The sequence below is a fragment of the Eubalaena glacialis genome, chromosome 3 (assembly GCF_028564815.1).
Source record: "Eubalaena glacialis isolate mEubGla1 chromosome 3, mEubGla1.1.hap2.+ XY, whole genome shotgun sequence".
Lineage (NCBI taxonomy): Eukaryota > Metazoa > Chordata > Mammalia > Artiodactyla > Balaenidae > Eubalaena > Eubalaena glacialis.
Genome location: NC_083718.1, coordinates 86,197,490 through 86,302,506, shown reverse-complemented (window position 1 = coordinate 86,302,506; position 105,017 = coordinate 86,197,490). Strand labels below are relative to the sequence as shown.

Below are 105,017 nucleotides of genomic sequence, written 5' to 3'. Positions count from 1 at the left end.
GTTTTGCCCCATCCGCACGGAAGAGAGAACCCAAATTGCCTGTGAATTCTGCAGAGCCTCCCCTGACCCATCCCCTTATTTCCTTAGCAATAATATGGTCGGTACCTTCCTCTCTTGGGTCACACCCCCTTCACCCACCCCCACCACCACTCTCTTACCTAGGTTCCTTTATTCAGAGACAAGAAACAGTGCCAGCAGCATGTATAAATATTGTGCTTTAATGAACTCCTTAAATAGAAATGTCACGACAAAAATATACAATTGGAAGGGACAGGGTGTCTCCCATACCCATATAAAACTGTAAAGGAAAAAGTAGAAATCGGAATTAAAGGAGCAGCAAGAGGAGGTGAGTAGGAGGTCTGTAGGCCATCTTGTTGACACTGATATATGGTATCTCTGATCTCACAGTTTACCAGCTCAGTATCCAAAATTTCCATCCAAAAGGGATGGCATTGCCCTGAAAAAAGGATGCGATCTTATTCTGGATTGTTTTTGTTTGTTTGTTTTTCTTAATTCTTCAAATCACAAGAAACTATTTAAACCAAGCAGGGCAGGGTAAGAGTTGGATAAGGTTAGCACCACCCATCTGCAATGGAAACTCAAGTCAGTGAGCTTGTTTAAGGGCTGGTGTATGCAAGCTGAGGCAGCAAGACCAGGTAAGAAAAATTGAAGGATTAGACAAAACTCTCTCTCACCCCAGACCACCCTCTGCCCTGCCCATGCGAAAGCCAGCAATTTCAACGGGACTGGGAGAGAACGGTATTTGGATTTCTTTTCTTGGAGTGATCCTCAGGAGATATTCTTGGTGTCCATTTCCTTAATAACTCCTGAAGATGGGCTAGCTCAGCCTGAAGGCCAGAGATCGTGGGAGCTGAGAGTCCCATCTGGGGAGGGGGTGAAGAGAGGCAGAGAGGAATATTATTTTAGCTGTAGCTCTCTGGTCCTGGCATCCTTAATTCTCTTTCCCCCTCCCTAGTTTCCACTTGATATTAGTCGCAAGCAGTTTCCCCACACTCTCAGACCTATCCACTTTGATACCAACGAGAATGGTACCTCACTTCCCAGACCCCCAGCCCTTTCCCCTTCCAGCTCCTGGAAACATCTGGTTTCTCCTAGAACTTCTGGTTCAGCAGTCAGGCCCCTTCTCCCACTCCCAATCCCTGTTTTTCCTTCTCACCTGGACCTCAGGCCTTCCCCTCAGGTAGCAGCGTCTCCAGAGCCTGATTTGGGGTCCCAGATATCCAGGCAGCAGCAGCCCCGGGGGTAAAGGGCAAGCTCCCCAATGTGAGGGGAGCCCCCACTCCTGATCAGCCAGGCTTTCAGAGGAGATAGCAGGTCGAGGGAGCCAACGAGAAGAGACTGCCAGCAGGGAGGGACTGTCCCGCCAAGGACAGAGCTGATTCAGGGGGGTCAGGGCCCCTCTAGAGAAGAGCCACAGAGAACTGGGGGGCCCAGGAACCATGAAGCTTGGCTAAGGAGGAAAGGGAAATCAACTGGCAACCTAGAAAACTGATGACCCCAGTTTCCCCAAACTGGGTCAGGAAGGAATGTCCAGCTGCCACCCACTCAACACTGCACGTGTGATCAAACTACAAGCCTCCCCCCGAGAACTCTTTATCTGCTCTCCTTATTAGCCTTCAGACTAGGCTTCAGGACTGATTAAAGTTGATTTTAGGGAAACAAAAATGTTTGCGTGAGACAGGAAGACTAATAAGGATGAGGAGGACAAAAAAGATGCCTTATGTTAACTGTAGGATTTCTGTCTTCCTGGGGACAGTCAGGGACTATAAATGACAGCTAACAGAAGAGGAGTGAGGAACTCAGACACTGTGTCTTTTCACTTCTCATCTAGTAGGATGAGCCTGTGAGAGAGTCAGAAGAATTTAGGAACTTTAGACACCTCACCTGCTGTCTAGGGAGCCAGGAATCTGGGCAGTGTTCTGGGTCATAGCCAAGATTATGGAATTGTAGTATCTGTTCCTTGCTGTAGCGTAAGTCCCAGTCCCAGACAGATAGCTGTGGGTTAACAGAGTTCCCAGCTGGGGTCTGGGAGTACCCCGCAGTATAGACTTGTGTATAGGTGTTGAACTGGATAGAGGAAACAAGAAAAGGATGGTTAAACAAACAAAAATATATAATCCTTCTCCCAAGTCTAGAGAGAAATCATGAAATTCTCATCTCTTAAGAATCAGATATAGGGTGAAAGTCCAGTCCTGAAAGTGAGCACCAACCTCCCCCTTTCCCATCCACAGATCTCACTTTTCATAATCAAGACTAAACTTCAGAGAGTAGTGGGTTTTTTTTTTGTTTTTTTTTTGGCCGCACTGCACAGCTTGCGGGATCTCAGTTCCCCAGCCAGGGATTGAACCTGGGCCAGAGGAGTGAAAGCCCAAAATCCTAACCAGTAGCCCACCAGGGAACTCCCAGAGAGTTCTTCTTAATGGGGGGAAAAAAAGACAAGTCAAAAATGGAAGTCCCTGACCTGTCCACTCTGCTTTCCACGCTCCCAGGGAGTGTCTCTCAAGAACGTAAGGGTGTCAGGAACCCTGACGCTGTCATGAAGAGCAAGAAGGAAGAACTCAGAGAATTCAAACTCAGCTGGAGACTGCTGGAGGAGCTGCCAGACGCAATCAAGGAAGAGGAGAAACACTGGGGCCTGAGAAGAGGGAAATTAAGAGGTTGGAAGGGGTTATGGGGACCTAAATGGGGAGGATGACAAAATAACAGGGGATGAGGGGCACAGGAACAGAGGACACTAAGGAGGTCAGGGAGTGAAAATCTCAGTTGAGGTAGGGGGTTGTGGTCCCTCACTCACCTGGGTCTCCCTTCAAGCTTAGCCCAACCTCAGAACCCTTTGGACCTAATTCACCTCTGATGGCTTTTACTATTTACTTTTCTCATCCCCGTACTTCTTAATAATACTCTCCCAGTACCCTCCCCAAACATTCTCACCTCTTCACTGGCCCCAGTTCCCCCAAGTCGGGTCAGGAAAGGATGTCCAGCTGCCACCCACTCTCGCTGCACTAGTGATTGGAAGCCAAGCAGTGTTCGGGCTTCAGGGGCTGAAAGCAGCTGGACGAGTGAAGAGAGGAGGCCATTGAAATCACGATCACCGCGCTCTGGGTGATAAAGAGGGATAAGGGACAAAGAAGGAAGGCCAAGAAACTAGGGCAGAAGAGAGTGAGAAAAAGAAACATGGCAAGAGGAAGTGAGCAGCACAGAGGGGGAAAGTTTGGGGTAGGTAGGATTGAGAGGGCACATAAAAGTGAAGAGAAAACAAAGACTTTGAGTGATTCACTTCATACACTCCACCGAGATAGAAATACCCAGCTTCACATGTAGGAAGCAGAATCATAAATGTCCAACCAGCTTCCACATTTTCCTTCCCACCCCAACCCCAATCCCCATCCACTGATGGAAGGAGAGGAACAGAGGGCTGAGAACCCCTCTGTTAGGGACCACAAGCTTAGTGGGGAGGCAGAGGTAGCACTGAAGGATGAGTTAGAGCTGATGGGTAGTTCCTAGCAAAACGAGAGGATGCTAGCACTGGGAGGGGACAAGGAAGCTTTATAGGTCTCCCTCCCTGAGCAGAATCCAGTCAGGTGAGTAAAGAAAAAAGGCGAGGAATGGAGTGGGTTGGCCCAAGAAACTCACCTTGAAGTACTACAGAGCGAACCCTGGATGTCACTAAGACTGAGATGTCACTGGCCTTTCGAAGACAAGACCTGGAGGGGTGGGTGAGGAAGAGAAGGGGAGAACAACAAGCCTGGAGGAAGGGAATGATGGGTCATGGGATACAATAGAGACAGACTCCCAATTCCTGCCCCCTCTCCTTCTAAGGAGCAACAAATAACAGTCTTCTTGGGGAACCAAGGAGAAGAGTTAATGGAAGACCATTTAGGAGTCAGAGGGAGTACCTGACGTAGTCCAACCATCGTGTTCCATCCAGAGCTGAGAGCCATTTATCCTCAGCCACAGATGAATCTGAGAGAGAGTAGAGGAGTCAGAAGGGCAAAGAGATCAGGAGAACTGGGAGTTCAGGATCCAGAATTAAGAAGGGTTAATAATAAGTTGGGTAGTGGTTGCTTAGGTCTGGGTATAGGAATGAGAAGTAACTATAAATGGCTATGAGGTTTCTACAATTAAGTTGTGGCGATGGTTGTACAACATTGTAAATACAATGAAATGCATTGAATTGTACACTTAAGATGGGTGAAGGGTGAATTTTATGATACATAAATTATATCTCAATAAAGCTGTTAAAAAAAAAGAATATCTTGGGGTCAAGAAAACAGGAAATCAGTGAGTCTGTGGGAGATGGGAGTTGAGTAGAAAACTAAGAATCATTGGGTTGAAAGGGTACTCATCCATAGCAGGCAAAAGGGTAAACCAGGTTAGGGTCAGCAGACCTAGAGGTGGGGTAAGGGGTCAAAGTTTATCTCACCAGGCAGGCAGAGGGCCCTCAGCCTCAGGTGGGCAAGTTGGACATCTGCAAGACTGGGGAGCTCATCCATAGTGTCTACCAGGACAACGTCTGAATGCCCAGCCTGGAGCATCGACTCCACTACTCTGGAGGGGAGAGAGTCAGAAAGTAAGGGAAGGTGTCTGCCCTGAATATCTAACGCTTGATTCTTCTCATCAAACCTCCCCTCACCTGATATCCTCCTTGTTGGGGTCACTGGCTGTATAGAAGCCGCCACAGCGGAGAAGATCACTACCCCCAGGGTGATGCCAGGACAGGCGCTTCACGTGGATGAGAGAAGGATCACTGAGGGAGAAACTCCTAGCCCCACCCTACCCTTGCCCCTACACTGACCTCACAGGGATCCCCTCCCTCCACAATGACCCGTAACCTCCCACGACCCTCTAATTCCCAACCGTTACCCTCACCCTCACACTGACCGGTCCACGGCCCTGATGGAAGTGGCCAAATGCTCTCCTGACCTCACTGTCCAGAGTTCGATTAGGGACCCAGAAGTAACGGGGGAGGCTGTGAAATTGAGAGTTACATCACAGCTTGGCTCAGTGACCTCATTATAACGCAAACCTGTTATTACAAGGAAGCTGCTTAGGAGGGGATCATTCCAAGGGATCTCAAGTTTAGAGATCTGGGAGTTAAAGGGGATAGCTTTGCGGATGTCCTAGGAGGCTGGAGTTTGTGGGAAGTCCTAGTTTTAGAAGATCAGAGAAGTGTGGGAAGATTGAGGGGGCAGCAGGGGTTGGGTGGACTGGGGGATCACCTGGTGGCTACGTCGAACCTCTCGTTGACAGTGCTGACCCTCCAGCCCCTGGCCCCCTGCTTTTTCCGCTCAATCTCCCAGTCTTCTGATGTCTCCAAGAGGGGAATAGGTGGTTTTCTGGAAACAGAACTCTGGCCTAGGGCAGGAGGGAGGCACAGAGGAGGAGGAAGAGGAACCAGAGCCAGCTCAGCTCTTTTATCTTCAGCCAGCTTCTGCTTTTTCAGACTCTTTACCCTTTCCTTATCCTAAAGCCCCCACACTCACCAGCCTTGCTCAGGGTTATCCCTGCATACTGTTGGGCTTGACTGTTCTGAGCTCTGGCTTGGACAATGGCCATGGTCACCTGTAGAAGAAAGGACATCCCATCCTTTGTCTCAGACTGAAGTGAAAAGAAGGAAATAGGGCTCATGTGTTGCTCCACTGTCTTTGCCGCCAATAGAGAAGAAAAGTGAAGGCAATCCCCAACGAAGGGAGCTTCCACAGGTCATGGGGACTGGAGTCAGGGGAACACATTTAGGCCCACAGAATGACAGAATGGTAATTCTGGGAGGAATCTTGGGGGTAATCTTATGCAGCCCTCCCTGTTTTTCAAAGGAAGAAACTTGGCCGCAGTTCCACTCCTGATAATTGGCAGAGCTGGGCTAGAATTCAGGCCTTTACTCTCACTATACTATCATTTTAGTCACTCCTTGAGGAGAGAAGCAGAGAGAATGATGAGAGGGATCTTGGGAGACAGGGGACTATTGGGAATTTCCAGGGAAAGGATGCCAAGGTTCTAAGGGGAAGAGGGGTCCTTGGGCTGGAGGCCTCTTACCTGAAAGGCCTGCGGCTCTAGTCCTCCAGCCTCGAAACCAACTCTGAGTAGCCGGAAGTCTTGGCCATGAATCAGAATCTCCTCAGGGATAAATTTAAGCAGGAACCCGGGACGGAGGAGCTGGACTCGGGACAGGCCATTCACTGAAGTCAAGAGTTAGAGAGCGGTATAGCCATGGATCAGGGTCCCTCTAGGAGGAACTCTTCCAGCCCATCCCACTCCATCCACTCAGGCTGTCGTCTGAAAATAAAGGAAGGATGAGGAGGGGTTCCGACACCGCCAGTGAGCCCCTTCACCGAACTCCCACACTTACCAGCCTCTAATCGCCCAATGTTGGCCAGGGAAAAATCATACTCACTGCTCAGGGGAGTCTCCTAGAGGAAGCACATGAACTGATGCTAAAGACATCTGAAGTCTCATTCTTTGTCCTACCTTGGCAGCCCTAACCTCCCTAGAGATGGTCCCCATGGACAATCCCTGATACTCTCAGAAGACAGCCCTTAAGCATAACTCTCACTTTCTCACTTCCTGTAATGTTTGTCTACATCTTCTAGACTCCCCTACCCACTTCCCACTAGTTGTCCTTTGCACTGCCCTAACCTTCTCACCTCACTCCGCTGCCATCCACAGGGCTGGAAGGTGACCCTCAGGTTGCTGCAGATCAGGGTTCCAGGCAGTTCAGGTTCCAGCCCTTTCCTCACCCCTGGGGCCCATGCTAGGATCTGCTCCCCTGCAGGGCAAGAAGGGAAGCCAGGTTATGACTGTTCCCAGTGTTGCACACACTCGTATACACCCATTCCTCTCAGGCAGGAGGATCTAAAGAGGGAAGATTAAGATCCTCCCCTAACCCCACTAGAATGAAAGCTTAGGAGGAGAGAATTTATATTCTTTTACTCTAGAGCCTAGAAAGTGCCTGGGACATAGTAGGCACTCAAATATTTATTGAATAAGTAAATGAGAAGAGGAGTAACAGGGTCAAGAAAACAGAGGGACCATCAAGGTCCAAGCTCCCAGCCAGCCCTGGACAGAGAAGAGAGCAAACCTCAGGCAGAAGCACTTTGAGCCAGGAGAGGAGTACAGAGGTACCTTTGGTGAGGTTTGAAACAAGGTCTGAGGAGCATGAAATTTGGGGGAGTCTTTGGAGATCAGAAGTATTGGAAGGGCATTATTACCTGGGAGGCATCCAGAGGCCAGGCAGCTGCCAAGCTGATGACTCCTGGGCTCTGGCATCCCACTCCCCAGGACAGACTTTGGTCCAGAGAGCTGCGAAGGGTGTAGGGTTAATCCCTAGGCCTCTCCAATCCTGGGGTCTGGGGTTACTTCAGCAACCACCTCTGGAGGCCTACACTCAGACACTCAGGAGAAACTGAGATCAGTGGCTGTGGGGAGCTCAGCACCGGGGGTTGGCAGATAGTTAAGGGAGGGGCTGGTTAATGGATAATGAGACAATGAACTTGAGACTGCAAAAAAGACCAAGCTCCATCAACTGAGGTTGATATGAGACACACCCTCCTCCTCCTCTAGATCCTTTTCTTCCCTCTTTCTCCACACCATTCCCATTCACACCCTCTTGCCAACGCTCCCCCCTCGCGCGCAAGCCCGTTTCCTCTCCTTACCCCCATCTCTGGCTCCTCCTTCTGGGGGGCGACGTTGAAACTCTGGCCCCGGCCCCCCCACCACATTTCTCTGGCTCCATCCGGGGATGGAGCGGTCAAGGGTGGGAAACCTCGAGGATGCTCAAGCCCCTTGGGGAGAGGCTGAATCTTGTATATGGGAGGAGGGAAGTCAGGGAGAGGGGCAGGAGGAAGATTCAAGGGAAAGGAGCATTTGAGGTGCAAGGAGCACGCTTTGGGGTCTTTTGAAAGGTGTGTCCAGCCCAGCTAGAGAAGGCTCCTCGGAAACTTCAGTCGACTCTGGAGAGGGCGGGAGAGATGCCCAGCCCCTTAAAGGAGAATACACACAATTTTGGAAAAGTGGAGAGGAAGTGGAGGAGCCTAAGAAAGGTGAGGAAAAAATGGGGAAGTGAGAAAATACCCAGATTCCCTGCTTTACCCCAAACCCAGATCCTATTGTCTTCCTGTTCATGAGCATTGGAGACTGTTTGAGGGGAGCAGTAATGCCAAGTATTAAACTGGAATCATTGGGCCACTTCCCTAGACTCTCACTGATGGCTTCCCTGGGAAGCTGTTTTTGTTTGTCTTCCTAAAGGGGGTGGGGGTGGGGGGAATGTTAAAGTAGTGCAGACTTCCTTGCTGCCTCCCCTTACAGACCTAACAGAAGCGGTTGAGAAGAAATTTATTAATGGAAATTGGCCCTCAGGGGATTTTTGCCTGGGGAGGGAATTAGGGAGGGAGGTGAGTTAAAGTGTTTTTGTGTATCCTTCTCCAGAGAGCATGAAACATATCTCATGTGAAGGGTCCAGTGGAAAAGTAGGGAGAGAAATTGAAACATCTGCAGGATACAGACACAGGTACAGGTATGTTTACATGCAAGTTCTGGTGGTGGGGGTGGGAGGCCCAAGGAAAAGATCTTACCACTTAATCCAACACACACACACACACACCCCCCCAACCAACCAGCTGGAAACTAGAGCCCATTCCAGGTACAGGAGCCCTCCCTCCAGCCCAGACATCAGATCTCCAAGTTAATGATTCATGTTAAGGACTTTGAAGGCTAAGGGTTGGAAACCTCTGTTAAGTGCAACAGTCCCATCCCCCCACCCTCCCCCTTGCAACCCAAGAAGCAAAGATGGGTGGGGAGGGCACTAGGAGGGAAGTAAAGGAACTGTAGGCGATGGTGACTGGGGGTAGGAATGCAAAAATCTACCTTTAGGTATGAAAAAGACAGAAAATAAAATACAAAGTAATGAATTCATGAGCTGCTGTTTTATTGATTTTGAGTTTGTACAGAGGCAGCAATTCTTAGGTGGGGGCCCCAGTTTTCCAGTGACAACTCTCTCTTCCCCCCACAGCACACACACCCTTCCGGCCTCAGCTTTAAAAGTTCCCTGTCTTGGCTGCAACTGTGGAAATAGTGAAGATATTCCGAGGCAGGGAGTCAGTCTGGAACAGAGAGGCATACACCTGCTAGGAAGGTAGCCCAGAAGCCTGATTCTAGAAGTCTTAAAAGCTACCAAGCCCCGCCACCCCCACCTGCATTCCATCAGCCTCAATCTCTTGGGGGGAAGAAAATATTTCCCAAGGTCTGTGGCAATAGGAGGAGCTGTGTACCACAGTTTTAAAATCCATTAACCACTTTCCTTCTCCCCACCACCCTTCATTCAAGAGCCTCATTCTATTCTTTAATACTTGAGGTGTAGGAGCAGCAGAGGAATACAGAGAAAAAACATCAGGGGAATGGTGGAAGGTCAGAGGCAGAAAAAAGATGGGTGACTTGGATCAGCACCTAACCAGGAATGCAAAGGGGGCAGCAGCTGAGGGTTAAGTAACAGGAGGACCCCCTTTGTCCATTCTACACACACCCAGTAGAGGTTTAGTGGATGAAAGGAAGGGTGAAGAGGCAAGGGGCTGTATCAGATTTTTCCGTTTTCAGAATCCTGGTCTGGTTGCAGGTTTGTGCCAGGAGTGAAGGCTGCTGGGAGGGGCAGCTAGAGGAAGGAGGTGGAGCTGAGTGACTCACAAGATGAGTCACAGATCCAGTTATAAGCACAGAAAAGAGGCCAAGGTCCTCCCCACCCCCCCGCTCCTCTCTGCGCCACTGTCAGCCAGCTTCCCTTTCTCTTTTCTACTGCCCCTTACCCAAGTGGCCAGTGAAGGGAGGTGGCATGGAGAAAGTCTCCATGAGGGATGTCATGATATTTTGCTAGTCAACTTAAGTTCAGGGGGCAAAACAGCCTGTAATTTGCAGACCAGGTATCTACAAAGTGAAAGAGACAGACTGCCTACATGAGTCACTGAATCTGTTGTTGAAGGGCCTGGAGGGAAGAGGAAATTAGAAAAATCTGGGGTGCAGGTGATTCCAGGCCGAGAAGGGGCTTCTGATTCTGTCTTCTCACCTGTGGTTGTGTGTCTGGGGCACTGACTCCTTAGAGAAAGAAGAGGACACAGAGTCCAGAGGTGTCCGAGTAACTGGGGACAATTATCTTTGAACCTCCTTTATTGGGAAAGATAAAACGTGACTGGAACCTTGGACATGTGGCTGTTTAGAAAGTAGTAAGAATAGCAAAAGCTAGGTTCTCAGAAGTCATTCAGAACCAGCTCCATTCTTTCCAGCTCAGTATCATTCCCAAATATACAACAAAAAGTCATTGCTAATTTCTGTTGTGTTGGTCTGTGAGCTTTAGTTTCACTTGAGAAGAAACAGCCAACAGGAGAGGGAAGGAACTTCCCTCCAGGCCCTGTACAGCACTGAGTTAAACACCATCCGCACTCCATAAAGAGACTGAATCTTTAAAAAAAAAAACAAAAAACTTTTAATATAATCTTTTACTTTTGTTGTAGAATCCAGTGTGAGGGAAAAACGTTTGGTTAAATCTTGTAACTCTCAATAAAACCAGCATAGATTAAGGGAGGAATTTGGAGGCCTCTCCTATAGTATACTTGCTCCATCAGGGCTGAGATGGAGAACGTAGGGTGGAGGGGTAGCACTGTCTCAAATCAAAAGGGGAAAAATAAGAGCCCTGAAAAATCTTCCCTCTCCAATAAAAACCTCAGTAGGTTCCCCAGTGCCTGGATTAAAGGAACTAGGTGCACTTATTTAAGCCTGAGAGATGATATCATCCCTCAACTAGGGTTGAGGGGTCTGCCTCCCCACTTCACCCACACCCTCCTTAACCAAGAAATTTGGCTCATTTTGAGCGCACATCATGTACCCTTCTCCTCCCTTTTCCCCAACACAGTAATTGCATGAGCTTGCCTCTTCCACCCCCTCATCCTCTCCAAATACCATAAACCAACCAGAGTCTGTCTTCATTTTGCAGGCATTATTTTTTCACCACCCTCCCATTCCACAGGATGAAGCAAAACAAACTTTACTCATCCCTATGGGAAAACATCCATTGACTCAGGGTCCCTCATCTTTAGAATAGAGAGGGTGTTGTTTTTTTTTTAATGTGTCAATAAATAGTTACCTTCCCAAATTAAAAAAAAAATTTATTTCTTAATGAAAAAGCTAGAGGGCCTAAATAAAGCCCTATTTTACCATATTCACCCCTAGGCCACCCACCAGAATTTCCACCTTTTTTATTTGAAAAGAAGTCAAAAGCAATTGGGATTGGTTCATTTATAAATCAGAACAAAAGCAAACATGACACAAGGTTTCCATTTTTGTTCATTTGTCCTCAGTTTTTAAAAACAAAAGTATTAACTAGAATCTAATAAGAGATCAAATCCAAACACAGCAGTCCAGTGGAGAATCAACTTTCCTGGTTTTATTCTCTGGGAAAGTCCCTGGTCTGTTTCCATTTCTATTGGTCCAGGCCAAAATCCTATGATATAGATGGATGCCTATGGGAAAGCTAGGTGAGCTATGCAAAGTCTTGGTGTGAGTTTGAGCCACCTGTTGTTTGGGTGCATGTTAGGGGACGAAGTTCATAAGGTGGTGGTCTCACCAGTGTTGTTCTAACCCCGGAAACAGGGTAAGGTGAGCAAGGCACTCACTTTGGGCACAAAATTTAAGGGGTGCCCCAAAACCCAGTAACCAAGATACTATTTTAACACAGTATATTTTGAAAATCAAAACTAATGTAAAAAAATCCACAATGAATAAAGTATCAAAATTTTAAATAAAGACAGGATTCAACCCGTACTTGCTCAGTTCAGCGTTCCTTCCCTCACTCTAACCCCAGTCCTGTTGGATTCTGTCTTTTTTAAGATTCTGATATTTTGCTCATCATGGATTTTTTGCATTAATTTTTAAAAATACTGCATTAAAACAGTATTTATCTTGATTACTAAGTTTCTGGTATCTCCTTAAGTTTTGAACCTGAGGGGCGTGCTTGTCTCACACTAGTCCCAGTCCTGCCCAGAAATATATACATACCCTCCTTTGGAACCTATCTCCTTCGACCTCATTGCTTCCTTAACACCAGGTTTGTTTTCAAATAAAAGCCTAAGAATTAACAGCCATGGAAATTATTAAATCAACAATCAGATTTAGAAAATAGGTGACTTTTCAAGTTTGTTGAGGAGAAAGGAAACTTTCTAAATTGTGAGCAGTTCCAATGCATAGGACAGTCTTGGCTGGCTTTGTTACCAAAGGGGAGATGGGATGACAACTTTCCTGACTGGGCAGAAGCAACACAGGCCAAACACGAGTTCCCCTAACACACACACCCAGCCCATGTCTGCCTTGGATCAAATGTGGGGATTACATTCCACAGGATGGTTTATGAGTACATACCTCAAAAGAGAAATCCAAATACAGAAAAATAGCCCCAATTAACACTCTGGACACTTAAGTACACTTATTCCCCTTCCTCATATGCACCCAGGAGTGTATACAATTGCATAGTTGAGTTTTTTTTTTCCCCCAGAAAAAAAAAATTTAAAGAAAAGGGAAAATTGGCCCAGGATAGGTCCTCCAGTTTAAAGCTCTTAGAAATGGTGCTGGCCAGAGCATAGGCTGTCCAGACTTGTGCTTTGTGCAAAATGCAAAGGAGCTCCCCCCTACTGTGTCCACAGACCCACTCCCACCCTCTGGGGAAAAGGATGGGTTGGGGGGCGGGGGAAGGGGAAGGGGGAAATCCAAAGACAGATCAGCTCATTGGGAGTAATCTGTGATCTGTGGTTACAGTTCACTAAAATATATTTCTCTACCTTTTTATAAATTGCCCCTAACCCCTACCCCAAGTTTCAACATCAGTCCTATTATCAAAAATATCTCTTCTTACAAAGTATTTTTATTATTTTAATAAACTAACCACAGATTAAGGTCAGCTATGGCTTAACAAAAGAAGCCGGGATGTTAAGTTCATTCTCCAAAAGTAGAGAGGAAGGAGAAAGAATCACTTAAATAGGAGGAAAAAAAAATATTTTTTATAATGTTTTTGCTTGCTGGGGTCTTTTTGTTTCTTTTCTTTAAAAAAAAAAAAATTCCAAAAAATAAGTTGCTTTCTACAGAAACACAGCAGCAGAGGATGGTAGTGCTCTATTTAGGTTTTTGGTTTTGTTTGAAACAGTCTGGCCAAAAGTCTGTCCTCCTCCCACCACCCTCCCAAGGCGCACTCAAACCCCAATATGTGGTTATTGCTAGTAGTTAAAAAAAGATCACCTCTGCACCAATTCACCTGGAGAAAATTCAACACACACAGCTGCTCTTCGCATCATTCTCTTGCCTTCCCCAGAGAGAACTTTTTTTGTTGTTGTTGTTTTTTAATAAAATTAAAGTCTTAAAAAAAAAATCACAACCTTCTTAGCTCAGCCCTCAAAAAGGATGAGAAAAAGACAGGGGGCAATTGGCAATCTCTCGAACTAGAAGGGATGACAGATGGCTGTTTAGAAGGAAATCAAACTCAAGAGGAAGAAGATTCCCCTTTTAAGTTCCACCCTTTCCCATCTCACTAAACTGATTTAAGCCAGCCCCCTCCTAATAAGCATCCATAAGCACACATTACTGCCTTGTCTTTCCAGATCCTTCAGGAGGAAAAATTTATCCAACACTAAATTTCTACCTTAATTCAACTCAATAGCAAATTTGACTAATTTCCCAGTTTCCCTCCGCACTCCCAACTCCACCACCATGTGCTTTTTTCCAACCTAAAAGAACTTTGGTCTGTTTTCTCTTTTATTGACTGAGAACCTCCTTTGCCAGTTCCTCCCCCAGACTTCTGCCCACCTCCCCACCCCCTCACATCAAATCTTCCCTTACACTTTCCCTTAGGTCCTGGGATGGACCCAAGGGGTTATGACACAGAATTACCATCTTTCCCCCCTTGTACCTCCTCAGTACCATTAAGTCAAGATGGGCAAAGGACCAGTACAGCCCTTGAGGCACCATCCAGCCCTGACCTGCTCTTGCCAGCCTGGCAGCTCTCCAGAGCATACACACTTAAAAGTTTCTGGCCAGGCTCACACAAACATTACTGCATTTGCCCCATCAACATGGGGGCTGGGTCTTATGAGCCAATTAATTAAGCTTAACTTTCTTTGTTTAGCCCCCTTGCCCTCCAAGGTTTCCCCATTCAGAACCTGTGCACCAGCAGCTCCCCACCCGGTTCACGTTCCCTTCTCCTCAGTTCTTCCCTGTAACAGCAGGAGCAGAAGTTGTTTGTCTCAGGGTGTCCATAGAAGCTGCAGTTCGGTTGTTTGCATTTGGTCTGGGTTGGGGGAAGCCCCCGGGGACCTCCAGCCCATCCATCTGGCTCAGGGGGCTCTCTGTAGCCGTTGCTATAGGAATCAGCCACGCGGAAGTGGGGTGGTAACAATGCACCCCTGTGAACTCCATCCTTGGAGTGACTGCCTGGCTCCAGAGAAGGGATGCTGTCCTGATGGGGGTAGGGTCGCCCAGGAGGGCACTGTCTGGGGAAGGTGGCATATGGTGGCAGGCCCCCCCCACATGGCCCCCCTGCCATCTGCCTCCGGGGCTCCTGGCAGTGGACTCCACCCCCAGAAGGCCGAGGGATAGTAAAGCCACCAGGGTAGCCAGTAGACAATGCCACCGCCTTGGACTCTGCTGGAGGGGCAGTCAGCAGCTCCTCCCCGCCATCTGGCTCTGGCTTTTTGGCTGGAGGAGGCCCACTCCCTACCCCTCCATTCATGATCTTCCTCTCTGCCTCCTTCTGCTTCTGCTCTGCCAGGAATCTCTCCTCAGCATCAGAAAGGTAGCGTTGGATCATCTCCTCCTGATATTGGTGACGGTGACCCATCTTCAGGGTTCCAACAAAAATAAACTTCCCCTCCCCTTGCATTGCAATCCTCAAAATGCTCAGGCTTTGCATCACCTCCTGGCTATACTTGCTCCCTCCATTACCAACAGACTCAGATGTGGGCTTCTCAGTTACAGGCCCATCCCCAGCTGCCTCCTCCTTGCCACCCTTCCAACTCTTCAGTGAGTTTTTCTTCTTCTTCTCCAGTGTCTCAGTGCCACTGCTTACCCCCGACCCTGTTCCCATCCCTCCAGGCTTAGAACCCTTGCTGTGCATCAGGCCTCCCATGTTCTTCTTGAGCTTGCTGCCCAAGGTTTTGCCAAAGCTGCCCAGTTTGTTAGCCACAGAATCTGCTCTTTTCTTGTCCTTTTCCCGATCTCGTTTTGACTTCTCTTTCCGCTTGCTGCCCTCATTGCTGGCAGAACTGCTGCCAACTGACTCCTTGTCTGATTCCCCAGACTCAGGAGTGGACCGGGGCTCATCTCCAGCTGAGGCTGTCGGGGACTCAGGCTGGGCCAGGGGAGCCTGGAAGAGACAAGAACGTGGCTGAAGATACAGGATGGATAAACAACAAGGTCCTATTGTATAGCACAGGGAACTATATTCAGTATCCCGTGATAAACCATAATGGAAAAGAATATTAAAAAAGAATGTCTATATGTGGATAACTGAGTCACTCTGCTATAGAGCAGAGATTGGCACCACATTGTAAATCAACTATACTTCAATAAAAAAGAATTTTTTTTAATTAAAAAAAAAAAGAATGTGACTGACAGTTATCCCATTGGTCTGGGTTGAGGGAAGCCCCCAGGAACCTCCAGCCCATCCATCTGGCTCACGGGGCTCCCTGCAGCTGCTGCTATAGGAATTAGCCATGTGGAAGAGGGGTGGTAACACCCCTATGAACTCCTTCCTTGGAGTGACTGCCTAGTTCCAGAGAAGGGTTGCTGTCATGACAGGGGAAGGGTCACCCAGGAGGGCACTGTCCTTCCCCAGCTCATCAGCTCTCCCATGAACCAGGGAAAGAGGTATCTAATATCTAACTTTTATCTCACCCCCTGCAATTTGATGCCCTTCTGTAATAAGGAGATACCAAAATGAAGCCTGGATTTTGCTCTTCTAGAACAATGAACAACTATACAAATACATGGCCTCTGGGTGAGGAGGGAGAATATTCTATAGACACTAGAATGGCCTTTATTATAAATTTCTCTATGCCAAATTCTGCTCAAAATTAATCTCAAGGAAGTCTTGAATAACCACCCCAAGTCTTAACCATTCTGCATCCCCTCAAGTTCTAGACATTCAGCACTGGAGTCCATCAGTTGGCCCTTGCTCCTGTGTTCCTGTTCTATGGATAATAATGACATCCTCAGAACCTACTGTATCAGGAGCTCTTTAAGCTATTCTGTCTCCTCTGGTGCCCAAAACAGAGGTCTATGTACAGAGGGCTTGGAACAAAGTAATAACAATCTCAAGTTCACCAAAAAGTTCAGAAAACTTTTCTTGAAGAATGTGTTTTAGTATCAGAAAGAAGAGCCTGGCTGGTGAGAAGATATAGAAAACAAAGGGCACTAACAGGTAGAAAGGCAGGAAAAAGTGTCGTTTGGAATTTATCTGATATTTTCTAGTTATTCCTAACCTTGAATCATAAGCCACTACTCAGAAGAGACTCAGAAGGAACCACCACCAGATTTCCTTGTTCTCCCTGACATGAAAATGAGGACATGCAAGGGTGGGGTGGGAGAAGTCCTCACCTGTGCATCCGAGGACACTGGGATCCACTTCACATTCATGTAGCCATGCAGCAGATGCAATTTGACCTCCAGGGACAGGATTACACTGTGAAAAGGAGAAAAAAAGAATTTCAAAATACTGTGACCTTTAAAAAGCAGAGCAGTGTAATCCATTTGGGAGGTAGGGTAGGAGAGGGCTACATGGCTGGGAACTCAGACAGGGTTGAGTTTGAATTAGGGCTCCACCAATTACTAAGTTTTATGACCTTAAGCAAGTCACTTCAACCTCCCTGAAACCCAGGGAGGGGTTGATAATGGGTATAGATAATAATATCTATCCTGCAAGGTTGCTGTGAAGATTAAAACAGTATTTGAAAAGGGCCCAGCACAGTGTCTGGAAACCAGGAAATACTTCCTAAACAGCAGCCACTATTATTGTTGTTGCTGTAAGTATTACTCATAAGGAGCTTTTCAAAATTAGGTGAGAACTTATTTAAAAAGCCATAAACGCTGGGTTTTTAAATCAAACCGTCTCAGTTGGGTTCAGTTTTAGGAGCCCAAAGAAGGCGGCACTGGCTAAGAGGTAAGGGAGGAGCTTTTACATTCATAAGCTCTTATGGGAAGTTTGGAGGCAGGAGGAAGCCAACTTCTGGGAGGTGGCAGGGGGGCGGAGAACATATTTTTCTTGCTGTTTAAGTTCCAGAAAGGCAAAAGCCCAGAGCAAACTGTTTTGGTCAGCTATTTGGGCTGGGAGAAGTGTGATTTGATCATCTTGATTTTCTGATCACTGTTTTGGGGATTCTGCATGAACACTCCTCATACTGTAAGGAGATCCCAGGATTCCCTTGTCTTTCACAGGGAGAAAAGGCAGCTGCAAGAGTCCTGGTGCCCAATCTGTCTCCCTCCTCTCCATCTTCCCAAAGACGCTGGAACTAGGATGCGACTGTCTTTGCCTCTGAGCTGAGGAAAAGTCCCCGGGAGACGGATATCGTATGTGGAAGAGATCGCAGCTACAAAGCAGATAGAAAGGCTAGGCTTGCCTCACCTGGCCAATCGGACATTGTCATTGTCATCTTTGCCCCACTCCCAGCCCTTTCCAGGGTCCACAGCAAAGTGCAAGGGCAGCAGCTTATGCTCTGAATCTGTAAGTGGGATCACAGCTGGGAAGGAAAGAAACATGATTAAGGAGTCTCTGAGGAGAGAGGAAGGCAACCGAACACAGACTGACTTCAGTGAAAAGGAGGCTGAACCATACCAAAGGTCTCTAACTGCAGTCACTTCTCAGTTCATAACATGTGAATTACCTTAGCATTTAAAAACTTAACAGGCAGGTTTTCCCTTGTAACCCAGCACACAATTTAGGCCACTAATCTCCATGACTTCCCACCAGTCAGCTAGCACCCATGATGTTCTTGCCAGTTAACGGAGATTCAGGGAATTCAAAGTCATTATCAAGACAAATATCGCAAAGCATCATTTGGAAAGTACTATGAGCTTACTGTATAAGCTCTTTACTCCAGAGCAGGGAATACAGGCTGTGTTTTTCTCCAAACCTTTTTTTTTTTTTAATTTTAAAACCTCTGTATATCTTATAGCTTAGTAAAACAGTATCAACATGCACTGTCTGAGCTTGCATGTCACTTAATTCTTTCCTCCTACATTCTCTCTCATTTCAGTTTTTCGAAGTGAAAATAAAGCAGACCAAAAGACACCAGAGACACACACACTGCATTCCGCACCTTGTTCCTTGGCATTCTCCTTCTGTTCCATGGACACAAGTGCAGAAAAGTGGGCCTGATCGTAGGCGAGCACCAGAGGGGAGCGGTGACACTGGCTGGCTGGAACCTCCAAGGGCAGATAGATTCCCCCAAAGGGAATAGGGGCGAATGCTGCAGGAAACCACGGAGATTATTATTAAGGCTATATTCTTGCCTAGTGGGAAATCCCTCCACCCTACTCTGCCAATTGAGCCCCCCTCTCATTCCAACCCATGTTTAATAATTTTTTCCTAAGAAGCCACATCAATTAACCTCAGCTGCTTTACTCTGAATCTCATGAGAATTTTGCCTTGCTCTAATTTATACCTTGTTTTTTCCCCAAGGGTCTATATAACCCCTTTCCTGCCCTCCTTCCAGTGCTTAGCCCAAGGCTCTGCAAATAGGGCTGCTCAGGGTAGAGTGAGGACTGACTGACTCACCTTCCCCGCCAGAGTCCCTCAGCATGGTGTCTGCCACAACTACTATGGGCCTCCTAAGCACGTGGGCAAGGACGAAAACATGGAATTCTTCTAGGCTCTCATACACAGGCTCTTCTGAACTCTCCACCCTAGAGTTGCAGGAGACGAGAGAGTGGAAGGGGTGCAGTGGAAGGGAGAGGGAAGAAAACAAAACAAGAGACCCATGAAGACCAGCTCTGCAAAGAGGAAAAAACAATGTCCCTTCCTTGTTTTCCAGTCTTAAGGCTGCCACACACACAGCTGATTATTTTATGCTACCATGGCTGTTTCTACTTCCGTTTCACAGATGGGGAAATACAAGAAAAGAAATATGAAGGTTCAAGGGTTAAAGTAGTTTAGGAATTGGCCCGTAATCCCTCTCTTAATACCCATCTTGTTCAACAACCTTCCCCAATTCTTTGTCCAGTAGCTCAGTGTACAGCTGTGTAGCTTCACCCTGCTTATCACTTCACACACCACAACCACCCACACATCACACTCACCATGTCCTATCAAAAAAGGACAAAACAAAATACAACAGGAAAGAAACAAAAATCCCTCCTTCTATGTTCACTTACTTGAAGAACAGCCTCACCCATCTGCTTAGTAGCCTAATCAGAAATCTGTGAAATATTTACTGTTCTTTATATTTCATCTTCAATTAATCACCTGGCTTGACCAATTCCATCTTTTAAGTGTCTCTTGTAACTGTCTCCTCTGGCCTATCTGCAACCCACCACTCTTGCTCACACCCATTACTACTACTCCCCTCCGCTTCATCATCCACTCTGCTGTCAGTGTGTTCAAATACATGAATTTGCTCCCGTCACTCAAAAACTCACAATTTAGTGGCTTCCTGCCCCCTAAAGCAATGTTATTCAACATTGGGTGCTTGCTACAAATGCAGATTTCTGGGCCTCACCTCAGTCCCACTCAACTGGACTTCCTTAGGGTGGAAGTCCAAAAATCTGCATTTTAAACAATCCTCCCAGATCATTCTTATGCCCAATAAAGTTTGGATAGGTTATAGTTTTTTAACTTTTTAACTATAGAAAAATTTTAAATTTTAAACATATTCAAAACTAGAAAGAATATTATACTAAACTCTCATGTATCCATCACCCAGCCTCTACAATTATGAACACATGGTCAATCTTGTTTCACCTAGACCTTGATATATTTTCCTAGGGATGGCCCCCACACCCACGCCACCCCACCAGATTATTCTGGAGCAAATCCTAGACATCATATAATTTCATCCATGAATACTTCAGTTTCAGTCTCTAAAAAATAAAGGACTCCTTTTAAAAATGACCACAATACCATCAATACCACACTTTAAAAACTTAACAATAATGTAGATATTATTCACATTTCCCCAACTGTCTTATAAATGTCCATACATTCCAGCTGGTTGATGTGTCTCTAAAGTGTCTTTAAACTTAGGTTCTTTCTCCCTTTTTGTTTTATTTATTGAGGAAACCAGGTCATTTGTCCTGCAGTTTCCCAAAGTCTGGATAGAATACAATTTTAATTCCTTAGCATGGCACACAAAAATCTGGACTGCCTAGCCTCATCTATCATTCTGCGCCACATACTCTATATTCTGGCAATACTGAACTACCTGTATTTCCTAGAACGTACCATGCTGTTACACCCTTCTGTGCCCTTGCCATGGCTTCTCTCCTCTCCTTCTAACATCCTCTTAGCACAGAGCTCTTTGGACACTGAGGACTCAGCAAAGATTATTTCCTGCTCCTCCAGTTAGACATACTTACCCACCACAGTTGGCTCCATTGGTACCTAGATGCATGCGGGGTTCACTTGAGGCAAGCTTGATCAGCTCGTTCCATTCCTTCTGCCACTCATCCTCTGTGTATACCAGCCCCGACTGTGTGAAAGACAGGCAAGGAATATCAAGCAATTAGAGGCTAGGTTCAAGAGGCAATAGCCATTCCAACTCACTCGTGTTACTCCGCTCCCTATTCTCTTACCACTTGGCTAACAATTTGCACTACAAAGTCCAATCTCTTCTCCCTTTTATAGTCAGGATCCATGAAAGAATGTCTATGATCACTCACGCTTCTTCCATTCTTTTCTGACCCATTGCAGTCTAGCTTCTGTATCTGCCCTCCAGCCTATGCCCCCTCCCTCACCCCCACAAACTACTTCACCTAACTGACTCTAGCAAAGACAATGACCTTCTAATTGCCAAATTCAGTTCTCATCTTTCTTAGCCTTCATGTGGCATTTGATCTCCTCAAACTTTCTTTTTGTTTAGCTCACACAACACTACTTTCTCTTACCTCTCTGAACTCTGTCTACCTCAAAAATATTGATGTGTCAATGATTTTAGCCTTGGTTCTTTCTAGGTTATCTTTTCTACTACTATAATCTCCTCTACTGCTATCTACATGCTCAGAATTCAAAAATCTTCTTCTCCAGCCCAGATTTCCTCTTAATTTCTATGTTCACATCCAGCTGCCTACTGAAGACTGCCACCTGCCCATGACTACCTCAAACTCTGTGCAGTCAAAACTGAACTTCTACCTCTTCAAAAACCCTCTCTTCCTGTTTTCCTACCTTTGTAAACAACACTATCACCCAAACACCCAACTAGAAACCAGGGGGTTATCTACGACTCCTCTCCTTTCACCCATCCCATACCTGGATCCTTTAGTCAACAATTACTAAGCATGAACTACTGCAATGGACCCTTAATTGGTTTTACTACTTCCAGTCATACATTCTTATGATCCATTTTCTACAATGCTACCAGAAAGATTTTTCTAAATTTAAAATCTGATGATGTTTGCTTCCTGCTACAAATTCTTTTAAGACCTGTCATTACCTATTAGATACAGTTCAAACTCCTTAAGCATAGCATACACACTCCGCTTCCTGGCTCCCAACCCACTTCTCTAGTACCATTTAATTAGTCATAGTTCCTTGAATGCACCGTGTTGTTTTATACTTCTGAGCTTTTGTCTAGGTTGTTCCTTCTTCCTGGAGCAGCCCACTCCATATCCACCTCGTGAATAATTTCTCAACCGTCAGGAAAGAACTCAAGTATCACTCCTCTATGAAGCCCTTCCTAAATCTCCCTGGTACATCAACCACTCACTCCTTCCTTTGTGCCCTCCCTCCTCAACTGCTATGTAGACTTCTATCTTAGAAGTCATAACCTGTTACTTTGTTGCAATTATGTATTTACATGTCCATCTCCTACTACTACTCCTAAGAGGCAGGACCATGTTTTATGCAATATGCCTAGTACCTACTATGTGATCAGTAATCAGTAAATACATGCTCAGTAAAACTATTAATTTTTATTAAAGGAGCGGAAGGAGTAGTACAAACAATCTTAAAATACCATATTGGCTTTAGGATGTATATGATGATTTGGAAGAAAGTCTGTATTATTAATTATATTTGGCCTATATAAGTGTTAAAATGAGTTTATACTTTAAACACACATTGACATAGTAGAAAGGATCACACTGGAAACATGAGAGGTATCAGAACAAATATAACAGGAATTAAAGAGCTATTGTGACCACATTTTACTTTAACAATAAAAAAAAAAAGACAAAGCTGTTTTCAATGTGTAAAGTTCTATCACAGATTTTTTCAACTAAAAATACAAAAGAACAATGCACAGGTTATATACGGGGTGCTCTGGTCACTCTGATAAATGGTCCCTGATACACATTCATGAGGATCTGCCTCCCTCTTGCTCTCACCTATTTTTGTTTGCTGTTTTCATACACACAGCCACTAGGTGGTGTGCCCTCCTAGGCTGAAAATGTTCTTACTGTGTTTTACCACCATTTTCAACAACAAAACAAGGAGGCCTGGGAAATCAAAACCAATTTAGTTTGTTTGGTGTTTGGTACTGGCTAAAAGTAGCTCCCCAGTCCGTCACCCCCTTCCCCACCCCACTATAATGCTATGAATGGTCTGAGTTAAAACAATTATCTCGTTTCCATATGGAACTTTCAATGTGCTGAGAAAAGGAGTAAAAAGACCGCTCCTTCAATATCTACTATCCTCCAGGCATGTATTTCCATTTGAGGACTTTGAGAGGGAATAGATGGCTGACCAAGAATAGAACTTGTGTATTTCTGGGTCTCCTGGCTAAATACCATCATAATCTAACCCCACCTTTAAAATAGTAACTATAACAGCTTAATATAGCTGGAATTGGGCCTACCTATCCTCTGACTGTGGCTATCATGTCTACTTTACTAGCTGGCATGATCTGGTTTGGTCTCTTCCTGTCTCTGAAGTGGTCAAATCTAAGGTTCAGATATAGCCTTAATTCAACAATGAGGAAGGCAAACTCTAGGCTGGCTCTAGCTCAGGCAAAAAAAGCTCTCCACATAGTCCAGCTCAGCTCACCAGACTGCCAGGGGGTTTGGTGGCAATAAAGAATGCTGTTTACTTGGTCTTGCCCCTGTGCATTTCTTTCCCTCAGGAATCTTCTGGGGCAGACTGGCTGATCAAAGACCGGATTCTGATCTTAATATCATCCTAATTTTAAGGTTGAGTTCTTTATTTTTGAGAAGGAAACATAACACATTCTACTTCCATATTTTAAATCTTGAGAACATAAAATTCTAATAACTGAAACAAACAAAAATCTGTTAGTTCTATATTATGGCCAGTTATGATAGAGCAATAAAAAGAGAGGGAAAAGAAGCTGGAAATTAAGTTTCTGAAGAGATATTCCCATATCAATGCCAGAAACACCCAGCTTTATATACATGGCAAAAATAAAAAAGATATACACGAAGAGCAGGAGATAAACATAGAAGACAGAGAACCAGGGCAAAAGGAAATAGGAAGACTCATTATCTTTATGTAACTGTATAACGTCATTATTAAAGGGAAGGGAATCAGCAAACTTTTTTCTGTAAAGGGCCAGACAGGAAATATTTTAGGCTTTGCGGTGGGGCAATGTGCAGCTTCTATATTCTGCTGCTGTAGCACAAACACATGTAAATGAATTGAGTTGGGGAGGCTGTGTTCCAATAAAAATTTTTTTTTAACAAAAACAGTTGGTGGGATTTGACCCACAGGCCATATTTTGCCCAGCCCGTAATAGGGATGGAAAGTACAAACAGTCCAGTGTTGCTTTTTTTCTTTTTTTCTTTTTTTTTGGCTGCGTCGTGGTGGTGGGGATTGAACCTGGGCCATGGCAGTGAAACCGCCAGAGTCCTAACCACTGGACCACCAGGGAACTTCCCAGTGTTGCTTTCTTATACGAAAGCAGCCTCAACATTTACTAAACCCCTGAGAAGTACCAATTAAACTCAACTCAACGTCTGCTGAACTTCTAAGAAGTACCATTCAAACTCATGCTTTTACAATTTTTTAACAAATAAACTGAACATATGAAAAACAAACGGTATATATGGCCAAAACTATCTTTATGCATTGACATTTCTATAATGGTTGAAAACATACATCCTTAAAAATTGGTCTAGCCTTATTATAAGCAAAAAAAACAAAACAACACAAAAATCCTATGAGCTTGTCGTATTTCATTTTGCAAAAGACTGCCACTAAAGGCTTATTGAGTGCCTAGGATAGAAAAGCACAACGTTAGGTACCTCCTCTACAAATCTCCACTTCCCCACACCAGTTCTCATAACTCTATCAGAAGGCATGTACCCTATGGTGGTATCTGAATTTTCAACCATTTCCAGGATTACAAGAGGAGTAACACTGACCTAAGCACCTAAGTAGGAGACATTTCCTACTGGTAGGCACTGAGCGTTTCCACTAGGTAACTCTGGGAAACAAGGTGCTCCTGCCCAAGCTCCCTCACCTCTTTATTCTGCTGAGTTTGCTGCCACCTCCAGCGCCGTTTTAATGCTTCCTTCTCCGCTCCCTTCTCCATTAGTGCATACAAAGCTTTCCGTAGCATCAAGTCCCGATCATGGAAACCCCACATCCCTATGGCAAAAAAATATGATGGTTAAGACACCCTACCTTGACTCAACTCCACTTATTAATTATGATACACAGACCCTGGCATGAAGGAAATCAGGCTGAAGCCCAGGTTCAAAGAAACCCCTGCTGTGACTTGGGGGAAAGGTAATCAAGAAAGAAAAGATGTTCCTATTCTGGAGGTTCAGAAACTTTGAGAACCTGAAAGTGGGGGATATACCACATCCTACAAACTCCTGACAAGAAGCCTTTACTCGTGATACCAAGTCTAACAAATTAAAATACAGAGTGGGAATTCCCTGGCCATCTAGTGGTTAGGACTCCTCGCTCTCACTGCCAAGGGCCTGGGTTCGATCCCTGGTCGGGGAACTAAAATCCCATAAGCCTCGTGGTGCGGCCAATTAAAAACAAATTTTTTTTTAATAAATAAAGTAAAATACAGAGTAGCAGCAGATAAGATGGGTCTGGCACATGGCAATCAGCATCAAAGCTTGAGGGGTGGTTGGAAAATGGGGACTTTTTTTAAAAGCTAAGGCAAATAATATATTGAATTATAAATAGGCATAACAATTTAAAGAAAACAAGTCAATAATTATGTAATATTTTTGTATGGTGACAGATGGTAACTACACTTAACATGGTGATCATTTTGAAATGTATAGAAATATTGAATCGCCATGTTGTGTGCCAGGGTATAACAGTGTTGTAGGTCAATTATACTTCAAAAACAAACAAACTCATAGAAAAAGAGATCAGATTTGTGGTTACCAAAGGCAGGGGGAATTGGATGAAGGTAGTTAAAAGGTACAAAGTTCCATTTACAAGACTATTGAGTACTAGGGGTGCAATGTACAACATGATAAATATAATTACACTGCTGTACGTTATATATGAAAGATGTTAAGAGAGTAAATCCTAAAAGTTCTCATCACAAGGAAAAAAGAATTTTTTCTATCTCTTTAATTTTGTATCCATGAGATGATGAATGTCCACTAAACTTATTGTAGTCATCTCATAATGCATGTAAGTCAAATCACTATGCTGTATAAAACTTATACAGTGCCGTATGTCAATTATATCAATAAAACTGGAAGAAAAAAAAGAAAGAAAAAGAAAAATACATTATTCTAGATTAGACATACATTAAAAAATAATAATAAACAAGTTTCACAGGGGACTGATGAAAACGTATCTTTTTTATATACCAAAAGAATAAATACTTAGCGGAATTATATGCATACACATACAGTATACTGCTTGCTTACTGCTGCGCATTACTTCCGGGGGCCAGTTCTCAGAGTGGGACTTGTGCTAAATCCTATGTACTCCATACGATTTCTCAACAAGACTGAAAAACCGGGGCAGGGCTCTCTTCCATCTCCTCCTGCGCCAGTGAGCGCGCACGCACACGCACACACACAGCCTTGCTCTGAGCCATCACTTCTGTCTGAGATCAAGAATGGTTGGATCAAGTCCTTCACATGAGATTTAACTACTGCTTCCTTTCTATGAGGGAATGAAGGACCATTTTCTAGACTCACCAAGAGAGGCTGCGTGCAGGAGGCAGTTTCCATCTCCAGTAGTTGCCAAAGGAAGGAGCCTCTGACAGGTGGGGTCCACACTCACCCACCAGTTCAAACGCCCTACAGAAACAGGAGGAAAAGGAGAGGAGCAGATGATGCATAAAGTTCTCCCTACTTCCCTATTTCTAAAACAGACTCCAAATGTGCCTCCTCTAGGAAGCCTATCCAAAATCAGACCATCACTCTATTACTCTGTGTATCTTCTTCACTTATATCTGGTTCATCAGAATCTGGTGAGCACAATTGGTTAGATCAGTGGTTCTTAAGTAGGGACAATTTCGTCCCCAAAGGGACATTTGGCAACGTCTGGAAATATGTTTGGTTGTCACAGGTGGTGGGGGGATGCTACTGTCATCTAGCGGGTAGAGGCCAGGAAGGCTGCTAAACACAATATAATGCACAAGGCAGCTCACATAACAAAGAATCATCTGGTCTCAGGTGTCAGTAGTGCTAAGATTGAACAACCCTGGGTTGGATGATGAGGCCTAGGTCATAGGTCGAAATCTGTGTTGGCTACTTGGTCTGGCTCTGATTTCTTCACTCTGGTCAGGAGACCAGCAGACACTGTAGCAATAAAGGTCAGCACAAATCCATCATCAGTAAAAGAAAAACAACCCAACACGTATATTCAAAGTGTCATGCAAGTATCATCTGCATATATGACAGTAAGCATGTCACCATGTATGTGGTATGACTTTAAAGACATGAGCAATAAGACAAAGTACTTAAAATACCCAAGAAAATGAGTCTCAATTCTGTAGTCATCCTACAATTGCTGATCCATTACTTATATAAGGAAAATATTTTATGAATGATGCTTAAAAGTTTTCTTGAATTACTGGACAGTCTACTGAAAGAAAAACTGGCCTATAATCACAGCAGTCAGATAAACTGCTTACTACTTAAAAAATTGTAAATAGATGCACACAATTAGTATAGAAGGGCACAAAATGAAAAACAAGACCTTCCTTTCTGTGCCCCCACCTCCCACCCCCCGTCCTTCTTCCATGGGAGGTTTTTAATAACTGACTAGCTTTCCCAGAAATCCCAGCTGCCTCACCCCATCATACCAACAAATTTTAAATACAATTTAAGACAAACATAATTGTAAAGGTAAATAAATCTTTTGGGAAAGGTTCGTATAAATAAATGTGACTTAGTTTAATCATCACTGTGCATCATCTACAGCATTGGTTCTTTCTGTCCACAAGGTGTTCCAGAGCCAATTATAATTCATTTGTATTTTTTTCATGTACTGATTTTTAGGTATTGATTTGTAGGCCTTTCACATGTGTATCTGGTTTCCCTTCAATCAAACAGGAAATTTCCAGAGGAAAGTGTCTTATTTGTGTCCTTTCTTTAACTTGAAGAAGCACCTAGCTCAGTACATGTCTCTCTGACTGACTGCCGAGTTTGACTGCAATCAATCAGATCGCAGGCTTAGACTAGAAGCTGCTTGTCAAGCCCAGCCCCTCCGCGTGGCTGCCTAGAGGTGGAGAGCAGAGGGAAGAGCATGGGAAAGGAAGTGCTCACTGACCTGCCTGCTCCAAGGCAACCAGCATGGACTGCTCAATGAGGTCTCTCTCTATGAAGCTGCGAAAGTCTTCATTGTACACAGTGAGATCTGGAAGCTGGAAGGCACAGATGGGCATTTCCAGGGGGTGCTCACTGCTCCCCCCACCCCCACCATTGGAGGAGACATGGGACCGGGCCAGGGAAACAATGCTGGAGCTGGCGTGGGAGATGCCCCTAGACAGGCGTTTTTCTGCAATGAGAAATGGAGTCACCTTAGAACAAACACAACCCACTCAGAGAACTTTCCACTCATGAGGTGACGGTTACCTCTTGACAAGGTTTCCAGTCAGGGAAAAACTGTAAGTCTAACTGGCTACCAAATTTCATGACCCTCTTTCTCATGCCAAATACAGTTGGAGAAACATAGAAAGTGGCATTTTCACAGGCACTCACATTAGCACCAAATATACGTTCCTCTTTCTACCCTTTTGCCTGAACTTCTCTCCACGACACTGTCTTGTTCCACTTCCATTTCCCAACATAATAGGGACCCTTCATTTGGCAACTTAGTCATTGTTTGGTGGGAGGAAGAGGGAATAAGGGAAATGGAGTTTCATTTGGCTAGACTGAGTGAAATAATCTCTCTGATAATTTTCAGGGCCTTGGAGAATGTAGAAAAGGATTTCCGTTATAGAAAATTAATGACAAATCTTACACATTCAGGAAGTTTCTTATCTACCATCAATAACATTTATTTACATTATTTACTATAACTTTTCTTGATACTCATATTTATCAGAAATTTATAGGTACAGTCAATTCTTACTTAACATACTACAGAGGAAGGCGGTAATGTAGATAGTGCCCCAAATTATTTCATTTGTTTTGAATACATGGCACTTATAATTCTCTAGCAGATATTCCATTGTGATCATAATTTGCTCAGTATAGTATTAAAATTCATTTGCATGGCTTGAGTTATATATAATGACTATCAGAAAGAGCTAAAAATTATATTGGGTATCAGGTCTTAACCCAATATTTGCCAGGGATGATGCACAAAGTAAGTAGTTAGTCTAAAGTTATTTTATAGTGTTATTTTTTAAACTCTTTTTAAAGGTATTTTAAAAGTACCACATGCCCATGGTAAAAAATCAAACTACTACCAAAAGGTTTGAAGTGTTACAAAGAAATGTCCCTCTCATTCAAAATTCCTGATCCCTTCCCCAGAGGCGACGTTTTGTATCCTTCTAGAATTTTTTTGCCGTGCCATGTGGCATGGTATGAGGGATCTTAATTCCCCCACCAGCGATTGAACCCATGCCTCCCTGCAGTGGAAGCACGCAGTCCTAACCACTGGACCACCAGGGAATTCCTAGAATTTTTTATGCACATAGAAGCACAAATAACTTTTATAATAATTTTTAAAAACATAAACAGGAACATGCTATATATACTGTTCTGCATCTTACCTTTCTCAATAGATTTTAGAGATTTTTCCAAAATAGCACATCAAGTTCTACTTAATTCTTTCTAATGGCTGCCAAGTATTCCATAATATGGATGATTATAATTTATTTAACCACTCCTCTACTAATGGATAATTAAAAGTTGTTTTCAAGCTTTAACTTTCAAGCTTTACACTACATGTCTTTGTGTCTATTTATGAATTAGGTATGTATGTATTTATTTAAAAGTATACACACCATACACAGACACACACACACACAACACATATATGATAAATTCCTAGAAACAAAATTGCTGAGATAGAGTATACATGCATTTAAAAATTTTGACAGATACTAATAAATATGAACAAAATGTCCTCCAAAGGGGTAGATGATAGTGATCCTTTGAATTCTATCTTTATGTGTACCTTATCTCAACAATTAGATCGTTATTCTTCTTCCTCTGTCTCCTTGAAGAAGGCATTTATACAGGATGGCACTCAAGATGCAGAAAGTGAGGGGTTCCAGCATCTGGACAGACTGAGGTCACCTCTGAACATTTGGCTGGGGAGGTGGGGGAGGAATGGAATCATCTCCAAAGCATCACTAAATTCTCTGACTGGTCAGCAGCTGCCTCCCTTTCTTTCTACTCCGCATACAGAAACAGCCCTCAGCACCCCAATACCTTGAACGATGTCATCCTGCCGCTGTAGGGTGGGTCGGGGAGGGCGAGTAGACTCTCTATCAGAAAACCCTTTCTCAGGAGTCCTGGAGCCACCACTCCCCTCACTAAACGGTGGGGGCAGGTTCCCAGCATGGACCTGACGTAGCTGTTCAAAATCACTGAGGGCGGCGCTCACATCCCAATTCTTTCCTGTCAGGACACAAAGCAAAAAGTGAATTGGGCGCTGAGAGTATAGAAAAATTGAGGAAAGATACAGAACCATCATTCTAAGCATCTTATCAAAACCAGCAAGCATATACTCATGCGCACTTCAGTCATTCTCCTTTTCCTTCCCCTACTTTAATTTCCTTCATAACAAACACTTCAATCTGGAATACCACAACTTCTTTATTTACTTATTGTCTATTTCCTAAGAAAGCCCCGTGTGCATACAGAATTTGTCTCTCTGAACTGAAAGGGCCCTTGGAGACCTAGTAACCTCATTTTACAGATAAAGGAAATGAAGCCTAAAGAAGTAGAGTTACTTGCCCAAAGTCACGGCTAGTTCACACCAGGACCTCAGCTGGACTCAAGCCCAGGTCTCCTAATTCTGAGATCCAGAGAGTTCTGAGCCTAGATGTGCTCTGGGGTGTCCTAAACCACCTGAAACTGTGTACAAAGTTATAGGTATGTGCATTTTTCTAAAGAAAGAGCTTATAGCTGCCATCAGGTTATCAAAGGGAATTGTTAATTCCCCTCAAATTTAAGAATCACTACTCTGCTGAAGAAAAAACCTGAAGGATAGATTTGTCACAGCAGATTTTTCAGTTGCTTTCTCCAGTTAAATTAGTCAATAAATAACATATTGCATAATTGTTCACACTTCTTTTTGTTCTATTCCATTTGTCACCACCTTAATTCAATTCCTACATCACCTAGTGTCCCACCTCCAATCTACTCTAAAGGATCCCATGAGATTAATATTTCTACAGCACAATTCTGATCATTTCAGTTCCATAATCAAATTTTTAGTGGCTTACCACTGCCTACAGAATAAAGTTTAGGCTCCTTTGTCTGACGTTCAAGGCTTTCTATGACCTAGCCTACTTTTCTAACCTTTCCTCTGTGCTTCAACTTCCCTGGCTATGAAAGTGGAGGTGATACCACATAGGACTGTTAAGAAGATTAAATTAACTGAAAGCACTTAAAACAGTGCTTGGCACACAGAAAGCATTATATATGTATTTACTGCCATTGCTGTTATGCTTCTTGTTATAATTCTCCAGTTAAGCTGTATTAATCATCCATGCCAGATGAACTGACTTCTGAGCCGTTAGATTCACCACTTGCTCCAACTCCCTTTGCTCACTCTGCACTCTGCATCAGTCATACTGGCCTCTTTGCTGTTCCCAGAAACGTGCTAAGACTGCTCCCACCTACAGCCTTTCCACCAACTATTCCCACTGCCTAGAAGGCTCTTTCTCCAATATACCTACACAGACAATTCCTCATCTCCTTCAGATATTTGCTCAAATGTCACACTCTTAATAAGGCCTACCCTGATTACCCAACTAAAAATCACAACCTACCTCATCATTCCCCTTACCATTTTCCACAGCACCTAACACCTTATACTATGTACTTTACAATTTACTTGGTTATCATGTTTATTGTTTATTGAGTATCTCTCAGGCTAGAATGTAAGGGCAGAGATTTTTGTTTGTTTTGTTTCGTTCAAGCATCTAGAACCTAGTACATAATAGGTACTCAATAAATATTTGTTAAAGAATGGAGGACTTTTGTTCTGAACCAATGAATGAATAAATGATTTGTCTTGAGCACTGGATAGTTATCTCCAACTGTCTGCTAAAGTCCTTAAAATCAGGTCCTCCTAACAGTCAACAGTCTAAAACTGAATGTCCATCAACTTCCCTCCTAAAGCTTGCTTCTTCTCCTTCTTCTATATTCCCTAAATCAGTAAAGGCATCACAACCCCTCCAGGCCAGAAACTACAGTCATTTCAGCTCTTCACCATTCCTCAGACCCCACTCCTTCTCTTCCCTCACTATCTACTCAATTCTCAAGGTTGTTTGTACCCTTGAAACATTTCTCAAATCTATTCTTTCTTGTCCATTTTTATTGTCACTACCCCAATTCAGGTCCTCATATTTTCACCTGGTATTTTGGGAGGGGGCTCCCTAGTCTCTCTGCTCTTAGTCCCTCCACTCTATAATTTGTTCTTTACACTACAACCAGAGTTAACTTTCAAAGGAAAAAGCAAGAGACAGAAAGATAGAGACAGAAAATGAGGATCAGGTCCTTTGGTTCCTTTTCTAAATTATACCTTAAATCTACCCACTTCTGTTACCACTGTAGTCCAAGTCACTATCACCTCTCACCTGAACTATGGCAACATTCTTAACTGATTTTACCACTTCATCTCTGGCCACCTTCCAATCGGTTCCATATCTTTTATCAGTACACTGTTCAGAAACTCAAACCCAATCATTCCACTCCCCTGATTAAAATCCTTCACCAGCTTCCCACCGAACATACACTGAAACGCACAACCCTTACCATGGCCTACAAAGGCCCCCCATATTCTGCTTCCTGCTTATCTAACCAGCTTCCTACCACTCTTTCTTGTACTACTCTTCCTACCTCGCTCACTGTCAGTGCCAAACTCTCTCCCACCTCAGGGTCCTTGTATAAGCTACTTTTTTTTACATAAACACTCTGTGCTACATCCCTTTGTCTTGCTACTCCTGTGCATCCTTCTGTGTTCAGTTCACATGTCACCTCTTCAGAAAAAGCCTTTCTGCACTCTATATCCAAATTAGGTTTCTCTCTTAAACTTCCACAGCACCCTCAACTTTTCTTTCATAGTATGAGGGTGTGTGCACATGGGTGTGTGTGAGAGAAAGAGAGATGACATGCAAGCATTAACTAGTAACACACTTGTTAAAAGCCAGACTCTGAAACCAGATTGCCTAGGTTCAAATCCTACTTAACTTCTTGGACCTCAGTTTTTAAGCTGTAATACTGGCATAATAAAACCTATTTTGCAGAATGGTTGTGAGAATAAAGTAATATATTTCAAGTGCCTCACACATATTGAACACATAGAAGTGTTCAACACATGTTACAAGAGGAAGAGAAGGCATTTGAGCTGAATCCGGAAGGAGGAGGAGAATTTCAAGAGAATAATGGAGGAAAGGACACTGCAGACTTAGGAGACAACTTAATATGATCAGGGAAAGGAAATAGGTCAGGCCTGGCTGGAGCACAGGAACTGTGGGAGAAGGTAGTAGGAGATGAAACTGAAAATACAAGTTAAGGGCAAAGCCATACTGAATTAGCAAACTAGAATTTAAACCCTGATCTTCCATTTCCAAACCAACACTATTCTCACAGGTGGCTAAGTAAATGTCATATTGCCACACCTTACTAAGGGCTGACAACCTAGAAAATTACCTATGTGTGCTAAGAACTTGCTCCTTTCCCCACAGGCTCACCTATTTGCGTCATTATATATTTTCACCAAAAAGCATCTGTTAACTATGACTCCAAACAAAGAATCCTACTGACATGATGCCAAGCCTAAAGGACCTTAAAATCTAGAACATTCACACTTACGTATACATACAGATATAAGTAAACAAAAGCAGCTAAATGAAAACATTAAATTAATCCACTCTATATAGAATGACCCATACAAGTTAGGGAAGGAAAGACAAAAAACATGAATGATCCCAAATATGAAAATCTAATCATTTATACATAAAAAGGAAGTCTTACAGATGTAAAATTATGGTTTTAGTGGACTAACATCAAATTTCACTTGCATTACCTGAGCTTAAATTGACAGTGGAGAAAGCTACCCAAAAATTCAAGGTGAAAAGGGAATTTTGCATTTTAAAATTATGGTGGGTCATATACAAAGTAGATTATTAGAAGTAACTTAAATGTAAGGCCTACCATACACAAAGTGTCCTTCTGATCACCTTAAATGTTCCAAATCATTCTAACAATAAATATCACATCTTATTTTCTCTCTTCTCATTCTCCCCCAAAGACTCCTTACCTTCCAGGAGATCTCGGGCCAACCCTGGCTCTGCTCCTGTGGAACGGACAAAATCTGACAGGACAGCATCCATGTCCAGGGTCATGTGATCATTAAGTACTTTCAGGCAGCTGATGTAGGGAGGACATAGATCAAAATTCAGGCCTCCACCTGAGGAGGAAATAAACACATAAGGCCCAAATTACACTGGAACGGGATGATCATAGCCCAATTTCAGCAGCTTCCTAACCAAATGGGGAAACTAACTATCCTAGCTCATTCATTTCAGTAGAATTTATTATGACGAGTTACATTTAGTTTCCTAATTTCTCATTAACATTAGTTTTTTTTCCTTTTATTATATAAGTTTCAGGTGTCTAGCATTACAGTTCAACATCTATAAACACTACAGTGATCACCATCACAAGTCTAGTTACCATCCATTACATACAGTTCACCCATTTCACCTATATTAATTTCTTAACTACTACATTAACCACAAAACCATAATACCACTCCAAATAATGCTCTTCCTTACCTTTCTAGAGTATTACACTTCTACCCATCAGTTTGCTTATCCAAACTAATGGAAGGAAGCAGCAGACTACCACCCTGAAGAATTCCCCACCTGCATTATTCTCTTACACAGTGCCTGTTTATTTCCTTCTTGGCACTTGATATACCCTGAAATTATTTTAGTTGGTTGCTGTCTAGCCTCCTCCTCCAACATAAAAGTTTCTTTAAAGTACAGAGCTTGTGTGTTTTGTCCACTAATGTATCCCCAGCATGTATCCCTTGGCACAGTGCTTGGCACACGGCTCTCAGCAAACATTTTACTGAATGAATGAATACTATACACTGAATAACTTTAGAGTTGACTAGTATTCTGATGCTAGCCGAGGAAATGGGAGGAGCAAACTGATATCTAAACTTACTCAAAATAGGGACTTCCCTGGCGGTCCAATGGTTAGGACGCTGCGCTTCCACTGCAGGGGGTATGGGTTCGATGCCTGGTCGGAGAACTAAGATCCCACAAGCCAAGCAGTGCAGCCAAAAAAATTTTTTAAAATAAGACTACTCAAAATAAAACAATCTGCGATTATGCAAAGCAGAGTGGAGATCCCAAAGATTCATAACAAAGGTCAATCTTTGTCCACTAACTTCATGAACCCAAGAAACATGCCTTTCTCCACTCAGGACAAATGACCACCAAGTAAGTTCACCTGAAAAAGATTGCTTCTTTCAGACTTGACTTTGGCAGAAACTATGTCCCTGACCTGTCGGCCTGGCACCAATCCACATTCCTCTGAAGTTAGCAGTCCCAGCGGAAGGAGCAATAACCGAGTGAAGAACAATTTCTCACCAAAATCTGCCATTTCAGACAGGTTTACAGTTCTCTGTAAAAGAGGACTTGCTGGTACAGTCACCAGGCACATACCTGCCCCACCACACCCACCAGTCCCCTGCTTTGGCGGAATGCCAGAAGTAGAGTTCTCAAAGGCAACAGGGTGGCTCGGGTGACTGTCTCTTCAGAAGCATCTCCTTCTAAACAACCTAAACTCTAAGGATGATTCTCAGGTACTTTTTCATCACACCTCCCCTGACCCCAAGACACAGCTTCTTTAGTGGTGTGATCAGATCCTAATTGTCTAAATTCCTTAGAAATAGTAAGGCAAATAAACAGCAGTGATTTGTGGGTTATAAAACCAGTAGGCCACTAACTTAGTAACTTCATGTAGAATTTTTTTTTTTGGAGAGAGATGGCAAAATAGAAAGTATTCCTTCTTGTACTGTTCCATGAGTACAAGAGGTCCAGGAGCAGAGGGACATGTTTAATTCCTATTTGTAGCCGCAACACCTAGCACAGCATCTACATTACTGTCAACAGTCAAGAAATGCCTGATGAATAAATGATTAAATGACTAACTGAACCTCCACATCAGCCACCACCAAACCAATCAATTTGACGCTTAACTCAGAAGATCAGAAATGTGAGGGTGGGACTTCCCTGGTGGCCCTGTGGTTAAGAATCCGCCTGCCAATGCAGGGAACACGGGTTCGATCCCTGGTCCGGGAAGATCCCACATGCCGCAGAGCAACTAAGCCTGTGTGCCACAACTAGTGAGCCTGCACTCTAGAGCCCGCGAGCCACAACTACTGAGCCTGCAAGCTGCAACTACTGAGGCATGCGTGCCTAAAGCCCATGCTCCACAACAAGAGAAGCCACCACCGTGAGAAGCCCGCGCACCACAACGAGGAGTAGCCCCCGCTCACCACAACTAGACAGAGCCCACACCCAGCAATGAAGACCCAACGCAGCCAAAAATAAATAAGTAAATAAATAAAAACAAAAATAAATTTAAAAAAAACATAAAAAGAAGAGAAATTCAAGGGTACTTCATCTTTCACATCACCCCACTATTTCTAATGGTCTGTCCCAGTCCCAATCCATCTCTCAAAGTTTTACAAACTCTCCTTTCTAGAGACATCAACATACTGTCACTTCCACCACCCTCATATCAGAAGAGTTCTACCTACACTTATATATATTAGCTGGGTGACTTTCGTCAAATTACTTACAGGGTGTCAGTTGCTTCTTGTATAACCTAGACTTGGATTTGATGACTTCTAAGATCCTTCCCAGGTTTAAAAAATGAACTTCTTTAGTTCACTACAGCCTCAGAAACTACGATCCTTACATTCTCTTTTGGTCTGCATATTATCAATGTCTAATTTACTTCCATTTTAATATCACAACTGTCAGAAAAGACTACCATTACATAAAGAACTTTTGGCCTAAGATACCTCAAATTCAAAATGTTGTTATTAAACAACTTAGTTCCTCAGATAAAATACTTAAGAATTAAATTCCTTCAAAATTCACAGATGAATGAGTGGTTTCCCTTTCCTCTAATACAGACAAGAATTCCTTCTTCAAGCCCATTTTAGTCACTGTCTTAGGTCACAGGGCATGGTAGCAGCCCAAATAACTTAAACACATGAATAATCCAAAACGAAGAGCACAGCTACAAAATGAATTTCAACCTTCTCTCTTAAAAAAACATGCAAAGGAACTTGGTAAAGCCACTCTAATAACTTACTGAAAGGATGTGGGAAATATACAGTAAGTACACAAATAACAATCAACAAAAAGGTACTCAGCAGAAGAGAGGAGTTGATTAAGCCACAGGCTTATAGGCAATTTCCCAGCCAGCCAGAGGCTTCTGAGTGAGAGAAGCCAATGAAAACCATCAATGTCATGGCATCGTAGACCTCATATGCCAACATACTAGGATATTCTTTTTAAAAAATATTTTAAAAAAATAATTTCCAAAAAAAAAAAAAGAATTAATTCTGAGTAAGTCATCTGAAAAATAAATAAATAATTTCAAGGTCCAACATTATCTAGAATAACTTGCTCAAAAATTCGAAGCACTAAACCAAACTTCTGGGCAGCCCATTCTTATATTTGATGTCTCCAGGTGCATGCCATGGACTCCACCCTAACCCCACGCAACAGGTGAAGACTGCAGCTTTTGTTACATCACTACCAACACCTGGCTTGAGCTTCTTAAATTCCAAATGGGAATATCCAAGGCAATGACTAAGACTCACAGTCCTTGACTCTCAGCACACAGGAAGGAAAAAAAAGAAAACAAAACACTGGCTTTCAAACTTTCAAATGAAACAGAAGAGGTACTCAAATATTTTTTGATTGAATGGTGTTTAGACAAATCTAAATTGGAGTCAAAATCCTCCAACCTTCCAATTGGTGGGACTTTAGCGATTATTTAAACCAATGTCCGCCCCAATGCAAGAATCCTTCTATTACATCTCTGACAGATAAATCATCCAGTCTCCACATGAATACAAGCTCTGATGGAGACTCATTTCTTTGCCACAATGTCCATTTTATTGTTGGACAGCTCTAATTGTTAGAAAATGCTTTTTTAAACTAAATCACCAGCCCCCCTCTCTCTAACTCTCACATAATGGTCCTTGATCTCTTCTCTAGAACAATAAAATCTACTCTCAGGAATGATGGAATTTTCATGGAAAAGGAATAGATAAACCATTTCTTTCCATAAAAATTTGTTGTAGGTCAACACTGCAATGTTATCATAAGCCAGCCAGTGCCTTTTTTTTTCTTTTACAAAACTCTTCCTTATATCAATACTTGCTTTTACCTGTATTCATTCATAAATGTTTATGCTGACCCTACAGTACAAACTCAACAAGTAGAATAAATGAAGTCATGTACCTTGTTCAAAATTCACTTCTGCTGCTATCTTTGCCTCTCATCCCTACTTCCACACTTCCATGCCCTCTTGAAGTGATGACAGCAATTAAGAATAAAAACTAACAAGTTAATATTAAGTAAGCACTTTCAAAAACACTATCTTACTCATTAACAACAAAACCCCTAGAGCAGGCTTATTATTCCCAATTTACAAGTAGAGAAAGGTATAAGGTTTGAAAAGTCAGGTGGGTTACCCAAAGTCTGAACCCAGATATTTTGAACACATGCTCTCTCTATTGTACCATGCTGCTTCCCTAGGGACTAAGTCGTTACTGATTCCCAGAACTGCACTGATTCTTATCCATTCAATTCTTTCACCATAGGAAAGGGCTGTGCCTATCTCTCTGTTTATTAATGACTTAGACACCTACCTTATATTTTCCTCAGTTCAAATCCTACCACCTTCCTGAGCAATTTCAACACCCACCTGCATAATCCATCCAACATTTCTGCCTTAGAGTTTCATAATCTCATCAAATGCAAAGACCTCCATCTCCACTTCAACAACTCAGTCCTGGACCCTGCCATGCCCTGAAACCATTCCACCTCTAAATCTTCAACTCTCAACATCTTACTCTGGCTACAACCTCATCTCCCTCCAGCTTTTCCTTACTACTAAACCTGCTATCTCACCTCAAGACATCCTCACCTCAGACTAAGACATCCAATTCCTTAACCACCTTATTCACTGATTCAACAAAAATTCATGGAGTGCCTACTCTGTGTCAGGCACTACGGTCAGGACTAGGAACACAACCATGAACTAGACATAATCTCTATCCTCACAAAGCTTCCAGTATGGAGGAAAAAAACCCACAAAATTTCACAATTATAATCATAATAGGGAAAAATATTGGGGGGAGGGGTGTTATAGCCTATAGGGAGTCAGGAAAAGCTTTCCCAAGAAAGTGACATTACACCTAAGAACTGACGAACGAGTAGGCATTGGAGACAAACGGAGAAAGAAAGAATGCTCTTAGCAAAGAAAACACATATCAATGTTCTGTGGCAAGGAGGAACACAGAAGTGAAAATGGTGCAAAATGAGGATGAAGAAAGGGCCTAGTGGACCCTAGTGAAGATTGAGATTTTATCCTAAAAGTAATGAGAAGGCTTTGAAGGGTTGTAGGCAGGGATAGGACATGATCAGATTTAAATCATTAAAAGATCACCCTGGTTGCAGTGGGAAGAATAGTTTGTAGGGAACACAAGTGGATTTAGGGAGACTTGTTTAGAAAACTACTGGAAAAGAGATGATGGTGAGCTAGACTAGGATGAGAGCGGAGAAGACTGAGAAAAACAGACAGATTCCACTTTGTTCCTTCTTACCCACCTGAACATAAACACAATGAGTGATGACTTTATTTTCCTGTAAAAACCTATCCTTATCCTTCCATTTCATTTGCCCAACCTGGATGGACCCCACATTCAACTTCTCTGCTACTAAATAGGGCTACTGCACAAGACAAGATCACATAATACTACAGAGCAACGTGACTACAGATATATTATGGTGTTCCATCTCATTCCTTTCAATGAAACACTGCAGTCTTTTGCTTGACTTCGGTACCTAACCAGTCTTCTCAGCTACTACCCCACACCTTTGCCATTCTCCCTGAGCCTCCCCCCAAAACCTTATTACCTCCCTTACTCCTGGTAGATGACCTTCCCTCTGACTTCACAGAAAAAACAATGAAACGAAGCAAGAGGAGTTCCTTCAGGTTTCCTCCTCTGCCCTACCTGCTGGCTGCTATTCTCTTCTTCCCTGCAAAACTCCTTAAATTAGACTACAGTCACTGATGCTACTTTCTCACCTTATGGTCAGTCCTCGACCTACTAAAATGGGCTTCTATAGAAAGACAATGGCACCACTGTCTTATAGATAAGATCATCACCATCCTCCTTACTGCTTATCTAAAGTATCTCTTTGTAGGGACTTCCCTGGTGGTGCAGTGGTGCTCAAGCCCTGGTCCAGGAAGTTCCCACATGCCGTGGAGCACCTAAGCCCATGTGCCACAACTACTGAGCCCGCGCTCTAGAGCCCGCAAGCCACAACTACTGAGCCCGCGTGCTGCAACTACTGAAGCCCGTGCACCTAGAGCCCATGCTCCACAACAAGAGAAGCCCACACACCGCAACGAAGAGTAGCCCCCGCTCAACGCAACTAGAGAAAGGCCGTGCGCAGCAACGAAGACCCAACGCAGCCAAAATTAATTAATTAATTAATTAATTAATTAATTAATTTTTAAAAATGCATTCGCAGTCCCCAACTCTTTCCAACTCACCCAGGAATCCCACAGGCACTTCAAGCTCAGCACATAAAACCATGAGCCCATTCTCTATCTCTATCCCCCACCCTTTCAAGCTATTCTTCTTCTGGTATTGCCTATTCTAGCAAGTGGTACCACCATCCCTCCTATCACTCAAGTCACAAGCCTGGGAACCACCCTGGATTTCTCTTGTGCCTTATCCTCGTTCACAAATAGTCCTTTACTAAGGTTTACTAATTTTAACCTTAAAAAATTTTCAAATCCATCCAACACCTTCAGACGTTCATAACCTGGACCCCAGTAAGTAGCTTCCTAATTTCTCCCTCTTCCTCTCTCCAGCCACTTTTCACAGTGGTTGCTTGTAGAGGCTGATCAATCTAAAATACAAATATGATAGTATTATATCCCACTGCTCTGAATTCTTTATTGGATCCTCAGTGACTAAAGCTTAATATCCAAATTCCTATACATGACAAACGAGGCCCATCATGATCTAGCTCTACCTAACCCTCCAGCCTTATCTACCTCCCATCATTCCCCTCCTTGTACTGGTAGTTCCCCAAGCATATACTACGTGCTTCACATTTCAGTTCCTTTGTGAATGCTGTTCCCTCTGCCTGGAATGACTCCTGGCCTAGCAGGTGAATTCTTATTTCTTCTTTAAGGCTAATTTAAGTACTACCTCATCTGCAAAACCTTCCCTGGCTTCTCAAGTTAAAGTGCCTGCTTCCTCCTTGGTGTTACATCTTGTACTCTACCTCTATCATATTCTTTATCACACTGCACAGTATTTGTGTTTATTTACATGTCTGTCTCCCCACTAAACCATGAGCAATTTGAGGGCAGGAATCTTGTCTTGTTCATCCTGTATTCCTAGCATCCAAGCACCTGGTAGGTACTCAATTTTTGTTCAGATGAACTGAATTCTACTTGTACAGTATCCCACTACACACACACACACACACACACACAACAGTACTGTCGATAATCAGACAATCAGTGTTGTAAACAGGCAAGTCATCTCAAAGTGTTTACAGTGTTGTGAACGCTGCTCATCTCAAATACATTTGCTTAAGATTGTAATATGATCTTATTTGCAACAGATTTCTCTCCCTAAACGTTTAGCTCAGACTAATATTAAAACCAGTCTGCATGATCTGAGTGTCCAACTACTTAGTAACAGAGAAAAGTGACTTAAAATTAAATACCGACTGTAGATAATACAGCTATGTTAAAATGCATGAGAAACTACTGACCCTACATTCTCTCATCTACAACATCCCCCAAAGTGTCCACATTCTCACACTATACCCACTCTCCTGGTCCCACTGATGCATTACAGCTGTGTCTGAGTACTCTCCAACTCCTCCCCAAACTCACTGGAAAACCACAACATTCAAGACTGTCAAGAATTTTCAAAGGTCAGCAACGCCTCCACGTCTATGATGTCAGTCCCAAGGAATCCAGACAGGGAGAAAGAGAAGGGACAGAAACCCTTAGACTTTCACACAGTTCTTGACTAGGTGGGCGGGAGAGATGAAAGACTGTCTTGGCAGATTGTTTTTAGTTAATATACATCCTTCCAAGTGAAAGAAACAGAATATAACCTTCGAAAAAAAAGAATTGACCGAGTTCCATACTAAAGAGACCTATATATCACTAAATGTTATAACCCAGAGATAATAAGATGGGTCTAAATGGAAGAAAAGAAGGAAAAGGAAGTAATATGTGTTAAAGTTTTAGACATTGTTTTCATTTAAACTTCCAAACAACTCTTAGAGGTTTGTCTGTATTGTTAACTCCATATTATAGATGGAGATGCTAAAGCTCACAAAGGTTAGATAATCTACCCAAGGTTATACAGTTTGAAAAAGTGGTAGAACCAGAATCTTTACGAGTCCAGCCAATCTGACTCCCAAGACCAGACACTTGCACTAAATCACACTTAGTCCAGGGAGGAGGACTGAGGAAACACAGGCAGTCCATCATGTGCAAGTCCACCCTCACTGCTTCAACTCCTTTCAACTCCACCTGGAGAGAGAGAATAGGCTCTGGATTCAGACAGATCTAGGTTCAAATCCCTGATCTACTACTAATGGCAGTGCAATCATGGGTAAGTAATATGACTGTTTTGTGCCTCTGTTCCTTCATGTTAAATTGGGGGAAATACCTACACTTCAGACCTCTTGTTAGGATTAAGTAACTTAAGATATGAAAAGCCTTTAGGGCAGTGCCTAGCACACAGTAAGTCCTCAAAAAATGTCAGTTGCTTTCTTGCCTAATTCCCTCCCACGCGCTCTGCCTCACTCCACTGTACGCCCAACACAGCCTCTGTATCTCTCCTTCAGAAGCTCCCCCTACTTCTCCAAACAAACCCTCCAGTCCTACAACTGTTTCCAAGGCACAGTCTTAACACATACACACTGTACATGCTCTATCACTCCCATTCCAGTGTCTTTCAACTCCTCAAGTCTTCAAGAAAACGTCGTAAAGGGAACTCCCTTAGTTGCATCTTCTACCAGATGGTCCCTCAAAAAAAAGAGCAAAAGAAAAATGTCTGTCCTCTCCTAGAGGTACAGACATAGCTAAATAGCTCCTTCATCCCCAAATCTCCAGGAACAGCAATTTCACACATATTGACCGAAATTCTAATGCCTTAATCTACCAGCCCTATCTCCCCACCTTACTACTCTCCTCATTCCAGATTCAAAGACTCCATAATATTCACCTAATCTCATGCACAATGTCTATTTTTTGGATAATTGGAAGGAATAATCCTACTCACCCTGCACAATTCTGAGATGTTTTCTACCTCCACTACAGTGTATACTTGGGGAATGTCTATTTTCTCCCCCAAAAACAAACTTAAGAGAAAAAAACTTAACCCGATCATATAATTTACCACTCCCAAAACAATGCTATTGTGTATACACACCAGTAAGGACTCAAGAATTGGCCCCTGGACTTTATCACTACAACTGGTATGTGTATGAGTCAGAACAAGATTTAACTATTTCTTTTCAAAAGTTTCTAGTTTTTTATCGGGCTACAAACAGCAAAATAAATTTCTAAGAGACAAATCCCATAAATAGCCAAATGCTAATATACAAATGAGACAGAAGTTCACAGAGAACTCCTTATGAACTGGTATTTATTTGTCTTTTCAGTGCTACTGATAAAAGGCTCCCTGGATTACAGTTATTTGGGAAATTTAATAATTTGGAAGGCTTGTACAATGGAAGTGACCTTTGGAAAAATAAGGGCAGAGACAGTCACAGAGAAAGTCTATTATTATAATATTGGCACAAGAGTAACTTGAATAGAAACAGAAACCATGTTAATGTTTATTTTTTTTAGTTCCAGACCAGTATGTCTATTTGCCACACACAATGAATTTTTTCTTTTTCCTTTCAGCTAAGGTCGAGGATAGCCCAAGGTTTGATTCTCAGTAAGTTCAACTTTTAAAAGAATAGCCTGTAAAAACAAAAGTTCTACTGAGCCCTTAAAAATAGGACTTCCCTGGTGGCGCAGTGGTTAAGAATCCACCTGCCAGTGCAGGGGACATGGGTTCAAGCCCTGGTCCAGGAAGATCCCACATGCTGCAGAGCAACTAAGCTGGTGTGCCATAACTACTGAGCCTGTGCTCTAGAGCCCACGAGCCACAACTACTGAGCCCGCATGCCACAACTACTGAAGCCTGTGCACCTAGAGCCCGTGCTCCTCAACAAGAGAAGCCACCTCAATGTAAAGCCCGTGCACCACAACAAAGAGTAGCCCCCACTCGCCACAACTAGAGAAAGCCCACGTGCAGCAATGAAGACCCAATGCAGCCAAAAATAAAAAATAAATAAATACATAAATTTATAAAAAAAAATATTCTCATTACTGAACTTTTGACATGAGAGAAAAATAAATACTACAAATCAACAGAGGCTAGTCTAATAGCAAAACACACTATTTCTCTAGAATCAACCCTCAAATATTCAGTAGCTGACAACCTTCTCTCCCCTTCTTGATTCCTAACTACTGGTCATTTCACTGTCAACTACAGAACTTCCATTCAAGGGAAGAAATAGCAGAAGGGAAAAAAATTCCAATTACTATCCTATCTGAGATTAGTCATCCACAGGAAATTAATTCACTTTGTAAATTCCTTCTGATAAATTAACTTCCTTCAGCATACAACTACTAATTTTTATAAAAGCCTCAATTAGAAAATGAAATTTGCCTTTTATAAAATGATATAATTCAGTTCAAAGAAAGACACTTTTTATTACTATTATTATTTTTTTTAATTCTTCACCTGCAAGTTCCACCGTTCCATCTTTCCTGGCTATATATAAACCTCATTTGAACTCCCATAGGTACAATATATGAAAAATTCACTGGCACTTGCTGTTATCATATACTGCCTTATCATATTAGTTGGCCTTCTGGATACTTATCTCCCCAATTTGACTAACAGTCATTCATTCAAAATTTACCAAGACGGGTCCACCACAGCCTGGGGATACAAATGAAGAAGAGAAGCCAGAGTCCTACCTTCAAGGCACTCCAGTCTGGTGTGAGAAATCTAAACACATTTTTAGTGCCCAGTGGGGTAGGAAGAGGTATTAGGAGCAACTAGTTTACCTTGATGGGTTAGGGAAGTTTCTCAAACTGAGTCTTTAGGATGTGTAAGGCTGGAGAACAAGATACATTCTAGGTAGAATTAAGATCCTTGAGCTTCAATAACAAAAAAACAAACAACCCAATCCAAAAATGGGCAGAAGACCTAAATAGACATTTCTCCAAAGAAGATATACAGATTGCCAACAAACACATGAAAGAATGCTCAACATCATTAATCATTAGAGAAATGCAAATCAAAACTACAATGAGATATCATCTCACACTGGTCAGAATGGCCATCATCAAAAAATCTACAAACAATAAATGCTGGAGAGGGTGTGGAGAAAAGGGAACTCTCTTGCACTGTTGGTGGGAATGTAAATTGATACAGCCACTATGGAGGACAGTATGGAGGTTCCTTAAAAAACTAAAAATAGAACTACCATATGACCCAGCAATCCCACTACTGGGCATATACCCTGAGAAAACCATAATTCAAAAAGAGTCATGTACCAAAATGTTCATTGCAGCTCTATTTACAATAGCCAGGACATGGAAGCAACATAAGTGTCCACATTCGGATTAATGGATAAAGAAGATGTGGCACATATATACAATGGAATATTACTCAGCCATAAAAAGAAACGAAATTGAGATATGTGTAGTGAGGTGGATGGAGTTAGAGTCTGTCATACAAAGTGAAGTAAGTCAGAAAGAGAAAAACAAATACAGTATGCTAACACATATATATGGAATCTAAAGAAAAAAAAAAAAAAGGTCATGAAGAACCTAGTGGCAAGATGGGAATAAAGACACAGACCTACTAGAGAATGGACTTGAGGACATGGGGAGGGGGAAGGGTAAGCTGTGACAAAGTGAGAGAGTGGCATGGACATATATACACTACCAAACGTAAAATAGATAGCTAGTGGGAAGCAACCGCACAGCACAGGGAGATCAGCTCGGTGCTTTGTGACCACCTAGAGGGGTGGGATAGGGAGGGTGGGAGGGAGGGAGATGCAAGAGGGAAGAGATATGGGGACATATGCATATGTATAACTGATTCACTTTGTTATAAAGCAGAAACTAACACACCATTGTAAAGCTATCATACTCCAATAAAGATGTAAAAATAAATTTAAAGGAAAAAGATCCTTGAGCTTGGCACCTTTCTTTTATACTTTTAAAAATTCTAAACAGGCCTAACAAACTGCTTGGCATATAGTAGGTGCCCAACAAATATTTGTGGTTCTAAATTATTCATGGTAGTCCATGTGTGTGGTTAACTAAGAGCTCATCTATACCTAAAATAGGCTGGTGAATATTTACGGGTTTCAAATGTCACCATTCACCCCATAGATACGTAAAATAAAGGTCTATATGAACAGATACATTTGTACAGCTGTCTGTTCACTAAGAATAGCTTCTCTTTCACTGTAATTTTTTGTTTTTAAAGCACTTTCACAAATATGGCCTCATTTAATAACAATTTTAAAAATTATATACCCTTTGTAATTTTTAATCCCCTCTTTTCTGATGGAAAACACATACACAGAGAGAAGCTTACAAAGCTTGAGTGATACTCAGATAGCAAGGAGATTGGACCTACATATTCTGAATTTGAATACAGGGTTCATATCAGTTCTGCAGGGATTTATATCAAAATGAAATCAGTCTAGCCATGCAAAGTCCACAAGCTGAAGAACTCTTTAATACTTTGTTTTTATAACTACTATCTACATTCACCCACACTGTCTACTAGCCACCACCACCCTCCCCATCCCCCACCAATCCTGCCAACACACACCTATTTCTATTTCCAGGTTAGAGTTAAGAAGCAGAAACTCCAACCCTGAGCATTATTTGGGTCTCTTTCCTTTGTATAGGTTGTACCTTTTGTGATAATAATTTCTCTTTTAAAAGCAAGCAAGCCTCTAGCGGCACAGTGGTTAAGAATCCATCTGCCAATGAAGAGGACACGGGTTCGATCCCTGATCCAGGAAGAACCCACATGCCACAGGGCAACTAAGCCCGTGCGCCACAACTACTGAAGCCCACGTGCCTAGAGACCATGCTCCACAAGAGAAGCCACAGCAATGAGAAGTCCGCACAACGCAATGAAGAGTAGTCCCCGCTCAGCACAACTAGAGAAAGCCTGCGCACAGCAACGAAGACCCAATGCAGCCAAAAATAAATAAATAAATAAACAAACAAACAATTTTTTAAAAAAAAGCAAGCAAGCCTCATATTTATGCACGTAAAATTAGTTACAAGCATATAATACAATCTGACAAGTCTAGTCTACCTGGGAATATAGGTTATACACTTCTAATATTTACATAATTAACATTTCACATTCAGGTCTTATGTGGAACAAGGCTGGTGGTAAGGTACAGAAAGTCAGTCTATTTTCCTTGTTTGGCACTCTAGAATTATGGACTTTAGAACTAGGATATCAGAGATCATTTCATTCCATACCCTCAAGTTACAGATAAGAACACTGAGAACCAAGTGAGTGAGATTAAGTGACTTGCACAAAGCCACACAGCTAACTAGCAAGAAAACTGTGTGTAGAACATAAATCTGTTAACTCCCATTCCAGAAATCTTCACTTGACTTCATATATATTGATAACTTTCAATTCTCCATGTAATCTGCACTGTGGATTGATATATGAAAACGTCTTTTCCTCCTGCCACCCAGATAAATCTCTTACTTCTACAGATATATATCAAAGAAAAAAATGTGTACCTGGGAAATTTAATCACTTAAGCAAACCGTATTGGAGAAGGGAAATCATCTATAAAGAAAATCATGAAAACATGCTCAAATCATCATTTTTGTTTTGATAGTCACCACTAAAAATATAAATTGGATTTGAAAATACTGTATTCTTCTAGCCTTATATCCCTAAGGTCTGAAGTTCTGTAAAATTTAAGTTTTATAAAATTATAAAATTATGTATGACATAGGGAGAGATTTTTTCTTTTTCTTTTCTATTGATAGTTTGAAGCTATAATACACTTCTCATACGTTAAGAAATCACAGCAATAACTAAATTTTGAACAGAATAAAACATAAAAACCAAGAGAGAAAGCACCAACCTTTAACACATTACTTCTCCTTGTCCAAAAATGTAAAATGCCTGGAAGCATCAAAGCAATCACTTTCCTCGCATTCACGTTTATTCATGTTTATTTGCAGAAAAGTTACATTTCTTCTTCCTCTTAGGAAGGGCCACCATCAGCACAGCAGCACCGAGGTCACGCAATTCTCCCCTTATGAAAACTTTAACCTCCTGACTCAATCATTCAAGAAGCACTTATTAAGGACCCGCTCAGTGCCAGGCAGTCTGCTAAGCGGAGGGGACACATCATGCATCAACTAATAAGGCATTATCCCTGCTTTCTAGAAGTTCATCTAATGGGCTGGTTCCAGAGAAAAACCTAAGATCGGTATCAGCTAACTTCCTTTATTCAACAAAGATTTACTGAGTGCCAGGCACTAGAGACAGAAAAGGATGGCAAGGAAATTTTTAAAAGTAAGAGGTCTTTTCAAAATTTACTGAACAAGTTGCTCTTTTGGATTATAAAAATCACATGTTCTTCTCTAAGAACACCAATCATCAGAAGTTGACTGTAAAGGCTTTTAATGATAACACCTAACCAAATATTTTGGTCAAAGGCACTGTTTCCTCAATCTTCCTACACGGGGAGGCCAGGCAGATACTATCCTGGACCAACATAATTTTGTTATTTATTATAAGATCCATAATATAGGAATGTGGTTGATCTTACCAATAAACTGGGATGAGTTGTTTCCTATGTAGTAGACAGATGCTTCCAGTAAAATGTACTATAAGCCTCTAAGGTCAAACAGATGATAAATCCTGTTAAATTTTCTTGCCACCACAGAGCACATCAAAGTAGTATAGGTAACCCTTCACGAAGACATAGCACCAGGCCAAGTTTTCAGGGTGTCAGGTCTCTGCTTTTCCTTCTCCCTTCCACAAAAACTACAAAAGGTATCAATTAGTACACAAGTCATTTGGCAAATATCCCATTGTCCTCTGAGTTCTTCTCCTTGAAATTAATCCAGTAAACCAACCCCTGTAAAAATGAATCCCATTCCATTAATATTTTTAATGTTATTATTAGTAATGATGGTGGTGGTGATAGCAACCACTAGCTTTGTGGTTCACAAAACACTTTCAAATATATTATCTTATTTACTAAAAAAAATGGAGAGGGGATAAAAGGAAACATCATAGGCAACTATCTCAATATCAAAAATCAAACCCAGTTTAACCGGAATTGAAAAGCAAGCATTTTTAATTCTACCAAAGAGTCAAGAAGTTATTTCTATCAAAAAAGCAAAGGGTTGACTCTAGCAAAGCAAAATCACAAATAACCCCCTTAAATGCTAGGCCTAACTGATTCAATTTATAAATGTTAAGTCTCAGCAAGAATCTGATATTATAAATCTTTGTTACCCCAATCCCTTTCCCAAATGCTTTACCCACAGTTAAAGGCTCAACAAATACTCTTCTAAAGAAGGAACAGTTAATGATGAGGCAGCTGCCCTAGGAAGACAAAGTGACAATACTCAGCATTCAAGTATCTTTTTAAGATTTAACTAACGTTTATTGTGCACCAAATCAAGTATCAAGCACTAGGCTAGACACACCCACATAAATCATCCATTAATCTCATGAGCCATGCCCAGATATTCCTGGAATCCAAATACTAAATTGACTGGATCCCCAATACTAAATAGTTTTGACACTTACAACCTTGATCCCACCTTATTAATCCCTAGAATTCAACTCCTACTGGAATTTAGCTCATCACTCTCACAGACTTAAGCATCTTTTAATGCTTTCTGCTAGGTAATGCTCATGAAAAAACTCCCTGTGCCTGTTTTTAAGCTCCTAACTCCAGAATACCACTCATTCCAGATATGGCACATGGTGATAATGGCCATAATCTAACAAGTATTCTCTTGGATCACACTTGCTAAAGAATAAACCTAAAATGCTAACAAAACTGGATTTCAGCTGGGCAGAAGACATTGAATATTAACAGTCTTCTCAACCTCGAGACTATTTTCTAATCCTCTGAATACAGAAAGTCTTCTCTGTTTGAATGAACTGTGGAAAGCAAGTGTGACCCAAGAGTCACATACTCATCAGAAAGAACCAAGGGAAAAAGAAAAAAATATTCCAACTGGCATGACCACATCACAAGGTTAACAACACATTACTCATCATTGTGCTACAAGAAAAAACTTGCAAGCGGGCAAGGAAGTCAAGGAAACAAACAAAACTCTCCCAGTGCTCAAAGCACAAACACATCCAAATGCCAAAGCAGGACTCACTGTCCAGTTCATGCCCAGGTATGAGTGGGTTCAGAGAGAGTGGGTAGAGGGGAAGAGAGAAAAAGCATTACTGTGCAGGTGTGCTTGCCAGCACCAAGGCAGATTTCTTTCTCAGATTCATCAAGAGCCTTTTTAAAAAGAAATACTGGGGGAACCCACCTATTTTTATAGCTTGATTTGTGCAATTACAGAGAACATGTAGTATATGTAAACAGCAGCATATTGTATTGATAATAATTGTTGCAGACATTCCCTTTGGAATCCATCGGTTCTATACCTAAATCCTAGCTCTGCCACTTTCTTGCTATGTGACTTTGGGCAAGTTATTTAACCTCTCTGTGCCTTAGCAGGGACCTCATCTGATATTCATTGTGATATCCCTCAGCACCTTAAACAGCGCCTAAATATTCTGGTGAATTAATATTTTATTAACATAGTAATAAATACTTTGGATGAATTACCTGCAAGCAGGTATAAGAATATCTACCTAACTTATGGAATTGTTATCAGTATTAAATGAGGTGATTATATAAAACACTTAGTATAACTCAGGGTAGGGTCTTCACTATTAAATAGCAAAGTTTTCTTCCCTTTATTCCCCTGGCAGGTCAAAAGTTATAAAAGAAGAGTCATGGCAAGGATTAAAATGGGATAAGAATTGTAGAAGCCAAACATTGGAATATGTTGACTACAAGGGAGCTAACATAAAATCCAGGAATATTTAATCTTGGCTGATGAAATTACATAACAGTGCCAGACCCTTATAGTAGATACAGAGTGTTAGCTGATCCAGAAAATACTATTTTGCATCTGCAGGTATCTGTTACCAGACAGATAAAAGCCTGGTAGAAAGGAAAAGAAAAGGAAAGGAAAGGAAAGGAAAAAAAGGGAGTAAGAAGGAGTCATATCTTAAATATACCTGACTACATATTTAAAAACAAAACATAAAGGATTCTTCAGAAGGCCATTCAATTCTCTAAAAACACACCATTAGCAAAAATACCCTATTGATTCACAGTATTTACTGCCCTTTTTAGGTAATAAGATCTGTGTAAGGAAACTGTTCATAACTGCTGACAGGGTAAATAAGCCTGAAAGATTTGGGTCCAAAACTCTCCTCCAAAAAGACTAATGTGGCCTTTGAGACTACTTCACCTATAGTCTGTAACCAAAGCAACCTATCTACATGCAGGGGGAAGGACTATTTTATCTTGAAAATTGGGGGTCAGAGAATATATGCAATTAAATCCAAAATCTGAAAGAATCTTTTTCCTTGACTGTGAAGAAGTGAAACTCAGAAGAAGATAGCTCTAAGAAACCTAGATCACTGTTACGTTATGAGCCTGACAGAAGTATACACATTTAGCGCCTAAATATAAGGAAAATCTATGCAGAACTGAAACAGCTTGTGGTTAAACCTCATCATAATGTGGTCTTCAACTTCCCATTTCACTTCCAGGCATTTGCTCTGTGTTTTTAACCACCTGACCGACCTCCTCTTAAGCCGTATGATATAATAGAAAGAGCACTGAACAACAGTCAAAAGAATGGGCTCTACACCAAGTTCCACTACTTATGAGGCATGCACACCAGCCACTTAAACTCTTTGTATTCAGCATTTGAATGTTGGGCTAGACTCAGTGCTTGCTTCCACCAGGGTATCCCTTTGGAGAGTAGATCAGAAACCAACCAAACCCAGCTCCCCTACTGCTATAACCCAGAATAAAAACATGAGCATTGTTCTTATCTATCCCTTTCCCATAAAAGCAGTTACCAAATTCTATTTAGTTTTCTACAAATCACTTGAATCTCTCCCCTTTCTCCATTCCCATCACCCCTGTAGAGACTCTTTTGTAACAGTCCTCTAACTGCTCTCTCGTCCTCCATTTCACACCACACGGCTGAATCAATTTTCCTCAAATACTATTTATATATACAATTCCCTGCTCAGGAATTTTTCACCATAAGGATAAACCAAACTCCTCAGCCTGAGATTTAAGGCCCTCTCCAATTTACCTAACTCTCCAACTTTATTAATCTCATTGCTCGCCTAGGTGAAACACTATGTCTACTTGTTCTGCCCCCCAAGCAAGATGGGCTCAGCTCAAAGTTCTCATACTTTGAATGTTTCCCCTCTATAATTACCCAGTCTTCTCTCTTCTCTAAGGCCTAGATTATCCTAAGAGTAAAAATTTTCCCTACCCACTCCCTCTAAACTTCTGTATAACTCTATATAACTGTACCCCTCACTTGACACGTAATGCCCATGACTCTGTATTACTATTTATCTTTTTATGCAAACATTCAGTCTTCATAACTTATTAAGTTCTTGATAACTTTAACTCTTTCTATACCTGAGGCCTAACTTTTCAGAGGGCAGATATCTAACAAAATGTTTGTTGTTGAGGGTAACTACCTTGAACAAGTCATTTAAATATTCTGGGCCTCATTTTCCTCACCCAGACAATGATGACAATATGTAAATTTCCTTTCCATTCTAAAATGCTATGTGAGATTATACATAATACTACATAGCCTGTATTTCTTTTTTTCTAAATATGTGTGTGTAAATATATAACACTATGTCCTATTTTAACCCAGAATATAAATTCCCAAGGGGCCAAGTCTCCTACTACTTGTTTAGTTTATTTACTGGGTAACACTTCCTTGGCATCTCCTTAGAGCATCTTGTCCAAATTCCAGTACACAGCAGGTGTTCAGTAGAAAGGAATTTATAGTCTCAGCCAGACAGCAAACATCAAGGGAAATCTGCGTAGATGATTTTTTTCAATCTTAATTTCCATAATGAACTAGTATATTACCAAAAATTACAATGATGATGTGAGAGAGAAGGAACTTAATATTAAAACGAGAGGTCATCTTATGTCAAACAGCTAGGAATTTATTTTAGGCATCCAAAGAAACTAGGATGCAGCAAATCTTAAGTCTAACTCTCAAATTCTATTTTCAGAATTCTGAGGAGTGTGGGAAGTCTCTATCCCTAGACAGTAAACAGGGACCAAGTATTCTTCATATCAGATAATCTTGTCCTTAGTACTGATGGAAATTTTCAGAAAATGAAAAGTCCAAACACTCAGCCAGCCAGGTGAGCTCCTAGTTCAAGGAAGATGAAAGCAAACACTCACAAAGGAACTCATCAGAGCAGGAAAGTTTTTAAATGAGAGCATGCTATACAAAATATTTTTGTTAGTAGCATTATATTTTCCCATTGTCTTGCCTCCATTCCTCACTTGGGACTATCTTCATGTAAATATCAAGACCTACTCATTCTAAAGCCTCAGAGGAATTCTTTTCTTTTCCTTTGAAGTCAGTTATTAATGACTCAAAAGGCACTAGTAGACCAACTCATTTAAAATGACCTAACTTTTCAAAGAATTATTTTAGAACACAAAGCTGATACTTTCAAAGCTGACGTCTATATATGATGTTTTCCAAGTAGGTATGTGGCCTGGATACAACTTTGATATAGTTTAGGTACAAGGTTTATAAAGAATTCTAAGCCAGGTTTTGAACGATGAGAGGAAACAGAACCTCTTTAAATTTTTATACGTATCCCTTTTTCCCATTTCTGTTCCTCAATCCTATTCTGTAATATCTGCTAACTCTCGCTCTCTACTCTGTTTCTTTGCTCTTTCCTCTGACTTCTGCATTCCTCCTCGCTCTTATCCTAAGAACTGTTTGGGGAACCATGGGTAAGAATCTGGTGCCAGCAGCGAGGGCTCTTACCCTCTTCCCTGTTGTCTCCAAATATCAATAAAATCAAGGGCCACAAGCAATTTTCTCTTCCCACCACCAGATCTCCCTTATCAAGACTAGAGAAGAGACATGGGGGTGGCAGGAAAGGATAGTGGGGTAGTCATTTACTCAAAGGAACTGTAAGCTCATTAAAGCCAATTCAATCAATTATATGTAGCTACTGACAGCGCAAGTTTTCATCTCAGCCTTATCTTCCAGGTACTCTGGCCTATAACCTTCACACATTCCCCTACAACCTTCCCAAATATACTAACTGTGTGCTGAGAAATAAGAACATTTTATCAAAAATTTGAGCTAAAGATAACTACAAAAGATAATCGGTTGTAAATTAAAGTTCAGAAGTGCATTTTAGAATTATAAATAGATTTGGGATTAGCCCTCAAAAAGGTCCATAATAATGTTCTTCAGAACCCCCATAGGAAATCAAGACGTGACATGTTAAGTTTAATCACAGTTTAAGCAATAACTATTAAATATAAGCTTAAGCAATAACCACTTAACATAATAACCATTAAACATAATAACCGTTTAACATAACAACATAAACATAAGTTTAAGCAATAACCATTGGTGATATTTTACTTACTTTACCTCTAAAATTGCAATTTCATTATAGTTCAACTTAACATTTAATTTCTTCCTGGCGGGGGGAGGGAAGGGCTTCCGTGAGGCCTAAACAATGTTATACTGGTACTACACATTCCAGAATTAAAAGCTTAAAAATATTTTGCTGAGATACAATCTGGTCTCATCAATAAAAAAGGTGCTGTTAAAAGTATAAGTACACATATATGTACAAATGTGTACATTATTTAGGCTTTCTTTTTTAGAGGCCTAAGAATTCCTGTTTCTCAGCAGTATTTATTAAGTGAACAGATAGGCTGCTTTTTCCCAATGCCAATATAAATCTCCAGTGAAGGTGTCAAGACCTTGATGACAATAGCAGAATTTGATAGCTAGTGAAATGAGTCTGGCCACAGGAGCACATTGCCTCAAATGCCATCAGGATCAATTCCCAGGAGTTTCCTCATTGGGATGATATCACCAATCAATTCCTATTTCATTTCTCAGGGAATGTTTGCTCTCATCTCCTACAGGAAGTTAGTCTTGACTGCTCTCAACTTTTATGTGCATTTCTATATAATTTTCAGTGCTGAATGTTTCTTTATAAGCTTTATTTTTCATCAGGGTCACTATACCGCTCATAATTAAACAGTTCACCGACTCAAAGGACTGTATTTTTTTATTCATTAATTAACCATTTAGTCACTAATAGCGACTAAATGCCTACTATGTTTAAGTTACTGTGGCAAGCCCCTGAGGGATACAAAGATAAAAGAAGCTACTTATCTGCTTTCAAGGAGCTCACAGTATAGTAGAAGAGCCATGCTAAGGGCACAAATAAACTAAAATACAAGAATATACAACTACCACCAGATCAGTACCAATAAAATGATAGGCAGATTCAGAAGTAGGAAAGACCACAGCCTGCAGGAGAAAAAAAAAATCAGGAAACTTTTCATGGAAGACAGGGTTTAAACTGGGACTCTGATGGGTAGGATTATTTCATGAGGCAAGTGGGGAGGGCAGTGGAGGAAAAAGGCTTCAAGATTAGGTGATTAAATGAACTAGATCTACATGTACACAAATGTGAAAAACAATGTTGAGAGAAAAGGTTGCAAAAATATACATGCAGTATGATTCTATTTATGATTTCAAAATAAAACTATATGTTGTTTGTGTCTATATTACACATTTTTTTAAAAAGTATAGAACATGAAATGGAATGATACATAACAATTCAGGCCAGGATTCATTTCCCAAGAAAGAGGAAGGGGATAAGGATGCAGAGTAGGACTCTGGCTATATCTAATACCTAACAGTTTATATCTTAAAAAGAGTGAGAGATCTAAAACAAATATGACAAAATGTTAATATCCACTGAATTTGGGTTGTGGGCTCAAAATTGTGTTAGGGTTTTTTCCCCTGAACTTTTCTAAATATTTAAAATATCTTAGTATTCAAAATTTTTAAATTAAGAAAGGGCTGGGTGGAAGAATAGGGGAGTCATTAACACAAAAATAATCAGGAGCAGGTTGGTTCCCCTAAACTTTAAGGGAACAGTTGATAAGCTCAGTTTTAGACTGAAGAGGGTCCTTCAGATCCCCCACATAGTGTGCACAAAAGGCACTTAGAACAGAGTGAGGTGGAGGCTGACATATATGGACAGAAAGGAAGTTTTTATTGCCATCCTAGGTCAGATAACTGAAAGGAGAGAGAACCACCTTCCCACGTAGCTTAAATGCCGTGTAACCAAGTTATCTGCCCCAAAACAAAGCCAAGGAAACTTCCAGTTACACAGGAATTCAGATAAAGACTCACTGTGAGTAGCTATTCTATGCCGCCTCTCTCCCCACCCCTCCCCCAAACACTCATAAACAAAAACGAAATGTACCCTTGCCCACTTGAGAAAGAATTAAGAATTGGCAGCTCTGCTAAAGTGGACAGTATCCAATCCAAGGCCCTTCTCTGGAGATGTTGACAGAGCCCAGAGAAAGGAGTAGAGAAATCATAATTCAGTTAAGTTTCGATGAAGACTTACCAATGGAAGGCATCCATCCTTCCACATCCCCTCATGTCCCAACTTTCCCCAGGGGAATCTAAGGACCTCTAAGATGTCCTCTAACCTGTTCTGTTCTTCTCCAGCAAAAAAGACTAAAACACAAAATCCAAACTCTTACTTCACACTTTAAACCCAAATAATTTACCTTCACAAAAATCCAATGAAATTAAAAACATGGGGAAGAAAGATTTAGAATCCAAGTATAATGACAAATCTTGTTTTTTAGATATACTTTTTGTCAGTGCCCAATTTATCATAGCTTATTTCTTTTACTAAAGTTTCATTGGTACAATTTAAAACTAAGTTTAAAAGAAAACTTGAAGGCAACTTAGCAGGAGAGAGAAATACATCTGCACACACAATAACACAAATACCTTGACATTCTTCTACATCTGAATCACTATCGCTGAAGAATCCTAACATCCTATTCACTCCACTCCAGAGCATCCAACTGCCCCAGGTCAAAGTCCCTATTCTCCATGGTACTCTCAGGACAGATCTTCCTCAGTCAGACCTGGGAAAATACCACTGTTCACTTTGGGCTAGTAAAAAGGACAATGGAGTGAAACGACAGAAGTCCTTCTGTCTTCTAGCTCAATGCAGTGTGGCAGAATGGAACAAACACTGCAATGGGACTTGTGAGGGAATGAGAGAGGTGAGCTAACATTTATTAATCACCTACCACATTACAGCCACTGAAGACTGAATTCCAGACCAAGCTATCACTTCACTACTTCTGTGATCCTAAGTAAATCTCAGGTATTCCATTTGAAAATCAATGAGGGAGACTAAGAAAGCGTAACAGTCCCTCTAGTTCTCTGATTCCATGATTCCACAAACATGACCACTCAACAACAAACGTATTACTGTTAAACATAATAAAGTTATTTTAAAAGTCTTCTGCTTTGTTCCTCTCCAATCCACCCTCTATATACCACTAACAAAATAATCTTTCTAGAACATGAAACTTACTTTATCACCCAATGCTTAAAAACCCTTAAATGGCTTATCACTTAGTGTAGCACAAGATAAAGCTGTCCATGATCGGCCTTACCTACTTCTCCAGCCTCTTCCCTGCCCTCCAACCCTGTCCTCCAGCCATAATTATTACTTAAAAGTTACCTGAAGAAGTCTGACTGTTTCGTTCCTTTAAGCTTTTGTTCATGCTGTTTTCTCAGCCTGGAGTGTACTTCTCTCTCTCATCTGTAGGGTATATCCTTAACTCATCTTTCAAGACTCAGCTCAAATATCATCTCCTCTGGGAGGCACTTTCCAACCTCTGAATGTCCAAGGCATAACTGACCTTTAGGCCCCCACTCTGCTCCCTACATACCTCTATCACAATACCTATCACACTTCATTCCATCTATATACTGACACATCTCTCTCCTCCCACTAGACCCATAACCTCCTTGTAGGTTGAGATCCTGTCTGACTCATCTGCTTCCTTAGTGCCTAAGACAGTGCTTACAAGAGACATTCAATGGATATTTGATGGAGTGGGGAGCAGAGGAATGGAAAACATGAAAGCAGACAGAAAAACTCAATTAAGATGGCCTGAAGAGTGGAGAATAGTAGTATTTATCAGTACCACTATCTTTGGCCTTCTGCTCTTTCCCTAAACTCTAGTCTTCATAGAGCTTATTCATTTTCTTGGCTACAGCTACCACATCTATGCTGATGAACTGCAAAACCACACTTTCAAGCATTATTAACCCTCACCTCTCCACCAGCTGTAGGCTCTTCTCTAACAACTGGAACAGCTTTCATTTGGACGTTTCATTGCCACTTTAAATCCAAAACATCTCAAACTGAACTCATCGTATTTCCCTATGAAATGAGGAAACCTCCCTAACTTCTTTACCCCAGTCAGTGTCTCAGAAACCCAGGCTTAAAATGCTATCGTTATGTTTGATTGATCACTCTCCATCATCTTCCACATCCAGCCCGCACTGATTTCAATTTTTTCCTTCACAATCTCTTTGTCACTCTTTCCCCTCCTTAACCCACCCTCCACAACTCTAGCTCAGGCCTCATCACCTCACACATCCCAGCTGCTAATCTTAATCTCCCTTCCCTCCAAGCCAATCTATTTCCCAATATCATCATATTACAATCCTAATAAAAAATTCTCAGTGGTTAGCTATTTTCCATTGCTTAAGATCTAAACTTATAAGCCTGACTTTTAAGACCCTCTATAAACATAGCTCCAGACCATCCTAACCACCTGTGTTTTACTACTATTCACTGCGACTCAGGTCAGTCTCGTCACTGCCCCAAGAACATTCCAAGTACATTCCTGCGCCCAGGCTTCTGCTTGATCCCTCTCAGCTCCAAAATTGAACGATTTTTTTGTTATTTGCTTCATTTTCATTTCTTGTGCCTAATACAATTTTTTTTTAAGATCTGGAGTAAGTTACAATTCCTCTGTGACATCACTCATAACTACCTGAGTACTCTTCTCCCAAAATACCTATGGTATGAGGTCTGTATTATGCAAATGATAATACACTTTCACATTTTAAAATTTTATCTGGCATAAAGAGGCTCAATAGGTATTCATTCCTTCCTAGTCCCCTTACTCCTAACTAGGCTGTAAATTCTTCAAGGGCACAAAACTGTCATTTTTCCTAATCCTCCATACCACTTAGTAGAACTAAATTCACAGCAGGTCACTAAAAATAATAGCTTAGTAGTCTCTCCTATCAAAAACTATTTCTTATAGTATAAGGTGTGAGATAATCCTAAAAAACACAGTTAAAAATAATCCTGAACTAAACTGTATAAATTAAGATGCCTGATTTTTCCACCTCTGAATTTTAGCTCAGAAATACTTCAATCTCCTGACTTAAGTGGTAAATAATAATCCTGTGCCCATGACAACACAAGCACATAGTTTGGTAATGATTATGAGAAGGCTGGGGGTAGGCAAGGATGAAGGAAAGCAAGTCAACTGAAAGAACAAGGATGGAAGAACAGCTGTGTGATTTTTTTGTTTACTTCTTAAGTGCGGACTTCTCCCCATTCCTTTTTCTTTTTTTTTCTTAAATTGGCCACATTTTCAAACAAGTTTACTTCAGGAGGAAAAATCTAATAGATTTTCAATGGAGCTAATATCTGAAGAGCCTCTACAAAGCCCAAGTCCTTCGAAAAAGCCAGCTTAATCTTCAACAATGCAGTATCACGCAGTAGGACTCTTCCAGATATTGTGAGTAAAGACTTATTCAGGCTGCAACATAGGCATCTTCTACCAATAGCTCTTAGGAATAAGGCAGACAGCCTGAGGCCACATTGGACCCACACAGATTTTGAAAAGAAATTGGTCTTCATTAACATACTCAGTATAGCCCAGTCTTAATTACCCTCATATGGACTTTTCATTTTATGGATTTCTGAGGCAAAATCTTTAATTCAAGACTGACGTTTCTTCACCATCAGTATACTTTCCTCACTATCAGGTAATTCAGGCTTAGAAATGCAAATTCATTTCATCAGTATGATCCCCAAAACACTAAAATAAGTCTGGTTTTTAAAAATAATGCATTTTCAAACCAAGAAATTTCTTTCTGAAGTTCTGAATTACCTAAACTAGTGCTCCCTACAATAGCAGAGATAACTGAAAGTTCAATGCACTGGAAACATGACACTGTCCTTACCATAAGCTCTTGAAGAGAATCCAGCCATAGCCTTGAGACTTCCCCACAGGTTGATACATCAGACAGTCACAAGCAGAGCTCAACATGGTGAGTAAGGTGTGTAAATACAAAAATTTCTACAAGGAATCTTATGTCTCCTGGCTGATCTCTTTAGGCCAGGATGGTCCAGAAGAGAAGTAGGAGAGTCACAATTTACCGGTGCCTGACTCCTTGTCCCTGAGTTCTTGGATCAGAGGGCTCAATACTTCTCATTAAATCCATCCTTTGTTCAAGGACCTACAATGACTCTATTGACCCTTTCATCAACACCCAACAGAGTCTGGCCTCTGAGTCCCCTCCACCCTCTCGCCTGCTCTACCCATGACTTGACCAACCCACATTCTCTCCAGTCATTCTCATTTATTCTCCCACAAACACAACTTAGTCATTCATACCATCATTGCACACTGTACATTCTGTACCTTCTGCCCAGAAGACCTTTTATCTCCTTTTACTCCTAACACAGAATAACTATTTTATTTATTTGAATGCTCACACCTATTATATAGATAAGGATGGAGAAGTAAATTGCCCTATATAGATAAGGATGGAGAAGTAAATTGCCCTATATAGATAAGGATGGAGAAGTAAATTGCCCTATATAGATAAGGATGGAGAAGTAAATTGCCCAAGGTCACATTAGTAAAAAGTAGAACCACAATTTGAACCAAGATCCATCTAACTCCATAGCCCATGCCTCATTATGACTCTAATCCATAGCCTCCCAAGTCCATTTCAAATTTTACTGACTCAGAAATCTTCCCTAATTTACTTCATTCATACTTTGTTACTTCGAATTTTCTAGTCTCTACATACTTCATTTGTAGCACATTAAACTTGGTTTTGTTTATATGTTTTTTCTTAAATGTTAAAGCTTATAATAGTCTGCTTTCTCATTTACATACTGCCTTCCCCAACATCACCCTTGTCCCAAGGGCAAGAACACCTGTTTTTACACCTTTTATATCTCCCCAAAGCCTGTCACTGGCACTTGGAAACTGCCTTATCCACAGGAGTGTTCAGTCATTATTCAGCAAGGGCTTATTACTTAAAAAAAAAATCAACTTCCTTCTTCTATCATATTAAAAAATCAACTAATTTCAGGCATTCATGATAAAACTGTCCTGTATCTACATTCTAGTTACACAGATTTTAATTGTCTGATTTATCAGGGGCTGTTGAGAAGATTCCAGGCTGCCATTCCACAGCTCCTAAGTTTGCAGAGGAAAGATACTGCTGAAGTCACACTTCAAAGCATTGTTTCAGGATTTTTCCCTTGATGGGATGAATGTCTGGGGTAAGGAGAACGCATGCTCCCTTATAAAGTCCTCTGCCAGCATACTTAGCATGCTTGAGACATTCAGGAGCTCTAAAACTTTAACAAGTGGCACTTAGTGCCCCCATAACAGTCTGAAAACTTATTTTTAATACTGAGTTATTCCATCATAATTCACTTGGTTACATATATATTGAATCTCAAAATTCCAAACAAAGCCTTCTGAGAACTGAAAACAGTGATGGGCTATTGGGCTGCCCTACACTTATTCCTAGAGTTTATTCACTCCTTCAATCCCCACCCCCAACCCCTGGAATAATATATGTAGTTCAACTAGGGGAAGTTGCTAAATACAGATATGAATTGAATTTGCCAGATATCATCACTAACATTGGCACGAACTAACTCATAAATTAAAACAACTATTGATAGTCAACAGACTCTGGAACAGCATGTGTGATTTTTAAAAATCAGATATTACCCTTCAAATTAAATCATTTTCAATAGGGGTCCCAAAAGAAAGAGATTAACGAAATGAAGCTTCAGGAAATTTTTCACGTTGCTGGTAACATAACTACACAAAGTCCAACCAGTAATTAACAATCATTACTGGTCAGCCTGTCTTATACAAGTCAGTAGACAGCCCTTTCTTTGGCAAAGGTTTACTTTTTTTTTTCACAAAGGAGTCTTTGGCATTAAATGAAAGGGATAAGTCAAAGCAGGCAACAACAACAACAAAAACAGTAATAGTTTGGAAACTATCTTCCTTCCATCTTTCCTTCCTGCTTGAATGCGTACTGTCCAAAGTGGATATCTGTTCAACTCTAAATTATTCATGTTAATGGATGATTATCGGTAGAAAGGTGCCGATAATCCGAAATGGAAAAAATCGAAAAATAATCTATTTCAGTTTTGGAAAATCTTTTCAGCGTATTTATCATCTCAATTATTCCTACCGTGAGCTAATATGTGTATTCATTTGTAATCTCTAAGTACATAGTAACTGGCCACTAACTCAGGGAGGTGCTCTGAGGCATGCTGGGTAGCTAGTGGAAATTAGAACAGACCGGTATTCAGCTTCCAGATGAGCAACATCAATTTCACTTATTTTACAGTTCTGTCCAGCCTTCAAAATATCAATAGACTAGCACAGCAGGTTGGTTACTAACCTTTAAAAGAAAGGCTCGGAAAAACAATGAGGACAAAGAGTATAACTGTTTGCCCATAATGTATTCATTTGTAAATTATGCACAGCAAATGTTTAATTACAAGTCTGATTCTCCCAAGGCACCCAGCATAAGCCCCTGCTGTCTTCTCCATCCCATCAAGAATGCAATCTCATTTATTAGGAAAGAAAGTTTCTGTTTTTTAAAGTTATACAGTATAGAAAATGTTTTTAAAAGATTTAGGACTAGCTATCCTTTTGGACCTGCCTTATCACTACCTCGTCTCTCTACTTTGTCCTTTCCCACTTTAGAAATAGGTTGAAAGACAAAGGGATCCAGCGTCCTCTAAGATCTAAATATACAGTATGAGAAGCCAAAGACTGAACAATTACCCGTTTCTGATTTTCTATAAAGTATTTTATACATATATGTACTAAAAGTCAACTAATTTTTGCCTTCGCATTCATGAAAAGAAAACTTCCTGAAGAGCTGGGGAGAATCTCTTACAGAAAATTTCTTTGAACTTAATTTTTATATCTGTATTGTGCCCAGAGAAGCCACCTGGGCTCCAGAGAGACTACCTAGACCGTGGGGGGAGGGGGGGACGCGGGGGCAGGGAGGGTGAGAAAAAGAGAGAGGAAGAGAGAGAAGGAAAGACCGAGGGGAAGAGAGAGGCGGAGAGAAGAGACTCAGAGCGCTGGTCCTTGTGAGCCGACAAGCTAAAAATACGCCGGCCCAGTAAACAAATCCCGTTCCATCCCGACCGGAGCCACACCGTTAACCTAGTAATTATGAGAAGAGAAGTGAGATCACGCAGCCCCCGGCTTACTCATCATCAGCTTCTAAAGTTTCCATCGGCTCATGGCAACTTTTCTTTTTTCTAAAGTTCATAAGCCTGCCCTAGAATCAATCTCTCTCCCTCTCTCTCACACACACACACACACACTTCTTTTTCGCTCCCTTCCTCCATTACTGGACGCACCTCAGTTTGGCTATCGACAGGGGAGAACAGCTTGTTTTCTTTTCATTTTACTTTTATATTGAGACTTTAAAATGAACTTTATCCTACAATGAGGGTAGTACCCTGCACTCCTAGCCACCTTAAAACTCCACCATCCCTCCCCGAAAGTCTAGCTGACAAGGGAGGACCGTCCAAACTGCCCAGCACAGCTGAGGAAGGGAGGCCACGAACGGGGAAGGGGGGCTGGGAAGGCGGGACGCAGGTGAAAGGGAAGAGTAACCGGGGAAAGGTTGGGGCCAAGCAAGGAACAGTCAGGGCGAAGAGGGGGTGCCGAGAGGAGATGGCTCAGGGTGAAATATAATCAGAAAGGAGATGGGGGACAGTGGCGATCAGAGGGTCAGAGTTTGGGAGTCTGAAGAGGCGGGAGGGGCGGGAGCAGACGGGGGAGGGTGACAAGGCGGGGGCTCCGTTACCCTCACGGCTCCCGGGGCAAGGCCCTAAGCCGGGGCGGAGCGCGGGGCCCGGCTGCCTCTCCTCATTCCTCTGCTGTGACCCCGGGGTCCGGCCGGCCCCTCCCCCGTCGACGATGGAGGCGGAGGCGGAGGCGGTGGCAGAGACTGAGACCGCGGCTGTTGTTCCGCACAGGATCAGGAGCTGCAGCCAGACGGGAGTGATCTGGACTAGCCTCCCCCAGTGGCTTTTTGCCTGCTCCACACTCGGTCGCCACTCCGACTCCGGTTGCTGGTTCAGGATCGGTGGTTTTCGGCCGTCCGGCCGGAAACAAGCGCCAGTTTCCGGCCGGAGCGGGTTGGTGGTGACACCCAAGCGGCCCCCGCGCCTCCTCCCGCCCAGCCCCGCCCCGGCCCACCCTGTAGCAGCCCCGCCCTTAGCGCCACTCCCCTAGCTGCGGCCAGTTTGGCTCTTGCCCCGCGCGTGACCCCGTGTTTTCCTGGCCCGTGTACCTGAAGACCCTGTTCTGGAGAGTTCTTGAACCGAAGCTGGAGGGCTACTGGGTGGACTCTTGAGACTTTGAGGTGTCGGACACAGCCCTTTGGGAAGAAGCAGAAAGAGGCGGGGTAGTTCTAGAAAGGTGAGAGGGATGAAAATACTTAGAATGAGAAGACTGAAATTCTAGTTACTCTACACGATCATTCTGGACTGACCGGAGGAAAATTAACACTTCTTCCAGACCAATCTCCACCCAGTTAAGCACTCTCCCTCCTTCACTCCTGCAGTGAACATAGTGTAACATGTTAGGGGAAAACCCGAACGAACTTTTTGGCCAACCAAATAATTTTCTCTGTAAATACTCAATATTTATTTACTTGCGTAATGATGATACCCTATTGACATATCTGCCTTAGACTGTTAGCGCAAGCAAAACAAGTTATGTAGTGCTTTTTTGGTAATGCCTTTTAACAGCCTTGTACAACGACTATGCTGTAGCATAGTTCAATTCACAAATATTGAGTCCCTACTACGTGCAAGGCACTGTGCTCATTGATACTGGGGACACAAAAATGAATAAGACATAATTCCAGGCATCAAGGGTCTTACACTTTAATAAAACACATAAAACTGTATTGTATAAGGCAGAACTCACATATGTGCTGTGTGATTTACAAGGACCTATGGCTATGGGAACATAAGCCTTGCCTGGCACATAGCAGACCTTCCATATATGTTGAATGAATAAATATTAGACGAACGTGGACAGTTTCAGGTAAGAGCCATTTAGTAAATACCTCTTTATGACAAACACAAAATGGAGCCAGCCCCTGCTATAATCTGACTAAAGAAATGCTAAATTTTTTTTAAGTTTATTTATTTTATTTATTTATTTTTGGCTGTGTTGGGTCTTCGTTGCTGTGCGCGGGCTTTCTCTAGTTGCGGCGAGTGGGGGCTAGGGAGCTACTCTTCATTGAGGGCTCTAGGCGCGCGGGCTTCAATAGTTGTGGCTTGCGGGCTCTAGAGCTCAGGCTCAGTAGCTGTGGCGCTCGGACTGAGTTGCTCTGCGGCATGTGGGATCTTCCCGGACCAGGGCTCGAACCCTTGTCCCCTGCCTTGGCAGGCAGATTCTTAACCAGTGCGCCACCAGGGAAGCCCAAGAAATGCTAAATTTTAATTCAGATTCCAAACATTGTGGCAACTGGTTTGCATTTTCAAAATGTTGTGCCCATTAGGCCTATTTAAAAACAAATATTACAGTCAACTTTTCTGTCCCCTCACTACTTTCTGAAGTCCTCAGTTTCTAAAGGGAAAGAGGGGAGCATAGACACTTTAGAATTATCCAGCTCAAGACTAGAAAATTGACATCTGAAACAAGAAACTTCCTAGACAGCTATATCTCTTGGGAATATCCTGGATTTAGAGTTGAAGATTTAGGGCCTAGGACTATACCAAGGCCAAGCAGATCAGAGTACCTAGCATGAGGCACATCCAGGACCAACAATACAGGTTGGCAGGCAGAGGCATTTGGGGGACAAGCATGTGGGGACTACAAATTTTGGATACTGTTCAGTGGCAGATTTGAGGAGGAGTAGGATGAGACTTGGTCACCGAACTCCATGGATCACACCCACCCCTTGCCAGCTAAATCTGAGGTAGGAGGAAAGGTCCACAGATGAGGAGCCTCAAAAATCTAAAGCTGTCTTGTTTCACCAAGGCCCTCCCAGGACCAGGTTATGCCCATCTGTTAACTATGTCTTTCTAGTCTTAACTCCACTACCGCAGACTTATTATGACCAGGTATGACGTTCAAAGGCATTCTCCACCCCTCAGTACAAGGCCGACTTTTACTTTTGGCAGTGACTACAAAAAGTTTCCAAATTTGAAAGCTGGGCCAAGTTGCTGGCCAAACTCATTTAAGTGACCACACTTTATAGGCTTGCCTGGAAATTTAGGGGCCAGGAAGTGATGGGGTTGCAGTTGCTTTGTGCCTGTTTCTTGCCCTGACCATCCATCACTCATTGTTGTTTGTGCAGTTGCTCAATGGGCTGCTTGTTTTGGGTCAGCCCAGGCTGTATGGGTAGCAGTGTGGTCAGCCGGGCTGGGAGCCAGGCCACCTGGGTTCTGGTCCCAGCTCAGCCAGCCCCTAATCCATTAAGTGATTCCCTATTCCTATGTGTCAGTTTCTCTGCCTAGAAGCAGGGGACCTCTTTTGTAGTGATGTGCAGCCATTCAGGCTATCACTATGCTAAATGCTCAGAAGCAGCTGTCCAGTGTCATTGTGGGAAGTCAGAACACAGGTGATTATTTTTTGCTGACAGGTAGAAAAACAGTAAGGAAAGTAAAAACAGCAGAGAAAACCCTACCAGTATACACAGGGCCACACAGCCTTACCTGCCATTCAGTACAAAGTTCTCCTCCACCCTAAAGGCCTGTTTACTCATTTTAGCAATTCTAAGGGCTACTCCAAGGAGCTCCCTGAGTTTTCACTTCACTTTAAGCAAGAGCAGAAAAAACAGAGATTTGCCTTTCAGCAGAGAAACTAAAAGGAGAGATTATTTCAACACCTGGGGTAATGGATAGAGTAGGGGGAAATGTTCAGAGAAAGCTATTTTGCAGCTAACCAGGAAAACAAAAACACCCGGCAATTGTTTGCATTTATATGCTTTTGTGGTAGAAAAGAAAACCAAACCAAAATAACTTCCTTTCCACTACCACTATAATTTAGACCAGTGGTTCTGTGGAGTCTTAAAAACTACATACCGTATGTGCCTAGGAACCTCAGATGACTAACTCAGAATTCTTAGGACTGAGGACCATGAATCTATATTTTTTTTAAATATCCACAGTTCTTATAAAGTGAAACGCTTTCCTACTCTGTGACCCAGCAATTCCACTCGTAGGTATTTACCCAATAGAAATGAAAACAGATGTGCACAAAAAGCTTTTACGTAAATGTTCATAGCAACATTATTCATAATAGACCCAAACTGGAAACATCTCAGATGTCTACCAACAGAAAAAATGACAAATACACTAATCAAACAATGGAATACCATTTTTAAAAAATGAATTCCCTTTAAACACAGCAACATGGATAAATCTTAAAATCATTTGTTGAGAAAAAGAAGCCATTTATATGAAATTCGAGAACAGGCAAAAGTAACCATGATGATAGAAATCAGAACTGTGGTTGCAGGGATTTCCCTGGTGGCACTGTGGGTAAGGATCCACCTGCCAATGCAGGGGGACATGGGTTCGAGCCCTGGTCCGGGAAGATCCCACATGCCGCAGAGTAACTAAGCCCATGTGCCACAAGTACTGAGTCTGTGCTCTAGAGCCTGCGAGCCACAACTACTGAGCCCGAGTGCCAGAACTACTGAAGCCTGTGCACCTAGAGCCCGTGCTCCGCAACAAAAGAAGCCACCGCAATGAGAAGCCCACGCGCGGCAACGGAGAGTAGCCCCTGCTCACCACAACTAGAGAAAGCCCGCACGCAACAACAAAGACCCAAGGCAGCCAAAAATAAATAAATAGATTTGTTAAAGAAAAAAAACAGAACTATGGTTGCATATTCGGGGGAAGTGGGAATTGAATAGAAAGGGGGCATGAGGGAACTTTTTGAGGTGACGGAAATGTTCTATATCTTGATGAGGTAGCTGTTACACATGTACATCAAATTGTGTACTTAAGATCTGCACATTTCACCGTGTGAACTTTACCTCAATTTAAAAAATAGAAAACAAACATCTTGGGTTCCTTCATAACACTTAACCAAGTTATAAATTTACATTTACTTGTAGATTATTTCATCGATATTTGATTCATCAGTTAGATTGCGAAGCTCCACCAGATATGTTCACCGTTTTATCTATAGTACCTAGCATAGTGCTTTACCCATGGCAGTCATTCATTAGATATCTATTGAGTGAATGAATGAATGAATTAGCAGTTGAGAACCATTGCTTTGGTAGTACATATCAGACTCTATTTTATAATAGAGTCACATCTAGACTCGTAATAATATAACTGGGTCTATTTCCAGGCCTTCTATCTGCTCGCATACCATTGCTAGATTATGCTTCCTAAAATGTTTCACTGATATTTTGTCTCTTTTCAAAAGCTGTAGCAGCATGTTGCTTGCTTAACCAGTGTCCATCCCCCTTCCCCGCCCTTGCTTATAGAATCCTGATCATGTTTAAGCAGCCATCCTTCTCTATGTGACCATGGGCTTCAGGGGAGATTGACTCCAGTGGAGGGGTGGGGGCTGAGTGGGAGGGAGATGGGTGAAACACTGATGGATCTAAACCAATCACGGGGTTCCATTCCCCTTGCCAGTACTTGGTTTAGGAATATGATAAAATTCTCTCCAATGTGAGATTTGAGGAAATCTGATGGACTTCCTGGCTCCTACAAAGAGAAATAAGAAATGATTCTCTTTTGCTGCTGAGTGTTGCTAGATTTGGAACTGCTGTTCTGTTTGGAGGACAAGGTGACATACTAAGGATGGCAGAGCAAAAAAAATGAAAAGAATCTGGGTCTTGGGTGAACTGCTGAATTAGCCAACCCTCAGCCGTCCTCCTTGAAATTCTTATGATATAAGAATACGTCTTCCTTATTGTTTAAACAATTTTGAACTTAGCTTTTCTATTGCTTGTAATGAAAAGCATCTCAGCTAATATAAAGCCATCAACAATTCCTCGATATCTATAGGATAAAGCCAAAATTCCTCAGTCTGCCCTGTAAGATCCTATACAATCTGACCCCAGTCTAGTACTAACTCCAGAATGTGGCTTGCTAATTTCCATCTCTCCAGTGGTGTTCTGCTTTCTTTACCATCAATGGTAAATATTAACAACCAGCTCTCCAGGTGGAAAAGACCCTGATTTATAGCCTTTACCAATTTCCATTGTGTAAATATTTCTACTCCTGATAATTTCATGCCACTAATATGATGTCACTGAACACAGAGTCAGGAAGAGACCTGCAATCAACACTAGCAAGCCAGTTAGAGCTCTCTACCGTGCTACTACCCACCTTTCTTTCTTCTGTCTGTAAGTTTTCTCTCTAGAGTTCAAGGCCCAACCTGTATCATGTCCTTTTAAAGACTTCCCATAAAATCCTAAACTATAAATGGCTTTACCAGTCAACTGGAATCTTAACAATTGCCTTGAACTGTTAGTCTTCACAAGCATTTGCTCATCAGTCAACTATTTAATCAATTACTTTAAGAACCTAGGAATAATAAAACAGCAAGAGAGAAGAGTTCAGTGATACCATTTACATTCCCACATCTTCTAAAGGGTTCCTAAGATTAGGCACTAGGGGAACTACTAAGCAGAAAATTCTGCCTCCAGGCCCTAGAAGTAGTAAAGATCACTGGAGGTACATTGTTGTAAATAGAACCTATCAGCTCTCAATTATTGCAAGTGCTGGTCCCCAGGAGAGCTATGTTAGGACATTAACTACAAGGCTGTTGGCAAGATTTGGGCTTGTTCCTATTCTGGTCCTGACAAATCCCCTGAGGATGTAATAATGGGAGTTTAAGGCCATCAGAGGCCTAGCAACAGGTAGGTAAAGAAGAGAAGCCAGTTCCTGAGGCTTTGAAGAGAGCAAGTGCTACCTTACCTGATTGGAATGTCATCCAGGTGGGTCAGCTTCATCTCCACCTCACAGGTGACACACCCTCAGGTTTGGAGGAAAAGCAAATAATTAGACTGCCAACACATTGGCTGAGGCAATGAGGAGAGGCTGGGGAATGGAGTGACTAAGTCACTCTGTCCCCTGACTAGGTCAGCACTGGGAGGCAGGCCAAATTCAGGCTACTGGAAACTGACAGAGCATTCAAGGGATAGGAGATGTGAGACTGCACCAAACTCTCCTTTTTTAATGAGACAAATGGCCCATATTGAGCTCTGTGGGTACTGCACACTAGGAATGTTTTCTAAATTATAAATATGTGCTTCTTTCCTGCCTTGGAGAGCTATCATCCAGCTATAAGTGGTATAGTTGAGTGACTATAGGTACCCTCTGACTATCGCTTTCCAGGTTACTGAACTGATCAGCATTAGGGTTTTTCCCATGTTGCTTATGGTCTGTAGACAAGCCTGCAGATCATAGCAGCTCCTCATAGAGAAGTAAATGGAAGTTTTTTCTGCTGGAAAAAAAAATCTGGATTTGAAAAGCATCAAAATGTTACCTTAGGTTACCCTTACCTTAGCATGTTAGGTAAACTTCCTAGTCGAAGAAGAGATGAAATCCTGAGGTCAGAAGAAATGAGAACAAGACCAAGAACTAGGGAGATCCATGGATGAGTAAAGTACTCGAGGAGCACCCAAGAGAAAAGTGTAAGGCCTGAGGGACATTGATTATGAGAAAACATTGACTATGGGAAAAGAAAGGAAGGAAAACTGAGGGGCTGAAAAATGAGACCTGCTCGAAGAAGGTTACAAGTGCTAATCAGGGATGCTGCCCCTGCAACAGTGTTTAAGTGGGCTAGCTTCCCCCAAGCGGTGCCCTTTTTCTCCTCCCCTGGGCCAGAGATCACACACAAGTGGCAGCTCTGCTCTTACTTGCCAGTAAATGATACTGAATATAGCGCCAGAACGCTTGCCTCCTTATTTAGATCCTCTACAGGAGCAACAAAATGGGAATTAATACCATTCAGTGAATTCTTCTGCTATTTTTAGGCACCCACCATGTATAAGGCATGCAAAAACACAATCATAGTCTTTAAGGAGATTTCATGAGCAAGACCAGGCATTAGAAGTCCAAATCCTTCTCTGACACATAGCCTTCACCTAATCCAGAAAAAAAAAAGGAAGGTGGGACTTCCCAGGTGGTGCAGTGGTTAAGACTCCTCACTCCCAATGCAGGGGGCCCGGCTTCCATCCCTAGTCAGGGAACTAGATCCCACATGCATGCTGCAACTAAGAGTTTGCATGCCACAGCTAAGGAGCCCTCGAGCCACAACTAAGGAACCCACCTGCCGCAACTAAGGAGCCCACGTGCCGCAACTAAGACCCGGCACAACCAAATAAATAAATAAATAATAATTAAAAAAAAAAGGAAGGTGATGTAGACTATAAAAGGACAATGTGGCCTTTGACTACAGACATTCATTCCTAAAAGAAGCTGAAAGGGCCAATTCTTACTGCCCATACTGTACATTCTGTCACTGATTTCCTGCTTCCTACATGACTTCCTTTTGATCTTTAGTTTCCTCCTCGCCTCCTTCTCTAGATGAATAGTATTTATAGACCCTTATGCAGCAAACTGCTTCTAACACTCAGATAATGGTGGTTACTTCTTAACACTGAAGCACAGCCCAGTGCTCTGGCCTATTCTGTGGGATACCCCTAGCACTGGACATACACACATCTACAGTTAGGTTACACCACAGACTCAGTTTGTCACTAGTGTCCCTGCTTAAACCCAGGTTAGTTTTCTTTTAATGTCTGAATCTATTGTCAATACCTCTACATCGAATCATTAAATCTATTCCTTTCACCCAATTCCCACTGCCATAATCCTAGCTCATGACCTCTGACCTAAGCTACTGTAAAATAACTCCACCACTGGTCTCTTGCCTTTCATCTCTCTCTTCTCCTACTATCCTTCATGCCCTGTCTAAAACTAAGGTCTGGTCACATCATTCCCCTGTTCAAAAACCTTCAATTGTCCTTGAAGCAAAATGTATCTACTGCCAATAATAATAATGATGATAATAATAATAATTATTATAGGTATATTATAATATTAAATTAAATATTGTAATTCTATTACATATATTATTATATTATAATCATATTATCATATACTTATAGAATACGTTTTTTTGGTCAATGTGGTTGGCACTATACATCCCTGAGGGACTAAAAGAATTCAAAGAGCTTGTAGATTACTTTGTGATCATTGCATAAACTGAGAAAGAAAATATGTAATGTTATTTAAAACCAAAATTGACTACAGCTGCTGCCTTTTAAAGGCAATGATGTAATTCATATAGCAAACAAAAACTTCTTCACACTGCCTGCTTCCCCTCACAGAAATGGAAGAAGGGAGTGGTGGCCTTTGCAAGCCTCAGTTGGTCCTTCTGAGTCTCAGGATGGGAACTAGAACTGATGATCCACAAATTGGCATGACACATTACTGAGCTCTTGGCTCTAACAAAAAAAGGAAAATAAAATTATAAAAGGGGAGCCCCGTGGAAAGGGATCAGGAAAATGAGGAGTCTTTTTTATTTATTTATTTTCTGTCTGTGTCGTGTGGCTTGCGAGATCTTAGTTCCCCGACCAGGGATTGAACTCAAGCCCTCAGCAGTGAAAGCACAGAGTCCTAACCACTGGACCACCAGGGAGTTCCCAAGGCGTCTTTAAGGGAAGAGAAAGGAACAAGCAATATGGCAATATAAAACTTCTTCATCACCTCCAAATCTTCAGCAAAGCTTAAAACATATACAAATATCCTGTGCGAGGAGTATTTTCTGGGGAAAATGAAAGTGGTCATTTCACATCTTGGGGCAATGTGGTGGAAAACAGCAATAGCCCACTATAGATGGTGAACCGATCCATCCATTGAACCAATCAGTAACAAGGAAAAGCATAAGGCACACCCCCACCTCCAGAATTCCAGGAGAGACTGAGGGCTCTTACCATACAGGAGAATGGGCTTAAAGCAGTTTCATTTGAATCTCACTGGTATCTGTACAAAAGCACTGGAACCTTCACAGAAACGTGGGTTACGATTTGATGAGAGATGTGTATTCCCTTTTGACTCCCGTTCCCTGTGAGTATTCCGGGGGCCCAGTGTGTGCTCAGTGCCCACCACATGAGTACTAAATAAATACCTATCTGATAATGGTGTTGACATTTTTCATTTTCCTTTCATTCAAAATGGTCTGCTCAGAGGCCTGTTCCATCGTGCGTTTTCTGTTCCTCCAGCTGTGGTCAGCAAGCAGTGCTCCCTCCCTCCCAGTGTGACTGTTACAGAGGCCACAGCCCCTCTACCCAGGGGTGGAATCTGCCATGAACCCTGAGAACAGTAGTATTCTTAAGGCCTTCTCCTCAGTGAAAACAAAACGCCATGTCTCTTCCCCAGACTTATTGCCACCCACATTCTTTCTTCCCCTGGGTCAACTTTGCTAATAAGAAAGGTCCCAGATAATTAGTAGAGGGAATTGGAATCAAAGAGAGAAATAATGGAAGATACCATCCTTGTGTCCTATTTAGTAAAACTAGTATCTGAGCAGAACAATTGGTAACCTCTGTGTATTTGGAGGGAAGACAGTAGACAAGAAAAGAAGCAAAAGACAGGGGCTTTGTAGTAGAGTAGGAATTATAAAGGGTGGTTCCCAGGTGACAAATTATACCACCCACTGGGCTCATGCAAGGGGCCTCTGCTTTGAGCCCTGAACTTGAAAAGGTACCATTCTAACCTTCCTCTGATGGCCATAGGATTCTGTAGAATCAGGAGACATATGCATCTGGAGCCTGGGACCCACTTCTAGAGCACATTCTGGGTGCTTGGGAATCTGGAATTCTCGGCCCAAATGTCCTGAGCCCACTTCCAGGGCCTGTGTGGGCCTCTTTCTGGGTCAAGATTCCTGAAGGTGATCACCAACACCAGTGGGCCAGCTCCTCCCATGCTGCCGCACCCCAGGCCACAACCCCAGGAGTCCAATAATTCTAAATTTGAACCTTGCCTTCCAAGTTGTTATGCACATATATTTGTTAAGGTAGGAAGATAAAACATATTTTATCTAATAACTTGTTAGCTCTATGCATAACTTTTAAATATTTAGGCATATGGTATATGGGCCTCTATTTGTACTCTTGCCCCATGCCTACGAATGTTAGGAGTGACCCTATTTAAAATAAAGTGCTTGGGACTAGAGAACTATATATTTAAGAGAAAATGTGCTTCCCTGCTATTGATTAAAACTTGACTACAAACCTAGATTTTTATTTACAGCTACTGATTTATCTGGAAATTTTTCTCTAAGGTGAAGTAGACCCCTATCAAATAATTGTCTGTATCTAAAAATTATACTTTCCCCACACATGTTTGGTGTAACAAAATAATTATGGGCACTTGCTGATTTCTTAGTTTCCAAACAAGGGCTTGGATCCTGGCCCTAGTCTGCCTTATCTGGCCCTGCTCTGGTCTCTGCTGGGGCTGCTGCTCCCACCTTTTCTCCTCTGCTTGGCCTCAGTCTCCCTCCTTCCACTTCCATCAGCCTTCTAATAAAAGGAAAGTCACACATTTTTTAAGTACATAGATTAAAAGACTATTTATCCAATAGCAAATGAATCGACTTTTTTGTATTCCTTTCTCTCAAAAGAAAAAAAATCTAACAATTTTTTTTCAGTGACTCAGAATTTCCCCCTTTGGGTCATATACTTTTAGTAGGAAATGCTCTGTTTTGCTGTAACAGTGTATTGTAAGGCTTTTGATGTCTGATTTTCTTTCCAGTGGGGGTGAGGAGGAAGGCAGGCCAGACTTGGGCAGGGCCCCAGAGGCTAGGAGGACTTGAGAAAGGTATTTACTCACAGCAGCAGGGAGTGAATGAAGCCAGAGGGTGAGTGTTAAACTATATTAAGGAGGTCTGGCAGGGGTTAATTATTAATCTGGAGAAGCAAAATCTTGTCATCAAGTCCGAGGGGCAAATTCAGAGCCAAAAACAGAAGATGAAGTCAGAGAGCAGGAACTCAGTAAACTCAAGTACCATGATTAAGGCAGGTATGAGGTGAAAGGGTCCAGTACAGAATGAAAGAGACTGAGCACCAGAGCTCCCTGGTATGGGATGAGCAAACATGGGCTAATCCCAGGTCAGGTTTAGTGAAGAAGACATGACAGCAGCAGCCCAATGGAATCCAGGCTCTAGTGCTCAATGGATACTTTCAGATGATGAAAACCATTTATTAATTAACCAACAATATGTATGAAGAATATATAAGATGTATTAGAATAAGCATATGGCCAGCAAACTCAGCAGCTTTCCTGAAGAGAGGCAAAAGGGAGAAAAAGGTGTGAACGTGGACATTTAAAATTCACGAACATTATAGACACAGTGGTTACACTAGACTTTCTCTTGCCACCAAATACAACATCTGACCCAGTCATTTCAACAGTTTCAACTGTGGTTAAGAAACAACAGTTTCTTATTCCAAAATGAAGAAAAATCTAGCATATCTCTCTCTCTTTTTTTTTTTTTTTTTTATCTCTCTCTTTTTAAAAAAACTATTCTTCCTGCTTCCCTGCCCCAGCTTCTGGAACTCAGAATGGAAGTAGTAATGAGTCAGAGTTAGTTCCACAGTCTTCAACTGTAACCAATACTATAAAGCCTCATGCCTAAGTCTGAAGCAGCTGATCTGGCTGAGGGAGCAACTCCAGCCCTTGGTACCTGGAATTGTGTAAAAGAGCCACGCCCACACGTGCTCACGTGAACAGAGCGCGTACTTCACGTGGTTCTCAGACCAGCAACAGCAATCACCTGGGAGTTCATTGGAAAGTAGACTTGTGGGCATAGACAGATTCCACAGGCCATATAATGACATCTTATCACCATGTCTCTAAAACAGGCTCTGCAAACCACAAACAACGGATGGGAGTCTGTCCCCTGGGCAAGTCAGTCAGGAGTCACTCTCCATTTACCTTCAGTTTTATTCAGCTGTCTAATATTTCATCGGATTCACCTTATGTCCAATGGTAGGTATATTTTTAAGAACATAAGAGAAAAAAGAAACACCTCAAAGTGCCCTATTACTAAAAAGTCCAAGGAGTCTTTTACTAAAAGGCCAGAACATTATCTGCAGGAGCCTCAGCTAAGGGACATTAGTATCCAATAAGATTTTATTGTTTGCCATCATTGTGGCAAGAGATTTATACAATTAAATGATACCTGGCTGTGGGGAACTAGGCACTAGAAAAGACAGGGCGACTTCTCTTACCCGGTGTATAGTGTGAAAGCAGAATCAGGAAGGGCTATTGACTTTAAATACAGAAAGGTATAGTAACCTGACCTAGTGACATCCGTACTTCCTGCTTCCTTCCACATGTGTTAGTGAGTGATGACAGAATTTAACTACTTTAGTCGAGAACTATTTCCTTCCTAGTTGTGACACATCAGTTAGTGGTGGGTTCTAGGGACATGAAAGGCAATTATTTCTCAGTGGAGCACCACTACTTAGCATATTAATAAAAAATACTTCACAAGCATTTATCTGCATAAGGCAATGGAATAAATATTCCATTTTACAAGTCAAATCTAGTCCCTGCCTAGCTTTTCTAAGCCCCTATGATCTATTTTAGATCACAAATTATAAGTCCCTTCAAACAGAGCCATTTTCATTTTTATTGTCGAGGATGAGACCACCGCAAACAATAATGTCTGAGGTAACAGTTTTTCTGGCAGGAGCTTGTCCCTGATTATTGCCTCTGCACTCTGGGGAATAAAGGATCTCACAGGCTTATGAGGGAACATTAGCTTAAATAGGAGGAGAACAATAAAGAGGATAAGGGATTTGAGTACAAGGTGATAAAGCCTAGGAACAGACGGCTTGATGAAGAACACTAAAGAGGGTTAAAGATATTGATCTGTATGCTGCTTTCCATGTTCTTCACAAAAGCTAGAAAAATTATTTTTGATCTTTTAGGAGTTTAGCCTGAATGACATTATATGACAAGAATTGTAAAGACATAAATATAGCGATTTGAGAACAAATATCTCAATAAATAGAAATAATTGCAGCTATCATTTTAGAGTGTATTGTATGCCAGGCACAGAAAACTAAAGGATTGATGATGGTTTTCTCACTTAATCCTCTCAACAATTCTTCTTTTAACCCCAAGTCTTCAGTGAAGTTTTATAAAACACCACAACCTGGTCTGAGCTGAGTTGCGGAAGGTCCAACATATGAGCGACCTCAGGAAGGAGTGACTGAAACCAAGGACTCAAATGTTTCCAGGATTCTCTGCAGCCTTCATCATGAGTCAAGTTCTTTCTACGTTTGAGCTTTACTCTCTCCCAGCACAGACTGGCTTCTTTCACACAAGAGGGAGTAACAACTCCAAGAGCCACACGTCTCACAGTGCTCCCACCACCAGAGAAGATCTGAGACCAGCTTTCTCCGGCCAAGTTAAAAAATCTGGAAGAAGGGCTTTTATTGAACCACAGTGGGTCTGGTGCCCATTATCAGACCAATGAATTATGTCTAGTGTTGGGGATGGTGAAATATTATGTTTGAGTCATGTGTCTGGCCCTAGACCAATGAGCATGGCCAGCTACATGGAGTCATATAAGAACATGGAAGCCGGGACTTCCCTGGCAGTCTAGTGGTTAGGACTCTGTGCTTCCACTGCAGGGGACACTGGTTCGATCCCTGATTGGGAAAAGGGGATCCTGCAGCATGCAGTGCAGCACAGCCAAAAAAAAAGAACATGGAAGCCTCCATAAGAATTACATGATTAGAGAAGGCAACGTGGTCAGGGGCTTATGTTCATACTTGGAACAAAACAGTATAGGGGAAGCAGAGTGGAGAGAGTCTTATAGGGCTGCAAGGGGATCTGGAGAGCTCTGGAGCAACAGTGGCCTTGAGTGAGAGCTTTCCAGTGTTCCTCAAAGGGAGGAGGAAAAAAACGAAGAAGCACATGTTCTTTTAGAACATTTCCTAGACACTGCACACAATAGTTCTGCTTACATCATTGGCCAGAATTTGGTCACGTGACCACACCCAGCTGCAGAGAAAGTTCATAAATGTAAATATATTATTTATTCTGGGTAGCCGTTTGCCAAGTTAAAATGAGAAATTCTTTTACTAAGGAAGAAGATCGGAAGGAATAGTAGAAGAAAACTAGCAATATAGGCCATGCAATGAATATTTACTATTTTGCCTGACTATAACAGTACTTATCTTCTTCGGGGAACTTTTTCTCTCCAACTGCAACCATGTGATATTGGAGGGGCTTGCCAATAATAGTATTCCACTTCCCTGGCCACAGAGATGAGCTGCTGACCCAAGTTCTTTCAAATGTAACATCGCCATCCACCTTGACCTCAGTGATTAGCAGAAAGATGACACATAACCCAAATTCAACGTATCAGAGACCTTCCCTGGAATTTTCTAGTTGGATTTTTCTTAGGTTATGAGGTCATAAGAATATAGCTCTGGGCTACTTAAGGCTATGCTTGAAATATGGTGACCGCAACTTAAAAGATTAAAGCCAACACAGAGAAATAAGCAGAAGTGAAAAGTGAAAAGAAAGAAATGAGGAGACCCTGGATGATATTTAAGCTCTTGGAGCCAGTCAGAATGAGAACAACTCGACTCCTGTCCTTTCTTCAGTTTGGCAATACAAGCCAATACATCCCCTTTCTTGCTTAAGTTCATTCCATTTGGCTTTCTGTAATTTGTAATCAAAAGTATTTTTGTATTTAAATTTAAAGTATTTAAAAATTTTTAATTTCTAGACAAAGCTGTACTGTATGCATATACAGTGTATGCCATTAATGGTGTGATGAGCTTCTGCTTAAATAATCTTTAACTTTCGGGCTTCAGATAATGTAAATCAAATATATTGTGTTCTATAGTATTGTACTGAGTGCCTTCTATATGTGATAGGCACCCTGTTAGGTTGGTTCCAGGGATATAAGATTATGCCTTTATCCCTATCCTCTGTAGGGGAGGCAGAGGAAATAAATAGTTACAATAGTATAGAGATAAGTAAAAGGTGGGCAATGGTACAAAGGAAGGAGTGATCAGCTGGACATTTCCAACTTTATTTATCAAAGAAGATTCTTTATAATAATTAATTGACTACTCTACTAGTCTCCTCCAGTGCTAAAAGAGTAAGTGCTAAGACAAAGTGCATCTTCTTAAAATTCCGAATTAGAAATAGTTCTTTTCCTTATCTCTTCCCTATGAAATATATAAATTCTATTCTATCCTATCATGAGAGATTTCAAGGAGAAAAGAAACTTCCTCAACTGATTTGATGAGTTCAAATTATTAAGATGATTAATTAGCCAAGACCAGAAGACATTTAAATTTTTTATTTATTTATTATTTATTTTTGGCTGCATTGGGTCTTCGTTGCTGCACGCGGGCCCCCTCCAGCTGCAGCGAGCGGGGACCGCTCTGTGCTGCGGTGCGCGGGCCTCTCATTGTGGTGGCTTTTCTTGTTGCGGAGCATGGGCTCTAAGCACGCGGGCCTCAGTAGTTGTGGCACACGGGCTCAGTAGTTGTGGCTCACAGGCTGCAGAGCTCAGGCTCAGCAGTTGTGGCGCACCTCGGCAGGTGGGATATTCCCAGACCAGGGTTCAAACCCACTGCGGATTCCCAACCACTGCGGATTCCCAACCACTGCGCCACCAGGGAAGTCCTCAGACATTTTTAATACAGGGAAAAATACTAGAAAAAAAGCTTTCTGAAATAGCCAAAATAATATATCAATATCCAAATAATGAAACCAGAAATTTAAGTTGAATTCCTTCAGATAGAAAAATTAAGTTATTAGATAGTAGGTAATCTTCAATGATATTCATGTTTTCATTAGGTGATCTGTACATAGCCATTCTGCTCAAAAGAGTTATTTGTTTAAATCAAACAGGTTTGGCAAGGCTCTAGGATACAGTTGTCAACAGTGTCCTTAATTCAACAGACACCATGAAACTAAGCACAAGGAACCAAGCAGGTAGCAGCAAGCTCTAAAGAGCCTGGCTTACACTATAGTAACCACTGGAGTAAATCCTATCAAGATCATTTGGCCTAGTATAAGGTTGTGTGAGGTCTATGTTTGAACTGTGACTCAGGTAAAGTCTTATTTCCAGCAGATAAGTAACTGAAGTTTGACCTATCCCTTGAGATTACTTTAGATTTGTACTACTAAATAGCTTAGATAGTATTTTAATAAGTATACTTAGTTCTACTTATTAAGATACTTTAATTACTTATTTTAATTACTTATTTTCAGCTGCCTCCAGCAGAGGTTGTTCATTCTTTCAGGCTCCATTGTCCCTGAAGACAAGAAATTTGGTATTAGCATTCTTCTGGCTTCCCATTTTTCATATAAGGAAACAGAGGATCAGAGTGATTTAAGTAAGTCATCCTAGGCCAGATAGCCAGGAAGTTGCAATGGGTTCTCCAAAGCCTTTGCTCTTTTTACTGCACCACATTGTCATCTCTGAATTTTAATTTAATTTAATTTAATTTAATTATTATTTTTGGCTGCATTGGGTCTTCGTTGCTGCGTGCGGGCTTTCTCTAGTTGTGGCGAGTAAGGGTTACTCTTTTTTTTTTTTAACATCTTTATTGTAGTATAATTGCTTTACGATGTTGTGTTAGTTTCTGCTTTATAACAAAGTGAATCAGCTATACATATACATATATCCCCATATCTCCTCCCTCTTGCATCTCCCTCCCACCCTCCCTATCCCACCTCTCTAGGTGGGCACAAAGCACCAAGCTGATTTCCTGTGCTATGCGGCTGCTTCCCACTAGCTATTTTACATTCGGTAGTGTATGTATGTCATTGCCACTCTCTCACTTCGTCCCAGCTTACCCTTCCCCCTCCCCATGTCCTCAAGTCCATTCTCTACGGCTGCATCTTTATTCCTGTCCTGTTCCTAGGTTCATCAGAACCATTATATATATTTTTTAGATTCCATATATATGTGTTAACAAATGGTATTTGTTTTTCTCTTCCTGACTTACTTCACTTTGTAGGACAGACTCTAGGTCCATCCACCTCGCTACAAATAACTCTATTTCATTTCTTTTTATGGCTGAGTAATATTCCATTGTATATGTGCCACATCTTCTTTAACCATTCATCTGTCGATGGACACTTAGGTTGCTTCCATGTCCTGACTATTGTAAATAGAGCTGCAGTGAACATTGTGGTACACGTCTCTTTTTGAATTATGGTTTTCTCAGGGTATATGCCCAGTAGTGGGATTGCTGGGTCGTATGGTAGTTCTATTTTTAGTTTTTTAAGGAACCTCCATACTGTTCTCCATAGTGGCTGTATCAATTTACATTCCCACCAACAGTGGAAGAGGGCTCCCTTTTCTCCACACCCTCTCCAGCATTTGTTGTTTGTAGATTTTCTGATGATGCCCATTCTAACTGGTGTGAGGTGATACCTCATTGTAGTTTTGATTTGCATTTCTCTAATAATTAGTGATGTTGAGCAGCTTTTCATGTGCTTCTTGGCCATCTGTATGTCTTCTTTGGAGAAATGTCTATTTAGGTCTTCTGCCCGTTTTTGGATTGGGTTGTTTGTTTTTTTGATATTGAGCTGCATGAGCTGCTTGTATATTTTGGAGATTAATCCTTTGTCAGTTGCTTTGTTTGCAAATATTTTCTCCCATTCTGAGGGTTGTCTTTTCATCTTGTTTATGGTTTCCTTTGCTGTGCAAAAGCTTCTAAGTTTCATTAGGTCCCATTTGTTTATTTTTGTTTTTATTTCCATTTCTCTTGGAGGTGGGTCAAAAGGATTTTGCTGTGATTGATGTCATAGAGTGTTCTTCCTATGTTTTCTTCTAAGAGTTTTATAGTGTCTGGCCTTAAATTTAGGTCTTTAATCTATTTTGAGTTTATTTTTGTGTATGGTGTTTTTAAAAATAGTTTGCCCATTTATTTTCTTGTCTATGTAGATCATCATGTCATCTTCAAATAAAAACAATTTTCTTTTTACAGTCTGTATGCCTTTTATTGTTCTCATGTTATCATATTTGTTTGCCTCCCAATGAATGTTGAATAGTAGTGATGAATTCCCCTATCTGGAAATTCTTCTAAAGTTGCACTATTAAGTATAATGTCTGTGTATACATTAAGAACTCTTTATCAAGTTAAGAATTTTTCTTTCTATTCCTTTTTTGCTAAGAATTTTTATTATTTATTCAGGAATGGGTGTTGGATTTTATCAAATCTTTTTTATCCATCTAATGAAATGATCTTTCCCCTTTTAGTACATTAATCTAGTGAATTATATTTATAGACTTTCTAATATTAAACTATTCTATAAACGTGGAATAAGTCCTACTTGGTCATGATGGATTATTCTTTTAATACACATTTGGGCTTCCCTAGTGGTGCAGTGCTTAAGAACCCACCTGCCAATGCAGGGGACACAGGTTCGAGCCCTGGTCCAGGAAGATTCCACATGCCGCAGAGCAACTAAGCCCATGCACCACGACTACTGAGCCTACACTCTAGAGCCCATGAGCCACAACTACTGAAGCCTGTGCACCTAGAGCCCATGCTCTGCAACAGGAGAAGCCATGCAACGAGAAGCCTGTGCACCGCAAGGAAGAGTAGTCCCTGCTCCCCGCAACTAGAGAAAGCCCACGCGCAGCAACGAAGACCCAATGCAGCCAAAAATAAATAAATAAATATATTTATTTTTTTAAAATACACTATTGACTTTATTTGCTAATATTTAAGATTTTGCACTGTGTCAATAAGTAAAAATGGCGGATAATATTCTTTTCTGGTGCTAATTTGTATGTTTTTGATATCCTGGCTTTGCCAGGTTATAAAGTGAACTGGAGCATTTTCTTTCTTTTTTTGTGCCTTTACACTAGGCTAAGTTATAATTACTTCTCTGTCTTCAATGTGGGAATATAAGCTCAGTGAGAGCAGGAACTGTGTTTGTCTTGTCATCTGCAATCTTCCCAGTACCAAGAACAGTGCTTAACAGCCGGCAGGGGCTCAAAAAAATTTGGATAAAGGAAGCTCGCCCTGCACATCTAATGTACAGCATGGTGACTATAGTTAACAATACTGTATTATATGCTTGAAAGTTGCTAAGACAGTAGATCTTAAGTGTTCTCACCACACACACACACACACACACACACACACAAATGGTAATTAAGTGAGGTGATGGAGGTGTTAACTAGCCTTATTGTGGTAAACATTTTGCAACATATAAGTGTGTCAAATCATCACCTTGTATTCCTTAAATTTATACAGTTATATATCAATTATATCTCAATAAAGCTGGAAAAATATAATAAAGCTCTCCCCACTTTGACATCTCAAGGTACATAGTATCTTTTTACCGTAGTGATCATTTTCTAGTACTCCCTAATCTCGCTTACTAAGTTATAGACTCCTTAAACAATTTTTGATTGTGTGCTTGATTGTGCCTAGCAAGGAGGAATCTAACAATTATTTGTTAAATACATCAATGAAAATTTTAAGTGATATGGAAGAGTACTGTAACATCATATTTTAGATGAGGTATAGGGGCAGGGCCAAACAAAACTGTTCTCCAGCAACAGCCCCCCGCACTGCATTCCTCATTAACCTAGTCTTGTTCTTTCTTGCTCAATGCTCTTCTGCTGTCCCAAAGAACCTGTTACCGATGTGCTTTCCCTTTCACCTCCATAAAATTTACCTGTCCTATTTTTTATTTCCTCAGGGCCTAAGGTTTCAGCCAGCAAATCAGACAAACTAATTTTCATTCATGGAGAACAGTAATTAGAGAAGCCAAAAGGAGCACACGCTTAGGCAATAAATGTGCACTTTTAATAAAATATTGTGCTTTTTCTGATTATAAAATACATATTTTTTAAACATCTTTATTGGAGTATAATTGCTTTACAATGGTGTGTTAGTTTCTGCTTTATAACAAAGTGAATCAGCTATACATATACATATATCCCCATATCTCCTTCCTCTTGCCTCCCTCCCACCCTCCCTATCCAACCCCCCTAGGTGGCCACAAAGCACAGAGCTGATCTCCCTGTGCTATGCGGCTGCTTCCCACTAGCTATCTATTTTACATTTGGTAGTGTATATATGTCCATGCCACTCTCTCACTTCGTCCCAGCTTCCCCTTCCCCCTCCCCATGTCCTCAAGTCCATTCTCTACGTCTGTGTCTTTATTCCTGTCCTGCCCCTAGATTCATCAGAATCCTTTTATTTTTTTTTAGATTCCATAAATATGTGTTAGCATACGGTATTTGTTTTTCTCTTCCTGACTTACTTCACTCTGTATGACAGTCTCTAGGTCCATCCACCTCACTACAAATAACTCGATTTCATTTCTTTTTATGGCTGAGTAATATTCCATCGTATATATGTGCCACATCTTCTTTAACCATTCATCTGTCGATGGACACTTAGGTTGCTTCCGTGTCCCAGCTATTGTAAATAGAGCTGCAGTGAACATTGTGGTACATGTCTCTTTTTGAATTATGGTTTTCTCAGGGTATATGCCCAGTAGTGGGATTGCTGGGTCGTGTGGTAGTTCTATTTTTAGTTTTTTAAGGAACCTCCATACTGTTCTCCATAGTGGCTGTATCAATTTACATTCCCACCAACAGTGCAAGAGGGTTCCTTTTCTCCACACCCTCTCCAGCATTTATTGTTTGTAGATTTTTTGATGATGGCCATTCTGACTGGTGTGAGGTGATACTTCTTTGTAGTTTTGATTTGCATTTCTCTAATGTAAAATACATATTTTTTATGGAAGACATTTTAACTACCAAAAAACATAAAGAAAATAAAAACCACACAAAAAATCTCAGAGAAGAAATCATAACTTTTTTGTGTTAGTATAGCATAGTAGTTAAGAGCCCAGACTCTACTGCCTTAGCTTGAATCCCACCTCTACTACTTTCTAGCTGTGTGACCTTGAGCAGGTTACTTAACCTCTCTGTGCTTCAGCTTTATCATCTATAAAATAGGGGTAGTGATAGAATCTATTTTTGCCCTGAGGATTAAATGAATTAGCATGTATAAGGTGCTCAAAAGAATCCGAGACAAATAGTAAGTTCTATGTAAGTGTTTGCTATTGTTGTTTTGGCAAACATTCTTCCAGATAGATAAGACCAACCAACAGACAAGAAAAGGATAGGTCTATAAAAACATGTTTTTAAAAAAATATTGGAATCATCCTTTACTATATCGCTTTTCTTATTTGCTTTTGTCACTTAAAAGTATACCATGCATTGAAATAATGCCATTTGCAGCAACATGGATGGACCTAGATATTATCATACTAAGTGAAGTAAGTCAGAAAGAGAAAGACAGGACTTCCCTGGTGGTCCAGTGGTTAAGACTCAGCGCTTCCACTGCAGGGGGCGTGGGTTCAGTCCCTGGTCAGGGAACTAGGATCCTGCAAGCCGCACGGTGCAGCCAAAAAAAAAAAAGAAAGAGAGAGAAAGACAAATACCATATGATACCACTTTATGTGGAATCTAAAATATGGCACAAATGAACTTATCTAGGTAACAGAAACAGACTCACAGATATAGAGAAGAGACTTGTGGTTGCCAAGGGAGAGGGGGTTTGGGAGGGATGGATGGGGTATTTGGGATTAACAAATGCAAACTATTACATATGGAAGGGATAAACAGCAAGGTCCTACTGTATAGCACAGGGAACTATATTCAGTATCCTGTGATAAACCATAATGGAAAAGAATATGAAAAAGAATGTATATATATGTATAACTGAATCACTTTGCTGTACAGCAGAAATTAACATGACATTGTAAATCAACTATACTTCAATAAAATAAAAATACTTTTAAGTATGCCATGAATATTTTCCCACATTTTAATATTCTTCAACAGTAGGTGTCTCAAGCTGGTAAACCTATGGGCAGAACTCAGACTTCACCCTTTTTTGGCCAAAAAGTATTGTTTTATAATTTGAATTCTAATGCCTTAGAGTGGTGCACGAACTCTCCAGTTTATCATTGTCCTCACCACTTGCTAGAGTCTCATACTCAGATGCTTCACACATTTAGTTTACTGGCTAAGCTTTTTATACCCAATGTGATTTTTAGTAGTTACATATTCTTTCATTCTATGACTAGGCCGTACTTTACATAAGCTGTTTCTATTGTTAGGCTTTTAACTTGTTTCCAACTCACTATTGTAAATAATGCTGTGAAGAACATCTATAAACACATATCTTTTTATACATCCTTGTCTCTTTTCCTTAGAAAAATTTCCTAAAGAATAGAAATGCTGGGTTAAAGATCTTTAATACATATTGCTGAATTGCCTGACCAAAATATTGTACCGCTTTACCTTTCCACTGGCTCATTTCCTTGAACAGCTATTGATACTGCCCAGAAAAGGTCTACTAAACAATAATAAGCATCTTTTAAATATGGCCTTTTGAGGACAAAATATTTTTTCCTCCAGCTGGCCAACCTCATTCTTTTCCTTGCTGTCCAGACAACTAAGTGAAATGGTCAGAAGAAGGTAAGAATCTTAGCTATGTCCTTAACTGATATCAACATTACCCAAATGTCTCTATGTCTCAAAGAACTTGCCAGTGGTAAATAATAGGAGTAAGATATGGAATATCTTCAGTCTCTCCTAATCTCTATCATTAAGGTATGAAATTACCATCAGTGTAATTATTATTGTAATCGTTAATAACAGCAGCTATCATCTACTGTACACTTTATTATGTTGAGGGGCTGTAATATAGTTTCAGTAATCCTCACAGTAGCCCAGGAGATAAGTATTATTTTAAGTATTATAACAGATAAAACTGAGGGTCACACGGGTTAAAGAAACTCGTTTCAAGTTACATGATCGTCGGTGGCAAAGCCAGAATGCAAGCCTTGCTAGTCTAACTCCAAAACCACTATACTAAAATGTCTCTAAGAATATTGTTATCAAAAATAAATCTCTTTCATTAAATGCTTTTAATTTCTCAAAAGGATTTCACATATATCGTTTGGTGCTGATGATAATAAGTCTGTGGAACATAATGAAGAGACCTCGTGATCAGTTCACAGATTAGGTAACTGCAGCCGTCTGTTGCAGGATAACAAGAAACACAACATCTCACGTGGTCATTGCTCTCCATTAAGGTCATAACCAGTTCTATACTTGCATTAGAACTTAAAAATTACTCACATCAGCACTTTGAGTTAGATGTAGATGACAGCGTTATAGATCTCCCACACAATTAGGTTTCTCCTAGCGGCAGCAGGAATGCCAATTACAGAATTATGACAGGAGTTCTGGCCTACTCCAAACGATCCTCGTTCAGCAAGTTTGTTCTTTTTCTGTTCTCCAGCTGACAGAGCTACTTTAAAAAAAGAAATCATTTCTGCAAACATTTGAAGCAGCTCAGCCCTCTGGCTTTTAGCATAATAGGACTCTGTCAGAATAATCTAGAAATCTGTTTTCCAATGCTTGTATAAAAGTTCCTAAGTTTTTTACTATAAATTTTTTGGGGCTGTTACGGCATTAGATTAGGCCAAAAATATAAATATAAATGCAAGCTTTGACTTGTCCAAAATAGCATATTTTATTTTTTTTATTTACTTAGGGGCCTTTAAAAAATGTCAATATGATTTAGAGTAATAACAAGGTTCATTGCATACTTAATTTTAGCAGCTTTCTTCATAAGATCAACACACAATAAAATGTCATGTTAAGCTTCTGTTTCAGTGCTCTCAATCTTTTTGGTCTCAGGAACACTATACGCTAAAAAATTATTGAGGACTTCAAAGAGTTTTTTTATTATGTGGGTTATAGCTACTGATATTTACCATATTAAAAATTAAAACTGAGATATTTCAAAACTACTTATTTTTTTACTAACTTTTATTTATTTATTTATTTATTTATTTTAACATCTTTATTGGAGTATAATTGCTTTACAATGGTGTGTTAGTTTCTGCTGTATAACAAAGTGAATCAGCTACACATACACATATATCCCCATAACCCCTCCCTCTGGCGTCTCTCTCCCACCCTCCCTATCCTACCCCTCTAGGTGGTTACAAATCAACGAGTTGATCTCCCTGTGCTATGCAGCTGCTTCCCACTAAGTATCTATTTTACATTTGATAGTGTATATGTGTCCATACCACTCTTTCACTTCATCCTAGCTTACCCTTCCTACTTCCCGTGTCCTCAAGTCCATTCTCTACGTCTGCATCTTTATTCCTGTCCTGCCCCTAGGTTCATCAGAACTTTTTTTTTTTTTACATTCCATATATATGTGTTAGCATACGGTATATGCTTTTCTCTTTCTGACTTACTTCACTCTGTATGACAGTCTCTAGGTCCATCCACCTCACTACAAATAACTCAATTTCATTTCTTTTTATGGCTGAGTAATATTCCATTGTATATATGTGCCACATCTTCTTTATCCATTCATCTGTCGATGGACACTTAGGTTGTTTCCATGTCCTGACTATCGTAAATAGAGCTGCAATGAACATTGTGGTACATGTCTCTTTTTGAATTCTGGTTTTCTCAGGGTATATGCCCAGTAGTGGGATTGCTGGGTCATATGGTAGTTCTATTTTTAGTTTTTTAATGAACCTCCATACTGTTCTCCATAGAGGCTGTATCAATTTACATTCCCACCAACAATGCAAGAGGGTTCCCTTTTCTCCACACCCTCTCCAGCATTTAATATTTGTAGATTTTTTGATGATGGCCATTCTGACCGGTGTGAGGTGATACTTCATTGTAGTTTGATTTGTATTTCTCTAATGATTAGTGATGTTGAGCATCCTTTCATGTGTTTGTTGGCCATCTGTATGTCTTCTTTGGAGAAATGTCTATTTAGGTCTTCTGCCCATTTTTGGATTGGGTTGTTTGTTTTTTTAATATTGAGCTGCATGAGCTGCTTGTATACTTTGGAAATTAATCCTTTGCCAGTTGTTTCATCTGCAAATATTTTCTTCCATTCTGAGGGTTGTCTTTTCATCTTGTTTATGGTTTCCTTTGCTATGCAAAAACTTTTATGTTTCATTAGATCCCATTTGTTTATTTTTGTTTTTATTTCCATTTCTCTAGGAGGTGGTTCATAAAAGATGTTGCTGTGATTTATGTCAAAGAGTGTTCGGCCCATGTTTTCCTCTAAGAGTTTTATAGTGTCTGGCCTTACATTTAGGTCTTTAATCCATTTTGAGTTTATTTTTGTGTATGGTGTTAGGGAGTGTTCTAATTTCATTCTTTTACATGTAGCTGTCCAGTTTTCCCAGCACCACTTATTGAAGAGGCTGTCTTTTCCGCATTGTATATTCTTGCCTCCTTTATCAAAGATAAGGTGACCGTATGTGCATGGATTTATCTCTGGACTTTCTATCCTGTTCCATTGATCTATATTTCTGTTTTGGTGCCAGTACCATACCTTCTTGATTACTGTGGCTTTGTATTATAGTCTGAAGTCCGGGAGCCTGATTCCTCCAGCTCCATTTTTCTTTCTCAAGATTGCTTTGGCTATTCGGGGTCTTTTGTGTGTCCATATAAATTGTGAAATTTTTTGTTCTAGTTCTGTGAAAAATGCCATTCGTAGTTTGATAGGGATTGCATTGAATCTGTAGATTGTTTTGGGTAGTATAGTCATTTTCACAATGTTGATTCTTCCAATCCAAGAACATGGTATATCTCTCCATCTGTTTGTATCATCTTTAATTTCTTTCATCAGTGTCTTATAGTTTTCTGCATACAGGTCTTTTGTCTCCTTAGGTAGGTTTATTCCTAGGTATTTTGTTCTTTTTGTTGCAGTGGTAAATGAGAGTGTTTCCTTAATTTCTCTTTCAGATTTTTCATCATCAGTGTATAGGAATGCAAGAGATTTCTGTGCATTAATTTTGTATCCTGCTACTTTACCAAATTCATTGATTAGCTCTAGTAGTTTCCTGGTAGCATCTTTAGGATTCTCTATGTATAGTATCACGTCATCTGCAAACAGTGACAGTTTTACTTCTTCTTTTCTGATTTAGATTCCTTTTATTTCTTTTTCTTCTCTGATTGCTGTGGCTAAAACTTCCAAAACTATGTTGAATAATAGTGGTGAGAGTGGGCAACCTTGTCTTGTTCCTGATCTTAGTGGAAATGGTTTCAGCTTTTCTCTATTGAGAACGATGTTGGCTGTGAGTTTGTCATATATGGCCTCTATTATGTTGAGGTAAGTGCCCTCTATGCTTACTTTCTGGAGGGTTTTTATCATAAATGGGTGTTGAATTTTGTCAAAAGCTTTTTCTGCATCTATTGAGATGATCATATGGTTTTTCTCCTTCAATTTGTTAATATGGTGTATTACATTGATTGATTTGTGTGTATTGAAGAATCCTTGCATTCCTGGGATAAACCCCACTAGATCATGGTGTATGATCCTTTCAATGTGCTGTTGGATTCTGTTTGCTAGTATTTTGTTGAGGATTTTTGCATCTATGTTCACCAGTGATATTGGCCTGTAGTTTTCTTTCTTTGTGACATCTTTGTCTGGTTTTGGTATCAGGGTTATGGTGGCCTCGTAGAATGAGTTTGGGAGTGTCCCTCCCTCTGCTATCTTTTGGAAGAGTTTGAGAAGGTTAGGTGTTAGTTCTTCTCTAAATGTTTGATAGAATTCACCTGTGATGACGTCTGGTCCTGGGCTTTTGTTTGCTGGAAGATTTTTAATCACAGTTTCAATTTCAGTGCTTGTGATTGGTCTGTTTATATTTTCTATTTCTTCCTGGTTCAGTCTTGGAAGGTTGTGCTTTTCTAAGAATTTGTCCATTTCTTCCAGGTTGTCCATTTTACTGGCATATAGTTGCTTGTAGTAATCTCTCATGATCCTTTGTATTTCTGCTGTATCAGTTGTTACTTCTCCTTTTCATTTCTAATTCTGTTGACTTGAGTCTATTCCCTTTTTTTCTTGGTGAGTCTGGCTAATGGTTTATCAATTTTGTTTGTCTTCTCAAGGACCCAGCTTTTAGTTTTATTGATCTTTGATATTGTGTCCTTCATTTCTTTTTCATTTATTTCTGATCTGATTTTTATGATTTCTTTCCTTCTGCTAACTTTAGGGGTTTTTTTTTCTTCTTTCTCTAATTGCTTTAGATGTAAGGTTAGGTTGTTTATTTGAGATTTTTTCTTGTTTCTTGATGTAGGATTGTATTGCTATAAACTTCCCTCTTAGAACTGCTTTTGCTGCATCCCATACGTTTTGGGTCATCATATTTTCATTGTCATTTGTTTCTAGGTATTTTTTGGTTTCCTCTTTGATTTCTTCAGTGATCTCTTGGTTATTTAGTAGTGTATTTTTTAGCCTCCATGTGTTCATATTTTTTACAGATTTTTTCCTGTAATTGATGTCTAGTCTCATAGCATTGTTGTCAGAAAAGATATTTGATACGATTTCAATTTTCTTAAATTTATCAAGGCTTGATTTGTGACCCAAGATATGATGTACCCTGGAGAATGTTCCATGAGCACTTGAGAAGAAAGTGTATTCTGTTGTTTTTGGATGGAATGTCCTATAAATATGAATTAAGTCCATCTTGTTTAATGTATCATTTAAAGCTTGTGTTTCCTTATTTACTTTCACTTTGGAAGATCTGTCCATTGGTGAAAGTGGGCTGTTAAAGTCCCCTACTATGATTGTGTTACTGTCGATTTCCCCTTTTATGGCTGTTAGTATTTGCCTTATGTATTGAGGTGCTCCTATGTTGGGTGCATAAATATTTACAATTGTTATATCTTCTTCTTGGATTGATCCCTTGATCATTATGTAGTGTCCTTCTTTGTCTCTTGTAATAATCTTTATTTTAAAGTCTATTTTATCTGATATGAGAATTGCTACTCCAGCTTTCTTTTGATTTCCATTTGCATGGAATATCTTTTTCCATCCCATCACTTTCAGTCTGTATGTGTCCCTAGGTCTGAAGTGGGTCTCTTGTAGACAGCATATATACGGGTCTTATTTTTGTATCCATTCAGCCAGTCTGTGTCTTCTGGTTGGAGCATTTAATCCATTTACATTTAAGGTTGTTATCGATATGTATGTTCCTATTGCCATTTTCTTAATTGTTTTGGGTTTGTTATTGTAGGTCTTATCCTTCTCTTGTGTTTCCTGCCGAGAGAAGTTCCTTTAGCATTTGTTGTAAAGCTCATTTGGTGGTGCTGAATTCTCTTAGCTTTTGCTTGTCTGTAAATGTTTTAATTTCTCTGTCAAACCTGAATAAGATCCTTGCTGGGCAGAGTAATCTTGGTTGTAGGTTTTTCCCTTTCATCACTTTCAGTATATCCTGCCACTCCCTTCTGGCTTGCAGCGTTTCTGCTGAAAGATCAGCTGTAAACCTTATGGGTATTCCCTTGTGTGTTATTTGTTGCTTTTCCTTTGCTGCTTTTAATATTTTTTCTTTGTATTTCATTTTTGATAGTTTGATTAATACGTGTCTTGGCATGTTTCTCCTTGGATTTATCCTGTATGGGATTCTCTGAGCTTCCTGGACTTTATTGAATATTTCCTTTCCCATATTAGGGAAGTTTTCAACTATAATCTCTTCAAATATTTTCTCAGTCCCTTTTTTTTTTCTCTTCTTCTTCTGGGACCCCTATAATTCAAATGTTGGTGCATTTAATGTTGTCCCTGAGATCTCTGAGACTGTCTCAATTCCTTTTATTCTTTTTTCTTTATTCTGCTCTGCGGTAGTTATTTCCACTATTTTATCTTCCAAGTCACTTATCTGTTCTTCTGCCTCAGTTATTCTGCTATTGATTCCTTCTAGAGAATTTTTAGTTTCATTTATTGTGTTGTTCATCATTGTTTTTTGCTCTTTAGTTCTTCTAGGTCCTTGTTAAACGTTTCTTGTATTTTCTCCATTCTATTTCCAAGATTTTGGATCATCTTTACTATCATTACTCTGAATTCTTTTTCAGGTAGACTGCCTATTTCCTCTTCATTTGTTTGGTCTGGTGGGTTTTTACCTTGCTCCTTCATCTGTTGTGTATTTCTCTGTCTTCTCATTTTGCTTAACTCACTGTTTGGGGGTCTCCTTTTCACAGGTTGCAGGTTCATAGTTCCCGTTGTTTTTGGTGTCTGCCCCCAGTGGGTAAGGTTGGTTCAGTGGGTTGTGTAGGCTTCCTGGTGAAGGGGACTGGTGCCTGTGTTCTGGTGGATGAGGCTGGATCTTGTCTTTCTGGTGGGCAGGACCGCATCCGGTGGTGTGTTTTGGGGTGTCTGTGAATTTGTTATGATTTTAGGCAGCCTTTCTGCTAATGGGTGGGCTTGTGTTCCTGTCTTGCTAGTTGTTTGGCATGGGGTGTCCAGCACTGTAGCTTGCTGGTCATTGAGTGGAGCTGGGCCTTAGCATTGAAATGGAGACCTCTGGGCGAGCTTTCTCTGTTTGATATTACCTGGGGCCAGGACGTCTCTGGTGGAGCAATGTCCTGAACTCGGCTCTCCCACCTCAGAGGCTCAGGCCTGATACCCGGCCGGAGCACCAAGACCCTGTCAACCACACGGTTGAAACACCATCTGTAGGCAGCCTCTTCTTCTCCAACTTGTCAGGATGAGTGGCAGGAGAGATTCATGAGCTGAGATGCTTTGTTAACTGGAGGTCACACTGCCAGTACAAGTGGAAAATCTGTATCAGCCAAACCTTTAAAATAACTTGTAATAAGTTTTGAGCTCTATAAATGTTTACCTATTTAGCAAATGCTGGAAAAAACATCAGAAACTTCGAGGATGAGGCCAACTCTCTGTAAGTGTGTCGTTTCTGTTCCACGTGATCATACATCTTAGCAACCTCAGCATACGATTTTTTTTCTCTTCTTATTAAATGGAGAACTTTCACTTTTCACTCAAAGGAAGCACTTTACAGCTTCTCTTTGGCATATCTGAATTGCCAGCATCGCTACTCTTGCAGTTTGGGGCCATTTTTAAGTCAAATAAGAGTTTCCTGAACACAGTGCTGCCATAGTGATACCTCAACAGTCCATCTGGTCAAAACTACTTATTAATTCATTTTAAAATAAACCCATTATATGTTAACACAGACAACGTTTTAAGAAAAATAACTATATTTTTCAAATTAAAGAAATAGAAGAGGATGGCATTGTTTTACATTTTTGCAAATCTCTTTAATATATGGTTTAATATAAGACATCTGGATTCTCTCTCATATCTCTTTTCCATTCAATTTGTTGGGATATGTTATTTTAAAAGGTTAAAATAGTTGAAGAAAATCCAGCCTCACACAGATGTATAGTTATAAAAAGGAGGAATATTTCAAGGGTTTCTTCAAATAATTGTGGATATTTTTCTTTGATACTACACCAAAACTCAACAAGTAGTAGTTTCTAAAAGGCTAGTTGCAATATGGAATCTGAAAGCATATCAATGAATTTTTCACACTCTGTTACATTAAAACCCATTACTCTATCTTGCACTTATTTTGTACTGGTCATTTGAAAAATACTGAGCCACTGAATTATGCAGATCTTCCAAATGTTAACACACTTCCTTGTATAATATCAATATATTACATTTACGAATATAATCTCATTAGAAAATCTTTAAGTGTGGGAAGCTGCCAAGTTTACAATGGCAGATACAACTTTCCCAAAATTCCTGTATTTGTTTGAAAGCCCAGATTTTATCATTGGCAACAAATTTGGTCAGTTGTTTTCCTTGAAGTGATAGGCTCAGTTTGCTCATTTTTGAGAAAATACCTGCCATATACCCATGTCTCAATATCCATAGACTGTCAGACATTCTTTCAAGTAAAATGGTGTTCCATGACCAAAAAAGTGGCTAGTTCAACTCACAATTCAAACAATTGCACAAATGCTTTTCCACAAAACAACCTTCATACCTTGGTATACAGCAGGAGTGCTTATGTTCCCCTATTTCATCACCCAGCATATCAAAAACACATGTACTCAGTGGTCGAAGTTTAATAAAATAAAATTTCCTGCTTCATCAGCAGTCTTAAGTGAAACTGGCATTTCTTTCTTTCTCTTGCTTTCTCTCTTCCTTCTTTCCTCTTTCTTTTTTCTTCTTTCTTTCCTTCCTTCCTTCTTCTTCCTTCCTTCCTTCCTTTCTTTCCCACCCTCCCTTCCTTGCTCCTTCTCTCCTCTCTTCCCTTCTCCCTTCTTTATTTCTGCAATTGCCTGGCAGTGAAGAATATAATGACTACAAATAGTACAGTTTGGTGCCATTGCTTAATTTGTGTTAAGGGACTAACAGTTTTATCCACAATTGCTTTTGCACCATCAGTGTCATATCAACAGAAGGGGGAAAAAGGTACATCATGTCTAAAAATTTTTTGAAAGTAGTTTAACCTTGCAACTCCTATAGTCACCAATATACTATACTACTATAGTAGTCACCAACTACTATTGTCAGTGACACTCTTGCTAACTAAGGTCTACTGATTAGCAACCTTAATTCCATCTGCAACCTTAATGCCCCTTTGCCATCTAACATGACATATTCACAAGTTCCAAGTATCCTAATGCTAATGAGAAAATCTTTCAGGAGGAGGGCATTATTCAGCTTACTATAGTGAGCTCCACCCTTGAGTTACCATCCCAAAGAGAAGCAGGCACCATAGCCCAATGCCACCATTACAAGACCTTCATGTGCTTTGTAATTTCCCAGTGTTTGCTCTTTGTGACTCCCCAAAGTGGTTTGTAATAAAGATTTTTAAACGAAAAAGGCCTGGGAGGAATGATAAATACAGTCTTCCAATCCAGAGCTAGGCTTGGAAGAGATTGAGCCCAGTGGTGTTGCACTGGGGAAGAAAAAGGCAGCCTGAGTCCCCGAGGCCAAAGCCTGAGAGAGAGGAACACAGGGTGCAGGTGTGGGTGGCATGGGTGCCCTCACTTACAAAATACAGTGACATTTAGAACACCTAATGTCCTCTTACACAGAACTGTCAACTGCCTGGCTTCCAGTTTCTAGAAAAGCAACATGCCAACCATATCCCTAGCACTGGGGTTACCATATTTATATGTTTCTACTATCTCCCTTAGGTTTAAGTCTTTTTTATGGTTGCAATATTAGTAGGTACTCAAATAATGTTACCACTGTGTGCCAAGGGCAGTGTTAGGTAGGGGTTTAATTCTCATCTTCACAATAAACTTGCAGAGTAGCTAACAATATCTCATTGGATAGATGGGGACACAGGTCCAGGGAGCCAAGCCACACAACTTGTGAGGGAGTTAAGTTGAGATTGAGACCTTGGTTGCTTTGGGTTCAAAGTCAGTGTCTTTTCATGACATCACACTGCCTCCCGCATGAAATATCTTTGCCTGCTACTTCCTCACACATTGTTCTCTTGTGAGAATTTACCATGTAAGTGTGTTCTTCATCATAACTTTTATGACTGCTCAGTATTCCAAGGAGGACAGCCATCATTATGTAATCAATCATTTATCCATTGCTGAAATTTTTATGATCATAAATAAAGCTATGGTGAATATAAGAAAAATCATTTCAATGGAATAATCCACAAGGGAATGAATCCAGAAAAGTATTGTGAAATTAAGATATGCTTTAGGGTGATTTTCATATTGATTGAAATGATTAACTCATCTTACTTAACAAATATTTGCCCCACAACAATTTAACAACAACAGCCATAAAACTGAATCATTTGAGCTCATGTATGTCTTTAATTCATTCCTAGAATTGAATTATTCATCAGGTAGATTTATACTAAAGCAACATAAATACTCTGTGGTCCAGGCCTTTAAAAAGTAATGGTAAACTGCTTTTCCAGTGCTCATATTCATCCTATAGACACAAAATACAATAGTTAATTTTTACATTAGGTATTTTCTTTAGTTATGCATATTTTCAAGCATATATGAGAAAATAAGTGCTAGCAAAAATCAGGTCAGATATGGTCCAGTCAACTCAGAATTTTATCTAATGAAAGTGATACTGAAGATCAATTTCTAAGAACGTATGCTAGCTGCCCTTGGTAGAATAGATCTCAAAATGTTCAACAAGTAGCACAAAATACTACCACCCCCCCCTTTTAAAATAAAAGCTTTTTTATCTTATTGCTCATTTTTTAATCTGAAGAAAAAGACTATAGACAGTGGATTCAAGTGTTTACCTTGTGTAAACCCCACTAAAATGGCAATAAAAACATATGCGTTCCGGAACAAATAGAATGAGAGACAAGATGACAGCAACAAAATCTTGAAAGTTGGATAATAAGTATCTAACAGACTTCACATCTTATTTCACAAATTTCAGGCCTTATCATATATTTTCCTTTTTTTTAGTTAAAAAATTACATGAATATTTGCTAATTATAAAAAGTCAGTACTCTGGGTGTAATCTGGACAGTATAGAGTTTTTTTGGTTTTTTTTCTAATTTATTTATTTTTGGCTGCGTTGGGTCTTCGCTGCTGCACGCAGGCTTTTCTCTAGTTGCGGCGAGCAGGGCCTACTCTTCGTTAGGGTGCGCGGGCTTCTCATTTTGGTGGCTTCTCTTGTTGCAGAATACCAGCTCTAGGCACGCAGGCTTCAGTAGTTGTGGCACGCGGGCTCAGTAGTTGTGGCTCACGGGCTCTAGAGCGCAGGCTGAGTAGTTGTGGCACCTGGGCTTAGTTGCTCCGCTGCATGTGGGATCTTCCCGGACCAGGGATCGAACCTGTGTCCCCTGCCTTGGCAGGCGGATTCTTAACCACTGTGCCACCAGGGAAGCCCTCTAAGTGCGTTTCTAAAGCTATATATTTTCTTTTTAATACTACTTTCTGTATGCTATAGGTTTTGCTATGTAATGTTCTCAGTATTGTCTTCAATTTCAATTTTGCTTTTTTTCAACCCAAAAGTTATTTACAAGAGTTCTTCTTACCTTACAAGCAGATGGTTATTTTTTAGCTACTTGTTGGCAGTATATATTTTTTTCCTCCCACCCCTCCCCTCCCATATATCTGCCCAGAGAACCAGCACCCACTTCAGGGAAGACTGCCCCCAAGACTGGCGCCATCAATTTAGCTAAAGATCAGCAAGCTTTGTCCAGCCTGTGGTCCCCAACGTTCATTTCCCCCTGTTCTGCCTTCTAAGGGTCATTTTACACACTCATCTTTCTCACCAGCTGAGACCTTTTGGTAAGGAATTCAGAGATCTCTTAGTACTACATTTTGAAGCAATATTTCTCAAAAGGAGGCCCAGAGACCTCACGCATCAGAATTACCAGGCAGTACTAATTAAAAGCAGAGCTTCTACAGCCCCATCTCAGATCTAGTAAGTCAGAATCTCTGGGGAATAGGGTCCAGGAATCTATTTTTTTTTCTTTTTAATAAATTTATTTATTTTGGCTGCATTGGGTCCTCATTGCTGCACGCGGGCTTTCTCTAGTTGCGGCGAGCGGGGGCTACTCTTCGTTGGGGTGTGTGGGCTTCTCATTGCGGTGGCCTCTCTTGTTGCGGGCACTGGCTCTAGGTGCACGGGCTTCAGTAGTTGTGGCACATGGGCTCAGTAGTTGTGGCTCGTGGGCTCTAGAGCACAGGCTCAGTAGTTGTGGCGCACAGGCTTAGTTGCTCCGCGGCATGTGGGATCTTCCTGGACCAGGGCTCGAACCCGTGTCCCCTGCATTAGCAGGCGGATTCTTAACCACTGCGCCACCAGGGAAGTCCTGGAGTCTACATTTTTAACAAGCACCCTATGTGAGTCTATTCTAGCACGCTGAAATTTAACAACTATTGCTTTACATGAAACCCTAATAAGCTTCAGTAAGTTCAGAGCAAGTCAACCAGGTAGGAAGGTCTTAGGAACCATGTCACATAAAGAATTTTGAAGAAACCTAGGATGTTTAAAGCTAGAAAAAAACTTGATAGGAAGAACAAAAGAGATGGCACTCATATGAAAGATACTTTAAATTTATGCCATATCATTTTTAGAGGGTAAGTCCAAAGGGCAAAAATTAGAGGTAGACAGATTTCTAACAATTTGAACTCTTCAAAAATGGAATAGCCTTCTTGTGAATTAGTGAGTTCACTTCTATTTGGACATATTCAAGCAGATCACAGATGATTTTGTGCCAGAGATGTTGAAGAGAGACTTTACACCAGGCCAGATGATTTCTACATTCCCTTCCAACTCCTAGGATTCTTAAGATTCTCTAATTTTAGGTTCATGATCTCAGTAAGAGTTATAATCATTATAACACTTCCAGACGATACTGGAAGCCTATTTCTCCATAATCAAGCATTCAAATACATTTGGTGGTTTAGTACAATGTATACAAAAACTGGTCTGAGTAAATAAAATCTCACACAATTATATTTTTTTCAAATTTAAGAGTTGTTAAAGGTTTAGTTTAGATCATATTTCTGCATATATATATGTGATGGCTAATCCCAACCTAAGAGCTAAAAATATAAAACTCTTATCAAAATCAGGTGTGCAATGAACAAATAAACTCATTCATTGCTTACCTGAAAGTCAAGGAAATGTGGCAAAGAAAACTATATATAACAAGCCAATATTACAATCTATCTACACAATAACTTATCTACTCCTTCCATCTTTATAAGGTGAAAAAATGAGTTTAAAATTTAAAGCAGAGACAAGATGTATTAATCTGTGAAAATGGTTCTTCAATTGTGCGCCTTTAATAGAAAAAAGAGACACTTAGTATTAAAATAGATAAATTATATATCACTATGTTTATGTAGTAGTTGTAGCCAAGGTCCCTAAACAGAATATTGTCCAGCGGTGCCAAGGGGATCGTAATAGTATCAAGAAGTGTTAGATTCAGATTTCAAGTTCTAGTTGAAAAAAGATAACATTTTATTTGTTTTTAAACTAAGCTAAGCTCTTAAACTAAGCTCTTAAAATCAGAAATATTCCTCAACAGTCACCCTCCAGAGTTGAGGGAAGTTTTTGGAAAAAGGAGACAAAAAAGCATTGAGAAAGATAACATTTTCTAGAGAACTCTGCTAATATTAGAATTAAATGTTTTAATTAGATAGTAATTTACTTGCTTTCTTGTACGTTATGTCATCTTCTCTAGTTTGTGTTGTTACAGTTCTGCATGTGAAATAACAAAAACATATCATATAACATAACAAAAACTGATCATATTTTACATGATCAGTATGTTACAACATTAAGATCAGACTAATAATACAAATCCACTCCACTGCCAACTTTTAAACTCCCTGCAATCTTACAGCAAGTCCTCAAGAATATTAAAATGTGAACAACAGGCTTTACATTTATCTTACAGAAGGTATAAACATCAATTATAAAGAAGAGATGCAAGCCTTTTTTAGTTAAAACATAATTAACATGATTATAAACCATATCTAATAAAGCGGAGGCAATAATTATATTGCTTGTAGTTCTATTCAGCATTCATTAACAATTAAAAACTTCAAAAACAAATACAAAGGCAAATCCTTATTATAGAAACAAAATAAATGCATTAGCTATTGATCCAGCATTTGCTTTTCCCCAATCTAAACAAACTAATCTTAATTCCTATGGCATACAGGGTGGATTGGAAAAGGAAGAAGCTAAAAATCTGTTGTTGCAGAGTTCCTGGTGTGTGGCATGTGAATGATGCAGTAACAGTGAAATTGAAGGGGGAAGGGCAGTCTTCCCTCACAAAACCTCTTTTCCTGCAGTCTTCTCCATCTCAGTTCATGGCAGCTTCATCCTGCTAGTTGTTCAGGCTAAAAAAAACCTGGTATCTTGCGGGGACTCCTCTCTGTCTCACATATCCTTCATCCAAACCACCAGCTAATTCTGTCACAGTCTCCAGAATCCATCCACTTCCTCACCATCTCCATCTCCCCGGTTAAGACCTCCTACCTCTCACCTGGATTATTGTAAATGCTGCTAACTAGTCTCCCTGCTTGTTGCCTTTGCTCTCTGCAGTTTACTCTCAACCCAGCAGCTGGATTGATCCACTCCTTAAAGCTCTCCAGTGACTTCTCATCTCATTCAAAATAAAAGTCAACGCTCTCACAATAGGGTCCTACACAAACTGTTTCCCATTATCTATCTTTCCCCCTCCCGGCCTCAATTCCAGCTACACTGGCCACTTTGCTCTTTTATGAACAGGTGACTCTCACCTCAGGGGTTTTGCAATTGTTCTTCCTTTTACCTGGAAGTTTCTTTTCTTTCTTTCTTTTCTTTTTTTTAGAATTCTATACCCAGTGAAAATATCTTAAAAAAAATTTTTTTTATTGGAGTATGGTTGACTGATACCTGGAAGTTTCTTTATTTAGATAACACATGGCTTACTCCTCTCACCTCCTTGAGGTTTTTGCTCAATGCCCAATTCTCAGTGAATGATTCCCTGACCACCCTATCTATAACTGCGAACTTTATAAAAAAGAGACACTTAGTATTAAAATAAATTATAGATTTATCTATAATTTATATTTTATAATTTATAGATTTATCTATAATTTATCTATAATCTATAAATACTCCTCCATCTCCCTTCTTTAAACCTGTTTTGTTTTTCTCTATAGAATTTATTACCATCTAATTACCATAAATTTTACCTATTTTCTTTGTCTGACTGTCCTCACTAGATTGTAAACTCCATGAGATTAGGAATTTTTGTCTGTTTTGTTTAATGCTTATTTCTTTTTTTTTTTTTTTTTGGCCGAGCCGCATGGCTTGCAGGATCTTAGTTCCCCGACCAGGGATTGAACCCCAGCCCACGGCAGTGAAAGTGCCAAGTCCTAACCACTGGACCGCCAGGGAATTCCTGCAATGCTTATTTCCACAGCTAGCACATAGTAGGTATTAAATAAATGCTTTTTGAAAGAATGAATACACTCTACAAATCCTCTAGTAACCAGAGTTGAGAACCAGATGCTTATATAGGTGACCCAGACAATTTTCTCTAAGAACCACACAGAAAAATGCCTTTGGGGAAGTTAAGTGTCATTCAATTTAGATGTTTTAACTCAATTAAAAATAGCAGCATTAAATAGTCACATAAAAATTAGACCACCATTCCCTTTACCTCTTTCCTATCTTAAGTCTGGATGCCATTACTTTACTTCCAGAAAGGAATAGTTCCTAAATATTCTGCAGGAGAAAGCAAAAGAATATTAATAGAGATACTCTGCCCTTACATTTACACAGTCTTTCCTCAAAAAGTTGATAAAATCCACACACCCCCCTCCAGGAGTTTAAGAAGGGAGATACATCCTTCTTCTTCCCACACTTAAGGAAATGCTTTAACCAAAATTTAAGAAAGCAAGAACAAGCTATCCCCAGGAACCTATGCAAAGAAAGAAAATGACAGCATGTCCTAAGAAATGTCAAAGACAAATGACTGTATTTCCATGGCTAGTACATAGTAGGTGTTCAATGCTTGTTGATAGAATAAATACCCTCCACAAATCCTCTAGTAACCAGTGTTGAGAACTAGATGCCTATGTAGAACTATTCTGGGGGCTCCACACCAGTGCTAAAGCAGGCATGACACTGTTAGATTTCTATTAATATACTGCTCCCAGAAATTGAATAAGATGTATAATATGAAGATATAAAATGATTTCCATATGCAAAATATAAAACTCAAAGATTTATGAACTGAGGTTTTCTAGTCCGTTTCCTTCATTTGAAAGGCAGAGTTCTAGTGAGCTTAAATCATCTCTGAAACTCATCTAAATATTAGTAGTGAAACATGCTATAAATCAGATTACTTGGCTCCCAATTCATTACTCTTTTCATTCTATCATGGTACTCTCTAAACTTGAGTGTTCCTTGACCAGGAGTTCTATAGCACCTGAGTTTAAATTACTACATCACCAGGAAATTAAAAGCCTAATTTCCCAATATTATGCCTAAATCAAGTTGTGGTGAACCTGGATGTTGCTGTAGACTTTCAACAATAACTGGAAAAAACCCAATTTCACAATTAATTGCATGTTTCCTGCCATGAACACAGGAAACTGTCATTTGCAGTATAGTTTTCTGGTATAAACATGAATTCTGGTATTCACACCTCCCAGGTTCATATCCCAGTTCTGTCACTTTTTAGCAGAAATTTTCTTAATCTCTCTAAGCTTCAATCTTCTCATTCTAAAAAAGAAGTTAACAGGGAATTCCCTGGCAATCCAGTGGGTAGGACTCTGCACTTTCACTGCCAAGGGCCCAGGTTCAATCCCTGGCTGGGGAACTAAGATCCTGCAAGCCACGTGGCAAAAAAAAAAAAAAAAAAAAAAAAGGATCACATGCTGTATTTAGTTGCATGGAAAGTACTCAGCACATGGCCTAAAACATACCTATTCATGTTGACAGATCTACTGTCAATTGCAGTCAGACATGAATAGAAGTTATAATCAGATTCCCACCCTTCAAATTTTAGACTTTATATTTATTAAAATAATCTCCCAAACTGAATGCCTGTTGATTTGAACCTGGTAGCTATTAGTTTTATCTAGTTCCTCAAGAAATGAAAAAATTATAAAGCAGTCAATTCATGTAACAGTTCAATAAGATTTAAAACCAAAACAGATTAAACTCAACATTAAAGCATTTTGTGATCTATTTTGGCCAAAACAATGCATTTTTCCCTCATTCGTGTAACCATTACTCGGTGAACCAGCACCCAATGTTACAAAGATCTTGTAAGTTTTGTGTGTGTGTGTGTGATATTCAACACTTTATTATAAAATAGGCTTTGTGATCGATAATTTTGCCCCACTGTAGGCTAATGTAAGTGTTCTGAGTACATTTAAAGTAGGCTAGGCTGAGTTATGAAGTTTGGTAGGTTAGGTATAGTCAATGCATTTTCAACTTATGATATTTTCAACTTACAATGGGGTTTATTGGGATGTAACCCCATTGTAAGTGGAAGAAGAAAAGATCCTGTAAATTATTGATACCTTCTTAGTGGTCCAAGGGCGCCCTCTGTCTGGGTGCAGAAAAAGTTCCACGCTAAATTACTATTTTAAAGCTGATGCTTTTCAAGTAAATTCTTAACAAGTCTATGAAATTAATCTTCTCTTTAATCACTGCTAACATATTGTCAGAAAAGACAATGTCATTGTTACAAGAGTACCAGAATGGTCAGGTCTTACATCCCTATAATTTACCTGGGAATGGGAAAGAAAACCCATGCTATTTTCCCCAGAATTTATTCCACATCATTCAATAAAATTGTTGGCATGGATCACCTAGATAAGTATATTGATCTCTTTGTTTGTTCTGTCCATGTAAAACTCTATACTTTATTTAAC

General features: G+C 40.8%; 2 protein-coding genes and 1 long non-coding RNA gene across 4 annotated transcripts; 1 reads left to right on the top strand and 2 right to left on the bottom strand.

Moving 5' to 3' along the window:
* Nucleotides 1-220: 220 nt before the first annotated feature.
* MTMR11 (myotubularin related protein 11) lies at nt 221-8,118 on the bottom strand. The gene is given in 18 exon segments (XM_061183556.1): nt 221-751; nt 753-884; nt 1,178-1,471; nt 1,906-2,088; nt 2,483-2,656; nt 2,953-3,119; nt 3,655-3,725; nt 3,918-3,984; nt 4,445-4,569; nt 4,655-4,743; nt 4,903-4,990; nt 5,241-5,376; nt 5,505-5,583; nt 6,055-6,197; nt 6,368-6,428; nt 6,663-6,784; nt 7,227-7,317; nt 7,671-8,118. Coding segments are annotated over 18 exon segments (2,148 nt in total). The 5' UTR covers nt 7,737-8,118; the 3' UTR covers nt 221-691.
* Nucleotides 7,900-18,201, top strand: LOC133086857 (uncharacterized). The gene is made up of 3 exons (XR_009700358.1): nt 7,900-8,057; nt 8,443-8,530; nt 17,473-18,201. It is a non-coding gene; the product is annotated as an uncharacterized LOC133086857 (long non-coding RNA).
* OTUD7B (OTU deubiquitinase 7B) lies at nt 11,145-64,884 on the bottom strand. 2 transcript variants are annotated; one of them, XM_061183554.1, is made up of 13 exons: nt 60,673-61,129; nt 49,038-49,255; nt 34,082-34,231; nt 30,019-30,207; nt 27,905-28,132; nt 26,326-26,427; nt 24,663-24,790; nt 20,608-20,720; nt 18,812-18,939; nt 18,354-18,503; nt 17,660-17,774; nt 16,636-16,720; nt 11,145-15,403 (listed from the first exon to the last, which is right to left on the bottom strand). In XM_061183554.1, the coding sequence occupies exons 3-13, from the start codon at nt 34,164-34,166 to the stop codon at nt 14,195-14,197; spliced, it is 2,532 nt and encodes an 843-aa protein (XP_061039537.1). In that variant the 5' UTR covers nt 34,167-34,231; nt 49,038-49,255; nt 60,673-61,129; the 3' UTR covers nt 11,145-14,194. The 2 variants fall into 2 exon arrangements, with proteins under 2 accessions (XP_061039537.1, XP_061039538.1); XM_061183555.1 differs by lacking the exons at nt 49,038-49,255; nt 60,673-61,129 and adding an exon at nt 64,588-64,884.
* Nucleotides 64,885-105,017: the final 40,133 nt, after the last annotated feature.

Excerpts from the sequence above, each read along its gene's own strand:
- OTUD7B (XM_061183555.1), bottom strand. The coding sequence starts at position 34,166 with ATGACCCTGGACATGGATGCTGTCCTGTCAGATTTTGTCCGTTCCACA. Across the intron at positions 28,133-30,018 it reads GCAGGATGACATCGTTCAAG|AAAAACGCCTGTCTAGGGGC; the intron begins GTATTGGGGTGC and ends TTCTCATTGCAG. Across the intron at positions 16,721-17,659 it reads GACAATGTCCGATTGGCCAG|TGTAATCCTGTCCCTGGAGG; the intron begins GTGAGGCAAGCC and ends TCCTTTTCACAG.